General features: G+C 44.7%; 1 long non-coding RNA gene across 1 annotated transcript; it reads left to right on the top strand.

The window, feature by feature from the left end:
• Window positions 1-78,329: 78,329 nt before the first annotated feature.
• On the top strand, window positions 78,330-138,416 carry LOC130368001 (uncharacterized). The gene is made up of 4 exons (XR_008892255.1): window positions 78,330-78,431; window positions 78,937-79,040; window positions 127,631-127,718; window positions 138,284-138,416. It is a non-coding gene; the product is annotated as an uncharacterized LOC130368001 (long non-coding RNA).
• Window positions 138,417-144,179: the final 5,763 nt, after the last annotated feature.

Below are 144,179 nucleotides of genomic sequence, written 5' to 3'. Positions count from 1 at the left end.
TTACGTGCTAAATAAATAATAAGACATTATGTAAAACTTCTACCGAAAATACTTGGGGGTACTGCTGGACAGTAAACTCAACTTTAGCAATCAGTGCCAGGCAGCAGCTGCCAAGGCCAATAAAGTCATAGGATGCCTCAAGAGAAGCATAGAGGCACGTGACATAGGGGGGTATTTACGAATAATGGCTGTGGTATGTGTTTTTTTTTTACTCCTTTTTTCATGGGTGGCTTTTTAACTCACTGCACCAAATTTGCAAAAAGGCGCAAGTTGGGCTATAAATTTGGTGCAATTTCAGAAATGACTGTCATATGTGTGAATTTACCAGTCTTTCAGGTGATAGTTCCAGGAAGCTCTTTCAGAGGTGGTTCCTTGTGTGTTTCTGCAGGGAAGTTTAGTAGCTTCATTGTGAATGTCCATTATTTTACAATTCATTTTACATGTTTTCATTAGCTCACATGTTATAAATCCGATGAGGGGAAGGGGGCGTGTCCCTACCTTGTGGTTTTGGGATGTGATTGGTGTGTCTGCTCATGCAGCCTTGTCCATGAGTCATCTCTTGTCCATGACTCATGGACAAGCCTGAGGCTGTTGCAGTACTGGTTAGTGTCCCATTAGGTATGGGGACCCCAATAGTGGGATACTTATTAGCAGTTTTCTTGATAGACTACAAGAAAATTGTGAAACAAACTAATTTAAAAAGGTGTCTAATTTGCATCTGTAAAAACTTCAATTTTACAGTAATAATTTGGATAAACAGGTAAACAAGTATGGTTTGTAAACGAAATTATACCATATATCCAGACTTTTAAACATGTCCATCGTAACAAATTGAAAAATGTTTACAAATTAAATAAAAAAAATATTTTTAAGGGGAAAAAAATTATATATATATATATATATATATATATATATATATATATATATATAGCGTGCACCTGCAGGCCAGGTCCATATAATAGTTTGATATCAACTAAAGTGCTGGCTGACTTTATTCTTTGTCTGTATTGCACATACAGGGGAGTGGCTACCTCCATGTTGGCCTTGCACCCCACCCACCTCTATCAGGTGTGTATATAAGGTGTCTTGGATGTTCCAGATCCTGCCAAGCTTACTGAACTGTTCACACAGAGGCATATTCACAGTGTAGGGTCCGTCCCAATGAGGCCACCTTATCGCGGTGGGACGGTCCAAGCTATTTGACCGCCGGCGGAGACAAATTTGCGAGCTAAGTGCCTCACTATTTCATAGTTTCACATTTGCATCTATTACACCATAGCTGTATAGCTCTCCATGTTTTAACTGCATATTCATGTTTCACCTATATCCTTGTGCTGGCAGTGTGCTGCTGCATTCTTCTGTTGCTGTATATCTAGCCTAGCAGTGTGCACCTGCAGGCCAGGTCCATATAATAGTTTGGTATCAACTAAAGTGCTGGCTGACTTATTCTTTGTCTGTATTGCACATACGGGGGAGTGGCTACCACCATGTTGGCCTTGCACCCCACCCACCTCTATCAGGTGTGTATATAAGGTGTCTTGGATGTTCCAGACCCTGCCATGCTTACTGAACTGTTCACACAGAGGCATATTCACAGTGTAGGGTCCGTCCCAATGAGGCCACCTTATTGCGGTGGGACGGTCCAAGCTATTTGACCGCCGGCGGAGACTAATTTACAAGCTAAGTGCCTCACTATTTCATAGTTTCACATTTGCATCTATTACACCATAGCTGTATAGCTCTCCATGTTTTAACTGCATATTCATGTTTCACCTATATCCTTGTGCTGGCAGTGTGCTGCTGCATTCTTCTGCTGCTATGTATATATATATATATATATGTGTGTGTATATCAAATAACAAGGCGATCTGCTTATATTAATTAGTAATTTCAACTAATTGTGTCTGTGTGTCATGATCTAAACGGCGGATCGACAACCACAACGCCGGTCCCTTCCTGCGCTAAAGTGCATTGGGCGTAATAATACAAATACACAAATAATACTGAACATAGTCGGGAACAGGTCAGAAACATAACGGGAAAACAACCAAACAACCAGATAAACCAGACATGATATAAATATACAAACAGTGCAGGATATAGCCTACTAATATACAGTTCAAAAACCGGAATCAAGATTAACAGCAGATATGAATAAATGAACAAGACTAGATATGGAATAAGTATAAGCCAGGAGATGCAGGGGATGAACAGCTGAACTGAATGTAAAACACTAAACAGGTCAGGAAACCTAGAACACAGTTCACACTGGACACAGAACATAAACTAGACTCCCTACTCTAAACATGGAGGGACATCAATAATAATGCCAAATAGATTTCTAGCCAGCGGGCACACTCCACCGTGGGATCAGGATACTGGCCTAGAAGGAAACAGAAATGTAATACAAGGAACACTAGACTGAGAACCGGATGAGTCTGAATAGACTCCAGAGAAAACATCAAAGCCAAACTCCAAGCATGAAGGAATACAGGTCAGGATACCAAACAGGAATAATACAAATCCAAACTCCATGAAATGGAGGAATACGGGTACAAGCAAGACTCTCAGTGTGAACATAGACTAAGATAACAAGGTTAAAGCAGAACAGGTATACATAATCCTAAAAACCGGCAAATGTACTAAAGTCCAAGCAGACCAATCTATCATAACAGGAATAAACCATGGTTAGACCTCAGACAAACAAACATAGCAAAGGTAAGTCAAATAACCAGCACAGAGTGTAGCAGAGCTCGGGTTTAAATAGCCCCACCCGAGTTCTCATTGGCTAATACCATTAACTATTCCCTAGCCAGGGAGAATAGCACAGAAAACAAATAATACATAAAAACCACTAGTCAGACCACATATGGAGTATTGGGTCCAATTCTGGGCACCTGTATATAAAAAGGAAATGGCTGAACTGGAGAGGGTGCAAAAGAGGGCGACAAAGTTAATTGATGGTATAGGAGGATTACAGGACCAAGACAGGTTATAAAGTACAGTGGTCTCTCAACATAATCCATTCCAAATGAACCATCGCTTGTTGAAACCATCGTATGTTGAGGGATCCGTGCAATGTAAAGTATAGGAAGCTGTACTCCCCTGTCCCCGCCGCTCCGGACCCATCACTGCTGCCCTGGATGTCGCCCTCCATCGCTGTCGCCGCGTCCCCGTGATGTCCCCGATGCTCCGGATGTCTCTGCTTCCCTGGGATCCTCGCTCTCCGTCGCCGTCATCACGTCACTACGCACGCACGCCGCTCCTATTGGATGACGGGACGGCGTGCGCGCAACGTGATGACGACGAAGGAGAGCGCCGGCGATGGAGGGGATCGTGAAAAGGACGCTCCGGAGCCCAAGGTACAGGTAAGTGATCGTCACCGGACCACACGGGGCACCGTAAACGGCTATCTGGCAGCAGCTGAAGCAGTCTGTGCTGCCGGATAGCCGTTTATGCGATGGCCCCGACATACAAAAGCATCGTATGTTGATGCTGCCTTCAACATGCGATGGCCTCTGAGAGACCATCGCATGTTGAAATTATCGTATGTCGGGGCCATCGTAGGTCACTGTATGGGGTTATTTAGTTTAGAAAAGACGTCTTAGGGGCGATCTGATCACAATCTATCTATAAACATAAAACTCAATGGCCCTTTACTAATGTGTCGCATGTGTCGGTTCATTTACTGTCGCATGTTTTTTTTTGCGTCGCACCAGAAAATGTGTTGCACAAAAAAAACTAAAAAACATGGGTATAGAATACAAATCCTCAATAGCATGTGCCAAATCAAACAAGCAAAACACAAGACTTAACAGGAATTAAGCAACAAAATAAAACAAAAAATTTTTTATTGACTTAGACCATCTAATATAGGAGTTTAACCCCCCCCCCCCAAAAAAAAAAAAAAATAAATAAAAAAAAAAAAAATATATATATATATATATATATATACACAATTAGAGGCATATTTAAAAGTTTAAAATGCATTGCATATTCTAAAGATCCTTGTGTAGAACTGTAAAACAATGAAAGAAAAAAAGAAAATAGTTTAAGCACTCCCCACCATGTTAAGCTGTGCCTTTGCCAAAATCACTCGCCTTCGGTAGTTTTTACACATCCTCTTGGCTGTCGGTTATTCTGTGAGCCAAACTCGCACTTTTTCTGGAGTGATTTTGGAAGTACTCTGAGTAATTTCTGCTTTTCGTCGGGAACACGCCCATTTTTTGGTTAACCACGCCCATTTGCTTGTTATAAAAAACACACTTTTGAGTGTTTTCAAAAGTGTAGGTTGTGCGGTGTAAAATTTGAGCGCAGAATTAGTCGCACGGATGTTGCGACAAAAATGTAGGCGCATAAACCGAGAAAAAAAGACGGTTGGACTTTAGTAAATCAGGGCCAATGTGTGTGTGTGTATATGTGTGTATATGTGTGTGTGTGTATATGCGTGTGTAAATGTGTGTGTGTGTATGTATGTGTGTATGTTCCAGCATCACGTCCAAACCGCTAAAGATGTTAACATGAAACTTGGCACACATGTTACTTAAATGTCAACAACAAACATAGGATAGGGGATTTAACCCTTACCCACCCCCATTTGCCAGGGTCGGGGTTTTTGTTTAAAGTCCCACACAAGTCTATGGGAAATATATGTTACTGCATAACTTCCAAACGGCTGGAGATATTTCGATAATACTTGGTCACATGTTACTTATATGTCCACTTAAAATATAGGATAGTTAATTTAACCCTTAACTACCCCCATTTGTGAGGGTCGGGGTTTTTGTTTAAAGTCCCATGCAAATCAATGGGAAATGTATGTTCCCACATAAAGTCCGTACGGCTGGAGATATTTCAATACCTGGTACACATATTACTTATATATCAAATAAAAATATATGATAGTTAAATTAACCCTTACCTACACCCTTATACATAAGATGGGCTTTTGTTTCAAGTCCCATGCAAGTGCATGGGACTTACAGTACCTTACTCCTCAAGCTCCGCTCTGTATCTCCTGGTGACTGTGTCAATCCGGCATGCAAGCCACACCCCATCTAACAAAGACACGTCCACTATTTAAGCCCCAACCCTTTTATTCCCTACACTTTTTGTGCATCAGTCTGGCTTGCAAATCACGCCCAGTCCCACAAAGCCACGTCCCCTTCTATTTTCAGCTTACTATATCTTCATCACAAATCAGTCCCACCTGAGGAGAGGATATGAGGATGGGACACAAGGACGGGATATGAGGTCGAGATATGAGGACGGGATATGAGGTCAGTATATGAGGTCGGTCCACGACGACGGGATATGAGGTCGAGATAGGAGGATGGGATATGAGGACGGGATATGGGGGCCGGATATGGGGATGGGATATGGGGTCGGGCTATGGGGTCGGGCTATGAGGTCGGGATAGAAGGATGGGATAGGAGGTTGAGATAGGAGGTCGGGATAGGAGGTCGGGAATAGGAGGTCGGGATAGGAGGACGGGATATGAGGACGGGATATGAGGTCGAGATAGGAGAATGGGATATGAGGACAGGATAGGAGGTCGGGATATGAGGACGGGATATGAGGTTGACAACAATATATTGGGATGGGATATGAAGTCAAAAGCTTCCTCCTTTGTTGATTTTCCTCCACAACAAGGATTAGAAAGGAAAAACTGGGCAACACCGGGTACTCAGCTAGTATATATATATATATATATTTATTGCTATATATATATATATATATATATATATATATATATGGGAAGCCTATTGGCTGAATTTGTGTGAGGGGCGGGAGTATCTCCGCCCCCCCCCCACACATCTAGGCGGGGCGTCTAGTAGAGATAGGTAGGAGTGGGGGTATTTAATGCCCCTGCTCCTGCGGGAGGGGCGTTCGGGATGTTCGGCAGACGGGGGGGCAGGTCACAGTGTGCTTCTGTGCTACAGTATCCGGCGTTCGTATCTCCCGCTACCAGTGAGCACCTCCCTCAATGCGAGCAGTAAGGATGCTGCTGTTTTGGGCAGTCGCTCGGGCCACAGAGGTATAGTTAGTTACATTAGGTGTGCCGGTGTCTGGGATGGTAAGGCTTCAGATCGGCTGACGGCGCACAGTCATGCGGGGGACACTTGAGGGCTGCCGCCGTTTGCCTGGTAAGTGTCGGGCTCCGCCTTGAGTGGCGGGCGGGGGAGGGGTTTTTTTTTTTAGTTGGCGGTCAGCTTCTGAGCCGGGCTCCCCAGTGCGCAGCGGGCGCGTGATGGTAGTTTACATTGCATGGCTATTTCCGGGCATTTAAACTTCCCTGACACTCTTGGAACTCTGCGGGCTACGCTCTCTTCGCTTGGTGGATCATAGTGTGCCACAGGTGCAGTAGCTTAAGCAAGGAGTGGTTTGTGCTTAGCTCAATATCGTGCATACGTAGCATTTACATGATGCATCAATCATTGTTTTATACCACGCATTTCCAGTGCTTTCATACCAGAACATGTGTACTGTGCATTCACTTCATCTCATTCACTCATAGGGGGAGACATATCAAACTCATACATGCTGTTCCTTACGGCCTCCTTTTTTTTTTATATCTCAGACAGGTGCTGGTCTGGTAACCAGAAAACCGGCATACTGTATTGTAGTGTGCATATATTAAGCATGCGCTGGGATATACAGGCACTGGAGGTAGTTTGCAGTCGGTTGTTTCAAGTTTGTGGAGGTATACAGATTTGTGTATACCCTGGTTAAAAAAAAATATTTAAAAAAAAGTCTGTATATGTCTGTATGTATATCATACATAGTGTTGGTGCTTTACAGGCGCTCTTAGCACTGGTGCAGGCGGTCATGGCATTTGTGCTGTACAGCTATACTTTACATGCGGTAATTGGGATGTTCTTAGCATATTTAAATAAGTGGGACCACGCTGTTAGCATGCATACTGGACTCGCGCTCATTGCATGTCACGAGACTTACGTTCACAACATATTCAGGACTTACGCTCATAGAATTTATACAGTACATAAATAACACTCATGCGGTACACACTGTGCATAGCACTCAATACGGTACACACGGTTTCATAGCATTTTACAGTACATGCTCTCTTAGCGTTTCATTCTGCTCACACGTGCCTAGCATCTATTCTGCATTCACGCATTGGTACTGCATGTACACTCAAAAAAAAATTTATCAAAAAAAAAAAACACAATCCATTACACAAGCCGGTCAATATAGCCACATCAGGGCACACACTTCTTGACGCATGCCGCAAACAGAGGTACAAAACTAATCAAATTAGTTGAATTACCTTACAAGCATGTGGCATGGTCTCCTATTGTTCAAAACGCTCATGACATTCATACTGTTCATACATTTATGGCATGCATACTGTTCACATGCTCATGGCATTCATACTGTTCATACATTTATGGCATGCATACTGTTCACATGCTCATGGCATTCATACTGTTCATACATTTATGGCATGCATACTGTTCACATGCTCATGGCATTCATACTGTTCATACATTTATGGCATGCATACTGTTCACATGCTCATGGCATTCATACTGTTCATACATTTATGGCATGCATACTGTTCACATGCTCATGGCATTCATACTGTTCATACATTTATGGCATGCATACTGTTCACATGCTCATGGCATTCATACTGTTCATACATTTATGGCATGCATACTGTTCACATGCTCATGGCATTCATACTGTTCATACATTTATGGCATGCATACTGTTCACATGCACATGGCATTCATACTATTCATACATTTATGGCATGCATACTGTTCACATGCTCATGGCTATTCATACTGTTCACATGCTCATGGCTATTCATACTGTTCACATGCTCATGGCTATTCATACTGTTCACATGCTCATTGCATTTACACTGTCCATACGCTAACAGCATTTATACTGTTCATGGCTTTCTTTCACTCATGGTTGTATACTGTTTCATACGCTCACAACTTTAACTCCGTTCACACGCTCATTGCTAAATACTGTTCTCACGCTCACGGCATTCATACTATGTATACGCTCTTGGTTTTTCCGTACACACAATAATAACATTCACACTAGTCATACGCACTTGACATTGAAACTGTCCACACGCTCAAGGCATTCACACCGTACGCATTTGTTCAGATGCTTATGGCATTTAAACTGTTCATGTGCAGTGGCGTTTTACACTGGGCATTTGCTGTGGCTTTTACACTGGTCCATGCGCTTTGGTGGTCAGTTATGCATTATGCTCATGGAATTCATTTCTGTTGGTACGCTCAGGATATCTATACTGTTCATGCTGTTCATACATGGCATTTGCACTGTTCTTACATTCATGACATTCCATGTATGTGCTTGTGGCACATACACTGAGCGGGCGCACATAGTATTCATGCTGTTCTACGCTCATGCCACTGGTATTGCTCGCTTGTTCATGGCATTTATGCTGTGCGTTCACTCAGGGCGGTTTTGGGCATGGCATTTACAGTCTGTATGTCATGGCTATACATTTTTGGGTGCTTATGGTATTTACTCGCTCATGGAATGCACTTCGCACATCGACATGATTGTGGCATTCATGCTGGTCATAAGCCATAGCAGCTATACTGTCTTTACGCTCGTGCCAGTTATATTTTACATACACTCATTCATACTGCCCACACGCTTGGTATTCATACGGATCGCATGCCCACAATGTTCATACTGTTCACACACTCACGGGTTTGCTGTTATACGCACATGGTGTTACACACCATTCATATGATCAGAACACACATACTGGTCATACGCTCATGGCATCGATACTGTTGCATCCACCCATGGCTGTTATACTGTTCATAAGCTCAGTATCTATAGTGGTCATACACTCATTGCATGTGCATACGTTCATGGCATCATCACTGTGTTTATTAATCACTGTTCGCTTTCGCATTGCCAGGCGATCATATGTGTAGTTCGATTCGCCCCCTATATTTTAACATTGCGGTAAACTTTGACCCTGTGAGTCAGAGTCAGCAGACACATTACAGCCAATCAGCAGCAGTCCCTCCCTTCCAGACCCTCCTACCTCCTGCACGGATGCCATTTTACCTTCATTCGGCATGCTGCAGGCTTAGAAAGTGGAGGGACAGAGAAGCTGCTCCTGCTGTGATAGGGAAAGTGATACCTAGGTTGCTGCTAGGTGGTGTATTCAGGGTCCACTTTACTCCTAAAGCACTAGTCTAACATCTGCTTTAAGGACAGCACCCAAAAAAGCCCTTTTTAGGGCTGAAATATCAGTCCGTGTGTCTTGCCACCGCTGGAGGCACCCTGGTTGGGAGGGAACCGCTGGTTAAAAGGGGTACTCCAGTGTAAAACTTAATTTCCTTCAAGCAACTAACTACGGTATTAAAAGGGCTATAAGTTCAGTCTGTGTGTCTTGCAACTGCTGGAGGCACCCTGGTTGGGGACCTCTGCTTAAAAGGGGAACTCCGCTGGCAACCTTTTTGGCTCATTGTCACACTAGTGCAAATCACATTTGGTGTGACAGTTGTTCAAATAAAAATAAAAATAAATACCTTTTTTGGCTGTGAAATAAAACCAGTGCTGCCTAAAGGGGGGCTCTAACTATGTGCTGCCTAAAGGGGGGATCTAAATATGTGCTGCCTAAAGGGGGCTCTATGTGCTGCCTAAAGGGAGGCTCTAACTATGTGCTGCCTAATATGGGGGAATCTATGTGCTGCCTAAAGGGGGGCTCTATGTGTTGCCTAAAGGGGGCTCTAACTATGTGCTGCCTAACATGGGGGAATCTATGTGCTGCCTAAAGGGGGGGGGGATCTTACTATGTGCTGCCTAAAGGGGGATCTAACTATGTGCTGCCTAAAGGGGGCTCTATATGCTGCCTAAAGGGAGGCTCTACCTATGTGCTGCCTAAAGGGGGGGCTCTAACTATGTGCTGCCTAATATGGGGGAATCTATGTGCTGCCTAAAGGGGGGATCTATGTGCTGCCTAAAGGGGGCTAAAGCACGTTATTCCAAAGAATTTAGGAATAATAGGTGAATTATGCCCTTTATGGATTAAAACCAGACTCTGCATCAACTATGTAATTTTCCTTGGGAGTTTTGCCATGGATCCCCCTCCAGCACGCCACAGTCCAGGTATTAGTCCCCTTGAAACAACTTTTAAATCACTATTGTGGCCAGAAAGAGTCCCTGTGGGTTTTAAAATTCGCCTGCCCATTGAAGTCAATGGCGGTCATTTGCGGAAATTCGCATTCGCCGTTCGCGAACCGAAATTTTTATGTTTGCGACATCACTAGTTATGACACATAGGTGGTTTCTTTACCCATTATGCCTTCCACATCTGCAGGGGGAGGCACCACATAGGATATTGTTACTGACATATCTTCAGAGCAATAACATTACGACACACAGGTGGTTGTTTTCCCTTTATGCCTGCCACGTCTGCAGGAGGAGGCACCACGCAGATTATTTATTACTGACACATCTTCAGAGCAATAACATCTCGAGTCATAGGCTGTTGTATAACCGTTATACCTGCCACGTCTGCAGAGGGACGCACCACGCAATTGTTGCTACTGATACGTCTTCAGAGCAACAACATCACGCTTCACAGGCTGTTGTATACCCGTTCTACCTGCCACATCTGCAGGGGAGGGTACTGCGCAATTATTATTACTGACACGTCTTCCGAGCAACTACATCACGACACGTAGGTGCTTGTGTACGCTTCATACCTTTCATGACACACAGGTGGTTGCAAAGAACGGAAATATAATAAATAAGATAAAATTAAAGCGCCTCAGGTCCATAGCCACAATGGTTGCGTAGGATCTGACACGTCCATAGTCACGATGGTACGTGGGATCTGTTTAGTCCACAGGCATGATGGTTCACGTACAGAACCCTAGCGTCTATGGGCATGTTGGTTGCGCGGGGACTGGTCATGTCTACAGGCATGATGGGCATGTAAGGATCGGTAAATCGCAGCGAGATGTCACTCCCAAGATCACTGAGTGGGCAACTTGTCAGTTGAAGGTGTGGTTTAGCCAGGCAAGTTGCTTATTCTAGGGTAGTTGGTTACAAGAGATATGGCTCCACAAGTTCATCATCACCAGGTCTGTCAGGTAGCATGCTGGGTGTCACTTTCTAACGGTTTAATTTTTACCCTCTTTTTTATTCCTACCAGGTTCATTTTTGCCCACTATAGGTGTGCCCTCCATCACGGTCATTGGGCACAATTCAGACCGTTAGGTTTAGTGTAATGTTTCCATACAGGTACGTATGTATTACTATAACCACGAGCACGAGTGGGAAGCCTATTGGCTGAATTTGTGTGAGGAGCGGGAGTATCTCCCCCCCCCCCCACACACACACACGTCTAGGCGGGGGTATTTAACGCCCCTGCTCCTACGGGAGGGGCGTTTGGGATGTTCGGCAGACCCCTCCCAACCCTCCCTCTTTTCCAAATAATCCACTACAGGACATGCTCACTATATGCGTGCCCTCCGTCGCGGTCATTGGGTACAATTCAGACCATTAGGTTTAATGTAATGTTTCCATTCAGGTACGTATGTATTACTATAACCACGAGCACGAGTGTGAAGCCCCGAACACAAAAATAAATATAACTCAACGTGTGTGCGTGTGTGTATGTTCCAGCATCACTTCCAAACCAGTAAAGATAATAACATGAAACTTGGCCACATGTTACTGATATGTCAACAACGAATATAGGATAGATAATTTAACCCTTACCCACCCCTGTTTGCGATAGTCGGGTTATTTAAAGTCCCATACAAGTCTATGGGAAATATATGTTACTGCAAAACTTCCAAACAGCTGGAGATATTTCGATAATACTTGGTCACATGTTACTTATATGTCAAATAAAAATATATAATATTTAAATTAACCCCTAACCTGTCCCCATATGTGATGGATGGGGTTTTTGTTTCAAGTCCCATGCAAGTACAAAGCTCAAAAAAATAAAGGGAACACTTAAATGGGTACTTTTTAAATCAACTGGTGCCAGAAAGTTAAACAGATTTGCAAATTACTTCTATTTAATAATCTTAATCCTTCCAGTACTTATTAGCTGCTGAATACTACAGAGGAAATTATTTTCTTTTTGGAACACAATGCTTTCTGCTGACATCATGAGTACAGTGCTCTCTGCTGACATCTCTGTCCATTTTAGGAACTGTCCAGAGCAGCATATGTTTACTATGGGGATTTTCTCCAAGCTCTGTGTTCCAAAAAGAAAATAATTTCCTCTGTAGTTTCCGCAGCTAATAAGTACTGGAAGGATTAAGATTTTTTAATAGAAGAAATTTACAAATCTGTTTAACTTTCTGGCACCAGGTGATAAAAAAAACAAAACAAAAAAAAAAAAAATACAGTTTTCCACTGGAGTACCCCTTTAACACAATGTAACTCCAAGTCAATCACACTTCTGTGAAATCACACTGTCCACTCAGGAAGCAACAATGATTGACAATAAATTTCACATGCTGTGGTGCAAATGGAACAGACAACAGGTGTAAGTTATAGGCAATTAGCTAGACACCCCCAATAAAGGAGTGGTTCTGCAGGTGGTGACCACAGACCACTTCTCAGTTCCTATGCTTCCTGGCTGATGTTTTGGTCACTTTTGAATGCTGGCGGTGCTTTCACTCTAGTGGTAGCATGAGACAAAGTCTACAACTCACATAAGTGGCTCAGGTAGTGCAGATCATCCAGGATGGCACATCAATGCGAACTGTGGCAAGAAGGTTTGCTGTGTCTGTCAGCGTAGTGTCCAGAGCATGGAGGCACTACCAGGGGACAGGCCAGTACATAAGGAGACCTGGAGGAGGCCGTAGGAGAGCAACAACCCAGCAGCAGGACCGCTACCTCCACCTTTGTGCAAGGAGGAGCAGGAGGAGCACTGCCAGAGCCCTGTAAAATGACCTCCAGCAGGCCACAAATGTGCATGTGTCCACTCAAACGGTCAGAAACAGACTCCATGATGATGGTATGAGGGCCCGCCGTCCACAGGTGGGGGTTGTGCTTACAGCCCAACACCGTGCAGGACATTTGGCATTTGCCAGAGAACACCAAGATTGGCAAATTCGCCACTGGCGCCCTGTGCTCTTCACAGATGAAAGCAGGTTCACACTGAGCACATGTGACAGACGTGAACGAGTCTGGAGACGCCATGGAGAATGTTCTGCTGCATGCAACATCCTCCAGCATGACTGGCTTGGCGGTGGGTCAGTAATGGTGTGCGGTTGCATTTCTTTGGGGGGCCGCACAGCCCTCCATGTGCTTTCCAGAGGTAGCCTGACTGCCATTAGGTACCGAGATGAGATCCTCAGACCCCTTGTGAGACCATATGCTGGTGTGGTTGGCCCTGGGTTCCTCCTAATGCAAGACAATGCTAGACCTCATGTCACTGGAGTGTGTCGGCAGTTCCTGTAAGAGGAAGGCATTAATGCTATGAACTGGCCCGCCCGTTCCCCAGACCTGAATCCGATTGAGCACATCTGGGGCATCATGTCTCGCTCCATCCACCAAAGCCTTGATGCACCACAGACTGTCCAGGAGTTGGCAGATGCTTTAGTCCAGGTCTGGGAGGACATCCCCCAGGAGACCATCCGCCCCCTCATCAGGAGCATGCCCAGGCATTGTAGGGAGGTCATACGGGCACGTGGAGGCCAGACACACTACTGAGCCTCATTGTGACTTGTTTTAAGGACATTACATAAAGTTGGATCAGCCTGTAGTGGGGTTTTCCACTTTTATTTTGAGTGACTCCATATCCAGACCTCCATGGGTTGATAAATTTGATTTCCATTGATAATTTTTTTGTGATTTTTTTTGTCAGTACATTCAACTATGTAAAGATGAACGTATTTCATACAATTAGTTCATTCATTCAGATCTAGGATTTGTTATCTTAGTGTTCCCTTTATTTTTTTGAGCAGTGTATATAGGACTTCTGGTGCCTTACTCCACAAGCTCCGCTCTGCTTCTCCTGGTGAATGAGGTTGGGATATGAGGAGGGGATATGGGGTCAGGACTTAGGTACGGGATATGAGGACAAAAGCTTCCTACTTTGTTGCTGTGGTAGCCCTTGGGGGTATAGTGTAGATGGGGTGTTGCTTCAGAATATAAGGGGTTAATTTAACCCCTGTCACTTGTGACACCAGGGTGAGGGTTAATACGCTGAGGTGAATCTCCGGCCTATCGCCACCCTTCCCAGGAATGATAGGTGCGTGCTTAAATGAATGAACATCCACAATAGAGATGAACTTGAACTTGTATAAACTTTACTGAGGTACTTGCGGTACATCCAATTAACAGCAACAGTCTTAGTAATACAGTCTCTATATAGCACGGCAGTGATTGACAGATGCTGAGGACCATTGACGTATCCAAAGAGTTATTAGATTTAGGATTTTTGCAGAGATCCGTCCGGATTTAGGGGAATATTTAGGTCTGGTGATCTTGCTGAGGTAATAGGGATTGAAGTAACTCACAGTTTTGAGAGATGGCCGTTGCCGCAAAGCTTAGGCCTGGTTACTACTGATGACAGCTGCGCAGATCCGTCCTCATCAGCAGCCCACAAGGAAATAGAGCTAGTAATGGCCGCCGCTCCCTTATATGGGAAGGGGCAGGGCCATTTTGGATTGGTCCGTGTCAGCTGTCACTCACCGTTACAAGGCATGGTGGGTGAACACGTCACAGGGACCTCCAAAGGTCCTTAAGCAAAACCATAGAGTTTCTACCTGATCACGTGACCCGCAGGTCCTGCTACGCTCCGTACAGGTAAATAACTAAATATATACAGTTTCTATACCTATAGCTTTATAAATACCAAATTGAATTACTATATATCTACTGACTAAGTGAGAGGTGACAAGGGGAAGACTAGACAAGAGGGACCCCAATGTCCTAGGGACTATGACTATGGGGACCTCTATACAGGTAATGTATAGGATACGGTACCGGGACACCACATTGCTATTCCTCCCTTGCAAGGATAAGGTAGGAAAAACCATGCAGCGCCGGGTACTCAGCTAGTATACAAATATGATATGAATGGACAGTACAGAGATCATTCAAGTGATCTTTTTATACCTAGACCAGTAACCATGACAAGGGGGCATCCTCTACCTCCAGAGGAAAGAAGGTTTCACCATCATCACAGACAGAGATTCTTTACTGTAAGAGCAGTGAGACTATGGAATAGTAAACGGGGGGGAGGGGGGTTGTGGACTCTTTGTCTTTTTTCAACCTTACAAACTATGTTACAATGTTACATACTGAAGGCCTACTCACTGTATGGCAGTATTTTAGCTCATTTTATGGTGTGTTCTGATTAGTAACAGTATGAAGGTATTATTCGATGATCATAGTGGGGCGGTGAAATATAAGTCATTCTTAAGTTGTGTCTATTCAGCATGAGTCCTTGTCAGTGACTTGATGAACATTTATGCTTCCATAGAGCTGAGGCGGGGGGCAGGGGTGGGGTGGGGGGTTATTTGGCAGATCTATTGTCCAGCACAGATGTTTAATTTTTTTTTCTTAAGTTCTAATCATCTTTTTATTGGGAAAATCATTTTCAGCTGCATCCACTCATCAGCTGACAGGAAGGCGTGTGTTTTCTTACTTTATTTCAGATTTAATAGAATATTTGAGATTGCTGTTCATACTGCTGCCAAAATATGTCACCAAAAACCAGGACCTTGTCAAGTAACATTCTTTTCTGTTCTGTCCAAACTCATTCATTGTCTAACACTAAGCCACCAAATACAATGCCAGGCAAAATACTGACCATAGAAGCTGGGTCTGCTCTTCTTCAAGATACCCAAGGACTCCTAACTCACTTTGTTAATCTTAAGAGAGAACCTGTCAAGTCTTCTGTCCCAGTTTAGTAAAAAAAAATTTTGTCTTACAACTTAAGGGTTTTTATTCCTCCTAGAAGTGATGAAGTTAAAGTGTACCAATCATATAACAGAAAAAATAATGCTTCTATATGTTACTCACTAGGTCATGCCGTTTCTTTACATGTCCTATGTGTCTAGCTTCTGTATTTGGCTCACAAATCCCTCAGTTCTTCTGCTCACTCATTCTGACATCCACTGAGCCTGCCCTCACTCACCATGCATTCACTTCCTCCCTGAGTCTGCTATACTATGCTGAGTTTCTTCATCCAATCACAGTAGGCTGCTCTGTAACCCCCTCCTCTCTGATTTCATGCTGCAGTCTGATAGGACAGTAGGGAGCACAGAGGAGTGCTAGTCCCGCACTCACTTCCTGGACTTTATCCTAGCCTGTGCTTTAGCTGGGACAAAGGTGATGTTGCAGCTGGGCAGGACTGTGTTCTGGATGTCATGGGGACCCCTAGTGGTCTTCTTTTCATAAAAAAGAGAATATTTTTTGATGATGTATATTAAAAAGTAAATATTTTGCCAAGATGTATAACATATAAAAAGTTTGTGATTCCGACATTGTCCATTTAAGGGTTTGTCCCTCTAATGACACTGTCCAATCAGAGCCAGATTGCAGGGTGTGTTAACACCCATTTGTCAATTTATTCCTAAATTTCTAGGAAGGATAACAGAGGAACGGCACAGCACAGCTTTATAGGCAAGATATCCCACATTTATTTTACTAGGATCTTTAAACTGTGATGTTAGTGATCAGAAAGTAGGGTCTACTCCAGTGGTCTCTCAACTGTGGACCTCCAGCTGTTAAAAAAATACAACTCCCAGCATGCCTGGACAGCTGTTGACCACTAGTTTACTCTATAGAAATTGGTAGGTGGCAGTCCAAGAATGGCCCAAGCAGAATAGGTGTCTCCCTTTTTATTTTGCTATAGTGTCACCCACTTTACTGACTACCTAGAAAAAGGTGACATGGGGCAATATTCTTAAATTTATATTTTAGGAATTGCTAACCCCTTATTCCTATATGATTTAGGGTGTCGCTTACCCAGGTACAAGTTGAGATAGTTAGTTGTTAACTCTGTCATAGTGAGTGGGTATGTAAATTTCCAAAGCGGATCTGAGTACCACTGGAACAATTGCTCTGTCAATCATTGAGGCAGGATTCACAAGTAAAATACCATAAAGTCGATGGGACTTTGTATTTCAGCTCCAAATTCCATGCTAAATTTTACACCAAATAAGCACCAATTCTGCTTCATTTCTGCTATATTTTAGAATGGAGAAAAAAAAAGTGGATTAGGCTGGGTTCACACTATGGAATCTCCAGCCTCACGAAACCCACTCTATATCAGTTGGTGCTAGGTCCGTGCAGGCATTGCTGTCCCCATAGATGGCATTGTCTGCGGAGCAGAGATCCGCTAGAACAGTGAACTAGGAATTTTTTAAGGGGATTTTCTGGGCGCAAAGTCTGCCTCGAAAACTCTGCAGTGTGTACTGTGCAGCGGAATCCTATTGCTAGAAATACACCAGAATTTCCGAGCAGAATTTCAAAATGGAATTCTGCTCAGAAATTTCCTTAGGCTAGGTTCACACCGCAGAATTTCTGCCGGAGATCGAGACTGCGGCTCTAGGACCGAGCAGGCTGCATTGCTGCCCCCATAGACTGCAATGCATTTCTGGGTGGATCTTTTGGGAGATCTGCTCAGAAATGCATTGCCATCTATGGGAACGACAATGTAATCCACGCGGTCCTAGTGCTGCCGTCTAGATCTCCGGCAGAAATTTTACAGTGGGAACCTAGCCTTAGTGGGAAGCCAGCCTTAGGTTAGGTTCACACTACGGAATTTCAGCCTGCAATTTCGCTTTGAAATTGCAGACAGAAATTCTGCTTACTAAAATGTATATGCTAGTCAATGGGTTTTCCGTCCACCAATTCACACTTCGTAATTTTTAAAACAGAATTTGTGAGCAGAAAATTTGCTTTCAAATTTCCGCCTGAAGAATGGTGGTGCTTATTCTTCCGGCAGATCTACTCCTGGAAGACATTGCCATCTATTGGGGACGACAATGTCCGATTGATTCAGTGTGCGCTGGCCACACCCAGAATCTCTAGACGGAATTTTTTTCCATCTGGAGATTCCGTAGTGGAAACCTAGCCTTACTGATCCAAAATTTCAGCAAGGAAAATTTCTTAGTCATTTTCCTCAGTGTGCACATACCCTTGGCCTATGTTCACATGGCCAAAATTGTGCGTAATGTCCGGCGAAAAATACAGGCAGACATTCCGCACATTTACTTGATGTACATTTCTATGACCGAGCGGAATCCGCAAAAATATTGAACAGATTGGGATTTCCACGGCAGATGTTTATGCACATTCTGCCGTGTGTATAGTGTAACAGAATCTTATTGAAATCAATAGGACTCAAATATTCTGCGCAAGGCTTTAGGAACCATTCACAGAGCGGAATATTTAATGCACGGCTGGTGCTGACACAATCACTTGGCACTAGGACCATTTGGACATGTGACTTCTCCATTGAGGGCAATACGTGTCTCAGTTCTGGCGGAATTCCACCAAAAGAATGAACATGTTCTCTCTTTCCGTGGCCATAGATTCTGCTGACGGAATGTCCACAGTATGAACAAGCTCTTAGGCTGGGTTCACACTGTGGAATTTCTGGGCCTAATTTCTGCCGGAGATCGAGTTGGCAGCACTAGGACCGCGTGGACTACATTGCCGTCCCCATAGATGGCAATGCATTTCTGAGCAGATCTCCCAAAAGATCCACCCAGAAATGCATTGCAGTCTATGGGAGCAGCAATGCAGTGTGCTCGGTCCCTGCGCTGCCTGCTCATTCTCCTGCAGAAATTCTGCCCAGAAATTCTGCAGTGTGAACCTAGCCTTACGACGCATTCTTACTACAGAATTTTCGAAAAATTCCTCTCAGAAATTCTGATGCAGTAGCCTCCCATAGTTTTTTAATTGGATTCTGCTGCACCTTGCTCACGGTGGAATTTCCGCGACAGAAAGAACGATCTTGTTGACTCTTTCAGCAGCATCCGCTCAAATATGCATTGCTATCTATGTAGACACTGTATTCCTGAGCGGTCCAAATGTCTGCTACCATACCACATATCAATGAAATCACGGAAATGGTTTCCACGGCAGGAATATATGAATGTACCTTTGCATGGCAATTAGGTAAGGGCATTGCATGTAGAGAGGCATGGCAAAAATGGAACTCACATTTCAATAAAGGCATATGAAACACTACATACATTGGTATATTTTACGAACTGTTTATACTTACCTGGACGGACGAGACGAGTGCTCTGAAATAAAGGGAGACGGAGGAGCCTGGGGAAGCATAGTGCGGAAATCAAGTAAGATTGTATGATTATATGGTATAAACTGTTATTTAAAATTTATTGTTCACATTTTCTATCCCTACTCAACTGAAATATGCTCAATATATTTAAGATGTTAACACCCACTACATTATATATATTTTGTATGTAGTATATGTAGAGAATTTCCAAGCTTCACTAATCTATACGTAGCTTCTTGATAGTAACAAAATAGGTACAGTTTACGTTTGAAGCCTTAATTTTGACACATTTGTTTCAATTCTAGAACATGTTTCAGATTGTCTGAGATTTATTGTTTATATACAGACATGTTATTTTTGTTTTAGTTATATGTCATTTTTATTAGTTCTTTGTATTTCTTGAAAATTCAATAAAAATTTTTTTGAAACAAATGTCTGCAGCAGACACCGATTCCATAATGTGAATGTTTCCTTAGAAACCCACCTTGCTTTTCACACTGTCCACACAGAATTTCAGCAAGACCAGCTGACCAACTAGTATTTGGAGCAGCAACTGGGAAAACCACACACTTGCAAAACGCTTTTTTTTTTTTTGCATTGTGCAAAAATCTGCGCAAATGATAAAATTCTTCCCGTGGAGAACATTTGATTACCATGTAAAATGCAAATAGTAGGCTGGCTGGAATGAGTGCATGCAAGAAAGCAAAACGATTGACGCAGTGCCCCATGATGACATCACATGTGAAGGAAAGAATTACGCACATTCCCTTAATGCTTGCTCTATCCATATATGACATTGTCCACATGCTTAATGTTTTTTTTTCCCTGTTTTATCTGATTCCATTTTTTCTACTTTCCACAGTTTGACCTTTTGGATTTGTATTGTCTTTTGGGATCCAGTCTGACAATGTAAATATGCAGTGAATGGTTATTGAGGGGGCTTTATTGTGAATGTTGTATCTTGTAGCTGAGATTTGATTATGTGTGACTCAACCATAAAGTGCATAATACCCATCCGGGCTGCCAAGGAAAGGATGTTAAGTAACAAGCCGGCTCCCCGGCGGAATCGTACAAAATCGTTAATAAACTCCATAGTGAAAATCAGGGCCAAGGTTATCGGGGGGAAAAGTGTTTTAGGAGAACAGGGGGAATACTGTGGAAATCATTACGCTACAGCGAAGGTGTGATTACTAATAGTAGTTGGGGAGGTCCATTTAAACAATAAAAAATATATTTTATATAAGAAAAATAAAATATAATATATATTGTTAAACATATGAAACTTTTAATATTTTATTTTTTCATTAAAGTGTACCTGTCCTTTCAGGTGACTTTTCAGATGCTGCTGCCCTGTGTGTACATGAGGAGCAGATCTATTTATGGCCATTATATTACTTTTTTCTCTGCAGGCTTCGTCCTAAAGCGTACCCGTCAGATCCAACCAAAAATGTATTTTTAAATATATCACTCAGTACCTAATCCTGACTAGTGATGAGCGGCATTGGCCATATTCGAATTCGCGATATTTTGCAAATATATAGATGAATATTCGTACTATATTCGCGAATTTCTCGTATTCGTTATATTAAAATATTCGTGTATTAGAGGAAGACACCAGTGAGGGGGGGTAGGCAACTTTACTATTGGTTGCTAGGGATGTTGTTGATAACCTCTGACAAGTGTATTTGCATCATTCTAATTGGGCCACAAGTGAAAAGAAGGAATATGCAAATATTCACATATGCGGAAAAAGTGAATATTCGTAATTTCGAATTTATAGCAAATATATTCGCGAATTTGCGATATTCACGATAAAAACTCCAAATGAGAATATTCGCGCCCAACACTAATCCTGACCAAGTACATCTATTTTTTTATGTGTCTAGCACCTTTATTTATTTTTTATTACACTTTTTATTTAGCTCACTAGTCTGAATTCCTCTCAAAGGGAGGAGGCGTGGCCTCACAGTGCAGTTCTCCACCCCCTCCCTCAGTATGCTGTCTGCTCACATCTCCCCTAGCATTAACAAAACTACAACCCCCAGCTTGTCCTCACTGACAGTAGCGGGACACAAGATGACAGTGGGAGGATTTTTCCTCTAGCCGTGAGCCCTGTGCTCACAGCTGTCAATCAACGAAGTGTGTCCATGACACAGGTGATGACGCATGGACACAGAAGGACTAGTATGTGTCAACGCAGGCAGGCAGGGGGGGGGGGAGTTGTTTAACTGGCTTTTTCAGTATGAAATACTGAACATTTTCGAATAAAAGCAATTGCAAAACCAATTGGTCATACATGCTTTACAACATATCAAAAGTTTTTGTATCTGACAGTGCCCATTTAAATTTGCAGTTCTCCCAGAGCTAATTTTCAGAGGGGATTTTAACCTCATGAGATGGGGGAGGGGATAACTGGAGAGAGATTTTTTTGTCTAATGACTGTGACTTCTCAGTTACCAAAAATCAACTGCAGACCGCTCAACTGCAGACCGCGGTCCAGGCCACTAGTTGATCCTCTGCCTCAACCTGACAGCTAGACGCAGGAGGGGCAGCCTTACAAAAGGCTGGGTATAAATGTCTTATTTTTTTTTATTTTTTTTTTTACAAATTTGCTTATTTTAATGATTCTTTCTTGCTCTCTAATATAATATACAAGTTCAACAAAATACACAAAAAACAATGGCCCTGATTTACTATTGTAAACCCGACCTGTTTTGTCGGGCTATGAGCCAGAATTTGACACATAATGCCACAAATTGTGTCTGCGCTGGAATTTGCGCCAAAAAATTTGAAAAACCCAACCAACTCTCCATTTCACAAAAAAAAAAAAAAAAAAGAAAGGGGGGCGTGTTCCTGACAATGTGGTGGATTTGAGCTCTGGAGCAGGTGTAAGAAAAGCAAAACGTAGGGAAAAGGGCAAAACATTGGGAAATATTAGTAAATATTAGAAAAATTATTGTAAGGAATTAAAACCCACAAAGAAAACTACACTCCACTCTTAGTAAATGAAGACCAATAACTTTATATCAGCATAGTCAAGAATAGATGCACTTCATAACGTTCAATGTATTATCAGGGCAATAAATCTGGCTTTTCCATTCAGTGTTAGTACCCATCCATTACCTGCAGATGGCACTGTTGCAGAAGCTATTTATTAGAGGCAGACACATACTGTACATTTTACATGCTGTCACTTAGTGTCTTGGCGGTACATTACCAAGAGATGCTATCGCTATCCAATGCACTTTTCCATGCTGGGATGCTTAAATGTTAAGCAAGACAATAGTTGGTATCTCCAATGGGTTTTTAGTTAAATTCCAAATTTAGGGCAACATTTTGTACAATTTAGTTATTTATAGTAACTATTTAGTATATATTGCACATATTACGATCTGTTCAGATTCTGTTTTGGCTTAATGCAAAATATATGTGTAAATACAATCCCTAGGAAATTAACAGATGTGAACATACCCTTCAAATGGGCACTGTCATTAACACAAATTTTTGTTATTGCACTCTTTATGGTAAATAAAAAAAAATCTTTCTAATGTACTTTGTTTAATAAAAAAAAAAGTTTTATTTGTGATGAAAAAAGCTGCCACTAGGTGTCTCCCTACTTATCCAGAGCACATTTACCCCCATCTCTTGCACAGACTTTGGACTCCTGCTGGCCAGGCAGAAGTCCAAAATCAGGAAATGCCCTCTGGAGTGCTGAGGGGTGTGTGTGCAGCATGCAGCCTCCTCCACATCTCCTGATGTACTGGCCTGTCTCCTGGTATCGCCTCCATGCTCTGGACACTACGCTGACAGACACAGCAAACCTTCTTGCCACAGCTCGCATTGATGTGCATCCTGGATGAGCTGCACTACCTGAACCACTTGTGTGCTTCCACTAGAGTGAAAGCACCATCAGCATTCAAAAGTGACCAAAACATCAGCCGGGAAGCATAGGAACTGAAAAGTGGTATGTGGTCACCACCTGCAGAACCACTCCTTTATTGGGGGTGTCTTGCTAATTGCCTATAATTTCCACCTGTTATCTGTTCCATTTACATAACAGCATGTGAAATTGATTGTCAATCAGTGTTGCTTCCTGAGTGGACAGTGTGATTTCACAGAAGTGTGATTGACTTGGAGTTACATTGTGTTGTTTAAGTGTTCTCTATTTTTTTGAGCAGGGTATATTAACTCTATACACAACATAAGAGGGTTATGAGAGTCCTGAGGAGTGCAGGCCAGGGGACTGGGTCCACCTGAAAGGACCAAACAGTGTATAGAAGGGCCACTTCTTTACTGGGCCACCACAAACTCCCCCTCTTATACAAAGCCAACCTCGGTGTAAATTCCTTGAGGATGGGTGAAGGACTAGGCCACTGGCCCAAAACTAGGGTAAACAGTTCCTGGGGCATTTGGTAAATGTCCTGTACAGGGCTGGTGAACTTGGGAAAAGAGATCATGTGGCATTTTGAACAACAACCTTACATTCTCATGTACAAAGGGATACTCAACCAGGATGAAATCAACAATTTACTGTGTAAATTCTTTTGACTTGACAACTGCTTTTCTTTTTGCTGAGACTTGATGTGGATCGGGCTGCCTGAGGCCCTCTACCCTGATGCCTATGCTAACGGGGCCCATCGGCATATGCTACTTCTCCCCGTAACAATTGAATAGAAGGTATATTTACTTTTTCACAATACATGACAACGAAATATATGTACACAACAGCTCTGCCACTTTTATGTGCTACTTACGACCACTCTGGATGGAGTGGAGGGGTTCTGTTGTGTCATTGCGCACATTCTTGGTCACATTACAGACAGAGCATTCACTGCACAATTTCTCAATGTCGCTCCGCATTCCAATCCAGTAGAATCTTTGCCGGACAGTGGCTTCGATCTTGTGGAGTCCAAAGTGTCCCAACTGGTCATGTCGCCGCGTCTCCTCAGGGAACTAGAATCTGATGAAGTCGATCACCAGAGACCGGATCCAAAGAATTTTGGTACAATAGTCCTTTGTGCACAGTCGCTTCCTCTGTCGCCACAGATGCTTCTGTGGTGTCCCAGTACCGCATTCTATACGGTACTTATTTATGTAAGGGTCCCCATAGCCAGAGTCCCTAGGACGTAGGGATCCCTGTCAGACAGTCTACCCCTAGTCGCCTCTATTCTAGTTTATAATCAGTAATTTATTCATAGGTTAATGTAAATATGTGATATGTGTAGATAAACGGTTAATTACTTGTTTCCAGTAGCGTTGCAGCACCTGCGGGTCATGTGACGAGGTGAACTCTATGGTATTAGGCTTAAGGACCTTTGGAGGCCCTGTGACATAAGCAATCCCATTACACCATGTAATGGTGAATGGCAGATGTTCGGACCAATCAGATTCGTCCCGCCCCGCCCCCTGCCCATATAAGGGAGCGGCGGCCATCTTTTCTCTCTCTTGTTCCTGGGTTGCTAAACTAGCAACAGCTCTCTTACCTCGTGGGCTGTCATGAGAGAAGGATCTGCGCAGCAGCTAACGCAGTGAGTTAGGCCTGAGCCTTGCGGCGACAGCTGAATAATCTAAGTATAGAGTCCATCAATTTCCAAACACTCTGCAGCATCACCGGACCTGATAATTCCCCTAAATCCTGACGGATCTGCAAATCTCAAATCTCTCCCTAAATTCAGAGACTATCTAGCTCAAGGTCCGCTACCACTGCCAGTCACTAAGCAACCTAAGGACTGTTTGTATGAGACTGTTACTGTGCTGTGGATATTGCAAGCACTTCAGTAAAAAGTTATTCAAGTTCAATCTCTTTGTGGACCTTCAGTTATTTTATGCACCTATCGTTACTGGGAAAGGCGGCGATAGGCCGGAACATTGATTCAGCATACCAGCCCTCAGCCTGGCGTCACGAACTCTAGGGTTAACATTAACCCCTTCTCTACCTATACCATACCACCACTACCATACACCCCCCAAGGGCTACCGTACTTCAATTCCTAGTCACAATGGGCCCGGTGTAGACAGTTTGGTACCTTTTTCGCCAGAAGGTAGTCCAACAGATCCCCCTTGAGTCGACTTTCATCCTGTAGAGTCTTCCAGGTGTACAATTCTTCTTTAACCTTCTAGGACCTGGGTTCACCATCCACGAAGGCGGTAACAACATTCTGGTTCACAAAACCTTGATTAAATGGGGGCATCTCCATGTCTTCCCACTCATCTTCAACAGGTGGCTCTTTGCCGGGGGTCATTCGAGACAGAAAATCGACATTGACTTGCTGCTTCTATACTTAGTGAAGCTGTAATTGGCTAATATTGAAGCCCATACCTGTTCAAGGGCGCCCAATTTGGCAATGTTCAGGTGGGCCAACGGGTTATTATCCATGTAGACAGTAAATGGTGTGGCAGCCAAATAATCTTTGGATTTTTCTGTCACGGCCCATACCAGGGTGACAAGTTCCAGTTTGAACAAACTGTAATTGGCATTGTTCTTCTCCTCCCCTCGCAGATTTCGACTGGCGTAGGCAAACACTCAAGCTTTAGAGCTTGGAAAGCTGTCTCCTGCTCTTCGGCCCAATCAATAGGTAGCCTTCCATTGTAGTTCTCCTTCGCAGTTCCCCGTAGGACAGCTGTAAGGGGGTTCTGCTATTTGGGTGAAGTGTGGGGTGAACTCAGCAAATCCCAGAAAGCTCCTGACATCCTTCACCATGCGCAGTGTAGGCCAGTTCTTGACAGCATCCACCTTTTCAGGATTTGGCTGAACTCCCTCTGCGCTGACGACGTGGCCAAGGTAGTGGACTTGGGATTTGAGCAAGTGACACTTTGATGGCTTGATCTTCAGCCCATGTTTGATCAGGACTTGAAAGATGTCTGACAGATGATTGAGGTGTTCCTGGTAAGACTTGGAATACACGATGACATCGTCCAGGTACAATAAGACACTTTGGAAATTCAGATGTCCCAGGCACCTTTGCATCAGAGACTGGAACATAGCAGGAGCATTGCACAGCCCAAACGGCATACTTTTGAACTCAAACAACCCCATGGGTGTCAAGAAGGCATTCTTCTCCAGATTTTACGAGGCCATGGGCACTTGCCAGTACCCGCTGGTTAAGTCCAAGGTGGAGAAGTAAGCAGCAGAGCCCAGGGCAGTAAGTGACTCCTCAATTCATGGCAGAGAATAAGCGTCCTTATGAGTGACATTGCTCAGTTTCCTGTAGTCGACACAGAAGTGGATAGTTTCATCCTACTTTTTAACTAGGACGAGTGGCGCCGCCCAGGGACTCTGACCTTCTTGAATCACCTCCGCCTCCTTCATGTTGGCTAGCATTTTCTTGACAGTCTGATACATGCCAGGTGCGATCGGACGGTGCCTCTCTTTGATAGGTGAGCTGTCGCCTGTGAGGATACGGTGCTGGATCATCAAAGTTTTTCCGTAGTCTGTTGGGTGTTTACTGAAAGCTTCATGATACCTCTTGGCAACATTGACGACTCCATTGACCTGGTCCTGTTGGGAAGTGGCGTCCCCAACCTGTAGCTGCGCCCACCGGGGTTCTGGGGGGATTAGTACTGGATCCACTGATGACTTGTGCTGCACGCTGTCGGGCCACCAGATGTTCAGTCACAATGTCTCTCGACTCTAGGAGGTACAACTGGGCTACTAGAGTGTATTTGGCTAAGACAGTAGCAGAATCAGACGGGTTCACTAACTGTACTGGTATTCTTCCTTTGAGACGGTGACAAGACTTCTCGCAGCTTGGACTAATGGATGATCTTCTAGCTGCATGGGTTCCAGCAGGGCCTGATAATCCCGATTCTTGATTCTGGGATGTGCATGGCACCATATGATGGTCTCACTGTTGGGTTGCAGGGTCATGGATCTGATGTCTTGGACTCGCACTCTGCAGATCTCGCCTTGCTTGTTGGCAAACTTCTGTTCCGCTTGTAGGACTTTCAGGTGGTGCTGCACAGCCTGCAGGTCTAAAGGGGGCATATTGGGAATAGAGGCATACAAGGCATCTAGAATCTCAGTAAAACAATTTCTGATATTGTACATTTCCAATATAAATTCAGCAGACCCCTTATCTGTCACATTAGTTAAAATCACTCCCTGCCCGCTAAGTACATGCTCTCCCAACTGAATAGTTGGCTCCCAGTATCCATGTCTGGGGACTGGTTGCCCATTACCTGCAACTACTCTGAAATTAACATCCTCAGGCTCACACAAACTAGCATCCCAATGCTGGTAGAAAACACCTTTAGAAATGGTAGACACTTGTGACCCTGTATCTATTAAGGCTTCTAAAGGTACACCTTCTACAATAACTGTTACAAGGGGGCAGGAGGCGACATAAAGTGAGAGTCCTAATTGTAGGTAGTCCATTGTAGGTAATAAGGACAGGATTCTCCATGAATACTGGTGCAGACACGGGGACATCAGGGTTGTTGATGCTTGCAGGAGCTAGGACACTAGCTGCTGGACCAGGTGGTAAGCTCGCCACTGGAGATGGAGGGGCGCTCACGCCTGGTTGATCTGTGGTGCTGGGTTCAGACATCTTGGAGATTTTTGAGTGCGTTGTCTCTTTAAGGCAAATGAGGTGCGTTCTTTTTTAAGAGAGCTGGCGATGTGCTGCAGCGGCTTCAGTTTGGATGATGGGGGGTAACAACAGCAGACAGTCCCCCTCTATTTTGTAGGTATCTGGTAACAGGAGACTTAATAAACAAACTTGTGGACAATACCGTAAAGGTGGTAGCCAACTTGGGTACCAGAGGCTCTGTATTGATGATCGGTGAGGCTTTCAGAAGTTGCAGCACAGCGCTGACTTTGAATACAACAGCCAGGGCTTCTAAGATGGCTGCACCCAGGGAATTTCCTGTTTGGGTCCAGTCAGGAAAGTCTTCCCCTGTGCAACACAGGACAGTCTTTTTGGTTCCTCCTCGCTGGGCTGAAGAGGTGTCACCGCTGGGGACTGAGGTTAGCGGAGCAGCGACTGCTCGCACGCGCGGGAATTGCTGGACTAGATTAACCCCTTCAGGTACAGATTTCACACAGGGCTGCACAACTTCAACACTGTTCACAAGCACCTCTCGACATACAAGTTTTTGCAGACAAAGTCCCGTACACTTTTGGGTGCAATTTCTTTTTGCATCAGCGTGCAAATTTTCGGCAGTATAGACACAGTTCAGAGGGTGAGGGATATGATGGATGGGAAGATGATGTTACCCTTAGGGCAGATGTTATTAACCCTTGGTATTTATGATGCCAGGGCGTGGTTAACCTCTACAATAGCCGAGGTATGGCCGCTGGTTCCTGGGCCAGGCGCGGGGCAAATAATCACTCCGATGCAAGATTACGGAACAATGGCAGCTTTACTGAAGCAGACAGATAGTATAGGCTTTACAGCTCAGTTAGGCCCATGGAGATGACCAGTGACTTTAGGAGACTTTCGGGCTCGCTGGGACTTGTAGTGGAGTTGGACTGAATTATGCAGTCCCACACTGAATTTAGACTTGACAGACTTGACTATTTTGACTAGACTTTTCCCCTGTGGTTGCATACCAGGTTTTGACTTTCACCTGAAGGGTTTTCACTGATGATGGGAGCATGGCTGTGTGGTTAGGCCTTGGTCTCCCTTAGGAACACCAGACACTCTCAGGTCTTTACTGTACTGTAGCTCAGCATGCACTATACTGACTAAGCTAACTCCTCCCCAGTATACATGGGAGTGATTTGGTCCCATAGGTCAACAAAAAGTCACCTGGTCACTGGCACCTTCCCTGGTTACAGGGGCTTAGTAACAACATTTAAAAGTATAAACACTTATTTACCACATTATTATAATATATTAACTTTATACACAACATAAGAGGGTAATGAGAGTCCTGAGAAGTGCGGGGCCAGGGGACTGGGACTGAGTCCACCTGAAAGGACCAAACAGTGTACAGAAGGGCCACTTCTGTACTGGGCCACCACAGCACCAAAAGAACAGGGATGGTTTACCTGATGGGACCCAATCCGGATTCTGTGAAGAAATCTTCATATGAATCACAGACCACGAGCACAACCGCATGAATGTCCACAATAACATTCCCTGCAATAACTAAAATCAAGACTGGCAATACCATTTTCAACCTAAGGGTGGCGCTGAACCCCTGGAAATTAGGACTGCTGAGAAGGTTTTTATGTCATGCTGGGAAGACCTTCTAGAATTACTTTGTATTGGATATAGAGGTCTGAGGGAGTCATGTGTATCCAGATTATGTCAATTTTCTCGTGGTTTCTTAGGCCCCCTTCACTGTGTCTGTCGTCCGCTGTAAAAAAAATCACCGGAGGGAAACTGACTGTAGAGCTCACTCCATTCATTTGAATGGGACAGTTCACATTCATTCTGGGTCTCAAGTCAGACGCCTGATGGTGGAAAATGCCGCATGGGCACTAGACGCATCTTGCTGCATTTCCTTTACTTTTTTTATTTTTATAATCTTCAGGAATATGGATATAGTAAGGCTCTGTTCACACTGCGTTTTTTGTCTCTGTTTCACTGTTTTTGAATGCAAAAAAACGCAGTCACTACGCTATTGTGTATGCAAAGAGAAAAGTATACGTTATTATCATTTTATTTTACAATGCAAGTCAATGGGAAAGGGATTATGCTGTTTGGCATACAGTAGCATCTGTTTTTAGCATCCAATAGTGAAAACGTTTTTTCCCTATAAAACTTATACATTAAACAGACAGCAATTACATAGTGTGAACGCACACCCTAACAAAAATAATTGAAAATTGTGGTCAGTTCACTATATATTAACCTTCAGGGTCTGCTCACACATACAGTATCCTTGCACATAGTTGATGCTGTGTTCACACAGTTACCGTATTTTTTTCGCCATATAAGACGCACCCAATTTTAAATGAGGAAAATCTAGAATACAATGTACATTATAGGTCACAGTGATCTTCAACCAGCGGACCTCCAGATATTGCAAAACTACAACTCCCAGCATGCCCGGACAGCCGTTGGCTGTCCGGGCATGCCAGGAGTTGTAGTTTTGCAACATCTGAAGGTCCGCAGGTTGAAGACCACTGGTATAGGAGGTAATACTCACGTGTCCCCGCCGCTCCAGACCCGTCACCGCTCATCACCGCTGCCCTTGATGTCGCCCTCCATCGCTGTTGCCGCGTCCCTTCCCATGCAGCCGGGTAAGTGTCCCTTTCGCCTTCAGACGCGGCGGTCAGCTTTGATCGCCGCGTCTGAAGGGTTAATACAGGGCATCACCGCGATCGGTGATGTCCTGTATTAGCCGCGGGTCCCGGCCGTTGATGGCCGCAGGGACCGCTGCGGTAGGTGTGTATTCGCCGTATAAGACGCACCAACTTCCCCCCCCCCCCCAGTTTTGGGGAAGAAAAAGTGCGTCTTATACGGCGAAAAATACGGTAATATTGAAATCTGCACCATAAAATACAGTACATGTGAATACACCCTTAGACGAGCGGATCCACAGTGTATTTTATGCTGCGATCTGCCGCTGCACTACATGCTGTCTTTAGATGTGCCTGCTCGGAGGGGCAATACGCCGCTACGAGCAGACACACTGAAGCGATGTGCGAGTCGGCGCGCATGCACGGTGTACTCACACACATCGCGGCCACTCCCCTGCTCCATGAGCTAGGCCGAGAGCAGTCTCGATAAACGAGTATACTGCGCATGCGCACTGTGATTCACACATCGCAGAAGTGTGTCTGCTCATAGCGGTATAATGCCGCTCCAAACAGGCACATCTAAAGCCACCATGTAGCGGTCCTTCAGCGGCGGATCTGCAGCGTAAAATACGCTGTGGATCCGCTCGTCTGTACATACCCCAAGGGTACGCTCACATGGGCGTATTACCATACAAACATGCAGAATGTCTCCCGCTGCAAGTTTGAAAGGGTAGCGGGGTCTCCGCCCGCTGCCTGCAGGAAATTTTCGGCAGCGGAATCCTTGAAGTCAATAAGGTCTGTGGTGGATTCGCAGCGGAGAAATATGCTCTTGTAAACATACCCTTAGGCTAGGTTTCCACTTGGAAAACCTGGAAAAAAATGCCCAAAAAACCTCCGCCCTGTCATTTTGCACTAGAAAGATGCAATTATTCTAACAATTTTTATTTTAATTGTTTAAATTAAATAGTTTTAGTTTTGGTGTTTTTATCATGACAAGTCATCTGATTCTTTCATCATGTGACTCGCTCAAGGATTTCTAAACCCATATGGCATTTTTTTTTGCGTTTTTTTTTTCATTTTTTTTTTCTCTTCCATAAAACGCGAAAGATTAGTGAATAAACACTGAAGGAAAAAACAGCAAATGAATTTGGCGTTTCATAAATCCCTTTTAACAAACATTTGGCCACCACATTCTTTCATTGAAAAAACACTGTGCGGCATTTGTGGTGTTTTCTTGAGCGTTTTTGCTGCCCCCCACCTCCCCTCCTTCCCCTCCCTAAAAAAACCAAACAAACATTTTCCATCATCCAATAGTTGGCTTTTTAGGGGTGTGTATGGCCTGAAGGGGGCGCTACAGAATGTTTACCGATGGGCAACGTATTTTCTAATACATGGGGGATAGATAATTCATAACTGTCTTAAAGTAAACTGTGATTAGTTGCTATGGGCAACAACAGTAGTTTTCATTTCTAGAGCATATTCTGTAGTGATTCAGTAAAATGTATATATTTTTTTTTACTGGTTACCAAAGTCTAGTTCACAAATCAAGGAAAGTTGGGTGAAATCCCATGTGGGAAATTAAAAGGGAAATTACAATTGTTGTCAACTACCCAGAAACAGGTATAACTAAGAAAATGCTGAACATTTTTTAGGGGGGGGGGGGAAGCGGGTGTCAGAGTTAGGAGTTAATCCCTTCCCAACACCTGATGTGCATGTACATCAAGATGTCAAGATAGCCTTCTCAATACATGGTGAGTGCTGGCTGTTAAAGGGGTACTCCGGTGGAAAACATTTTTTTTTAGGTCTTTATAAGTCAACTGGTGCCAGAAAGTTAAACAGATTTGTAAATTACTTCTATTAAAAAAATCTTTACCCTTCCTGTACTTTTTAGCAGCTGTATGCTACAGAGGAAATTCTGTTCTTTTTGAATTTTTTTTGTCTTGTCCACAGTGCTCTCTGCTGACACCTCATGCCCGTATCAGGAACTGTCCAGAGCAGCATAGGTTTGCTATGGGGATTTTCTCCTGCTCTGGACAGTTCCTGACACGGACAGAGGTGTCAGCAGAGAGCACTGTGGTCAAGACAAAAAAAATTCAAAAATTTCCTCTGTAGCATACAGCTGCTAAAAAGTACAGGAAGGGTAAAGATTTTTTAATAGAAATAATTTACAAATCTGTTTAACTTTATGGCACCAGTTCATAAAAAAAAAAAAAAAAAAAAAAAAAAAAAAAAAAGAAAGTTTTCCGCCGGAGTACCCCTTTAACTTCAATGGACGAGTGCTGTCACTGGCCTGGATTGGAGCTAACTCAGTTTACACCCTTACATACCCTGGGAAATAGCGGCCAGTGGATCTATGAGCAATGATCTCATAACTCGGTGCTCATTTACAGAACCTTTGCATAGCTTGAGCAAAAAATACTCACTTTGCAACAAAAAAAAGGAAAAAAAAAAGAAAATCAATTGGGCAAAAAAACAAAACAAAAAAAAACGGAGCTTGCACAAATATCTAATAATATAGCTATAAATATTCATTTACTATATATATATATATATATATATATATATATATGTATATATATATATATATATGTATATATATACACATACACATAATAAAACACTTTGCCAGTAAAAATAGTCTAATAAAGTCTAAGTCTAATAAAAAATATAAAAAGAACATATTTGGTATCAATGCATCCAAAATATTAAAATGTTATTATTCATCCCGCAAGATTAATATTAATAGTAAAAAAATATTCAATGCCAGAATTCCTGTTTGTCTTTTATTTTCTCCTTGCCTCCCTAATAAAGTTTTCTTTATTTTTTTTTTTCTTTAACGCTTTACAAGAAAGAAACAAATAAATAAATAAATTACGTAGTAAAACAAAACAAAACTGTATAAATTTGGTATCGCTGTGATGACGTTGACCTGTATGGATTGCATCTAGCGGAGGAATTAACTATTTAGGGGTATAGAGATTATAGTGGCATCCAGGCCCTGGAGCTGAAGGGGGTGCACAAGGCCCCACTGCCCCATATGAGGAGACCATTACTCTAAGTCACTATTCCCCCAAGCGTGGTGCCTCCAGCTGTTGCGAAACTACAACTCCCAGCATGCCCGGACAGCCTTCGGCTGTCCGGGCTTGCTGGGAGTTGTAGTTTCGCAACAGCTGGAGGTACCATGCTTGGAAAACTTTGCTCTAAGTAATAGTTCTGGGCCCTGTAATAGATTTTGCATTAGGGCCCAGGGCCTTGAGGTTACCCCCCTGGAGTATTGATGGATGAAGCTGCTGTGTGCACAATGTTAACATGCTGGGGACAACACTGGCTCAGTGTAACCTCGGTGACATTGCAGCTCGTAGCTGGGCCGCCCTCATAGACACTACTGTGCGTTCCCCTGTCCTTACCTCCTATCCACATACATTAGCAGAGGCTCGGTAAACTCTAACACGACCACAGAGGTGACAAATCACTTGCAGCCACATTCACCGGTGACAATTATCTCCTTGTTAATTTGTAAATGAACAGCCCTGAAACGTGAGGCCCACGCCGACGGCGACTCTCACAGGAGCCGCCGCTGAAACTGCGAGGAAATCTAACAGAGAGCCCGAAATGTGGGGACTCGTAATAACACTGCTATAAAGCTCCAACACTTCTGGTGCTGCTCATCTCACAGGACAAGTACTATATATATATATATATATATATATATATATATATATATATATGAAATTACAACGACTTTGACACCACATGTCATACATTTACATGGTGCAATTCACAGGTCTCAGCCAGAGGTGTAACTTGTAGCTTCTGGGCCCCAATGCAAAATCTGTAACTGGGTCCCCGTGTCTATCCTGTGCCATTTTAATACTGGTGTTTTCTTATGGGGCGGAGGTGTCTTGGTACACAAGAGGGCCCTGAGGAAACTGCTACCTCTGCACCCCCTTTAGTTATGCCCCTGGTCTCCGCTTTATGCATGGGGCGGCACCCAGAGTCACAGCAGCACTGTGGTGACTTGGGATGAGGGGTGAACAGGGGTGCTGCAGGGTAGTGTTGCTGGGTATCGGATTAACCCTTAATTGTCGTGACGCCAGGGTGAGGGTTTCCTCTGTGGTGTCCCAGTACAGGTATGTCATGTCAAGGTACCGTAGGTCCTGTCAGATTGAGACCTCCAGTGCCTTGGGTCTCCCCTGCAGGGACTTGACCCTTTCTACTCTGTTATTATAGTGTTCTTTTATAGTCATTTGTTATTTGGTACCTGTAGCTTTAAGTATGTTACCTAGCAACGTTAAGTCTAGCCAGTGCATATGAGAGTGGAGGACCTGGGGCTAGACCAAACTCTTGAAAAGTATGCTATGTTATACCGTTATCTATATGTGTCTTTATTGTGACTCCCAAGGGGGATATTAGACAACTCTATGATCCACAGCTGCCTGGCCAATGAGCTGTAGCATAGCCCTCCCCTTTTAGGGGCTTTATATTTCCTGTAGTGTGAGTAAGTGAGGAGACGTGTGGAAGAGTAGAGAGAGTGAAAAGAGGAGAAGCGTTAGAGATAACATCAAGTCTTTACTTCACCCTTATCAGAGTACTTCTAAAGAACTAATTATTAAATCTTGGCGAAAAGCTGCAATCTACCGATACTCTAGTAAGTGACTTTAATCAAAAGAGTACTAGAAACTGCAACTCCAATCCAAATATTGCGCAGGCCTAAATTCTTAGTCCGGCCGTAGAAGCCAAGCTTATATGCAAGTCAAAGTCCAGGCCCTGCAAGCTGTGTGGTCCCTAGGGTCAGTCGGTCAATCCTTTGGGAGACTTTGGTTGAGCGCTGTGGAGATTGTACCACCTATCTTCAAGTTAGTAAAGCCTCCGTTACACTGCAATCTAGTGTGGAGTCAATTCTTTCATTACTAGCCTGTGGGGAGACGGAGTTTCCCGGACCTGTAGTAACCCGGAAGCTACCAAGACTACAGTGGCGTCACGTGACATTAACCCCTTAAGGACTCAGGGTTTTTCCGTTTTTGCACTTTTGTTTTTTCCTCCTTACCTTTTAAAAATCAATTTTCCACCTAAAAATCCATATTATGGCTTATTTTTTGCGTCGCCAATTCTACTTTGCAGTGACATTAGTCATTTTACCCCAAAATGCACAGCGAAACGGAAAAAAAATCATTGTGCGACAAAATCGAAGAAAAAACACCATTTTGTAACTTTTGGGGGCTTCCGTTTCTACGCAGTGCATATTTCGGTAAAAATTACACCTTATCATTATTCTCTAGGTCCATACGGTTAAAATGATACCCTACTTATATAGGTTTGATTTTGTCGCACTTCTGGAAAAAATCATAACTACATGCAGGAAAATGTATACGTTTAAAAATGTCATCTTCTGACCCCTACTTTTTTATTTTTCCACTTACAGGGCGGTATGATGACTCATTTTTTGCGCCGTGATCTGAAGTTTTTATCGGTATGATTTTTGTTATGATCGGACTTTTTGATCACTTTTAATTCATTTTTTAATGGTATAAAAAGTGACCAAAATACGCTTTTTTGGACTTTGGAATTTCTTTGCGCGTACACCATTGACCGTGCGGTTTAATTAATGATATATTTTTATAGTTCGGACATTTACGCACGCGGCGATACCACATATGGTTTTATTTTTTTTTATTTTTTTATTTTTTTATTTTTATTTTACACTGTTTATTTTTTTTACACTGTGTATTAACACGCCTGTGATCAGTGTTATCGGCGCTTGACTGCTCCTGCCTGGATCTCAGGCACGGAGCAGTCATTCGCCGATCGGACACCGAGGAGGCAGGTAGGGGCCCTTCCAGTGTCCTGCAAGCTGTTCGGGACGCCGCGATTTCCCCGCGGCGGTCCCGAACAGCCCGACTGAGCAGCCGGGTCACTTTCATCTTCACATTAGAAGCGGCGGTCAGCTTAATACCCCCAAGAACCAAGTGATACCCCCCAAGCGTAGTGGAGGTCGCGGATATCACCCGTGGTCACCACACCTCTATGTATATATATATCCTACCGCCACCCGTCCCAGGAACAATAGGGAGGAAGAAAGGATTGCCCACAGCCGGAATTGTATTGAACTTGAAATCACTTTACTGCAGATTTTATGCAGGATGCAATTTACAACAGTCTTTACAAGAGGACAGGAATTTAGGCTCCTCACAGGTTGGCCGGGACCTTGTAGGGAATAAGCTTTGAATGCTTGCTTTACGCAGTTCCATAGAATTTAGGGGTATGTTTTAGGTTCAGTAGTCACGTAGGATTTTAGGATGGAGTTGGATAAACTCACGGTTTAGTATGCAGCTGAAATGGGTAGGCTTCAGGCCTAATTTGCTTGTAGAATTACACAGAGCTCCGCTCGCTGTCATATCCCGAAGGAAAGAGACCGATCATTGGATACAGCGCCCTTATATCAGAAGGGGCAGGTTCAAAGCTTATTGGTTCCCCAAACCTGTCAGTCCTAGTACAAAGGATTGTGGATATAACACGTGACCTAGTCACATGACCCGAAGGTCCTTAACCTCCAATACAACACACATATCACTGATCACGTGACCTAAGGTCCTGTACATTACTTACACTACATTATAAAATATTAAATATATACAATTTCAAGAACACCAGGAGGCAACTAGGGGTTATCCCAACAGGAGAGCCCTATCAGCATGAGGAACTCTGACTATGGGGACCTACAACCAAAGGTACGGGACAGAGTCCAGTACCGGGACACCACAGCACCATAATACAGAACCATATGCATTCCATAAAGTGCCACCAGACAGCACCGCACTGTAGAGACGTACACCCTATGGCCACCTTCACACGGTCAACATGTGTGGTGTCCCAGCACCAATGGCTGTCCTGTGGCTTAGGACTGCTTTGGGCAGCACAACTCTTGGGGCCACCAAGAGACTGATCTTTATAATGAAAGCACCACAAGTCCCAGCAAGGCAACAGGGCTCCCAATGGAGTTACGCTACACTCTCTCACTCTGAACCAAACTGTGCATGTAATACCATATGCACCCAGCTCAGCAAAGGCAGTTATCCGTAACCTGTTGTCGTTGTGTTCCTTTACTCCCTGTGTCTGGCCCAGGAGAAGCTGTCTCCAACCTCGGACTGTGTATAGGATAACGGTGCCCTGGCATCACGAGGTGATAAGGTATTTCTCTTAACACCCCTGTGGCACCACACATGGTTAGGGTTTGTGAGCGAGAACTAGGAGTGGAACCTTCACAAGTAAAAACTAAAAGGGTATGTTCACACTGAGGAATCTCCGCTCGTGGAATTCCGATCAGAAATTCCGCTTGGAGATTTGATCTGGCGGAACGCATGGACCTTCGGTGTCACCTTTGGCAGCAATGCAGTGTTTGCATAATTTCGCAGAAAGAATGATGATGTTCATTTATTCAGCCAATCAATTTCAGCGCCGGGTTCTCCGCCTGAAATTTCGTAGTGTGAACAGTTCCGCGGAAGACCAATTCACACAATGTTAACGTTTGCACAGCACAATTCCCTGGCAAGCGGAAATTCCGAAGTGTCAATGGGAGTGCTGAATCCCATAGAAGTGTATTGGGCTTGCATTTAAGGCCATATTCCGCAAGCGGAATTCCGCTGGTGGTGCCAGCAAATCTAGAAGATAATGCCAATGACGTTTAGATGGGATGTCACACCTGCTACACTTTGACCATGAACACAAGTCATTTTATACTTTCCGCATACAAGTAATCTGAAAAGAAATACTCCAGACTAGTCCTCATAGTCCAAAAACCATTGTTTAAATTTCCTGAAAATTAAAATGAGAAGAGCTATAGATTGACAAATCTCAAGGACAAGATCTGTGCAATTTCACTCAACCAACCAAATGAGCTCTCCTGGGGTTAGAAGTCCTCCTTATAATCTGTGAGATAGTCAGAAGCTCCTGCGTCATGTTAAAAAGATCTGTAAAAGAGAACCCTAGCTATAATGTGCCATTTATAATCAGATGTCAGAGCTTAACTGGTACTGTACTCTCTGCACATCCTATACCAATCCTATTTCTTCAGGATTAGAAGTAGAGCAGGAAAAAACCCTCAGGTATGGCGCTACAGACTCTTGTAGACAGATGAGGCGGATGCCAAAGGTAATAGGAAAGTCCTCAGCAGGACATTTTATTAAAAAAACTATAAAATGGACAAGATTACGCGTTTCGGGAGGATCCCTCCCTTCCTCAGATCAGAATCAGGATATTTCTTCAGGAAAGAGCTAACCTCTGGACCACTTTGTGACGCCAGGACACCGTTATCTTATACACTGTCTGATGTTGGGGACAGCTTCTCCTGGGCCAGACACGGGAAGTAAATGAACTAACCGACGTCAGGTTACGGATAACTGTCTTTACTGAGCTGGTGCAGATAGTATTACACATACAGCTGGCTTTAGGTGAGAGAATGCAGCATAACCCCTTGGGAGCCCTGTTGCCTTGCTGAAACGTGTGGTGCTTACACCAAACCGATTAATACTGACTTGTGAGACGGAAAGATGAAGCCTGGTAGGTAGAGTCCTGTAAAGGTATTGAAGCCTTCTCCGCAGGGGCATGAACTTCCTCCTTGCGAGTAATCCTTGTAGTATGACCAGAGTGTTTAGATTTGAGCTAGGCCTCTCCTCAGAGCACACGACACACAGCACACCTGAACCAAATTGTGGCTCAGCTTACTCTCTACTGAACTGAACTCTGGGTAACTCCTCCCCCCCCACTACACTACATAGGGGTTCCCATTGGCAGGCAGGGTCACATTTGGTACAGTAACACAGAAAAACATATATACATATAACAAGAAAATAAGTGATTTAGAAAAATATATTATTTTGCAATAGAATGTAATCACAATGACTGACTTCCTGTGAACTGCAGGATGACAACATCATCATCATCATCATCAGATCAATCCTGCAATCCTGTTAGCTCTCCCCACACCTCCCTTCCAGCTCTAACTGTATACTGCTGCTGCTGTGGCAGATATCTCTTTGGTATCAGGATATATATTAGTTATACACTTCCCCTAAGGCTCACATTTTGCATTTTTTTGCTGCAGTTTTTTTTTATTTTGACATGATTTTCCCAAAATTCCCAAAATGGTGCTATTTTACTCAACTTGTACAAATCATGTTGCATTAAAACTTTACATGATGTGAACTGTCCACAACCCACCTATGAGTCACCTAGCTGAACTCAAGCACCTGCAGCCTAATTAGATGACAAGGTTCAATGATGAGACTCCACCCCCTCTCTGCAAAGCCAGATGCTTTGTGGGCAAAATAGTCAGCCTAAACTATGTTCACACCTCGGAATGTCCGCATGAAAAATCTCTGTGTGGACATACCGCACACTGCGGGCGCCGCCATAACCTGCCGATGATATGACCGCACGGGAATGCGTCATCTCACAGCCAGCTATGCATTCCGTGCAAAGTCCGCAGAAAGAATGAACAGATTCATTCTTTCTGCAGACACGGAAATCTGAATTTCCGGGCCAGAAACATCTGGTGCAGAAATTCCGCCATGTGCACAGTGAGGCAGAATCCCATTGAATTCAATGGGACTCTGCTGCAGCGGGAATCTCCTTGCAGAATTCCAATGCGGATTTCTGCGTGGAAATTACGACCTATGAACGTGGCCTTTAGGATTTGTTTCAGTAATGGAATTGCAAATCAGTGTGTCTGAAAACCCCATTCTTGCCATATCTGCAAAAAGAGGTAGACACATGGCATACACAAGAACCTCTTCATTATTTATTAATAATAGCCTGTGCTGTACTAAAAATCCTGGAGTGCTCCTTTAACTTGATTTTAATGCAGTTCACTTTTGTACGTGTGAGATAGGAGTATAATGTTATATTCCTTGTGTAGCAGGATATCAGTGTACAGCACAGTATTTTCCAAACAGTGTGTCTCCAGCTGTTGCAAAACTACAACTCCCAGCATGCTGGGAGTTGTAGTTTTGCAACAGCTGGAGACACACTGCTTGGAAAACATGCATATATAGCAGCAGTGGATCAGTGAGTGTAGCATAGGATCGGTGCTGCATGCTGATGCCCCGTTTTTCCCCCAGAACTGACATGGCCAGAAGGGGCAGCAGAGAGCATGTGTATGAGTCTCTGCAGTACAGAGCTTCCTGATGGCAACACAAACATTAATAAAAAACAAGAAACCTTATGGGGAAAAAAAATCAAGTAAATGGCAAGGTTTGTTAAAAAGCATTGGCTAGAAATATTTTTTTGGCCCTATGGAACACCCCTTTTAAAAAAGAGATTAAGGGGGAGATTAATCATGGTGTGTTTAGATACACGCATTTTTTTTTAAATAACTTACCATGCTCAAGTTATGTATATGTGCGCCTAATGTATCCAAAGTCGCGCGCGGTGTGATAAATTTGGCGCACGTGCAAGTGTGTAGATATTTGCTTCTGTGAGGTTGTACGTGTAAAGATTGCTGGTGTTGGTTTGCGGCATTTGGAGAAAAGTCGTACATAATAAACTTACAACCGCTGCAGAGTAATGGGCAAAATCGTTCAAGTAAGCAAGTTTGGAAAAAAATAACTTCAGGACAAAAAGTTTCACAAAAAGTTGCAAGATAAAAATAAAAATAATATTTGTTTTATTATTAATATTATTATTATCAACAACAATAATATTTTTTTTATTATTAATAATAAAAACTATTATTATTATTATTCATAATAAAAGCTTTATTATTATTGTTAATAATTTTAATAATAATAATAATGATTAATAATTCTTTATTTTATATAGCGCACACAGATTGCACAGCGCTGTACATTCAAATTGGTCCCTATCCCCATTGGGGCTCACAATCTAGACCTAGTATGCCATTGATGCCCCCAAAAGATGTGTAAAATGCTTAATAAATTCCCTTCTCCCTAAAAAATGCTTCCTCCCTGAGATAAAAATGAAAAATGTCAGTAAACTTTTTATTTAAACCAATTTTGAAGTAAATTTAGATAGAACCAATGTGAGAGAATAAGAAGACTTATGGGTGAACAATGAATAACATAATAATAATAATAATAATACAACAACAACAACAATCTAACAGTGGCTGAGTTTTTACTTTTTAAAAATCGAAATGTGTTATTCCCACCTCTCCCCAATAAAATCTAATGCAATAAAAAAGTACAGCTTGTCCCATTGGGAACCAGACCTCGTACAAGTACACGAACAATAATGTAAAAAGTTATGGAATGTGGGAAGGCAAAAATGAGACTAAAGGCCAAAAATGTCTGGGTTCCCAAGAGGAATGTGATAAATAACTAAAATCAAGTATTATAATGGAATTATAAGGGATTGTTTTGGGCCTATTGAAAGGGTTGTCTTGCAAATTGGACTGTTTCATAAAGGCTTGTTCTTATCCCCACCTACCAAGAGCCATATGTTTTTCACATGGCCGTATAAGGGCTTATTTTTGCAGGGTGAGTTATATTTTTATGGTATCGTTGTCTTCTTGGGAGCATTACAAGTCCCAGCATATACCCCCTTGTGTTTCCACAAATACCAAATATTTATAAATTTTGCCTTACTAAAAATTGGCTTTGTATCTAATATTCTAAGACGTGTAATTTTTTTTTAATTTGTAAAAAAGTTTAAAATTTGTCATCGATGGACAAACTGATTTTTTTTAAAAGGGGTACTCCGGCGCTTAGACATCTTATCCCCTATCCAAAGGATAGGGGATAAGATGCCTGATCGCGGGGGTCCCGCCGCTGGGGACCCCCGGGATCTCGGCTGCAGCACCCACCTCAACGACTTCCGGCAACACTGGAGGCTTCGGATCCCGACCACGCGAGCGAAAGAGCGTGACATTAAGGCCCGCCCCCGTGTGACGTCACGCCCTTCAAGGCTTGCATTGAGGGGGCTCCGGCCCCGTGATCGACAGTAATCAGACCTGGAGCGAACAATCACGGGGGTGCCTAGCGGCGGGACCCCCCGATCAGGCATCTTATCCCCTCTCCTTTGGATAGGGGATAAGATGTCTAAGCGCTGGAGTACCCCTTTAATTTGTATTACAGTGAAACCTCTCCAAAAGACCATCACTTTAGGGAAACCACCACCTTATCCAGACCAGTTTTAGTGTGATAGATTTTCAGTCCACCATACATTATGCATTCTTTGAGAAGACCATCTCCATAATACAATACTTTTCAATGCAGTTGTGGGTGGTCTTATATTCCTTTTGGGGAATATATGACTTTTTGGTTACAATTTACTCGGGGTGAGCAATTCTGGCATTGGGTAATTTTTATTTTTCATACATGGCTCACCATGTGGGATAAATAAAACTTTTTTAACCCCTTAAGGACCAGAGTATTTTTTTGCACATCTGACCACTGTCACTTTAAGCATTAACTCTGGGATGCTTTTACTTTTCATTCTGATTCCGAGATAGTTTTTTCGTGACATATTCTACTTTATATTAGTGGTACATTTTTGGCGATACTTGCATAATTTCATGAAATTTTTTTTTTACTTTGAAACTCTCTGCTCATAAGGAAAATGGACATCCCAAATAAATTATATATTGATTCACATATACAATATGTCTACTTTATGTTTGCATCATAAAACTTGACATGTTTTTACTTTTGGAAGACACCAGAGGGCTTCAAAGTTCAGCAGCAATTTTCCAATTTTTCACAAATTTTTCTAAATCTGAATTTTTCAGGGACCAGTTAAGTTTTGAAGTGGATTTGAAGGGCCTTCATATTAGAAATACTCCTTAACCCCTTCCCGCAGAATGTCATATATAAACGCCGGGTTGTGCAGTGCGTTCGCGCATCCCGGCGTTTATAAATGACATGCAGTTAACCCGGCGATGCGCAGCATCGCACGGGTTAACTGGCAGAAGTCCCGCTGTTTCCAGCAGGGGACAACTTCTGCTTCACCCCCAGGACCATCAATTGGTGGTCCTGGTCAGCGATCACTGTGATTGGTCCCTGTGGACCAATCACAGTGATCTGGGGTGAAAGTTCAGATCCCCCGCACTGCCCGCCCCTGGAAGTCGGGCAGAACGGGGGACGAAGCGCTGCAGGGGCTCGCGGGGACCTGCGGCATTCGGGGGGAACACGTGGGGACCGGCGGACTTACCTGATCCAGCGGCGGGACCGAGGAGCAGCGCGGGACCGGCCACGTGGACGAGCAGCGACGGGTAAGTATGTGGTCCTCAGAGGCAGCAGTGAAGATCTTCACTGCTGCTTCTAGGAGTCTGAAAACTACAACTCCCAGCATGCCTAGACAGCCTTTGGCTGTCCGGGCATGCTGGGAGTTGTAGTTTTGCAACATCTGGAGGGCCCCAGTTTGGAGACCATTGTATAATGGTCTCCAATCTGTGCTCTTCCAGCTGTTGCAAAACTACAACTCCCAGCATGCACTGACTGTCCAGGCATGCTGGGAGTTTTAGTTCAGCAACATCTGGCCCTTCAGATGTTGCCGAACTACAACTCCCAGCATGCCCTTCAGCTGTCTGGGCATGCTGGGAGTTGTAGTTTTGCAACAGCTGGAGACACACTGGTTGGGAAACATTGTTTCTAACTCAGTGTTTCCTAACCTGTGTGCCTCCAGCTGTTGCAAAACTATAACTCCCAGCATGCACTAAAAGACCATGCATGCTGGGAGTTGTAGTTTTGCAACATCTGGAGGGCCCCAGTTTGGAGACCATTGTATAATGGTCTCCAATCTGTGCTCTTCCAGCTGTTGCAAAACTACAACTCCCAGTATGCACTGACTGTCCAGGCATGCTGGGAGTTTTAGTTCAGCAACATCTGGCCCTTCAGATGTTGCCGAACTACAACTCCCAGCATGCCCTTCAGCTGTCTGGGCATGCTGGGAGTTGTAGTTTTGCAACAACTGGAGACACACTGGTTGGGAAACATTGTCTGTTTCTAACTCAGTGTTTCCTAACCTGTGTGCCTCCAGCTGTTGCAAAACTATGACTCCCAGCATGCACTAACAGACCATGCATGCTGGGAGTTGTGGTTTTGCAACAGCTGATGCAAGCCCCCCCCGCCCCGCCACCCCCGTGAATGTACAGGGTACATTCACATGGGCGAGGCTTTTACAGTGGGTTTCTCGCATCTTGAGATGCAGCAAATTTTGCGCTGGGAAACTCGCTGTAACCCCCGCCCATGTGACTGTACCCTAAAAACACTACACTACACTAACACAAAATAAAATAAAAAGTTAAAAACACTACATATACACATACCCCTACACAGCCCCCCTCCCCCAATAAGAACGTCCGGTACACCACTGTTTCCAAAGCAGAGCCTCCAGCTGTTGAAAAACAACAACTCCCAGTATTGTCGGACAGCCGTTGACTGTCCAGGCATGCTGGGAGTTTTGCAACAGCTGGAGGCACCCTGTTTGGGAATCACTGGCGTAGAATACCCCTATGTCCACCCCTATGCAAATCCCTAATTTAGGCCTCAAATGCACATGGCGTTCTCACTTTGGAGCCCTGTCGTATTTCAGGGCAACAGTTTAGGGTCACATATGGGGTATCGCTGTACTCGGGAGAAATTGCGTTACAAGGTTTGGGGGGCTTTTTCTTCTTTAACCCTTCATGAAAAGGAAATGTTGGGGTCTACACCAGAATGTTAGTGTAAAATTTTTTTATTTTTTACACTAACATGCTGATGTTGCCCTATACTTTACATTTTCACAAGAGGTAAAAGGGAAAAAAGCCCCCCAAAATTTGTAACGCAATTTCTCCCGACTACAGAGATACCCCATATGTGAGCGCAAAGTGCTCTGGGGGCGCACAACAAGGCCCAGAAGGGAGAGTGCACCATGTACATTTGAGGTGATTTGCACAGGGGTGGCTGATTGTTACAGCGGTTTTGACAAACGCAAAAAAAAAAAAACCCCACATGTGACCCCATTTCGGAAACGACACCCCTCACGGAATGTAATGAGGGGTGCAGTGAGAATTTACCCCCCACAGGTGTCTGACGGATCTTTGGAACAGTGGTCCATGAAAATGAAAACTTGTACAGCCCACTGTTCCAAAGATCTGTCAGACACCAGTGGGGGGCAAATGCTCACTGTACCCCTTGTTACGTTCCTCAAGGGGTCTAGTTTCCAAAATGGTATGCCATGTGTGCTTTTTTTTGCTGTTCTGACACCTTAGGGGCTTCCTAAATGCGACATGCTCCCCGAGCAAAATTTGCTCTCAAAAAGCCAAATATGACTCCTTCTCTTCTGAGCATTGTAGTTCGCCCATAGTGCACTTCAGGTCAACTTATGGGGTACCTCCATACTCAGAAGAGATGGGGTTACAAATTTTGGGGGGTATTTTCTGCTATTAACCCTTGCAAAAAGGTGAAATTAGGGGGGAAACACACATTTTAGTGGAAATTATTTATTTTTTTTTTACATATGCAAAAGTCGTGAAACACCTGTGGGGTAATAAGGCTCACTTTATTCCTTATTACATTCCTCAAGGGGTCTAGTTTCCAAAATGGTATGCCATGTGGGTATTTTTTGCTGTTCTGGCACCATAGGGGCTTCCTAAATGCGACATGCCCCCCGAGCAAAATTTGCTCTCAAAAAGCCAAATATGACTCCTTCTCTTCTGAGCATTGTAGTTCGCCCATAGTGCACTTCAGGTCAACTTATGGGGTACCTCCATACTCAGAAGAGAAGGGGTTACAAATATTGGGGGGTATTTCCTGCTATTAACCCTTGGAAAAATGTGAAATTTGGGGGGAAACACACATTTTAGTGAAAAAAAAAAATTTTTTTTTACATATGCAAAAGTCGTGAAACACCTGTGGGGTATTAAGGCTCACTTTATTCCTTGTTACGTACCTCAAGGGGTCTAGTTTCCAAAATGGTATGCCATGTGAGGGTTTTTTGCTGTTCTGGCACCATAGGGGCTTCCTAAATGCAACATGCCCCCCAAAAACCATTTCAGAAAAACGTACTCTCCAAAATCCCCTTGTCGCTCTTTCCCTTCTGAGCCCTCTACTGCGCCCGCCGAACACTTAACATAGACATATGAGGTATGTGCTTACTCGAGAGAAATTGGTCTACAAATACAAGTATACATTTTCTCCTTTTACCCCTTGTAAAAATTTAAAAATTGGGTCTACAAGAACATGCGAGTGTAAAAAATTAAGATTGTGAATTTTCTCCTTCACTTTGCTTCTATTCCTGTGAAACACCTAAAGGGTTAAAATGATGACTGAATGTCATTTTGAATACTTTCGGGGGTGCAGTTTTTATAATGGGGTCTTTTGTGGGGTATTTCTAATAAGAAGACCCTTCAAATCCACTTCAAACCTGAACTGGTCCCTGAAAAATAGTGAGTTTGAAAATTTTGTGAAAAATTGGAAAATTGCTGCTGAACTTTGAAGCCCTCTGGTGTCTTCCAAAAGTAAAAACTCGTCACTTTTATGATGCAAACATAAAGTAGACATATTGTATATGTGAATAAATTTTTTTTTAATTTGTAATATACATTTTCCTTACAAGCAGAGAGCTTCAAAGTTAGAAAAATGCAAAATTTTCAAATTTTTCATCAAATTTTAGGATTTTTCACAAGGAAAGGATGCAAGTTACCAAAAAATGTTACCACTACGTTAAAGTAGAATATGTCACGAAAAAACAATCTCGGAATCAGAATGATAACTAAAAGCATTCCAGAGTTATTAATGTTTAAAGTGACAGTGGTCAGATGTGCAAAAAACGCTCTGGTCCTTAAGGCCAAAATGGGCTTGGTCCTGAAGGGGTTAATGGACCCCATTATAAAAACTGCACCCTTCAAAGTATTGAAAATGACATTCAGAGCATTAACCCTTTAGGTGTTTTAGAGGAATAGGAGAAGAAAATTCAAAATCTTCATTTTTTACACTCGCATGTTCTTGTAGACCCAGTTTTTCAATTTTTACAAGGGGTAAAAGGAGATAAATCCCCCCAAAATGTTTAACCCAATTTCTCTCGAGTAATGAAGTACCTCATATGTGGATGCAAAGTGCTCTGTGTGGGCACTGCAAGGCTCAGAAGGGAAGAAGCGACAATGGGATTTTGGAAAATTTTGCTGAAATGGTTTTTGAGGGGCATGTCACATTTAGAAAGGCCATATGGTGGCAGAACAGCAAAAAAAAAAAAAAAACTCACATGGCATATTATTTTAGAAACTACACCCCTTAAGGAACGTAACAAGGGGTACAGTGAGCCTTAACACCCCACAGGTATTTGACGACTTTTCATTAAAGTTGGATGTGTAAATGAATTTTTTTTTCACTTAAATGCTGTTTTTTCCCCAAATTTTACATTTTTACAAGGGGTAATAGGAGAAAATGCCCCCAAAAATTTGTAACCCCATCTCTTCTGAGTATGGAAATACCCCATGTGTGGACATCAAGTGCTCTGCGGGCGCACTACAATGCTCAGAAGAGAAGGAGTCACATTTGGCTTTTGGAAAGCAAATTTTGCTGAAATGGTTTTTGGGGGGCATGTCGCATTTAGGAAGCCCCTATGGTGCCAGAACAGCAAAAAAAAAAAAAAAAAAAACTTCACATGGCATACTATTTTGAAGACTACACCCCTCAAGGAAAGTAACAAGGGGTACAGTGAGCCTTAACACCGCACAGGTGTTTGATTAATGTTCAATAAAGTGGGATGTGAATAGGAAAAATTTGAATTTTTTTCACTAAAATGCTGGGGTTACCTCAATTTTTTTATTTTCACAAGTGGTAATAGAAGAAAATGCCCCCCAAAATTTGTAAATACATTTCTTCGGAGTAAGGACATACCTCATATTTGGACGTAAACTGCTCTGCGGGTGTACAACAGGTCTCAGAAAAGTAGGAGCGCCATTTGGCTTTTGGAGAGGGAATTTTGCTGGAATCTGTGTCGGCGTCCTTGAGCGTTTACAAAGCTACCATGTGCCAGAACAGTGGGACCCCCCTCAAGTGCCATAATTTTGGAAACTACACTCTCAAGGAACATAACAAGGGGTACAGTGAGTATTTACATCTCACAGGTGTTTGGAACATTGGGCTGTAAAATGACAAAATCTTTTTTTTCTCTCACTAAAATCCGGTGTTACCCCAAATTTTTTATGTGCACAAGGGGTAATAGGAGAAAATGCCCCCCAAATTTTGTAACCCCATAGCTTCTGAGTATGGAAAAACCCCATATGTGGACGTAACATGCTGTGCGGGCGCACTACAGGGCTCAAGAGTCATCGAGCTATGTTTGCATTTGAGGCCTATGGCATGTCAGTAGCTGACGGTTACATATATTCAGCAGAAAATAACAAAAATAAACACTCACATGTGACACCATTACAGACAGTGCACTCTCTAAGGAATGGGTATAGGTAAATGGTAATTGTACAACTGATATGCCAATTTTGTTCCCAGAATGATGACCCAGAGTACAGCCAAAAGTAAAAATATGCCCACCCCAAACCCTATGCTCTGAATCATCATTCTGGGAATATTATGTGTGTGGCCGTCCCTAATCTGTTGCCTCAAATGTGCACCCCGCTCAGATGGAGAGAGAGCGCTGCGCATTTGAGGTTTATGTGGTTAAAATTTTGAATGTACTTTGGACTTGGTACATTTGGGTCAAATTATGGGAAATTAAAGGGGTATTCCAGGCAAAAACTTTATTTTTTTTATATATCAACTGGCTCCGGAAAGTTAAACAGATTTGTAAATTACTTCTATTAAAAAATCTTAATCCTTCCAATAGTTATAAGCTTCTGAAATTTTCTGTCTAACTGCTCAATGATGATGTCACGTCCCGGGAGCTGTGCATGATGGGAGAATATCCCCATAGGAACTGCACAGCTCCTGGGACATGACTCATCAGAGAGCAGTTAGACAGAAAACAACAACTCAACTTCAGAAGCTAATAACTATTGGAAGGATTAAGATTTTTTAATAGAAGTAATTTACAAATCTCAAAGGAGGTAGTGCGGCACTGCGTGAGTGTCCTGGATTAGGAATGGCAGGTGGGAGTTGGTGTAGCCAGATGCGTATTAGGGAACATTTTTATACCATACGCGCTGGAAAGCCAGGAGCGTCCCGTCTGCAGGCCCACGTAAGAGAAGCCCATAATAATAACCCTGATGTACTACGCTTCGTAGGCTTAGAAAAAGTGTCATGTAATAAGTATGAACGAATAGAATCGAAATTATTACGAGTGGAGACACTATGGATCATTAAAACTAATGCCACAGGCAACATAGGGTTAAACGACAAAACGGAGCTCTCAGCATGCTTCTAACTATCTTTGCTTTTAACACACCTCCCCCTACCATGTCACCTGATCATGTGAGAGATGTTAAGGTGCGTGATAGGTGAAGCACTAGGTTCACTTGTATATAAGGCAGTCATAGGCAGTATGGGTCATGGCCGGATGAAGCACACCAAGTGTGCGAAACTAGAGCTCGGACGCCACAACTTGTCCCCCCACTCCCCTCTCTTCTGTACCCCGCATGTGAGTATGTCTCAATAAAGAAGACCCTGCAGCCACACTGGTGAGTGCCGATATTTTCATTTCTCTTCACGGATATCATAATTTACAAATCTGTTTAACTTTCCGGAGCAAAGTTTTGGCCTGGAATACCCCTTTAAAATGAAAAGGGAAAATTTTTGGGGCCCAGATGATTGGGGCAAGTGTCACATTGAGTAGTGGTGTCCTTCCGTATCCCCCTCCTGTTACACACTCTGCATTTTTTCTGGGATCCTCCCTTCTTTCCAGTGTGGGGGACCTCACCTGGAAAGTGTTGGTCTGGGACGATTCTGGCATTTATATTTCCAGTTCTTTGGGAACTCCGGCCTGTTCTTTCCCGGTCATCAAAGATCAGGGCCTTTCGGACTTCCTCCTGGAACTGAATGTATGTCCCTGTGTTGCCAGTGTACTGGGACAGTAAAAAAGAGTTGTACATGGCAACCTGTACCAAGTAGACCGCAACTTTTTTGTACCATACCTGTGTTTTCCTGTTTTCCGCATGGCGTTATATGGCTTCAAGATTTGATCAGAAAGATCAACTCCCCCCATATACCGATTGTAGTCCAGAATACAATCAGACTTGAGGACCGTTGTTGTGGTACCTCGAGCAGGGACAGGTCAGCTGCCGTTGCCATGAATAGTGGTGAGCATAAGGACATCCCTCTTATCCTTATACCTGACCAGCAACAGGTTTTCATGGGTAAGGGAACAGGACTCACCCTTGGGCATAGGTGTCTGAACAAAATTTAGAGGGAGGCCTCTCTGGTTTTTCCGCACGGTCCCACAAGCAGACGTGGATCTGGCGGCGAGGGATGTGAACAGAGGGATGCTGGTATAAAAGTTGTCCACGTAAAGGTGGTAACCCTTATCCAGCAATGGGTGCAAAAGGTCCCAAACGATTTTCCTGCTAACACCCAGAGTGGGGGGACATTCTGGGAGTTCAATACGGGAATCTCATCCCTCATATACTCTACACTTGTAAGTGGACCCGGAGGTACTCTTGCAAAGTTTGTAGAGTTTCACGCCATACCACGCCCGCTTTGTGGGAATATACTGGCGGAAGCCGAGTCTCCCCTTAAAACTGATAAGAGACTCATCAACAGATGGAGACGTAGGCCTCCAAAAATTTGGCCCGAAAGTGATCTATGACCGGCCGGATCTCGTACAGCTGGTCATAGGCGGGATCACCTTGGGGGGGACATGCTGCATTATCAGAGTAATGCAGACATTTCTGTATGGCCTCAAACCGCTTCTGTGTCATGGCCATACTGTTGAGTGGGGTCTGGTAGAGGACGTCCCCACTCCAGTACTGCCTGACACTGGGTTTTTTGACTAGGCCCCAAAGCATCCTCATTTCGGCTGCATTGATAGCAAACCATCCATTGGGCCTAGCCAAAAACGAATCTGGGTGGTGGGCGATGAACTTTTGGGAGTACAAGTCCGTCTGCTCCACCATCAGATTGACAAAGTAGTCACTGAAATAAAAAACGAAAAAGGTCCATTTCAGTGTATCTGGCTGTGTCAATCTGGATTCCTGAGTCACCAACAAACTTAGGAATCAACGGCTGATGATCCTCTGGGGGTCTCCAGACAGGTTCATGGGAAGGGGCTCCAGTACCCTTGTTTTGGAGGTCAGACTTCTATTACAAGCAGCACGGCCACTCGTACTAGTGTCGGCCACTGGGTCACTATCATGGGGGGTGTGGCCTTGCCTGGCGGCTTCTCTGCCACCTTCTGGGGGGATCATCATCAGAACTAGATGATGAGGAGGACGAGGAAGACCACAGGGAAGTAGGATCTTCCTCGTCCTTACTGGCAGATTCGGTGTTGGAGACAAGTAAGGCATATGCCTCCTCCACCGAATTTGTCTGGTGGCCATTACCTTTTTTTTATTCAATGTTGGGGGGGGGGGAGTATGTATGTGTGTGTGCTTGGTGCAAACTGTAACAACGGCCATGTGATTAGAAATCACACACCATGATATTATCCCCCCCCCCCAAAAAAGAGAAAACGCTGTAGCCCAAAAAAATTGGGGGCAAAATGCAGCACCCTAAAGCCCTAATAGGGCCCGGGTCACGCTGAAAAATGTTCAGCGGAACATTTGGGACCTTTTAGGGGGTCAGGGGAGGGGGAAACATTTTTTTAAATTTTTTTTTTTTACATCTCCTACCTGTCCCTTTAACTCCTACCTTTCGCTGGTCTAAAGACTGTGGCAGGAGGCCACTTATCGGTTCCCTGAGGGGGAACAGAAGGCTCTGAGGTGGGTTCCTGGCACACTTTCTCAGCTCTGCTTTCTGACTGAGGTGGGCTATCGAGCAGAGAAAGGGGGACATTAACCCCTCCCCTGCTGCTGCTATTGGTCCGATGTTCCATCCGACCAATAACAGCGCTGCTAGGGCGGTGACATGATCGCCACCTCCCCCAGCAACAGGAGGTGATTGGCGGTGTATAGTACACCATCGATCACCTCCTGATTTTGGGTCACAGGTGACCTGTATGAACAGAATCTGAACGGTCTGAATTGGTCTCAGGACCCCCCAGGCTGTGGCACGGGATGCCTGCTGAACGATTTCAGCAGGCATTCTGTTCCGTTCACCACCTGGTTAATGGCGGTGAACAGAAATGCCGGGGGTGTACATGTACGCCCTTGGTCCTTAAGTCCCAGGACCTTGTACGCCCTTGGTCCTGGTGGGGTCAAATCTTTTACAGTTTTTTTTTATATTGCTATTAGTTTGTTTTGCTTTTGGTCCCCTTAAGGCCTTCAAAATGAATTTGCTTGTACACTATACTGAAATATTTATGCATTGCAGTATATTGGCATTTTGCTAATCTTTTACATCTTTAGGCACCCTATAATTCTGTCATGGGGGCTGAATAGGTAACACAAGAAGGAGTGGGGGGGCGGGGTGTTGGTTGTGTCACCACCCTTATTTAATTACCTAGATGCTGTGGTCACTATTGACCAGGGCATCTAAATGGTTAAGCAGCCAGGATCACTGAGTTTTCTCCGATCCCAGAAAGCAATGGCCTTGTACCCAAAGGGGTACTTCAGTGGAAAACTATTTTTTTCAAATTAGCTGGTGCCAGAAACTTAAACAGATTTGTAAATTACTTCTGTTGAAAAAAATCTTAATCCTTCCAGTACTAATCGGCTGCTGTATACTACAGAGGAAGTTGTGTAGTTCTTTTCTGTTTGACCACAGTGCTCTCTGCTGACACCTCTGCCCATGTCAAGATCTGTCCAGAGTAGATATGATCCCCATATCAAACCTCTCCTGCTCTGGACAGTTCCTGACATGGACAGAGATGTCAGCAGAGACCACTGTGGTCAAACAGAAAAGAACTACACAACTTCCTCTGGAGCATATAGCAGCTGATAAGTACTAGAAGGATTAATATATTTTAATAGAAGTAATTTACAAATCTGTTTAACTTTCTGAAGTCAGTTAATATGATAAAATAAAATAAATATTTTCCACGGGAGTACCCCTTTTAAAGCTGAAATCCATTGTGTTTTTTATAGGCTTGATTCTCCCTGCCAGATGTCTGAAAGAGTTAGAATTGTTCTACAACTAAAGATTTGCTATGTTAAAATGTATGTTCTTTGATACTAATAGCCCCATGCCCCTTTGACTTCAGTCAGCTTCACTAAGAGATTTCCGTATCTCGGCAAAGCTGACGGTGCTCCACCTTAAATCGATGGTACCGTAATGTCTTGTTAGCATCCCTCTCACAAGCCGACAGAAGCCAAAGGGGAAGAAACACCAAAACCTCTCAGTTCTAGAGATCAATAGAGGTCTCAGCTCTCAATGGCCCACTAATAACACCTTCTGACATGTCCGAATAACATATGGGAAGAAGCAAGTACCTTAAACATTAAACAATTACCTTACATTAAAGGGGTACTCTGGTGGATAACAATTTTTTATATATCAACTGGTGCCAGTAAGTTAAACAGATTTGTAAATGACTTATATTTAAAATTCTTAATCCTTCCAGTACTTATCAGCTGCTGTATGCTCCATAGGAAGTTCTTTTATTTTTTAATTTATTTTTTGTCTGACCACAGGGCTCTCTGCTGACACCTCTGTTCATGTCAGGAACTGTCCAGAGCAGGAGCAAATCCCCATAGCAAAACTATCCTGCTCTCGACAATTTCTGACATGGACAGAGGTGTCAGCAGAGAGCACTGGGGTCAGACAGAAAGGAAATTAAACAAGAAAAATAACTTCCTGTGGAGCATACAGCAGCTGATAAGTACTGGAAGGATTAAGATTTTTTAATAGAAGTAATTTACAAATCAGTTTAACTTTCTGGCACCAGTTTATTTAAAAAATATTGCTTTCCACTGGAGTACCCCATTTAGACTTACATGATTTTAGACCATAAAGCATTTTAAGAAAAACATTAAAACTTTGGCACATCCCACCATACTACAGTTAGAGTTGCCACTTTTCTTGCAATAAAATAAAAATACTGGCCATGCTAATTAGAATAATTAATTATATAGCGTGACTGTATGCACATATGCAGGGGGAAATTTTCTCCTATTCTGACCCCTTTAACTTTTTTATTTCTCCTTATATGGGCCTGTGGGTTGGGAAAAATTTTTGCGCCCCGATCTGTTGTTTTTAACAGTATCATTTTTGCTTTGATGTTACTTTTTGATCGCTTTTTTAAATTAGATTCGGGAGTTACAGTTAGTTACTAACTACAACTCGCATCATGCCCTGAGTTCTAGTTTTGCAACAGCTGGAGGCAATTTGGTTGGGAAACACTAGTATAGTATATAGTGCAACATTCCGGGAGTTGGAGGATTGGTTGGATAAATATAAAAATATCATCAGGGTGACCAAAATACTGGCTGTGCCGGTAAAATACTGGCCAGGTGACAACCCTAACTACAGCTCTGGTCATTTGTAATAGTGCTATTTCAAGTGCAATTGGGCAGTTTTTTGGTTATAAAGTCCATAGATTGGTGTGGTACTCTTTCTCCTTGAGGAGATTAGGTGGTAGCAGTGCTTCTTGGGAAAAATATTCAAATTAACTCTCCTCAAGAAGGAAGAAAACGATCATACCAGCTAAAACAAAGTCCCCAACTCTCAAGAACTGTATGCTTTGTGGTCCATTGAGTACATGTATGTGGAATACAGGGTGCACACATGAAAGCATCCTGCAGGGCTGCTGCAAGGATTTGCCACCCTAGGCAAAAACTAATTTTGTCACCCCATTGACTCCGCCCATTGGCCCGCCCTTTGACACGCCCCACCTTACTACTGGGGTGACAGACTATAACAAACCTCCTCCTCATGCTGCTGGCTGAGCGAGTGGTTCGGATACTGGTTGTCTAACTTTCTTTTGGCAGGCAGAGCGGCGCCCCCATCAAGAGGGTGCTCTAGGCGGCTGCCTCTTTTGCCTATAGGCAGAGTCGGCCCTGGCATCCTGATATATCCTCCATTGTATGTCTTTGGCCTGTGTCCTGTGTTGGAATGCTATTAGAAACAGTAGCCCTCATCTCACATGAACCATAAGCAGTGCTCTCTTCTTGTCTCCCCGTGAGTTAGGGATGTAGATGTCCCTCCTCTCAGTGTCACATCTCCAGGTCTCAGAAGACGCGGTGTAGAAGAGAAGCTTATTAACAAGCTCTCACAAGACAGTTATTTTTGGAGGAGTCTCCAAGGACCTGACCCTGAAGAGGGAAACTCATTTATTCCACAGCTCCACTGTCCTGCCATTTCCTGCAGAGAAAGGGGAAAAGTGAAAACACATGTTCTGAGGCGAGGTTTAGGAAACCCCGCACAAGACAGATGAGACCTCCTATCCCCGGTACATTAGTCAATGCCGGGATGGTTGCCAACCCAGGTGTTCCTGGCTCTGTCCAAATTTGCCAAGAACAATGTATATAGCAGCTGATGGTGCTGACAGAGAACCTCGCTCATTTCCTGTGTCTTGGCATCTGAAGACCATTTCCCACCATTATCAACAATTTTCTAGAGATTTAATGTTTACCTTATCAGGACCAGGCAGTGGTGGACATCAGTCCAATGTCTAGTAACCAGGAACATCTATCTGTAGATGATCAGGAGAGGATGTTGGAATATATCTAATACTAGTGATCTAGTGACTGTAAATGATCAGGACGGGATCATACAGTGGTGTAATATATCTAATATCCAGTGATCTGACTGTAGATGATCAGGACGGGATCATACAGTGGTGTAATGTATCTAATATCCAGTGATCTAGTGACTGTAGATGATCAGGACGGGATCATACAGTGGTGTAATGTATCTAATATCCAGTGATCTAGTGACTGTAAATGATCAGGACGGGATCATACATTGGTGTAATATATCTAATATCTAGTGATCCCCTGACTAGTTTATTAGAACAGGATCACATAATGCTGCATTATATCTAATATCTAGTGATCTACTGACAGTAGATGATCAGGACAGGATCACACAATGCTGGATTATATCTAATATCCAGTGATCTCCTGACTGTAGATGATCAGGACAGGATCACACAATGCTGGATTATATCTAATATCCATTGATCTGACTGTAGATGATCAGGACAGGATCACACAATGCTGGATTATATCTAATATCCAGTGATCTGACTGTAGATGATCAGGACAGGATCACACAATGCTGGATTATATCTAATATCCAGTGATCTCTTGACTGTAAATGATCAGGACAGGATCACACAATGCTGGATTATATCTAATATCCAGTGATCTCCTGACTGTAGATGATCAGGACAGGATCACACAATGCTGGATTATATCTAATATCTAGTGATCTCCTGACTGTAGATGATTAGGACAGGATCACACAATGCTGGATTATATCTAATATCCAGTGATCTCCTGCCTGTAAATGATCAGGACAGGATCACACAATGCTGGATTATAGCTAATATCCAGTGATCTACTGACTGTACATGATCAGGACAGGATCACACAATGCTGGATTATATCTAATATCCAGTGATCTACTGACTGTAGATGATCAGGACAGGATCACACAATGCTGGATTATATCTAATATCCAGTGATCTCCTGACTGTAAATGATCAGGACAGGATCACACAATGCTGGATTATATCTAATATTCAGTGATCTCCTGACTGTAAATGATCAGGACAGGATCACACAATGCTGGATTATATCTAATATCCAGTGATCTACTGACTGTAGATGATCAGGCAGGTTCACACAATGCTGGATTATATCTAATATCTAGTGATCTCCTGACTGTAGATGATCAGGACAGGATCACACAATGCTGGATTATATCTAATATCCAGTGATCTCCTGACTGTAGATGATCAGGAGAGGATCACACAATGCTGGATTATATCTAATATCCAGTGATCTCCTGACTGTAGATGATCAGGACAGGATCACACAATGCTGGATTATATCTAATATCCAGTGATCTACTGACTGTAGATGATCAGGACAGGATCACACAATGCTGGATTATATCTAATATCCAGTGATCTCCTGACTGTAGATGATCAGGACAGGATCACACAATGCTGGATTATATCTAATATCTAGTGATCTCCTGACTGTAGATGATCAGGACACAATGCTGGATTATATCTAATATCCAGTGATCTACTGACTGTAGATGATCAGGACAGGATCACACAATGCTGGATTATATCTAATATCCAGTGATCTCCTGACTGTAGATGATCAGGACAGGATCACACAATGCTGGATTATATCCAATATCTAGTGATCTCCTGACTGTAGAGGATCAGGACACAATGCTGGATTATATCTAATATCTAGTGATCTCCTGACTGTAGAGGATCAGGCAGGATCACACAATGCTGGATTATATCTAATATCTAGTGATCTCCTGACTGTAGATGATCAGGACAGGATCACACAATGCTGGATTATATCTAATATCCAGTGATCTCCTGACTGTAGATGATCAGGACAGGATCACACAATGCTGGATTATATCTAATATCTAGTGATCTCCTGACTGTAGAGGATCAGACAGGATCACACAATGCTGGATTATATCTAATATCTAGTGATCTCCTGACTGTAGATGATCAGGACAGGATCACACAATGCTGGATTACATCTAATATCCAGTGATCTCCTGACTGTAGATGATCAGGACAGGATCACACAATGCTGGATTATATCTAATATCCAGTGATCTCTTGACCATAGATTAGAAGAATTTGATCATACCAGTTATCCTTAGAATGTTTCATTGAAGTCAATAGGGAAATATAGTTGATGTTTCAGGGCACAGGCCCTAAAATTGACATTTTCTCACATTGTTGCCGCCTTTGTTGTGATCAAAGCTGATCGAGGACCTAAAGCCGGCAACAATGTGAGAAAATGTCAATTTTAGGGCCTGTGCCTTGAGACATCCATCAACTATATTTCCCTATTGACTTCAATGAAACATTCTAAGGATAATTTAAGTGAATCTTCACTTTTTCACTGTGGAAAATATAAACTTTTTAATGAAAAGACTGCAGTAGGGGTTGCTATTAACCCTTTATATCTCAGGATCAAAGCTGATTGCGAGACCTAAAGCCAGCAACTCAATGTTGGCAGCTGGTTGCTATGTGTGATCTGGGCAACCATGGGGCGGTCCCAATCACCTTAAATGACAGTCGGAGGATCTCTACCTTCCTCTGTGTAGTCCAATTTTCTTTGTGTTGCATTAGTCTGCTTTGGCAGGCTAGAGCAACAGAGCGCAGATAACACCGATCAATGCTGTGTAATAGCCCAGCATTGATCAGTGTAAAAATAAAAATAAAGTAATAAATGTGTATAATCCCTTCCCTTAATAAAAGTGTGAGCCATCCCCCTTTTCCCCATTTTAAAAATAAAATAATGTAAAAAAAAAGAAAAAAATAACACGTGATATCACTGTGTGAGTAAATGTCTGAATTATTAAAATATAATGTTACTTAAACCACACGGTAAAGAGCACCCAAACTCCTTGTGCTTGTACGGTTATGAGAGGGGGAATGATGTTAGTAGTAGTCCCGTGACACTCCTTGGGTGGTGTCACCTGGTTTTTGTAAGGTGAGGTACCCCCGATGTTTAGGTACAAATAATAGGGAGGAGAATTGGGTACCTTAAAGGGGTACTCCGCTAGAAAATATATATTTTTTTTAATCAACTGGTGCCAGAAAGTTAAACAGATTTGTAAATTACTTCTATTTAAAAATCTTAATCCTTCCAGTACTTATCAGCTGCTGTATACTACAGAGGAAGTTCTTTTCAAAGTTTCTTTTTAAAGTTCTTTTCTGTCTGACCATAGTGCTCTCTGCTGACACCTCTGTCCATGTCAGGAACTGTCCAGAGTAGGAGCAAATCCCCATAGCAAACCTCTCCTTCTCTGGACAGTTCCTGACATGGACAGAGGCGTCAGCAGAGAGCACTGTGGTCAGACAGAAAGGAAATTCAAAAGGAAAATAATTTCCCTTTAAGATATTCAGTCCAAACAACAGCAACGGATCATGCTTTTTGTTATGCTAGGTTGCAATATATGCTAAGTTGTATGGAGTCGCCCAGTAATTTGTCATATGTATACATGATATAACCGCATCCTTTAAAAAAGTCCACAGGGAACTAAAGTTTGCTTGTTTTAACCACTTTGTTGCCAGAGGATGCTTTGACAGGCAGCACAGCCCCAACACTATGGAGGGGAGCCTTCTTTTTATAATGATGTTAGGTCTACAGAACTAACTAGAGATTCTTTCGATTTAATAGAATCCTCACTCCCGGGTCCTTGTGCTTGTTTTGGTATTGTGGTGTCCCCCTCCCCACCCTTGCTGTCACCTTGGCTCCTGTCTCACATACTCTAGATTCCCGGTATCTCGGTCCCCAGCGGCCCATTGTATTCCAGGCAGATGGAGCCCGTTCCACCGAGAATTTACAGTGTGACAGCAATATAAATAGCCCGGGAAAAAAAAAATCAGCCAGCTCTGGTAATGTTCTAGGGCCAAACGAAGGCATATATAAGATATTAAATGATACGCGCTCTTAGAACATATGCCTGTGTGTGCAGGAACCCGAATATATGTTCTATATTTCCTGGTAATGTATGCAGACTCACACAATTCACTAATCATAAGAAATGTAACCTTTTCTGTGCATATAATAGTGTTAGCCGTATTCACAGATGTTTGAGTATTCTTATTGGGCTCAAGTTAAAGGGGTACTCCGGCCCTAAGACATCTTATCCCCTATCCCTCTCCCTCTTCTCGGAATAAGACAAACCAGACACTGCTCATCATCTGCCCAATACCATCCCTATGTTGTGATGGTGTTTTTCAGTGTCCGGGACAGGGAGACTGGTCAGGGCAGAAGGAAAGCTGAATGGAGCCAAGTACAGATATATTCTTAATGAAAACCTGATCCAGAGAACTCAGAACTTCACACAATGAGCCTAAGCAGTTGAGTGACCCAACCAGAGTCCTGACTTGAACCCAATAAAACATCTCTGGAGAGACTTAAAAATGGCTTCCACTGATGGTTCCCATTCAACCTGACAGAGCTTGAGAGGATCTGCAGAGAAGAATGGAAGAAAATCCCCAAATCCAGGTGTGCAAACCTTGTGGCCTCATCCCCAAGAAGACTGGAGGCTAAAATCACTGCCAAAGGGGCTTCAGCTAAGTTCCGAGTACTTATGGTACTTAGTACTTAGGGTCTGAATACTTATGTCACTGCAATATTTTAGTTTTTTCCTTTTCAATAAATTTGTTAATACGTATTGCTCATGTGTAGGGGACATTTTCCAGTGCATCCCACCTATTTATATACAAACGCACTACACCAGTCTAGAACATTCCTGTCTGGTACTGAACTGGTTAAGTCCTGTCACATGGCACTCACTCTTCATATAGGTCACAGAGGACCAGGGAGAGAACTGCACCTTGTAGGGTGATTTATGGTCCTTGATTCCAAGCACATGTCTATGAGTGAGAGCTCCTTCCCATTTCCCTATGTATGTCCTGAGTGTGTTCATGCTGTTAATGTCTGTGCCCTTACCTCTAAATCAGCAGAGCTGTCAGAGGGGCTGTGCTGCCGAAATGACCCCCGGCTCACATCTGCTCTGCATACCTCTTACCTCCCCCACTTCTGATGGGCCTACAGCATCCTGCGTACAGTACTTACAGGGATGCCCCAAGAAGAGGAAAACAATTATTAAAACTACAAAAATAAAACTGCTCTTGTAATGCAAGTTATACATGTTTAAAAATAACTTGTGCAAGTTAGTATATTGTGTACGGTATATTTAGTATACTGAAGTTCATGGCTATGCAGGAACACCGTGCTATTTCATATTGCTTGTAGTTAAAGGGGTTGTCCGGCCAATGAAGCAACCTGTGTATGGTGTCAAAAAGTACAATAAATCACTTACTAATATAATGTTATTAGCCATAGTGAACAGATCTTCCATATCTGCTCTGCTTTCTCCATTCTAGCTTTGATGTCATGTCACACTGTGGAGTGTCATGTCTCTGCTCCTTTCTGCTTAGGAAGAGACCAGTAATGTGAACTGGGAGCTTATATTACTGCTTCTTAGATTATGACAGCAGTGATCTTGTTCTGACTGAAACAAATGTAACCTAGAGAGAGAGGCTTCCTGTTGCATTATCTAATAAGTCACAAATCTACTGAGCAGTAATATGAGCTCCCCCTTCACATCACTGGTCACGTCCAAAACAGACGGGGGGGGGGGGGGGGGGGGGAGCAGATATCGGGAGCTCTGCATTCAGAGAATGTCACAGCTACATGCCAGACAGTTCAGCTATTATGGACAATCTGTGCACTATGGCTTATAACATTATATTAGTAAGTTGATATAGTATACTTTTTGACACCATAGACAGGTTGTTTCTTTCACTGGACAACCCCTTTAAAGGGGTATTCCAGTGGAAAACTATTTCTTTTTTATATCAATTGGCTCCAGAAAGTTAAACAGATTTGTAAGTTACTTCTAATTTTTTTTATCCTTCCAGTATTTATCAGCTGCTGTATGCTACAGAAGAAATTGAGTTGTTCCTTTCTGTCTGACCACAGTGCTCTCTGCTGCCACCTCTGTCCATGTCAGGAACTGCCCAGAGTAGGAGCAAATAACCCATCGCAAACCTATCCCGCTCTGGACAGTTCCTGACATGGACAGAGGTGTCAGCAGAGAGCACTGTGGTCAGACTGAAAAGAACTACACAACTTCCTCTGGAGCATACAGCAGCTGATAAGTACTGAAAGGATTAAGATTTCTTAATAGAAATAATTTACAAATCTGTTTAACTTTCTGGCAGCAGCTGATTTGAATTTTTTTTTCCCACCAGAGTACCCCTTTAATTACCCCTTTATCTTAATCCTTCCAGTACTTTTTAGGGGCTATTTACTACAGAGGAAATGTTTATCTTTTTAGATTTCTCTGATGTTATGACCACAGTGCTCTCTGCTGACCTCTGCTGTCCATTTTAGGAACTGTCCAGAGCAGGAGAAAATCCTCATAGCAAACATATGCTGCTCTGGACAGTTCCTAAAATGGACAGCAGAGGTCAGCAGAGAGCACTGTGGTCATGACATCAGAGAAATCTAAAAAGATAAGCATTTCCTCTGTAGTAAAAAGCCCCTAAAAAGTACTGGAAGGATTAAGACTTTTTAATAGAAGTAATTTACAAATCTGTTTAACTTTCTGGCACCAGTTGATTTAAAAAAAAAAAAAAATTCCACGGTAGTACCCCTTTAATGTTAGATCCCCTATGATTTGTTGATCTCGAGCAAACTCAAATTGGGAAGAGGATTTTCAGTCTGTGTCAGTGATTCAATTCTGCACAGTCAGCGTAGTGTCTAGGCCAGTGTTTCCCAACCAGTGTGCCTCCAGCTGTTGCAAAAGTACAACTGCCAGCATGCCCGGACAGCCGAATGCTGGGAGTTGTAGTTTTGCAACAGCTGGAGGCACACTGGTTGGGAAACACTGGTCTACTTGGTTTCATATGGAAGATGACATGAAAGTATGACGTACTGAAATTCCATAGAGATCAATATAATCCATCAAAATATCAAATCTGTCATCCATACAATGATACCCACTGTATATAGGTTATGTTTTATTTTACTTCTTAAAAAATTATATCTAAAGGGTAAATGCCATGGGTATGGGGTGCTGGCTGAGCGCCCTTAATATTGCAGGAGTAAGTGGAGGACATACATATACCCTCGTCACCCTTAACCCCTTAAGGATCGGGGTTTTTTCCATTTTTGCATTTTCGTTTTCGTTTAAAAAATCATAACTCTTTCAATTTTGCACCTAAAAATCCATATTATGGCTTATTTTTTGCGCCACCAATTCTACTTTGTAATGACATCAGTCATTGTGCCCAAAAATCTACGGTGAAACAGAAAAAAAAATCATTGTGAGACAAAATAAAAAATAAAAAACGCCATTTTGTAATTTTTGGGGGCTTCCGTTTCTACGTAGTACATTTTTAGGTAAAAATGACACCTTCTCTTTATTCTGTAGGTCCATACGATTAAAATGATACCCTACTTGTATAGGTTTGATTTTGTCGTACTTCTGGAAAAAATCATAACTTCATGCAGGAAAATTAATATGTTTAAAAATGTCATCTTCTGACACCTATAACTTTTTTTATTTTTCCGTGTATGGGGCGGTATGAGGGCTCAATTTTTGCGCCGTGATCTGAAGTTTTTAACGGTACCATTTTTGCATTGATAGGACTTATTGATTTTTTATTCATTTTTTCATGATATAAAAAGTGACCAAAAAATGCACTATTTTGGACTTTGGAATTTTTTTGCGTGCACGCCATTGACCGTGCGGTTTAATTAACGATATATTTTTATAATTCGGACATTTCCGCATGCGGCGATACCATATATGTTTATTTTTATTTTTATTTACACTGGTTTTTTTTTTGTGGGAAAAGGGGGGTGATTCAAACTTTTAATAGGGGAGGTGTTAAATGATGTTTATTCACTTTTTTTTTTGCAGTGTTATAGGTCCCATAGGAACCTATAACACTGCACACACTGATCTTTTACATTGATCACTGGTTTCTCATAGGAAACCAGTGATCGATGATTCTGCCGCATGACTGCTCATGCCTGGATCTCAGGCACTGAGCAGTCATACGGCGATCGGACAGCGAGGAGGCAGGTATGGACCCTCCCGCTGTCCTGTAAGCTGTTCGGGATGCCACGATTTCGCCGCGGCTATCCCGAACAGCCCACTGAGCTAACCGGCATGCTTTCAGTTTCACTTTAGACGCGGCGTTCAACTTTGAACGCCACGTCTAAAGGGTTAAATAGTGCGCGGCACAGCGATCAATGCTGCGCGCTATTAGCCACGGGTCCCGGCCTCTATGACCCGCGTGGCCCCGCGTTATAGATCGGGAGTGGACACATGACGTTCCAGTACGTCATGTGTCCTTAAGGGGTTAAGGATCCAGCCCATTTTCACCTTAAGGACCCGTACATTTTTTGCACATCTGACCACTGTCACTTTAAGCATTAAAAACTCTGGGATGCTTTTACTTTTCAGTCTGATTCTGAGAATGTTTTTTCGTGACATATTCTACTTTATGTTAGTGCTAAAATTTTGTCGATACTTGCATCATTTTGAAAAATTCCAAAATTTGATGAAAAAATTTAAAATTTTGCATTTTTTAAACTTTTAAGCTCTCTGCTTATAAGGAAAATGGGCATTTCAAATAAATGATATATTGATTCACATATACAATATGTCTACTTTATGTTTGCATCATAAAGTTGACATGTTTTACTTTTTGTAGACATCAGAGGGCTTCAAAGTTCAGCAGCAATTTTCCAAGTTTTCACCAAATCTTCAAAATCGGAATTTTTCAGGGACCAGTTCAGTTTTAAAGTGGATTTGAAGGGCCTTCATATTAGAAATACCCCATAAATTACCCCATTATAAAAACTGCACCCCTCAACATATTCAAAATGACATTCTAAAAGTTTGTTGACCCTTTAGGTGTTTCACAGGAATAGCAGTAAATTGAAGGAGAAAATTCAAAATCTTCATTTTTTACACTCGCATGTTCTTGTAGACCCAGTTTTTGAATTTTTACAAGGGGTAAAAGGAGAGAAATCTTCCTAAAATTTGTAACCCAACTTTTCTCGAGTAAGGAAATACCTCATATGTGTATGTCCAGAGCTCTGTGGGTGCAATAGAGGGCTCAGAAGGGAAGGAGTGGGATTTTGGAGAGTGAGTTTTTCTGAAATGGTTTTTGGGGGGCATGTCACATTTAAGCAAAAAAAAAAAAAAAACCACATGGCATACTATTTTGGAAACTACACCCCTCAAGGCACGTAACAAGGGGTCCGCTGATCCTTAACACCCCACAGGTGTTTGACGACTTTTTGTAAAATTTGGATGTGTAAATGATTTTTTTATTTTTTTCATTAAAATGCCAGTTTTCCTCCAAATTAAACATTTTTACAAGCGGTAATAGGAGAAAATGCCCCCAAAATTTGTAAATCCATCTCTTCTGAGTATGGAAATACATGTGTGGACAAGGGGTACAGTGAGCCTTAACACCCCACATGTGTTTGAAGACTTTTCGTAAAAGTTGGATATGCAAATGTTTTTTTTTTTTTCACTAAAATGCTGCTTTTTCCCCAATGAAATTTTTTTTTACAAGGGGTAATAGGAGAAAATGCCCCCCAAAATTTTCAACCCCACCTTTTCTGAGTATGGAAATACCCCAAATGTTAACGTCAAGTGCACTACGGGCGCACTACAATGCTCAGAAGAGAAAAAGTCACATTTGGCTTTTGGAAAGCAAATTTTGCTGCAATGGTTTTGTCGCTTTTAGGAAGTCCCTATGATGCCAGAACAGCAAAAAAAAAAAAAAAACACATGGCATACTATTTTGGAAACTACACCACTCAAGGAACGTAACAAGGGGTACAGTGAGCATTAATACCCCACATGTGTTAGACAAATTTCCGCTATAGTTGGACGTGAAGATGAAAATTTTGATTTCGTTTCACTAAAATGCTGGTATTACCCCAAATTTTTCATTTTCATAAGGGGTAATAGGAGAAAAAGACTCCCAAAATTTGTAACGCCATTTCTTCTGAGTATGGAAATACCCCATAAGTGGATGTAAAGTGCTCTGCGGGCGAACTACAATGCTCAGAAGAGAAGGAGCACCCTTGAACTTTTGGAGAGAGAATTTGTTTGGAATGGAAGTCAGGGGCCATGTGCATTTACAAAGCCCCCTGTTGTGCCAGAACTGTGGACCCCCCCACATGTGACCCTATTTTGGAAACTACACCCCTCACAGAATTTAATAAGGGGTGCAGTGAGTATTTACATCCCACTGGCCTTTGACAGATCTTTGGAACAGTGGGCTGTGCAAATGAAAAATACAATTTTTCATTTTCACAGACCACTGTTCCAAAAATCTGTGTAGGGGAATATGTATATGTAGCGTTTTACTTTTTATTTTGTGTAGAGTAGTGTTTTTAGGGTACAGTCACACAGGCAGGGGTTTACAGTGAGTTTTTCACTGGGAGTTTGAGCTGCGGCGAAAAATTTGCAGCATCTCAAACTTGCAGCAGAAAACTCGCTGTAAACCTGCCCGTGTGAATGTACCCTGTACATTCACTTGGGGGGGGGGGGGGGGGCAAACCTCCAGCTGTTGCAAAACCACAACTTTCAGCATGCACTGACAGACCATACATGCTGGGAGATGTAATTATGCAACAGCTGGAGGCACATGGGTTGCACAACATTGAGAGTTTGTTACTTAACTCAGTGTTTCGCAACCAGTGTGCCTCCAGCCGTGGCAAAACTAGAACTCCCAGCATGTACAGTCTCAGTGCATTCTGGTAGTTGTATTTTTGTATTTTTGACACATCTGAATGCACACTGATTGCCAAACACTGAGTTAGAATACAAACTCTGTTTCACAACCAATGTGTCTCCAGCTGTTGCAAAACTGCAACACTCAGTGTTGAAGGGTATGGCTTTGGCTGTGCATGCTGATAGTTGTTGCTCATCAACAGCAGGAGGTGAACCGGCCTCACCTCCTGCTGTATCCTGCCGCCGGAACCTCTGCTGCTGGTGCCACCGCTCCTGCCACCAGGACTGCCGCCACCGTTCCTGAGGGGACCCCAGTTGGACCAGGCAGAGATAAGCGACCCCCGCCGGCCCCGATCTCCGACCCAATCACCGCCCAGGAGGACAGTGATTGGTCGGTCGTAAGGGTGAATGGGACTGTCTCGGACAGCCCCATTCACCCGTTTTTTCCTGGCCACCAGAGACCTGATTGACTCGGAATTGCCGCAAATCGCCGGTCTGAAGTGCCGCATATTGCCGTCTCAGGACCCCCCCCCCAGGGGTTTGTACAGGGTGCCTGCTGATAGATATCAGCAGTCACCCCGGTCCAATACCCGCTCAGCGTGTGGCGGGGACCGAAATTCCCACGGGCATACAGGTAAACTCTGAGTCCTTAAGTACCAGGGCGTTAAGTGGTTAAAGGGGTACTCTAAAGGGGTAGAAAACATTTAAAGAAAACATTTTTTTTTAAATCAACTGGTGCCAGAAAGTTAAACAGATTTATAAATTACTTCTATTAAAAAATCTTAATCCTTCCAGTACTTATCAGCTGATGTATAATATAGAGGAAGTTCTTTTCTTTTTAATTTCTTTTATGTCTGACCACAGTGCTCTCTGCTGACACCTCTGTCCATGTCAGGAACTGTCCAGAGCAGAAGAGGTTTGCTATAGGCATTTGTTTCTGCTCTGGACAGAGGTGTCAGCAGAGAGCACTGTGGTCAGACTGGAAAGAACTACACAACTTCCTCTGTAGTATACAACAACTGATAAGTACTGGAAGGATTACAACATTTTTAATAGAAGTAATTTACAAATCTGTTTAAGTTTCTGGCACCAGTTGATATGTTTATCACCGGAGTACCCCTTTAACCCCTTAAGGACTCAGGGTTTTTCCGTTTTTGCACTTTTGTTTTTTCCTCCTTACCTTTTAAAAATCATAACCCTTTCAATTTTTCACCTAAAAATCCATATTATGGCTTATTTTTTCCATCACCAATTCTACTTTGCAGTGACATTAGTCATTTTACCCAAAAATGCACGGCGAAACGGAAAAAAAAATCATTGTGCGACAAAATTGAATAAAAAAAAACGCCATTTTGTAACTTTTGGGGGCTTCCGATTCTACGCAGTGCATATTTCTGTAAAAATTACACCTTATCATTATTCTGTAGGTCCATACGGTTAAAATGATACCCTACTTATATAGGTTTGATTTTGTCGCACTTCTGGAAAAAATCATAACTACATGCAGGAAAATTTATACGCTTAAAAATGTCATCTTCTGACCCCTATAACTTTTTTATTTTTCCACGTACGGGGCGGTATGAGGACTCATTTTTTGCGCTGTAATCTGAAGTTTTTATCGGTATGATTTTTGTTTTGATCGGACTTTTTGATCACTTTTTATTCATTTTTTAATGGTATAAAAAGTGACCAAAATACGCTTTTTTGAACGTTGGAATTTTTTTGCGCGTACGCCATTGACCGTACGGCTTAATTAATGATATATTTTTATAGTTCGGACATTTACGCACGCGGCGATACCACATATGTTTATTTTTTATTTTTTTACACTGTTTTATTTTTTTTATGGGAAAAGGGGGGTGATTCAAACTTTTATTAGGGAAGGGGTTAAATGACCTTTATTAACACTTTTTTTTTAAAATTTTTTTGCAGTGTTATAGGTCCCATAGGGACCTATAACACTGCACACACTGATCTCCTATGCTGATCACTGGCGTGTATTAACACGCCTGTGATCAGCATTATCGGCGCTTGACTGCTCCTGCCTGGATCTCAGGCACAGAGCAGTCATTCGCCGATCGGACACCGAGGAGGCAGGTAAGGGCCCTCCTGGTGTCCGGTCAGCTGTTCGATTTCACCGCGGCAGTCCCGAACAGCCCGACTGAGCAGCCGGGTCACTTTCAGTTACACTTTAGAAGCGGCGGTCAGCTTTGACCGCCGCTTCTAAAGGGTTAATACCGCACATCGCCGCGATCGGCGATGTGTGGTATTAGCCACGGGTCCCGGGCGTTGATTAGCGCCGGGACCGACGCGATATGATGCGGGATCGCGGCGCGATCCCGCTTCATATCGCGGGAGCCGGCGCAGGACGTAAATATACGTCCTGCGTCGTTAAGGAGTTAACTTGATTATTATCGGTTGCACTTCCCCTGTTTACACAGAGCAATGTGCAGCCAATAACAATTATTTTATCCAGTATCCATTCAGCTGACGAAAAGCGGATCCCTGGCCATAGGAACGCTCGTTTGCCCGATAAATGGCTTGTGTAAGAGGGCCTTAGGAAACAATAGTTACACTTTTTAGGCTTGAGGGGACTTCATCACCTAATAAAGAGCTATCAAGCTAGAAATGCATTGCTTTTGTTTTTAGGCATTGTGGGCTATGGAATAATAGTGGAGCAGTTGCCCATAGCAACCAATCAGATTTTATTTTCAAAAAGGCCTCTTATAAATGAATGCTAGGATCTGATTGGTTGCTATGGGCAACTGCTTAACTGTTGCTCTGCACAAGTTTTGATTACTCTCCCCCTAAGTTTTAAAGACCCTTTGGAAATTAGGACCCTGGTGCTGGATTCCTCTTTTGAGGGTCTATTCACACGCACAGTATTCTGGTGCAGATTTGATGCGCAGGATTTCAAGCTGTGTTCAGTCATTCAGTTTACATTGAAATCTGCAGCAGAAAATCCTGCGCATCAAATCCTGCTCATCATACTGTACGTGTGAATGCACCATGAATGTACTTTTTATTGATACCCTTCTTTTTCCTTTATATATTGCGAAGCTTAAAAAAATAAAATAAACTATTGTCGTGTCCCAATACAGAACATGATTCTGTACAGTCCTAAAGTCCTCTCAGGTAGAGTCCCTCAAGTCCACAGGGCTCTCCTGCAGGATCCCCTTAGGTCCTTATTATTGTATATTAATTATGTACATTTATTATAAGTATTGTACAGTGAATATAAACTATGTACAAAGGTTATTTGGATGTTTAAACTGTATAGGACCTTGCTAAGGTCATGTGATAGTCATGTGATATGTGATCACCTGATACCCAAAGTTCCAGAGGCACAGGTAACCACAGGCAACCAGCTACCAATGGGCTTTAGTCCAGTCCCCTTATATATAAGGGGCTGTAGTCTCCATTCCTGGACAAGAAAGCAAGCACAAGTCCTGTTCCAGCTCAGTCCAGCTAGGCCAAAGCCTACAAGTCTGCAGCCACATCTAATCTGTAAGTCTCTTCTATGTCTACAAGTCAAGTCTCCACTGTCCCTACCAAAGTGATAACAGTAGTACAGTGGCTGCATCATCATTATTACCACTACAAGTCCAAGCAAGCCTGAGAGGTTCCCTGTGTCCCGGTCACCTCTGTTATACTGCCTTCTTCAGTAAAGTTCCAGTTGCTTCAAAACCTGCTTTGGACTTTCATTTACTATATGCCGTTTTGGGTTGGTTGTCGGCAGTGCCCTACACCAAACAACCACATCCTGGTGCTACGAAGACTAGGGGTTAACAACATCTTTCCCCAGGGGTTAATATCATCTGGCCCCACCACCTACACCCCGTGGTCCTGCCATACCCCGGTGGTCTACCACAATTTTTTGCAGCCACGAACAGGATACAGTTGTGGGCCTTAACCACTTCACCACCAGGCCACCTGCAACAGGATACGGGTGTGTGCCATTACTGCAAAAGCCACTAGTCCTTCCCCTATTCAGAACTGTACTTAACCTCTTAAGGACGCAGGGCATATGAATACGCCCTGCATTCCGAGTCCTTAAGGACGCAGGGCGTATCCATACACCCGTGGGAATTCCGGTCCCCACCGCTAGCCGGTTGGGGACCGGAGCCGGATGCCTGCTGAAACCATTCAGCAGGCATCCCGGCATATCGCCCAGGGGGGTCATTATGCCCCCCCATGTCGGCGATGGCCGCAGATCGCTGGACAATTCAGTCCAGCGATCTGCGGCGATTCAGGGTCAATCGGGTCTCCAGTGACCCGGAATTACTGGCTGATCGGGGCCGTCAGAGACAGCCAGAGCCTGCAGGGGTGAGGTGGCACTCGATTACCGGCCGACCAATCAGGGCGCCTGCTGCAGGTGTCACTCCCACACCCGCTCCGCCCCTCTTCCGGAGGACGTGAGCGGGTGCGGGAAGACGACCCCGGGTGCTGGGGACCCCGATCCCCGGCGTCCATGTTGGGATCGGGGCTCCAGGAGCGACGGCGGCGGCGAGGAACGCGAGTTACAGCCTCCTGCTGTTGCTTAGCAACAGCTCCCAGCATGCAAAAAAGGCATGCTGGGAGCTATAGTTATGCAACAGCAGGAGGCAGACCACCACAACTCCCAGTATTCCCTTATGGGCATGCTGGGACTTATGGTTTTGCAACATTTTTTCTATGGAAAAGTGTACCTTCAGCTGTTGTATAACTACAACTCCCAGCTTGCACAAACAGCTAAAGTGCATGCTGGGAGTTGTAGTGGTGCATCTGCTGGTTGCATAACTACAACTCCCAGCATGCCCATTGGCTGTCGGTGACTGCTGAGAGTTGTAGTTTTGCAACAGCTGAAGGCACACTGGTTGTGAAACTCAGTTTTTTTTTTACCTAACTCAGTGTTTCACGACCGGTGTGCCTCCAGCTGTTGCAAACCACCACTCCCAGCAGTCACCTTACACCATGCACCGTACATGCTGGGAGTTGTAGTTTTGCAACAGCTGAAGGCACACTGGTTTTGAAACACTGAGTAAGGTCACAAACTCAGTGATACATAACCAGTGTGCCTACAGCTGTTGCAAAACTAAAACTCAGCTTGTACAGTCTGTCAGCGGATGCTGGGAGTTGTAGTTTTGCAACAGCTGGATGTCTCCCCCCCCCCCCAATGTGAATGTACAGGGTACACTCACATGGGCGGAGGTTTACAGTAAGTATCGGGCTGCAAGTTTGAGCTGTGGCAAATTTTCTGCAACAGCTCAAACTTCCAGCGAGAAACTACTGTGAACCCCCGCCCGTGCGACTGTACCCTAAAAACACTACACTACCACAAAAAAATAAAATAAAAAGTAAAAAACACTACATATACACATACCCCTACACAGCCCCCCTCCCCAATAAAAATGAAAAACATCTGGTACGCCACGGTTTCCAAAACGGAGCCTCCAGCTGTTGCAAAACAACTACTCCCAGTATTGCCAGACAGCCACTGACTGTCCAGGCATGCTGGGAGTTTTACAACAGCTGGAGGCACCCTGTTTGGGAATCACTGGCGTAGAATTCCCCTATGTCCACCCCTATGCAATCCCTAATTTAGGCCTCAAATGCGCATGGCGCTCTCACTTTGGAGCCCTGTCGTATTTCAAGGCAACAGTTTAGGGTCACATATGGGGTATCGCCGTACTCGGGAGAAATTGTGTTACAAATTTTGGGGGGTATTTTCTGCTTTTACCATTTTTAAAAATGTAAAATTTTTGGGAAAAGAAGCATTTTTTTTTACATATGCAATAGTCGTGAAACGCCTGTGGGGTATTAAGGTTCACTTAACCCCTTGTTACATTCCCCGAGGGCTCTAGTTTCCAAAATGGTATGCCATGTGGGTTTTTTTTATGCTGTCCTGGCACCATAGGGGCTTCCTAAATGCGGCATGCCCCCAGAGCAAAATTTGCTTTCAAAAAGCCAAATGTGACTACTCCTCTTCTGAGACCTGTAGTACGCCAGCAGAGCACTTTTCACCCCCTTATTGGGTGTTTTCAGATTCAGGAGAAATTGGGCTTCAAATTTTGGGGGGTATTTTCTGCTTTAACCCTTTGTAAAAATGTAAATTTTTTGGTAAACCAAGCATTTTAGGTAAATTTTTTTATTTTTTTTTTACATATGCAAAAGTCGTGAAACACCTGTAGGGTATTAAGGTTCACTTTACCCCTTGTTATGTTCCCCGAGGGGTCTAGTTTCCAAAATGGTATGCCATGTGTTTTTTTTTTTTGCTGTCCTGGCACCATAGATGCTTCCTAAATGCGGCATGCCCCCAGAGCAAAATTTCCTTCAAAAAAGCCAAATGTGACTCCTTCTCTTCTGAGACCTGTAGTGCGCCAGCAGAGCACTTTTCACCCCCATATGGGGTGTTTTCTGAATCGGGAGAAATTGGGCTTCAAATTTTGGGGGGGTATTTTCTGCTATTACCCTTTTTAAAAATGTAAAACTTTTGGGAAACCAAGCATTTTAGGTAAAAATTATTATTTTTTTTTTTTTACATATGCAAAAGTCGTGAATCACCTGTGGGGTATTAAGGTTCACATTACCCCTTGTTACGTTCCCCGAGGGGTCTAGTTTCCAAAATGGTATGCCATGTGGGTTTTTTTGCTGTTCTGGCACCATAGGGGCTTCCTAAAGGTGACATGCCCCCCAAAAACCATTTGACGCTCCTTCCCTTCTGAGCCCTCTACTGCGCCCGCCGAACAATTAACATAGACATATGAGGTATGTGCTTACTCGAGAGAAATTGGGTTTCAAATACAAGTAAAAATTTTCTCCTTTTTACCCCTTGCAAAAATTGGGTCTACAAGAGCATGTGAGTGTAAAAAATGAAGATTGTGAATTTTCTCCTTCACTTTGCTGCTATTCCTGTGAAACACCTAAAGGGTTAAAACACTTACTGAATGTCATTTTGAATACTTTGGGGGGTGCAGTTTTTATAATGGGGTCATTTATGGGGTATTTCTAATATGAAGACCCTTCAAATCCACTTCAAACCTGAACTGGTCCCTGAAAAAAAGCGAGTTTCAAAATTTTGTGAAAAATTGGAAAATTGCTGCGGAACTTTGAAGCCCTCTGGTGTCTTCCAAAACAAAAAACTCATCAATTTTATGATGCAAACATAAAGTAGACATATTGTATATGTAAATAAAAAAAAATTTTTTGGGAATATCCATTTTCCTTACAAGCAGAAAGCTTCAAAGTTAGAAAAATGCAACATTTTTTAATTTTTCATCAAATTTTGGGATTTTTCACCAAGAAAGGATGCAAGTTACCACAAAATTTTACCACTATGTTAAAGTAGAATATGTCACGAAAAAACAATCTCTGAATCAGAATGATAACTAAAAGCATTCCAGAGTTATTAATGTTTAAAGTGACAGTGGTCAGATTTGCAAAAAATGGCCGAGTCCTTAAGGTGAAAAAGGGCTCAGTCCTTAAGGGGTTAAATGTCCAGCCACCCCGGAAGGGGAATCATCCAAGTCTGGAGAAGCATCGCTGGTGAGGCCGCATTTTCTACACCTTCTTCCATTTCTAGCCCTGAGAGAGGGACCCAAGCCCAGAAAGCTGCTGAAGCTACTGCACGTCCCCAGTCATCCTCTCTACTCAGATGGTTGTTTGGCGATGAGCCTGCATTAATCCAGTATATGAGGGAGCACATTCTTCCTCTGCCAGGGAAGCCACATCCTCCAGTTCCCACAGCTCAGGACGAAAGAGCCCGTAGAGAAGCCAAAGTTGCTGTCATAGTAGAGGAACTGAGGGCACAAAAGAGAAAGATGTATGGGCCCAAACTGCTGCCGAATGAGGTGTGTCAAGAACAGCAGCAAGACACAAACAGCTGGAGGCCCTATATATCAGAAAGCTGGAGCATCCCCAGGAAGGTGAGCCACCCCTGGAGCGCTGCGGCGCTACTGTTGTAAAGTCAGGGGATTTGGCACACTCATGGATTGCCAGCATGGGGGGCATCATCCTTGTCAACAGGAGAGCAGTCCAGAGAGACTATCTTCCCCCAGCACTGCATTCCCTGGAGAAAGGTGAAATTGTGGAGTATACTCCAGTGAGGAGCCTGCGAGGAGAGTGGGCAGCAGTCGTCACCAGGCCAAAGAACCCCACTCAGCTGCCATTCACCTACTTTCCTTCACACGACTGGGACGCAGATCCTTTTGGGCTGAGACCAATGAAGATCCCAGACGCCGCCCTTGAGGAGGAGATCTACATGCCTGAGGCGCCTGTTATGCCTCCCAAGTTTCTCAAGAGATCCAGCTCTTCATCTTCCTTCACAGAAAATGTGCCAAGGCCGACTCCCCCTGAGGAGGTGTGGCCTGATCAGCGGGCACCAACTGATGTGCCTAGGCCTACTCCAGTCACGGAGGTGTGGCCTGAGCAACAGGCACCAACAAATGTGCCTCGGCCTACTCAGGATGTCAAAGAGGTTTGGCTGGATCAACGGGCGCCTACAATATCCCCAGTGGTGCAAGCTGCTGCTGTGAGTGTAGTGGTCACTGTCAGCCCGACCATTACTCAGTCACGATTAACCCATGTGGGTAGAACACTCATGTTAACCCCATGGAGGGGGTCCAGGCTCGCGCTCCTAGATTTATGTTCTAACCTAGGAAGCATACAGATAGGCGAGGCTGGGGAAAAAGAGTGCCCATCTGAAGTTTTTTTTACACAAGTACATTCTTATTGTTACAGGTTTACTACAACAGAGCAAAGTTCAAGAAGAGTTTATATTGCAAAGTCCTGCGCCCGGCTACGGCCGTGATTCTAACCAGAGACTCCATAATGTATTGGAACTACTGAGCCATATGTGAACTTTAATGTATATACAGTAAAAGTAATATATTTTGTGAACCATTTTGACCTCCGGGATAACAGGTGGATCTGAAATGACCATATCAGTTATTGGGTTAGCTGTACTTCACCCTCGTGTCTATGGGTATTAAAAGTTATGCCTAATAAAATGTAATAAAGTGTAAATGGTTTACTGTACATGTGTGCAGGATTGTTTAACCCCTTAACGACGCATATTTACGTCCTGCGCCGGCTCCCGCGATATGAAGTGTCGGTCCCGGCGCTCATCAACGGCCGGGACCCGCGGCTAATACCACACATCGCCGATCGCGGCGATGTGCGGTATTAACCCTTTAGAAGCTGCGGTCAAAGCTGACCGCCGCTTCTAAAGTGAAAGTGACCCGGCTGCTCAGTCGGGCTGTTCGGGACCGCCACGGTGAAAACACGGCGTCCCGAACAGCTGACCGGACACCGGGAGGGCCCTTACCTGCCTCCTCGGTATCCGATCGACGAATGACTGCTCCGTGCCTGAGATCCAGGCAGGAGCAGTCAAGCGCCGATAACACTGATCACAGGCGTGTTAATACACGCCTGTGAACAGGATAAGAGATCAGTGTGTGCAGTGTTATGGGTCCCTATGCAAAACTGCAAAAAAAATGTAAAAAAAAGTGTTAATAAAGGTCATTTAACCCTTTCCCTAATAAAAGTTTGAATCACCCCCCTTTTCCCATAAAAAAAATAAAACAGTGTAAAAAAAATAAAATAAATAAACATATGTGGTATCGCCGCGTGCGTAAATGTCCGAAATATAAAAATATATCATTAATTAAACCGCACGGTCCATGGCGTACGCGCAAAGAAATTCCAAAGTCCAAAAAAGCGTATTTTGGTCACTTTTTATACCATTAAAAAATGAATAAAAAGTGATCAAAAAGTCCAATCAAAACAAAAATCATACCGATAAAAACTTCAGATCACGGCGCAAAAAATGAGTCCTCATACCGCCCTGTACGTGGAAAAATAAAAAAGTTATAGGGGTCAGAAGATGACATTTTTAACCCCTTAAGGACCAAGGACGTACCGGTACATCCTTGGTCCTGCTCTTCTGATATAACGCGGGGTTACACAGTAACCCCGCGTCATATCATGGCGGGCCCGGCGTCATAGTGAAGCCGGGACCCGCCTCTAATAGCGTGCAGCGCCGATCGCGGCGCCGCGCGCTCTTAACCCTTTAGCCGCGCGCTCAAAGCTGAGCCGCGCGGCTAAAAGTGAAAGTGAAAGTTCCCGGCTAGCTCAGTCGGGCTGTTCGGGATAGCCGCGGCTAATCGCGGCATCCCGAACAGCTGACAGGACAGCGGGAGGGCCCCTTCCTGCCTCCTCGCTGTCCGATCGTCGAATGACTGCTCAGTGCCTGAGATCCAGGCATGAGCAGTCATGCGGCAGAATCGTTGATCACTGGTTTCTTATGAGAAACCAGTGATCAACATAGAAGATCAGTGTGTGCAGTGTTATAGGTCCCTATGGGAGCTATAACACTGCAAAAAAAAAGTGAAAAAAAAAAAAGTGAATAAAGATCATTTAACTCCTCCCCTATTAAAAGTTTGAATCACCCCCCTTTTCCAATAAAAAAAAAAACACAGTGTAAATAAAAATAAAAATAAACATATGTGGTATCACCGCGTGCGGAAATGTCCGAATTATAAAAATATATCATTAATTAAACCGCTCGGTCAATGGCGTGCGCGCAAAAAAATTCCAAAGTCCAAAATAGTGCATTTTTGGTCACTTTTTATATCATTTAAAAATGAATAAAAAGTGATCAATAAGTCCTATCAATGCAAAAATGGTACCGTTAAAAACTTCAGATCACGGCGCAAAAAATGAGCCCTCATACCGCCCCATACACGGAAAAATAAAAAAGTTATAGGGGTCAGAAGATGACAATTTTAAACGTATTAATTTTCCTGCATGTAGTTATGATTTTTTCCAGAAGTCCGACAAAATCAAACCTATATAAGTAGGGTATCATTTTAACCGTATGGGCCTACAGAATAAGGATAAGGTGTAATTTTTACCGAAATATGCACTGCGTAGAAACGGAAGCCCCCAAAAGTTACAAAATGGTTTTTTTTTTCGATTTTGTCGCACAATGATTTTTTTTCGTTTCGCCGTGCATTTTTGGGTAAAATGACTAATGTCACTGCAAAGTAGAATTGGCGACGCAAAAAATAAGCCATAATATGGATTTTTAGGTGCAAAAATGAAAGGGTTATGATTTTTAAATGTAAGGAGGAAAAAACGAAAGTGCAAAAACGGAAAAAACTTGAGTCCTTAAGGGGTTAAAGGTGTTCCAGTGATACCACATAGGTGTTGCCCCAGCCCCAGTGGGGAAGATGAGAAAACCACCTTCACACTAGCGCCTCACACAGCCAGATATCTCTGTTCAGTACACAAGACTAAATCACAAAATCACTAAATCACAAAAGTCATGTACATCAGTCACAAATATCAAATCAAATATACATTAGGGACTGTAGCATTCTTATATCAGTCCACACCACTGTTAGTCATTAAAATGTCATGTAACTAATGTCATTTCTTCTTGTCTTTGTGTGCCCAGGGTACTTTACTGGCCAGAAGTTATTCCTGTAGCTAACCAAATGCAAGTACAAAAGTAAGATAACCGAATGTTAAATGTTATAAAGAGTAAAGTGTTCTAGAGGTAAGTGTGTAATGCCGATAGACCCTAGTAGCCAAGGCATTGGGCAAAAAGCCTCCGGCAACCAAATCTGCAACCAGTGTCTAACAGCAAAAAAATAAACAGTGGTATAATGGCAAAGTGTATGTATAAGCATTGCCGTCACCCGGCATACCAAATCTAATAGCCTAATAGTCAGTCAAATGTCAGTCATAGTCAGATATATCATAGTACTAATCAAATGTCGCAGTACTCATAAAGTGTGATGTCATAATAAAATGTCAGATATAGTCCAGTGTCATAAAATGTTTTAGTCAGTCGGAAATGTATAGTCAGCTATGTCTGTTATATGCATTGTCACTAGTTGTGCATAGTCCTACCTACTAAAAAAAAAATGTCATATTGATAATGATTCTTATCTCAAGCAAGTCCTAGAGTTATTCTGGTCATCAGATTTGCAGAGCATGTATGGACATTATATAATGAGACTCTTATCACAGTTCATCAGTTTTCATATTCGTTTCAGCAGCCTGGAATTGCAAGTTTTATGTAATGCTTCGGGACTGCATACGGCCCAGTGGCCATTTCGCTCCTCTCCCTAAGAAGACAGACGTCAAGGGCGACTTATATTAAGTAAGTGGGTTTGTCATGTCCCGGTAAAGAACATGGTTCTGTACAGTTCCTAAAGTCCCCCCAGGTAGAGTCCCTCAAGTCCACAGGCCTCTCCTGCAGGATCCCCCTAGGTCATTATTATTGTATATTAATTATGTACATCTATTATAAGTATTGTACAGTAAATATAAATTATGTGCAAAGGTTATTAGGATGTTTAAACTGTATAGGACCTTCCTAAGGTCATGTGATAGTCATGTGATATGTGATCACCTGATACCCAGAGATCCAGAGGCACAGGTAACCACAGGCAACCGGCTACCAATGGGCTTTAGTCCAGCCCCCTGATATATAAGGGGCTGTAGTCTCCATTCCTGGACAAGAAAGCAAGTACAAGTCCTGTACAAGTTCAGTCCAGCTAGGCCAAAGCCTACAAGTCTGCAGCCACATCTAATCTGTAAGTCTCTTCTATGTCTACAAGTCAAGTCTCTTCTGTCCCTACCAAAGTGATAACAGTAGCACAGAAGTGTGAATGGGAGTGTGGAATCCCATATAAGTCTATAGGCTTTAGTTTGAGGCGGAATTCCGCCAAGTGAAAAAAATAAAATAAAAGCAACTGACAATTGCTCAATTAAAAGAAAAGCTGTATTTAAATAAGACTATTACCCCCAAGATAAGTAACTTCCTAACATAGAGTTATCACAAATTCTACTGGCTTCACCATGTTTTTGCATGATTCACCCCTGACAGGAAGTTGTGTAGTCTTTTCCTTGTCACTATGGTGTTGCCTCAGCAACTCCATGGCTCCTCCCTCTCTCCCAAGACAGAACATCAGCCTTAGGAGGTATGGCTGGATCTTTTCTCGGAGCTTGATGTCATCACCTCTGACCAGCCCCTACATCCTACTTCACCAGAAAAGAGGGGAGTGGGGTTTCAGATGCCGACACCACTTGGCTTTTGCCGGTGAAATCAGTGCAGCTTCTGCTTTAAAAACCATGCAGCTATTTGCCGTGGGAACATGCCCTTAGACCAGTGTTTCCCAACCAGTTCGCCTCCAGCTGTTGTAGTTCCGCAACAGCTGGAGGCACCCTGGTAGGGAAACACTGCTTTAAAGTATTATTAGTTAAAAACAGGGACTGATGTACAGCGCTGCAGAACATGTTGGTGCTGTGTAAGCAGCAAAAACCAAATAAGGTGAATTGCATTTTTTTGAGTAGCAGAAACTGACTGTCGTGATGCTGCATATCAGACTCTAGGTTCTAGAATACATAGGAGCGGGGTGATGTGTGTTTCTTCGGGTTTGGTGACACCTAGGTAGTCATCTTACTAACACCAAGGACGAGGAACTCATTGGAGGATCAGAAAACTGTGTACAAAGTGTTTACTAATTACAGAATCTGGGTCACGGGTCCCTTTGGACCGCAGACATCTGGCAGGCTCTAATTAAACAGCCAACACATAGGAGAACGTGCCTATAGTATCTGCTTGTCCGGGCATCACGTGTAACCCCTGCATTACCAAAAGGGCCCAAATGTGCAGGCCCATTCTTCTCTTAAAGGGATATTCCAAGGTTTTTTGGTTCTTTGAATGTAAGGCAGGGGCACCAAAGTTAGTCTAGTTAATAATATACTTCACTTACCTATGATTGGTGACTGGTGTCAAATTTCTTTGTCTTTCTCTTCCCCGAAAGTTAATTTTCTGTAGCCTAGAAAATGAGTGTTGTCTCGGACCTTTCCCAGCTTGCTGTGCGATCCGAGACAATACATCACACGTCAGGTGCTAAAAGGGAGCTTGGCTGCTTCATCTGTTGTGTGTGTGAAGCCAGCTTCCTGATGATGTTACCGGCGCACATGTGTGTGCATTCATCATCACACAGATCCACAGCTTGTGTGTCAGGTTGTGCTGTGCTGCAATGGGTGGGGCGACAGATGTGTGGGAGGGAAATATGTTCCGACTTCTACCTGTGCACCCCCTACAGCTCTTGTTTTGGAAGAGTTATTATACAAATGCCCATGAAAGAGGTATTCAGATGATAGACATTTATGGCACATCTCTGAAGTATACTATAAGGGGGAGAGTCATCAAAACCTGTGCAGAGGAAGAGTGGTGCAGTTGCGCATAGCAACCAATCACCTTGCTTCTTTCATTTTTCACAGGCTTCTTTAAAAATGAAAGAAGCCATCTGATTGGTTGCTATGGGCAACTACACCACTCTTCCTTTGCACAGGTTTTGATGAATCTCCCCTTAAATGTCTAGTAAGTTAGGGTCCCAGTTTTAAGACAACTTCTATCAGGAAAATGAAGATACCATGCATAAGCAAATTCCCTTAGCAAACCTCTACTGCTCTGGACAGTTCCTGATATGGACAAAGGAGGCAGCAGGGAGCATCGTGTGTGACTGGAAAGACTACCCAATTTCCTCTGAAGAATGCAGCAGCTGATAAGTGCTGAAAGGTTTAAAGGGGTATTCCAGGAATTTTTTTTGTTTGACTATGCTACAGGGGCTGTACAGTTAGTGTAGTTCATAATATAGTGTCTGTATCTGTGTGTGACGGTTTTCTCACAATTCTTCTGTGATTTTCACCCCAATGTTTAGTTTTAACTGCATACAAAATGACTGTTGTCTCAGATTTCTCCCAGGTTGCAATGCGGCCGAGACCTGACCTAGTCAGCTAATGACAGGGAGCCTGTCTGCTTCAATGGGTGGAGGGATCGCTTGGTGGTAGAGAGATCAATCTGCAACTAATGCAACAGCTGTAGGCACCCTGATTGAAAAACACAGGTCTTTTGAATGGATGCAGCTCATTTATGTTTCAATGGGTGGGGTGGCTGATGTGTGAGAGGGAGGAAAATGGGATTTGTAGGCAAAGAAGAAAACTCAAACAGGAAATACCAGTTCACAAAAAGCTAGCCACAGTGTTATGGTAATCTCACAACATAGCCATTAAGCCCCAAGACAAGTGCAGATCCTTCCTAAGCATGTCCATTACTGTCTGCCAGGTACGTACTAAAGTCACCTTATGGTGGAGAACCCCTTTAATATTTTAAATAGAAGATTTACAAATCCGTATAACTTTTTGTGAGCAGTTTATTTAAAAACAATTTACTTTCTCCGGAGTACCACTTTAAATAATTTTATCTAGGAAGTTTTATTATTTGAGCATTATATGGTGGTTTAAAAATAAGTATTGGGTGGCACTGCTACTTGGGCACTATCCAGTATCTATTACTTTTTCAGTGTATCATGGTGACACTGCATAACACTGTGTTTTTGACCTACACATGGTATTGTTATTTAGGCACCATCATGTTTGTTGCGGATATTTTCCCCATATGTGCAGTGTCCCACTGGATCCACTATGAATGTTTAATGTGTTTTTATGCGATAAAAGGGCACTCCGCCACTTTAACCCCTTAAAGACTCAGTCCATTTTGGCCTTAAAGGAAAACTGTCAGCAACTTCACCCACACTAAACCCAATACACTGGGTTATAGTGTGGGTGTCCATACAGGGGTCACTACATTTTTTTGTTGGGTTTCCGCCAAGTTTTCATCAGGTAAAGTCCCGTAATTCACCCCCTTTAGATGCGTTCTGCAGGCACGTCCCCCACCCGCAGTCATACTTTGGGTCCCGGAGGAAGGTGCATAAGCCTGCCCCCCTAATTCGCATATGCATTTTCTTCAACTCCACGTCACCAACGTCCTAGTGACGTAGAGTCACACACCCCCTGAGCGCTGCGCTCTGTATGCAGAGTGCATGCGCTGAAGATTTTACGCAGCTGTGAGAGCTATGCGTCCCGGGGAGTAACTGCACATGCGCCGGGCCCTCGCTACAGAAGTCGGGAGTAGCGAGGGCCCGGCGCTCAGGGGGCGTGTGACTCCCTGTCACTAGGACGTGGGTGACGTGGAGTTGACAAAAATGCATATGCGAATTAGGGGGGCTGGCTTATGCACCTTCATCCGGGACCAAAAGTATGATTGCCGGCGGGGGACACACCTGCAGAGCGCATCTAAAGGGGGTGAATTACGGGACTATACCGAACGAAAAATCGGTGGCAAGCCAACAAAAAAAATGTAAGTGACCCCTGTATAGACTCCTCTTCACCCACACTATATCCCAGTGTATTGGGTTTAGTGTGGGTGAACTTGCTGACAGTTTTCCTTTAAAGAAGAAGTCTCATGCCCTAAATTACAGAAAAACATATCCCCGATCCGCAGAATAGGGGATAAGTTTGAGATTGCGGGGGTCCGAGCGGTGGTTCGGCAATCTTCAGCTCTCCCACAGAGATATATGGAGGGGGCGTGGGTCATGAGCTAGGGCTCCGTGCAGACGATCACAGGGGGGTCACAGCGCTTGGACCCCCCGCGATCTAAAACTTTTTAGGGCATGTAATTTAGGGCATGAGACTTGTCCTTTAAGGATCCAGCCAATTTTCATTTTTGCACTTCTCGTTTTTTTCCTCCTCTCCTTCTAAAAATAATACCGCTTTCAATTTTGAACCTACAGACTCATATAAGAGCAATTTTACTTTGTAATGACATCACTTATTTTATAACATAATCTGCAGCGAAAAAAAAAACGTATTTGATGGGTGAAATAAAAAAAAAAAAAATAATGTTGTAATTTTTGGGCCCTTCCGTTTCTACACAGTGCACTTTTCGGTAAGAGTGACACCTTATCTTTATTCTGTAGGTCCATATGGTTACAAGGATACCCCATTTATGTAGATTTTCTTTTCTTTTACTACTTTAAAAAAAATTATAACTACATGAACCACAGTTAGTATGTTTAAAATTGTCATCTTCTGACCCCTATAATTTAACTTTTCTGCATACGGGGCTATATGAGGGCTCATTTTTTGCACTGTGGTCTGTAGATTTTATCGGTACCATTTTTGTTTTGATGGGACTTTTTGATTTCATTTTAATGGTATATGAAATGACCAAAAATGCACAATTTTGGACTTTGGTATTATTTTATGTGTATGCCATCCACTGTGCGGTTTAACTAACTTTATATTTTAATAGTTCGGCCATTTACGCACGCGGTGGTACCACATATGATTATATTTATTACATTATTTTATTTAAAAAAATGGGAAGGGGGGGTGTTAAACTTTTATTAGGAAGGGGTTCATTCACTTTTCTAAACTTTTATTTTTTTAAACATTTTATTTATTTATCGGGATATACCATGCACCGGCCTATAACACGCACCCTCATTTTACCAAGGATATTTGGGTAAAAAAATTTTTTTACCCAAATATCCTTGGTAAAATGAGGGTGCGTGTGAGTGCATGCGTATACCCCGATACACCCCCAGGAAAGGCAGGGGGAGAGGGGCCGTCGCTGCCCGCTTCTCTCCCCCTGCCTTTCCTGGGGTCTAGAGCCCTGCTGCTGCCACTTCTCTCCCGCTGGCTATGTGCGCCGCTGCCCGTTCTCTGCCCCTGACTATCGGTGCCGGCGCCGATAGCCAGGGGGAGAGAAGCGGCAGCGGCACCCATTGCCGGCGCCACTGCCCCATTGCCTCCCCCATCCCCGGTTGTATAATTACCTGTTGCCGGGGTCGGGTCCGCGCTGCTTCAGGCCTCTGGTGTGCGTCCCATGCGTCGTTGCTATGCACTGCACGGCGCGGCGCAATGACGAGTGACGTCACTCATCATTGCGCCGCGCCAAGCAGCGCCAGAAGCAGTGCGGACCCGACCCCGGCAACAGGTAATTATACAACCGGGGATGGGGGAGGCAACGGGGCAGCGGCGCCGGCAATGGGTGCCGCTGCCCCTTCTATCCCCCTGTCTGTCGGCGCCGCTGCCCGACTGCCGGCGCCGCTTCTCTCCCCCTGGCTATCTGCGCCGGCAATGGGGCGCCGGCACCGATAGTCAGGGGGAGAGAGCAGGCAGTGGCACCGATAGCCAGGGGGAGAGAAGGGCCGGCAGCAGTGCTCTAGACCCCAGGACAGGCAGGGGCAGAGAAGTCGGCAGTGCTGGCGGTCTTTGCACCTGCAAAGCCGCTGCAGTTCATTGATTTAAAGCACCCGCTTTAAATCATTGAACTGCAGCGGCTTATCGGCGTATAACACGCAGGTAGACTTTTGGCTAAAAATTTTTTTTTTAGTCCCCATAGGGAGCTATACCATGCAATCTTTTGATTGCATATACTGATCAATGCTATGCCATAGCATAGCATTGATCAGTGTTATCAGTGCTCTGCTGCTCCAACCTGTCTCGGGAAACACCCAGTTTAGAAGCAAATCCCCATAGCAAACCTCTTCTAAACTGGGAGTTTCCCGAGACAGGTGTCAGCAGAGAGGATTTAGACAGAAAAGAACAACCTTAACTTCAGAAGCTCATAAGTACTGAAAGGATTGACATTTTTTAATAGAAGTAATTTACAAATCCGTTAAAATTTCTGGAGCCAGTTGATACATATAAAAAAGTTTTTTCCTGGAATACCCCTTTAAAGCTAGCTCAGTCTATCTTTACAAGAACGTCAGAGTCAGTGTTGTGGATTCTGAAGTTCAGGGAGAGGAATAAGAAGAATTTATGCTTCATATCCTATGGTAATGGATGCCAGTACACCATATGAGGGGGCACAATCTAAAGGTGCTGCACAGAGCACCATTCTGCATGAGGCTGTATGGTCACATCCCCTTGTCACAAGCCAATGAAAGTAGAGAGGACTGAAATATAAATGTCTTCCTTGCCGCGCCCACATATACTTGCTTAAAGGGGTACTCCGGTGCTTAAACATCTTATCCCCTATCCAAAGGATAGGGGATAAATAAATGCCTGATCGCGGGAGTCCCGCCGCTGGGGACCCCCGGGATTATGCACGCGGCACCCCGTTTGTAATCAGTGCCCGGAGCATGTTCGCTCCGGGTCTGATTATGGTCGACCGCAGGGCGGGCGGCGTGTGACGTCACGCCTCCGCCCCGTGTGATGTCACGCTCCGCCCCTCAATGCAAGCCTACGGGAGGGGGCGTGATAGCTATCACGCCCCCTCCCGTCAGCTTGCATTGAGGGGCGGAGTGTGACGTCACACGGGGGTGGAGGTGTGACGTCACACGCCGCCAACCTTGCGGTCGCCGGTAATCAGTCCCGAAGCGAACACGCTCCGGGCACTGATTACAAACGGGGTGCCGCATGCATGATCCCGCGGGTCCCCAGCGGCAGGACTCCCACGATCAGGTATCTTATCCCCTATCCTTTGGATAGGGGATAAGATGTTTAAGCACCGGAGTACCCCTTTAAATGTAAATTGCTAAATTTTGAACATTTAAAGGAATCTGTCAACGCCCTATTATGCTCAGAGCTCCAGACATGGTCAGATAGCTGATGGCTGTTTGCAAAGTTATGAGATCATGTTTTCCTTCCAATTGTCTAAAAAGGCTGGCATGAGCTGCAGCATGCTCACCTCCTCCCTCCCCCACTCCCTCAAGAATAACAGTTAACAATAAAGGAGGGTCGGAACTGGGTAACCATGCCCTATTAGGGAAGAAAAATGAAGAATACATTGAGTATAATAAACCCACTTCTCTGTTACTCTTACAGCACAGGCCTAGTTTTCCTATATGGTAAAAACAGCCTTGCTCCCCTTCCAGGACCATACATCAGGGATATGTATTTATTTCCTATGCGGAGGTGACAGCAGTTCACACAAAGCCAGAACAGCACCATATTTCACTTGCACTAGTAGAGGAAGTGAATGTATTCACAGCTGATGGGTCGGCCATTCGTCAGCCACAATTAATGACCAGAGGCCCAGATAGTGGAATCTCAGGCATGCCTGTCCTCATTGTGTGCTGAGGGGCTGCTGTGTTATTCCAGGGTTAACCCTGTGGTTGCTGGAGGCGCTAACCCACGTGGATTGACAGATGGCAGCAGGTCGTAGAGATAAACGCAGCCAGCCTAAATGATTAACTCAATAAATTCCCGCAGACAGAGCCAATCTGTCACCGCGACCTGATACCCTGCAATTAGCAATAAGTGTTAGTTCCAGTCCAAAGCTCGCTGCTAACTCTACCCAATTACCTCCCAAATAAGTGACTTTCCTCCTCACATCCTAATAGTTACAGCAAATGAAAAAGTGATAAACAACAGAAACCCACCTAGTAAATACATTCCATACGCTTGTATTTACTGCCCAGAGGCTGACTACGCCAGGATAAAGCAATTGTGCCCGCAACTGATACTAACGCTCCACCGCCAATACTCTCCAGAGGATACTGAATAATTAACGGGTCCATGGGACACATCTCATTTACATTACAGCAATGTGTGGCCCTATTATATGACAAATGTGGCTCTACTGCATGGCAGCATTATATGTACACTGAAACATAGTGGTACTTAGGCACTCTTTGGATGCTATTACTATACTGTCATCTTTAAACTTGGTGGCCCAGTATGGCAGGCAGCCTCCCTGCAGTGTCTCTGGGCCCTCTTACACCTGTCCCCTCATGTATATATGTTTTGCCATTTGTTATGCTCAGGGATGGTTTTAGACTTAATGTGGCCCTGGGCAAAATTAAAAGTGGGGCCCCAAAAGCCGAACAAGTCAGTCACATTTAGTTAATTCAGGATGTAGCATGCCAAGAGTGTTGCAAGTTTATTAATATCTTAAGGACGCAGGGCCTACCAGTATGCCCTGCGCCCGCTCCCCTGCTATGATGGGGGCTCATGGGCTGACCCCGCATCATAGCCGGGTTGTCCCGGCAGCTATCAGCCGCCAGGACCCCTGTCTAATGCTGACATCCCTGATTGCGGTGGGTTGATCACCACGTCTAACGTGAAATTAAATCCGTTCCCGGAAGCTCAGTCGGGACTGCTATTTATTTTTTGATTTCACCATAGATTTTGTGGTGAAATGACTGATGTCCTTACAAAGTAAAATTGGTAAGCGATAAAACAAGCCCTCGTATGGGTCTGTAGGTGGAAAACTGAATGCGTTATGGTTTTTAGAAGGTGAGGAGGAAAAAATTAAAGTGCAAAAATGGAAAAACGCTGAGTCCTGAAAGGGTTAAAAGATCAGGAGCACAAGCCACAAAGTGTTTGTCCCTGTAGACACACAATATTTGCTAGACACACACAATACCGCTATATTATTCCTAAATAAAAACCACGATACATAAACCAATATTCTCACATACAGTAACATGTAGTGGTAGATACCCGCTATACGCTTGCACCCTGCAGACCGAATGAGGCCAGGTTCACATATACCAGGCGTCCGGCACAGTTGTAACTAATGTGACAGATAAGGGGTCTGCTCTGTTTATATTGGGGATGAACATTATAAAGAATTGTTTCACTGAAGTGTTAGATGCCTTGCATGCCTCTCTTCCCCATATGTCCCCTTCAGGCCAGCGGGCTGCTCAGTACCACTTGAAAGTTCTATGGGTAGAGCGGAAGTTTTCCAACAAGCAAGGTGAAATCTGCAGAGTACGAGTTCAAGACATCAGGTCGGTGACTTTACAACCCAACACGAAGACCATCATTTGGTGTCGTGCACTTCCCGGAGTCAAGAATAGGGACTATCAAGCCCTGCTGGAACCTATGCAATTGGAAGATCATCCTCTTGTTCAAGCTGCGAGAAGCCTTGTCACTGTCACCAACGGGAGAGCCCTGGTGGGCGCAACTCCTGGTTGGAGATGGCACTTCCCCAAGGGACCAAGTCAATGGAATCATCAATGTCACCAAGAGGTACCATGAGGCTTTCAGCAAGAAATCCACAGGCTTTGGCAGACTTTAATGATCCAGCACCAAATCCTCACAGGTGACAGCCCACCTATCAAGTAAAGACACAGTCCGGTCACGCCAGGCATGTATCAGACTGTCAAGAAGATGCTGGCCGACATGAAAGAGGCAGATGTGATCAAAAAAAGTCAGAGCCCCTGGGTGGCACCCCTTGTCCTGGTCAAGAAGAAAGATGGAACCATCCGCTTCTGTAATGAACACAGGAAACTGAATAATGTCACACACAAGGACGCCTACCCGTAGCCAAGATCAAGGAGTCACTCACGGCCCTCGGGTCGGCTGCTTACTTCTCCGCCCTGGACTTAACCAGTGGATATTGGCAAGTGCCCATGGACGTGGAGGATCGGGAGAAGACCGCCTTCGCAACACCTATGGGGTTGTTAGAGTTCAAAAGTATGCTGTTTGGGCTGTGCAATGCCTGGGCCATCTGAATTTTCAAAGTGTCCTATTGTACCTGGATGATGTCATTGTGTATTCCAAGTCTTACCAGGAACAACTCAGCAGCCTGTCGGACGTCCTTCAAGTCCTAATTAAGCAAGGATTGAAGATTAAACCGTCAAAGTGTAATTTGCTCAAACCTCAAGTCCATTACTTGGGTCATGTTGTCAGCGCAGAGGAAGTCCAGCCCAATCCTGAAAAGGTAGAAATTGTCAAGAACTGGCCAACCTCGCACATGGTGAAAGATGTACGGAGCTTCCTGGGATTTTCCGGCTACTACCGCCACTTCATCCCACACTTTGCCCAGATTACAGACCCCCTCATAGCTCTCTTACGGGGTACGGTGAAGGAGAATTATAATAGAAGACTACTGATTGAATGGGCTGAAGAGCAAGAGACAGCATTCTGAGCTCTTAAGCATCTGTTGACAGAACCACCCATCCTGGCGTTTCCAGACTACAGTCAGCTGTTCCAGCTGTACACTTATGCAACTTTTGAAGGTCTGGGAGCTGTCCTGTCCCAAGTCCAGGAAGGACAAGAGCGAGTAATTGCCTATGCCAGTCGTAACCTGTGAGGAGCAGAGAAGAACGATTCTAATTACAGCTCATTCAAGTTGGAACTTCTCGCCCTGGTCTGGCTACGGAAGTTTCCAGGGACCAACAAGCTAGAGTATCTGGGAGACAGAACCATACATGGTGACGCCCATATCCTATCCTGAGTCTGATATGTACGAAGTGCAAAAACCTAGGTACTAGCTACAAGTCGTTCACCGGAATCGAATCAAGTTATGTTTCAAAAAAGATCTAACAGTACTCCCAGCGCCGCCTCCTCCAGCTATCGGACCTGCGAGTATGTCCCGGGGGAGGGAATCCACCCATTTATGGATTTCTCCATGTTTTCTCCAAATCAGCCTGCGATCTTCTGTGTCTCACAAACCCCGGGGCTGGATATTACGGCTGAGGTGAAGTGGATCCGCTGTACCTTTGTGGATGATGACGTGAGCCGTACCAGGGAGCGGAGTCTAAGGTGCCACTGGTTTTCACCAGAGCCTGCCGCAAAACAGGTTAGACTTGCTGCGGCAGGCGGCACCCAAGTCCCTACCCCTGATACGACTCGTCCACACAGGCGGCCGAGGTGTAACATGATACTGGAAGGATAAGGCAACACGTAGTCAGAACTGGCAGTACGTCAGGGCAGGCGGCACAGTTGCAAGGTCAGGTCACGTAGCAAGAGGGCAGGCAGCACAGGAGCAAGGTCAGGATACATAGCAATAGGGTCAGATACATGGCAAGGCAAGACACAAACTGAATGCTTTCTCTTAGGCTGATAAGGCACAAAGATCCGGCAAGGGTCAAAAGGAAGTGCTTGTACTTATAGGGTCATGGGGCAGCAAGAACCAATTAATTACATACTGTCCCTTTTAATTTCACAGAGCCGGCACGCGCGTGCCCTAGGAGGCAGGGATGCGTGCCGGCAAGCAGGAAACACACGGGGATGACAAGGAAGGTGAGACGTAGAGGACTGAATGAAATCGCATTCCGAGATGCGCATCGCAACATGGGCAGTACGGACAGTGCCGGGCAGCGGAGGAGGAGTGTGTTCGCGGCCAACACCAGTCCTAGTCTTGTCACTGTTGGCTCCGGCCTATACACCAGTCTCCAGAGTGCCAACCCTGTCACCAGCCTCTCCAGCACAGCTGCCAGCGACTCTGGTTCCAGACAGTCCTGAACTGATACCAGCTCTTGAGTTCGCTGAGGAAGAGCCAGCCGCAGCTCCGGAAGTCCCAAGTGCTCCAGAAATCTCAAGAGTTCCAGATTCTCCAGAGGTTGTGTTGCACAGGTCCCAAAAGTAGACACAAAGTTGTCGGTATAACACATAGACTAATTTAGTCAGCTGACAGAGTGTATGGTATATAGACTAGTCATATGTAATAACTAGTTGGGACTGTAGCCAAAATGAATATTCCCAGTCCACAATTGTTTAATGTGAAAAGGTATAATCCTTTTTCCTGTCCAAGTGTACAGGGTACTCTAATGGCCAGAGGGTTCCCCTGAAGTATGAGTCAAACCTGCAGAGGGACAGAGTACAGTATGTAAAGGTAACCTTGTTGCATAGTGTAAAAATATGTACAGAGTTCTGGGGAGAAGTAGCTTTTGCCAATGGGCCCCAGCAGCAGATAGCCTCCGGCAACCAAATCCGCAACAAATGTGTTCAAGAAATGTAAAATGTGTTAAAAGTTCAGTTACAAGGGTAATGAATCCTACATGTTTACAAATTTGTTCCCCCAAAATGTGCTACATGGACCCGTCCCCTGTTGTTGTTAACTATTCAGACCGGTGAAGGACATTTGATAATAATGCCCCAGGAACTGTCAGTCTAGGCCCCAGTGGCCACTTTTAGTCATCCACCCTCCAGGACTGGGCGCCGAGGACAGCTTTGCTTAACAGAGGGAGTTTGTGGTAGCATAGTACAGGAGTTGTTACCCCGTACCCTTGCTTCCCTGTCAGGCAGCCTCCCTGCAGTGTCTCTGGGCCCCCTTACACCTGTTTCCTCATGTACATATGTTTTGCCATTTGTTCTGCTGTAAAGTGTGTAAAGAAGTGTTATAACTTTAAGAAATATTCCCATGTGATCTTCAGTTGCCATGGGACTTATCATGTGATTGTTACCCAGGAGGTATCAGTGATCAGGTGACTTAAGGAATATACTACATATTAGGCCCATAACACATATAAGGTATCTGACACTAAACAACAATTTAGCCCGGGGGCTAACAAGACCTTATTGTTATGTGTTATCTATGTTTAAAACATAACTTTTATTTCAGAAAACATTTAAAAAAATAAAATATAGAAACTGTGAGGCACACTATTAAGACCACAGAACCAAGCGGCTAACCAATATTCACTGTTCTGTATCACCTTATGGTCATAAAGTATCTCAATATATAGGTATCACTGTCAATGGGAGGCTGATATGGCTCATCAGTGCCCTGTTCTAACTAGATTCCCGGGGGATATATCCCTTCTCATGGGAGAAATTCTCTCTATGCTATATGAGCTCTTATTGCAATCAGCCTCTCACAAACAGCTAATCCATAGACCCACTGTGCACTGTGGGTGCAATTATCACGTCTTGAAAGACCACATTGGTGATTACTTAATTAGAAGGACCGCTTAGGTGATGCTCATTAAAATAAAATGCTGTCACACCCCGACATGTTTCACCACTGACGTGGCTTCATCAGGAGAGTGACTGACAGCAATGAGTGTGGAATGCTATTGAGCTCTATTTATATGATATTTAGGGACCTCCTATTGCACACTGTTCCAATACCCGACCTCCATTCATTAGCCAATTGGAACCCTTCTTACATATCAAAACAGCCAATGCCCCTCTATCTCACCGGTGCTAGATGTTCATGCACCAAACATCAATCCCAAAAATGATGTCTCACGCCAATGGGATCACATACCAATAAGCTGGTATGTGATCCCATTGGTTGGCATGTGATATCATTTTAGGATTGATGTTTGGTGCATGAACATCTAGCACCGGTGAGATAGAGGGGCATTGGCTGTTTTGATATGTAAGAAGGGTTCCAATTGGCTAATGAATGGAGGTCGGGTATTGGAACAGTGTGCAATAGGAGGTCCCTAAATATCATATAAATAGAGCTCAATAGCATTCCACACTCATTGCTGTGTATATATACACATATTCATATTTCCCGCAGAGCTGTGATTGGCCAGATGGTTCCAGCCAATCACAGCTCTCTGCAGGAAATATGAATAAGTGTATATATACGTCAGTGCAGGGGACCATAGAAGAGCGGCAGCATCTATACATTATACAGGACTATCACATCGGGTGTCAGGAGGGACACCCGGGGCGATCTTTCTATTAGTACAGGTACTACTACTCCCATGATGGAACAGTCTGTTCCATGCTGGGAGTAGTAGTTCTACCTAAAAAATATGAAAAATAGAGGGGGAAAAAAGCAAAACACACACCCTATATTAAAAAAAAAAAAATTCAATAAATACATTTTTTTCCATCCCTACTGCATCTTTTTTCTTTTGGTACCCAAAAAATTTTGAAAAAAAAAAAAACGCCAAAGGGGCCAACAATGCAATTTCCACTCAAAGGCAAAAATGCCAGAAAAAACGCATGAAAAACGCCAAAACTTAGGAAAAACCTGTGGCAGTTTTTCAGGCGTTTTTGCTGCCATTTTTTTAAGTGTAAAAAAAATAAAACCCAAGTGGAAACCTAGCCTCAAGCAACTTGTGCCCTAAGTGTATTGTGCAACCAAGTTGTAAAGAAAAATTGTTATTTGTTTAACTGCAAAGTTTTGTGTAATTATACCGATAAGTACGCTTTAAAGGGGTACTCCACAGGCCAGCGTTCAGAATTTTTTTTTTTCCGAACGCTGTGTGCTGGCTTTGGGGTTCAGCCATGCCCCTCATGACATCAGGCTACGCCACCTCCCTCAATGCAAGTCTATGGGAGGGGGCATGGCAGTCGCCACGCCCCCTCCCATAGACTTGCATTGAAGGGGTGTGGACTGACGTCACGAGGGGACGTGGCCCACCCGTGCAGGGCACACACAGCGTCCGGAACTAAACGTCCGAACGCTGGCCAGTGGAGCACCCCTTTAAATGTATTTTTTTTATTTTGGAAACAGTAAATAAATATATTAGTTCAATAATGCCTTTAAAGAGCGCTGTGGCCGAGTCTGAGCCTTTCTTCCCCATACAACAGGATTCTAGAAAATCAGCGCGGAGGTTCTCACTTTAATTTCCACCTGGATGGTATTCACATTGGCTTTTTTTTAGCATTGTACAGAAGCTGATGGGCTTCTTGTGCACATGTGTGAATATATTCATAGGGTTAGAGTGTCCGCTCCAATAGTATAGGAAGCAATACAAGGCATTGTGGAACATTATAATGGTGCGGAAAAATATCCATGTGCTATTTATCATATACCACAGGAATATGGCCTTAAAGGGGTAACACCGTGCTGACAACTTATCCCCTATTTAAAGGATAGGGGATAAGTTGCCTGTTCGCGCGGGGACCCCCCCCGTGATCTTGCACGCAGCACCCACTCTTGGTCTGATGACGGGGCCGGTGATCGTGACGTCACAGCTCCGTCCCCGTGTGATGTCACGCTCCGCCCCCTCAATGCAAGTCTATGGCAGGGGCGAGACAGCTGTCTCGCCCCCTGCCATAGACTTACATTGAGGGGGCGGAGCGTGATGTCACATGGGGGCGGAGCCGTGACGTCACTATACTCCGTGCACGTGATTGGCAGTCATCAGACCCGGAGCGATGTTCGCTCCTGGGCCTGATGAGAGCGGGGTGCTGCGTGCGAGAGCATGGGGGTTCCCAGTGGCGGATAGGGGATAAGTTGTCAACACGGTAGTACCCCTTTAAAGACCAATCGTTTTTTTGTCTTTGTTGCATTCCAAGTGCAATAACTTTTTTTTATTTTACTCATTCATGGTTTGGACTAAGCCATATGAAATGCTGGTCTTAGTCAATTTAATGTTCTGTGTAGTGACCATACAGACTTTGTTATTTCAATGCCAAGCTAAAATCTGAACGCAATAAAGAAGCAATCACAATGTATAAATGTTGCTGGCGGAATTCTGCTGCAGAATTCCGCTTGCAGCAGAGTTCCATTGTTTTCAATAGGATTCTGCTCCTCTGTGCATACTGCGGTATCACCTCAATGGAATTCCGCTGGCAGAATGGACGTCCTCCCAAAGAATGAACATGTTCATTATTTGAGCAGAATTCTGCTGGACTGCATTGCTGTGGCACATTCATGCGGACCTACTGCATGCATACATTTGGCCGGCAGTACTTCAGCAGTTGCTCAGTACTAGTTGCCAGAATGCATTGCATTCCCTCAGCTCTTCATCACAGACTTCCCACCATGCCTACTCCTCTTTCCCACAGCCCTCCTGCCAGTTTATCACCCAGAGCTGCTGCAGAACATTTCTAAACACAGCAGACTGTCTCTCCACACAGCCAGCAAGTCTGCAGCATCTGCTGTATCTATTCCCTGTCTGCTCCTCTGCTTGTGGAATTGCTCATCACAAGGCAGCATGCTGTAAACCAGTGGTTCTCAACCTTTTTTGTGACTGAACCCCCGAAGGCTGAAAGTATGTCCGCGGGTACCCCCTCGCGCGGAACTTGCGCGTGAGGGGTACCCGCGGACAAAAGGAGTGTTCTTACCTTTATACTAATGCATCCCCCCTCCATCTTAATCCCCTTGTGCCAATATCCCCCCTCCTCCATCTTTATCCCCTTGTGTTATTATTCCTCCTCCATCTTTATCCCCTTGTGTTATTATTCCTCCTCCATCTTTATCCCCGCCTTGTGTTATTATTCCCTCCTCCATCTTTATCCCCTTGTGTTATTATTCCCTCCTCCATCTTTATCCCCTTGTGTTATTATTCCTCCTCCATCTTTATCCCCTTGTGTTATTACTCCTCCTCCATCTTTATCCCCTTGTGTTATTATTCCTCCTCCATCTTCATCCCCTTGTGTTATTATTCCTCCTCCATCTTTATCCCCTTGTACCATTATTCCTCCTCCATCTTTATCCCCTTGTGTTATTCCCTCCTCCATCTTTATCCCCTTGTGTTATTATTCCCTCCTCCATCTTTATCCCCTTGTGTTATTATTCCCTCCTCCATCTTTATCCCCTTGTGTTATTATTCCCTCCTCCATCTTTATCCCCTTGTGTTATTATTCCCTCCTCCATCTTTATCCCCTTGTGTTATTATTCCCTCCTCCATCCTTATCCCCTTGTGTTATTATTCCTCCTCCATCTTTATCCCCTTGTGTTATTATTCCTCCTCCATCCTTATCCCCTTGTGTTTTTATTCCTCCTCCATCTTTATCCCCTTGTGTTATTATTCCTCCTCCATCTTTATCCCCTTGTGTCATTATTCCTCCTCCATCTTAATCCCTTTATGCTATTATTCCCTCCTCCATTTTAATCCCATTGTGCCATTATTATCCAATATGGCAAAAGGGGATAAGAGGGATGGGGGAATAATAGCACAAGGGGATTAAGATGGAGGAGGAATAATAACACAAGGAGATAAAGATGAAGGAGGAATATTAACACAAGGGGATTAAAATGGAGGGGGGGGGGGGATAATCAACCCTCCCCCTCCATATTAATCCCCTTGTGACATGGCAAAAGGGGATAAGAGGGATGGGGGAATAATAGCACAAGGGGATTAAGATGGAGGAGGAATAATAACACAAGGGGATAAAGATGGAGGAGGAATAATAGCACAAGGGGATTAAGATGGAGGAGGAATAATAACACAAGGGGATAAAGATGGAGGAGGAATAATAACACAAGGAGATAAAGATGAAGGAGGAATATTAACACAAGGGGATTAAAATGGAGGGGGGGGGGGGGGATAATCAACCCTCCCCCTCCATATTAATCCCCTTGTGACATTATTCCCCCTCTATCTTTATCCCCTTGCGCCATTATTCCCCCCTCCTCTGATCCCCTTCTGCCATATCGAATAATAATGGCACAAGGGGATTAATATGGAGGGGTGGGGGGGTTGATTATCCCTCCCTCCATCTTAATCCCCTTGTGTCATTATTTCCCCCTCCCTCTGATCCCCCTTTTGACACTTTCCCCCCTCCTTATTAATCCCCTTGTGCCATTATTATCCGATATGGCAAAAGGGAATCATAGCAAGGGGAAACGGAGCAAGGGGATTAAGATGGAGGGGGAGAGGGATAATGGCGGAGGGGGGATGGGGAGAAATAAAGCACAAGGCATTACATTTTAATGCCTTGTGCTTTATTACTCCCCATCCCCCCTCCGCCATTATCCCTCTCCCCCTCGATCTTAATGCCTTGTGCTCCATCCCATACATCCCCCCTCCGTCCCATATATCCCCCCCTCCATCCCATATAGTCCCCCTCTGTGCCATACAGTTGTGTTCAACTTTTTGTTTTTATTCTTTACCTGGCATCCTGCGGTCCCCTGTGGCCTGCCCTTGGATGCAGCACTCCCCGTACAGCCGGGCCGCACTGACGTGTGACGTCTCCTGCGCTGTGCGGCAAGTCCGCACAACGTCAGGGGAGGTCACACGTCTCCCCGGCAACCACAGCAGCTCACTCACAGTAGCCGCGGCCGTAGCTCGGGCCCCGGCTACTGTACAGTGAGCTGCCATGGCCGTTCTCTGCTATGCGCTGTCAAATACTGGCCAATATTTGACATCGCTTTCGCGTACCCCCTGACAACCCCTGGCGTATCCCTAGGGGTACGCGTACCCCAGGTTGAGAACCCAGGCTGTAAACACACCTCATTCTCCCCTAAATGTCCTAATAAAGATATATATGTATAATGACAGGGAGATGGTGATATAAGGCTGTAGGGACTGATCAAAGGTGACAACATCACTCAGGGGGCAGGGCTTGAGCACAGAGAAAAGATACAGCCATACCTCCTGAGACAGCAGAGGATCATGCATTGTCTTAGGAGAGAGGAGCTGGAGAGTTGATGAGACAATACCACACAGAAAATGAAAGGAATACAAAACTTCCTGTTAGGTGTTAGTCAAGAAAAAGCACATTGATGCGGGTACAATTAGTAATAACACTATAATGGTAAGTTATATGTGATAAACATATACGTACGTGATACAGGCATAGATTGGTGCCAAAATAGTCACCATTATTACTTATCTTTCTTCATAAATGTGTCCAACACTAATTCTCCTAGGGGACCACACACACATTTCTCATTAATTATTCCACATTTTTCAAGCAAAAGCTGTAAATTTGTCGCATGTCACCATTTGCATTGTCATTTTTTTTCTCGGCACAGTTGATGCTCAAAACTAGCGAAATGCACCTTAGAAATATGGGCCAGTGTATGTGTATTATTTTATTGTTGTACATTAATTTCAGGACGTCTCATATAATTTGTTGTACAAGATCTCCTCGGAAATATCCGAATCTTCAAACAGTGCCGTAAATCCGTAGTGCGAAAGGGTTAATGTATGTAAAGTCATGGAAATATGGAACACGTGTTGGCTCACAGGAGAATATTCCTGACAGGCCCATTAATTCTTTCAGCCTTTAGGAGATTTTGCTCAGATTGTGTGTGAAATCAGCTCCTAACAATGCAGCGCGCCATAGACCAGGAGCTGGTTATATGCAAGTCTTTGCCTCGGTCCTGAATACCACGTTACCCACAATCCTTCTGGGCATTGAATTGGCGGACGCGCATGCATACAAATAGCTTCTATTCTTATGTGGAGCTTTATAACCTGGACATGAGGTGCAGTCCCTGACAGGAACAAGTGTAGATGTTATGGGATCTGAGCATATACACTGCTCAAAAAATATAAAAGGAACACTAAGATAACACATCCTAGATCTGAATGAATGAACTAATCGTATGAAATACTTTTGTCTTTACATAGTTGAATGTGCTGACAACAAAATCACACAAATTATCAATGGAAATCAAATGTATCAACCCATGGAGGTCTGGATATGGAGTCACACACAAAATCATAGTGGAAAACCACACTACAGGCTGATCCAACTTTATGTAATGTCCTTAAAACAAGTCAAAATGAGGCTCAGTAGTGTGTGTGGCCTCCACCTGCCCGTATGACCTCCCTACAATGCCTGGACATGCTCCTGATGAGGTGGAGGATGGTCTCCTGAGGGATGTCCTCCCAGACCTAGACTAAAGCATCCGCCAACTCCTGGAAATCTGTGGTGCATCTGTGGTGGATGGAGAGAGACATGATGTCCCAGATGTGCTCAATCGGATTCAGGCCTAGGGAACTGGCAGGCCAGTCCATAGCATCAATGCCTTCCTCTTGCAAGAACTGCTGACACACTCCAGTGACATGAGGTCTAGCATTGTCTGGCAACCACACCAGCATATGTTCTCACAAGGGGTCTGGGGATTTCATCTCGGTACCTAATGGCAGTCAGGCTTCCTCTAGCAAGCACATGGAGGGCTGTGTGGCCACCCAAAGAAATTCCACCCCACACCATTACTGACCCAACGCCAAATCGGTCATGCTGGAGGATGTTGCAGGTAGCAGAACGTTCTCCACTGCGTCTCCAGACTGTCACGTCTGTCACATGTGCTCAGTGTAAACCTGCTTTCATCTGTGAATTTGCCAATCTTGGTGTTCTCTGGTAAATGCCAAATGTCCTGCAAGGTGTTTAGCTGTAGGCACAACCCCCACCTGTGGACGCGGGGCCCTCATACCACCCTCATGGCATCTGTTTCTGACCGTTTGAGTGGACACATGCACATTTGTGGCCTGCTGGAGGTCATTTTGCAGGGCTTTGGCAGTGCTCCTCCTGCTCCTCCTTGCACAAAGGTGGAGGTAGCGGTCCTGTTGCTGAGTTGTTGCCCTCCTACGGCCTCCTCCATGTCTCCTGATGTACTGGCCTGTCTCCTGGTAGCGCCTCCATGCTCTGGACACTACGCTGACAGACACAGCAAACCTTCTTGCTACATCTCGCATTGATGTGCCATCCTGGATGACCTGCACTACCTGAGCCACTTGTGTGGGCTGTAGACTCCGTCTCATGCTACCACTAGAGGGAAAGCAGCATCAGCATTCAAAAGTGACCAAAACATCCCCCAGGAAGCATAGGAACTGAGAAGTGGTCTGTGGTCACCACCTGCAGAACCACTCCTTTATTGGGCATGTGACATTGATTGTCAATCAGTGTTGCTGTCAGGATTCGGCCGGCTGGAGGTGGATCCTCTGTGTCAGAGAGGGATTGGCGTGGACCGTGCCGGCGGACCGGTTCTAAGTTGCTACTGGTATTCACCAGAGCCCGCTGCAAAGTGGGATGGTCTTGCAGCGGCGGTAGCAACCAGGTCGTATCCACCGGCAACGGCTCAACCTCTCTGACTGCTGAGATAGGCGTGGTACAAGGGATTAGGCAAGAGCAAGGTCGGACGTAGCAGAAGGTCAGGGCAGGCAGCAAGGATCGTAGTCAGGGGCAACGGCAAGAGGTCAGGAACACTGGCTTGGGATACACAAGGAACGCTTTCTCAAGGCACAATGGCAACAAGATCCGGCAAGGAAGGGAAGGGGAAGTGAGGTTAAATAGACAGGGAGCAGGTGGAGGCTAATTAGACAGATTGGGCCAGACACCAATCATTGGTGCACTGGCCCTTTAAATCTTAAAGAGCCGGCGCGCGCGCCCTAGGGAGCGGGGCCGCGCGCGCCGGGACAGCACAGATGGGGAACGAGTCTGGTAAGCGAGCCGGGACGCGAATCGCGAGCGGGCTCGTCCCTCATCGCGGATCGCATCACGGCTAGGGACATTATCGCAGCGCTCCCGGTCAGCGGGTCTGACCGGGGCGCTGTGAACAGGAGAACGCTGCGAGCGCTCCGGGGAGGAGCTCGGTGTAACAGTTGCTTCCTGAGTGGACAGTGTGATTTCACAGAAGTGCGATTGACTTGGAGTTACATTGTGTTTAAATGGCCAAAAACTTCATTTTTTACATTAACATGGCTTAGGTAGGCCCTGTATAGTAATCACATGGGTCTTGTGGACCTGCCCTTAGATGAGTAGATCCAGAAGACGATGAGTTAGGATGAAAAAGATGCATTTTTCTCATATAATATTCTTGCTCATTGTTTTTTTTTTTTTTACTTTTATTTTAAATTTTCAAGATTACAGCATACAAAACAAAAAAATATTATTTCATGCAACATTATTATAACACTTATATCCCCCAACCCAACACAAATAATAATTAACTCATATAAAGAGAAAAGAAAAATGATGATGCTAAAATCCCCCTAACCCAACCCCAGTCCGCCCAAAGGTGAGGAAAAAAATAACCTTGTTCATAGACAAAAAAAAAATAGTGCACCCAGATACAAATGGCAAATTGCTGCAAATTCATTGTACAGTTATGTTTCAGGCAGATATTTAAATGATTACAGGTGTAATTGGCAGGGCCAGATTAAGGCTGCCTGGAAGACGGAGCACTTCATTATGATGGCCCTCTCCCCCCCCCCCCTCCCTGACAGTTCCCCCACATTAGGTTGGCAGTATAAGTCCCTGCACATTAGGTTGGCAGTATACATCCCCGCACATTAGGTTGGCAGTACAGTTCCCCCACATTAGGTGCAGTATAGATCCCCACATTAGTTGCAGTATAGTTCCCCCACTTTAGGTGCAGTACAGTTCCCCCACATTAGGTGCAGTATAGCTCCCCACATTAGGTGCAGTACAGTTCCCCCACATTAGGTGCAGTACAGTTCCGACATTAGGTTGGCAGTATAAGTCCCCGCACATTAGGTTGGCAGTATACATCCCCGCACATTAGGTTGGCAGTACAGTTCCCCCACATTAGGTGCAGTATAGATCCCCACATTAGGTGCAGTATAGATCCCCACATTAGTTGCAGTATAGTTCCCCCACTTTAGGTGCAGTATAGTTCCCCCACATTAGGTGCAGTACAGTTCCCCCACATTAGGTGCAGTACAGTTCCCCCACATTAGGTGCAGTACAATTGCCCCACATTAGGTGCAGTACAGTTGCCCCACATTAGGTGCAGTACAGTTGCCCCACATTAGGTGCAGTACAGTTGCCCCACATTAGTTGCAGTATAGCTCCCCACATTAGGTGCAGTATAGTTCCCAACATTAGGTGCAGTATAGTTGCTCCACATTAGGTGCAGTAAAGTCCCCCACATTAGGTGCAGTATAGCTCCCCACATTAGGTGCAGTACAGTTCGCCCACATTAGGTGCAGTAAAGTCCCCCACATTAGGTGCAGTATAGCTCCCCACATTAGGTGCAGTACAGTTCGCCCACATTAGGTGCAGTACAGTTCGCCCACATTAGGTGCAGTACAGTTCCCCCACATTAGGTGCAGTACAGTTGCCCCACATTAGGTGCAGTATAGTTGCCCCACATTAGGTGCAGTATAGTTGCCCCACATTAGGTGCAGTATAGTTGCCCCACATTAGGTGCAGTATAGTTGCCCCACATTAGGTGCAGTATAGTTGCCCCACATTAGGTGCAGTATAGTTGCCCCACATTAGGTGCAGTATAGTTGCCCCACATATGGGCCTATGGGCCATAGCAGTAGGTCCCGGGACCGAAGGAGCCGAGGTCGGAACACTGAAGATGACGTGCCACTGGTCACTTACCATGCTCGCTCGTCCTCCTCGATGCTCCGCTCTGCTTTTCTTGTATGGGCGCACGCAGGGACGTCAGTGACATCCCTGCGTGTGCTACTTACCGCCGGGACACAGGGATGTCCCGGATGTGACTGGGGCCCCCTGCGGGCCCAGAGCGGGGGCCCGCTGCGGGCCCGGAGCAGGCGCTCCATGAGCGCCAATGATGATCCGGCCCTGGTAGTCGGATTAGACACTGGGTCTTGCCTCAAGAAAGCCTAAAAGTACTTTCTCTGCTGCTCTATGAAAAGGCTCTCAGAGGCAATTTTTGGGTAGTGCACCTCTTGGTGATAGATTACTGACTGCTAAACATGCCTCTACGATGCACTTGAAGACAATTTGCCCAGTTGACAAACTTTGAGAGGGGGCACATCACTGGACTAAGAGAAGCAGAAGGTTTTGACAACTGCTCACTGTCACGATGCCGGCTGGCAGGTAGTGGACCCTCTGTGCCAGAGAGGGATTGGCGTGGACCGTGCTAGTGGACCGGTTCTAAGCCACTACTGGTTTTCACCAGAGCCCGCCGCAAAGCGGGATGGTCTTGCTGCGGCGGTAGTGACCAGGTCGTATCCACTAGCAACGGCTCACCTCTCTGGCTGCTGAAGATAGGCGCGGTACAAGGGAGTAGGCAGAAGCAAGGTCGGACGTAGCAGAAGGTCGGGGCAGGCAGCAAGGATCGTAGTCAGGGGCAACGGCAGAAGGTCTGGAAACACAGGCAAGGAACACACAAGGAACGCTTTCACTGGCACTAAGGCAACAAGATCCGGCAAGGGAGTGCAAGGGAAGTGAGGTAATATAGGGAAGTGCACAGGTGAAAACCCTAATTGGAACCACTGCGCCAATCAGCGGCGCAGTGGCCCTTTAAATCGCAGAGACCCGGCGCGCGCGCGCCCTAGGGAGCGGGGCCGCGCGCGCCGGGACAGAACAGACGGGGAGCGAGTCAGGTAGGGGAGCCGGGGTGCGCATCGCGAGCGGGCGCTACCCGCATCGCGAATCGCATCCCGGCTGGCAGCAGGATCGCAGCGCCCCGGGTCAGAGGACGTGACCGGAGCGCTGCAGCGGAGGGAGTGAAGCGAGCGCTCCGGGGAGGAGCGGGGACCCGGAGCGCTCGGCGTAACAGTACCCCCCCCCTTGGGTCTCCCCCTCTTCTTGGAGCCTGAGAACCTGAGGAGCAGACTTTTGTCAAGGATGTTGTCCTCAGGTTCCCAGGATCTCTCTTCAGGACCACAACCCTCCCAGTCTACTAAAAAAAAATTTTTCCCTCTGACCTTTTTGGCAGCCAAAATTTCCTTGACCGAGAAGACGTCCGAGGAGCCGGAAACAGGAGTGGGAGGAACAGATTTGGGAGAAAAACGGTTGAGGATGAGTGGTTTGAGAAGAGAGACGTGAAAGGCATTAGGGATACGAAGAGAAGGAGGAAGAAGAAGTTTATAAGAGACAGGATTAATTTGACACAAAATTTTGAAAGGACCAAGATAGCGTGGTCCCAACTTGTAGCTAGGGACACGGAAGCGGACATATTTAGCGGAGAGCCATACCTTGTCTCCAGGGGAAAAAACGGGGGGAGCTCTTCTTTTCTTATCCGCGAACCTCTTCATGCGTGAAGAAGCCTGTAAGAGAGAATTTTGGGTCTCTCTCCATATAATGGAAAGGTCACGAGAAATTTCATCCACAGCGGGCAGACCAGAGGGCAAGGGGGTAGGGAGGGGGGGAAGAGGGTGACGGCCGTACACCACGAAAAATGGGGATTTGGAGGAAGATTCAGAGACCCTGAAGTTATACGAAAATTCGGCCCATGGAAGGAGATCTGCCCAGTCATCCTGGCGGGAGGAAACAAAATGTCGCAAATAATCACCCAGGATCTGGTTAATTCTTTCTACTTGTCCATTGGACTGGGGATGATATGCAGAGGAAAAATTTAATTTAATCTTGAGTTGTTTACAGAGAGCCCTCCAGAATTTAGACACGAATTGGACCCCTCTATCCGAGACAATCTGCGTAGGCAACCCGTGAAGACGAAAAATGTGTACAAAAAATTGTTTAGCCAACTGAGGCGCAGAAGGAAGACCAGGAAGAGGGATGAAATGTGCCATTTTGGAGAATCGATCAACGACCACCCAAATAACGGTGTTGCCACGGGAAGGGGGTAAATCAGTAATAAAATCCATACCAATCAGAGACCAAGGCTGTTCGGGGACAGGCAGAGGATGAAGAAAACCAGCGGGCTTCTGGCGAGGAGTCTTATCCCGGGCACAGATAGTGCAGGCTCGCACAAAGTCCCCAACATCCGTCTCCAGAGTCGGCCACCAATAGAAGCGGGAGATGAGTTGCACAGATTTCTTGATGCCCGCATGACCTGCGAGATGGGAGGAGTGACCCCATTTGAGGATTCCGAGGCGTTGGCGTGGAGAAACAAAGGTCTTTCCTGGAGGAGTCTGCCTGATGGAGGCAGGAGAAGTGGAGATCAGGCAGTCAGGTGGAATGATGTGTTGCGGAGGGAGATCAACTTCTGAGGCATCCGAGGAACGAGAGAGAGCATCGGCCCTAATGTTCTTATCGGCAGGACGAAAGTGAATCTCAAAATTAAATCGGGCAAAGAACAGAGACCACCGGGCCTGGCGAGGATTCAGCAGTTGGGCCGACTGGAGGTAGGAGAGGTTCTTGTGGTCGGTGTAGATAATAACAGGAAATCTTGATCCCTCCAGCAGATGCCTCCATTCCTCAAGTGCTAATTTAATGGCTAGAAGCTCTCGATCCCCGATGGAGTAGTTCCTCTCCGCTGGAGAGAAGGTCCTAGAGAAAAAACCACAAGTGACAGCATGCCCGGAAGGATTTTTTTGTAGAAGAACAGCTCCAGCTCCTACTGAGGAGGCATCAACCTCCAATAGGAAGGGTTTGGAAGGGTCAGGTCTGGAGAGCACGGGAGCCGAAGAAAAGGCAGACTTGAGTCGTTTAAAGGAGTCTTCTGCTTGAGGAGGCCAGGACTTGGGATCAGCATTTTTCTTGGTTAAAGCCACGATAGGAGCCACAATGGTAGAAAAATGTGGAATAAATTGCCTGTAATAATTGGCGAACCCCAAAAAGCGTTGGATAGCACGGAGTCCGGAGGGGCGTGGCCAATTTAAGACGGCAGAGAGTTTGTCTGGATCCATCTGTAGTCCCTGGCCAGAGACCAAATATCCTAGAAAAGGAAGAGATTGGCATTCAAACAGACATTTCTCAATTTTGGCATAGAGTTGGTTGTCACGAAGTCTCTGAAGAACCATACGGACATGCTGGCGGTGTTCTTCTAGATTGGCAGAAAAAATTAGGATATCGTCCAGATATACCACAACACAGGAGTATAACAGATCACGAAAAATTTCATTGACAAAGTCTTGGAAGACGGCAGGGGCATTGCACAGTCCAAAGGGCATGACCAGATACTCAAAGTGTCCATCTCTGGTGTTAAATGCCGTTTTCCACTCGTCCCCCTCTCTGATGCGGATGAGGTTATAGGCGCCTCTTAAGTCCAATTTAGTGAAGATGTGGGCACCTTGGAGGCGATCAAAGAGTTCAGAGATGAGGGGTAAGGGGTAGCGGTTCTTAACCGTGATTTTATTAAGACCGCGGTAGTCAATGCAAGGACGTAGGGAGCCATCTTTTTTGGACACAAAGAAAAATCCGGCTCCGGCAGGAGAGGAGGATTTACGGATAAAGCCCTTTTTTAGATTCTCCTGGACGTATTCGGACATGGCAAGAGTCTCTGGGGCAGAGAGAGGATAAATTCTGCCCCGGGGTGGAGTAGTACCCGGGAGGAGGTCGATAGGGCAATCATAAGGCCTGTGAGGAGGTAGAGTCTCAGCTTGTTTTTTGCAGAAAACATCCGCGAAGTCCATATAGGCCTTAGGGAGACCGGTTACTGGAGGAACCACAGAGTTACGGCAAGGGTTACTGGGAACCGGTTTTAGACAGTTCTTGGAACAAGAGGACCCCCAACTCTTGATCTCCCCAGTGGACCAATCCAGGGTTGGGGAATGAAGTTGAAGCCAGGGAAGTCCAAGGAGAATCTCCGAGGTGCAATTGGGGAGGACCAAAAGTTCAATCCTCTCATGATGAGACCCGATGCTCATAAGAAGGGGCTCCGTGCGGAAACGTATGGTACAGTCCAATCTTTCATTATTTACACAATTGATGTAGAGGGGTCTGGCGAGACTGGTCACTGGGATGTTGAACCTGTTGACGAGAGAGGCCAAAATAAAATTTCCTGCAGATCCAGAGTCCAAGAAGGCCACTGTAGAGAAGGAGAAGGCAGAGGCAGACATCCGCACAGGCACAGTAAGACGTGGAGAAGCAGAGTAGACATCAAGGACTGTCTCACCTTTGTGCGGAGTCAGCGTACGTCTTTCCAGGCGGGGAGGACGGATAGGACAATCCCTCAGGAAGTGTTCGGTACTAGCACAGTACAGGCAGAGGTTCTCCATACGGCGTCGTGTCCTCTCTTGAGGTGTCAGGCGAGACCGGTCGACCTGCATAGCCTCCACGGCGGGAGGCACAGGAACAGATTGCAGGGGACCAGAGGAGAGAGGAGCCGAGGAGACGAAACGCCTCGTGCGAACAGAGTCCATATCTTGGCGGAGTTCCTGACGCCTTTCAGAAAAACGCATGTCAATGCGAGTGGCTAGGTGAATAAGTTCATGTAGATTAGCAGGAATTTCTCGTGCGGCCAGAACATCTTTAATGTTGCTGGATAGGCCTTTTTTGAAGGTCGCGCAGAGGGCCTCATTATTCCAGGACAATTCTGAAGCAAGTGTACGGAATTGTACGGCATACTCGCCAACGGAAGAATTACCCTGGACCAGGTTCAACAGGGCAGTCTCAGCAGAAGAGGCTCGGGCAGGTTCCTCAAAGACACTTCGGATTTCCGAGAAGAAGGAGTGTACAGAGGCAGTGACGGGGTCATTGCGGTCCCAGAGCAGTGTGGCCCATGACAGGGCTTTTCCGGACAGAAGACTGACTACGAAAGCCACCTTAGACCTTTCAGTGGGAAACAGGTCCGACATCATCTCCAGATGCAGGGAACATTGGGAAAGAAAGCCACGGCAAAACTTAGAGTCCCCATCAAATTTATCCGGCAAGGATAAGCGTATCCCAGGAGCGGCCACTCGCTGCGGAGGAGGTGCAGGAGCTGGCGGAGGAGATGACTGCTGAAGCTGTGGTAGCAACTGTTGTAGCATAACGGTCAGTTGAGACAGCTGTTGGCCTTGTTGCGCTATCTGTTGTGACTGCAGGGCGACCACCGTGGTGAGGTCAGCGACAACTGGCAGAGGAACTTCAGCGGGATCCATGGCCGGATCTACTGTCACGATGCCGGCTGGCAGGTAGTGGACCCTCTGTGCCAGAGAGAGATTGGCGTGGACCGTGCTAGTGGACCGGTTCTAAGCCACTACTGGTTTTCACCAGAGCCCGCCGCAAAGCGGGATGGTCTTGCTGCGGCGGTAGTGACCAGGTCGTATCCACTAGCAACGGCTCACCTCTCTGGCTGCTGAAGATAGGCGCGGTACAAGGGAGTAGGCAGAAGCAAGGTCGGACGTAGCAGAAGGTCGGGGCAGGCAGCAAGGATCGTAGTCAGGGGCAACGGCAGAAGGTCTGGAAACACAGGCAAGGAACACACAAGGAACGCTTTCACTGGCACTAAGGCAACAAGATCCGGCAAGGGAGTGCAAGGGAAGTGAGGTAATATAGGGAAGTGCACAGGTGAAAACCCTAATTGGAACCACTGCGCCAATCAGCGGCGCAGTGGCCCTTTAAATCGCAGAGACCCGGCGCGCGCGCGCCCTAGGGAGCGGGGCCGCGCGCGCCGGGACAGAACAGACGGGGAGCGAGTCAGGTAGGGGAGCCGGGGTGCGCATCGCGAGCGGGCGCTACCCGCATCGCGAATCGCATCCCGGCTGGCAGCAGGATCGCAGCGCCCCGGGTCAGAGGACGTGACCGGAGCGCTGCAGCGGAGGGAGTGAAGCGAGCGCTCCGGGGAGGAGCGGGGACCCGGAGCGCTCGGCGTAACACTCACCATCTAGGCTGTTCTGACCAAGATGCTGGGAGGTGTTGGTCATGGCACGCACACATGGTAAAGTTTCCTTGTCCACATCCAGACACAGGTGGCACCTTCATTACACACCCCTGTCTCTGCCCGGACCATTTCCAGGCGCCTATTAGAAGGGAATTTGGTGTCACAGCGCCCATTACGAGTGCTGCCATTGACAGACAGCCGTTGTTGCAATTTTTGCAGTAGTGCTGTAAACCTGAAACCTGGACTGCTATTGACTGGAACCATATCATCTTTAGCTATTTAATCCAAGAACAGTCTTTGTTCCAAATGCTGGAAGTGGGCTGTGGGGGTCATGACATCACAGCCACACCCCCTCAATGCAAGTCTATGTGGGATGGCTTACATGTTTTACTGCAGGATAGGGCAGTGGCTGGTAGGGGGTCCCCGGCAGCGGTCTGGGAATTGGGGCTTGCGCAGATTCAGCCAGTGGTGAGTGCAGTGGTGCCTGCAGCACCATCAGGTAGTGGGGCCGGAGCACCTGCGGCTCCTGCAGCAGTGGTTGGGGCTGGAGAGGATGTGCGCTTGGTGGACCCGGTGAGGGGGAAGGTTCACGTGTGCTTCGAGGGCCCGCTTGGTGCTCATTTGAAGGCGGAGGTCAGAGAGGAGATTTGGTAGGATGACTACGTGGAGATCTTCTCCTTGTTGCCACTGGAAAAAAATCCACCTTGATAGGGTGAAAAGCAAGACGAATCAAAAAAGGAGGAGGAACGCAGGAGGTATCGGCTGATACCACGGACGTTTGCCAATGGGCTGCAGGCGTTTGCCATATTAGCCAGCGTCATTGGGGATAAGGCGCCCGAGAATTGCTCAGGCCTGTTTTGTTGTTTAGATTCTGTGGGGGAGGCTTACTGGGTCTATGGGGGTACCGCTTGGTTGCGGTACGATGAATAGTTTCAGCAGTGGAAGGCGGTTAGGCCTTCTTTGCGCTGGGACCACAAAGATATAGGCCTTTTGGATGCAGCTGATGGCCGCGTCGTGGGGGGATGGGTAGTCCTTTCGGGGCAGCTCCGGTTCATCTGGATCTGGTTCGGGTTGGCCGGCGGGGGCAGGAAAAGGTTGCTGTTGACAATTTAATGAAGGGCAGTGCCGATTTGGTGACGGGTGCCATTTGCGGGGGCGCTCATAGCTTTCCCGGTGTTTCGAAAAAGGAAAGGGTCGCGGATCAGAGACTGACCAGAAGAGAGGAAACACCAGTGACAGTGGCAAGGATGGTGCTGTTCCTCGAACGGTATCCAAATAGGCGGGACCCGTCTTTGTTGTGGGATGGTTTTACATTTGGTTTTCATACTCCTTGTACCAACGCTTGCCCTAAAGGCCCCTTCCGGACTTGCGCTTGTCTCCCCTGGGCTTGGTGAACAAGGAGGAGCTGAACAAATTTTGGCTCATTCATCACCTTTCCCATCCGTTGGGGGGGTCGGTGAACGGTGGCATAGACCCGACCCTGTGTGCTGTATCTTACACTTCATTCGATGCAGCTTTGGCCTGGGTGCGCAAGTACGGACAGGGGGTGCTTTTGGCCAAGACCGACATTGAAGCGGCTTTTAGGCTTCTGCTGGTACACCCAGATAGTTTTGTTTTTTTGGGGTGTTGTTGGGAGGGTGAGTTTTTTGTGGACCGTTGTCTGCCCATGGGGTGCTCTATTTCTTGTTCACTGAGTGCTTCAGAACCTTTTTGGAGTGGGTGGTGCTGTCAGAGTCTCAGGTGGACTCTGTCCTGCATTACCTGGATGACTTTGTTTATTGGTCCAAGGAGTTCGGTGGACAAATAAACTTTTTTTTTTGGACTGCTACAATGGTAGTTCGGTTATCATGGGGCGGCGGCGGCGAGGATTTGGAGCTTTATACGGACGCGTCGGTAGCCATGGTTTTGGTGCCTATTTGAAGGGCCAATGGTGTGTAGAGGTTTGGCCTGAGTCTTGGAGGTCTGCGGGTTTTGTTAGGAACCTGGCACTCTTGGAACTCTTTCCTGGTCGCAGTTGAGATTTGGGGGGAGTGGCTCAGGGATCGGAAGGTGTGCTTCTGATGTGACAACTTGGGCATGGTGCAGGCTATCAATGCACAGATGGTGCATTCGCCACCAGTGGTGAGGTTATTGAGGCAGCTGGTATTGCGGGATTTGTGACTTAATGCTCAGTTTGTGGCTTTGCATGTGCCTGGGGTATTGAATGAGATCGCTGACTCTCTTTCTTGTTTCCAGTGGGACAGGTTTCCGGAATTGGCACCGGAAGCAGACGTACGTGGGATTCCTTGCCCGGAGGAGTTGTGGAGTGTGGTCTGATGGCGGCTCTTGCTCTGGTCCACAGGTCGGTCAGTGTGAATATTTGGGCTTGCTGTAGTAGGTGCTGGAGAGAATGGGAAGCTTTGTTGGGGGGTTTGGGTGCGTTACAGTCTCCTGGGTGATTGGGAGGCTGCAGTCTTGTTCTTCGGAGGCAGGGTGTTTAGTGATGGGGTATCCGTGGCTGGGCTCAGCCGTAGGTTGGTAGCATTGGCTTTCTGGTTTCAGGTTCGTGGAATGCCGAATGACACTAAAGCTTTTTTGACAAAGCGGGCTGCCAGGGGTTTTCAGAAAGGGTCGGTAGTGCGGGACTCTAGGAGGCCCGTGTCATTTACCTTGCTGGAGGGGTTGTGTGGGATTTTGCCACAGGTCTATGAATCGAGGTTTGAGAAGGTTTTAGTTCTGGCTTGCTTTCTTGTTGGCAATTTTTGGGACATTTACGGTGTCAGAGCTAGTCTCGCTTAGTAAGGTTTTCAGGGGGTGGGTTGTTAGTTTCGGATGTGAGTGAGGATGGTGGGGGGGGTCGGCGTATGTGGTGTATTGCTGATCAGTTAGGCCGGGGTTTTGTAGTTAGGCTGACCCTTTGGGGGCTTTCAGAGTGTGTCCCGTGAGTTGTTTTAGCGTTTTTATGGCCCTTTCGGCCAGCAGTTCGTGAGCCCTTGTTGGTGTATGAGAAGGGCGATTTTTGTCCAGGTTTCAATTTGTTCGTGTTTTTAGGCTGGGACTGGGTATTTTGGTGGGGCCCCGGGGGGAGTTTAGCTCACATTCATTTCAGATTGGGGCGGCCTCGGAGATATCAAGGTGGGATCTGGCCCCTGATGTGATCTGCAGAATTGGGCGGTGGGATTCCGATAGGTTTAGGCTTTACGTTTGTCCTAATTTGTTGTGAGTGGTTTTTGGGGATTTTCTTCCTTTACTGTGATGTCTGTTTGTGTTTTTGTTTTTCAGGTGGGGCTCCGTGTCTTGTATGGATCCTAGGACATTCGTATGTGCGGCGGTACCCAGCCTTGTGTGGTAAACTCCTGCGGGAGAGACCCAAAGGGATATTGGTCTCTGAAAGTGGTGCCCTGGGGTCAGGTGAGGAATGAGCCGGGGCAAATTAGGTGACCAGAGGAAGAAATCGGGAGGCCTCCAAGTCCCCCTTCGGCTAGGTGGTAGAGTTATACTGGGGAATAATTTTTTGCACTATTTTGTATTGGTTATATATTTGGTGAGGTAATGTTTACCTGAATTATTTATAAAGGGGTATTAATATTTTCTTTGTTATTTCATAAAGTGGTCTCTGTGGCCTTTCTACCCAATTCCTGTGTCAGTTTGGTGGGGAGTGGGGTAGTGGTGTCTCAGCGTATGTAGATGATACCCTAGTCATGACTGTTCAACCCACACAGATTTTGCAGTATATCCTGCTATTACCACCAGGTTGCTGACTTGTTGCTCCAGCCTTCAGCATTGTCTCCCCAGGGTCTGGGATTGGGGCTTACCTGACCAGCCGTTTCCCATACTGGGACCACTTTTGGGGCAGCAACCTGGTATCTTCTAGCTGGGGCATGATAAAGGAATAAAACCTATAGGATATCTACACTTCACTCCCAAATTTGGCCCCAAATCAAACCAGTAAGATAACAGAGGGAGTCCACACCTGTTGGGGTGTTACACTTAACTAGGCTTACCTTAATTTGGGACATATGTGTGGTTTGTTGCCACAACTGTAAATACCCTGGCTAAGTGGCATGTTTAATATCCCCTCCATAGCACTCCACTAAATACAAACTATGTTGCAGCTTCATCCTTTTGAGAACTTTTAAGGTAAGAAACATAGTAACATAGTTCATATGGTTGAAAAAAGACCAGAGTCCATCAAGTTCAACCTATAACCCTAATGAGTCCCTACTGAGTTGATCCAGAGGAAGGCAAAAAACCCTCATGCTAGAGGTAAAAATTCCTTCCCGACTCCAAATATGGCATCAGAATAAATCCCTGGATCAACGTTCTGTCCCTATAAATCTAGTATACATAACCAGCAATGTTATTACTCTCCAAAAATGCCTCCAGACCCTTTTTGAACTCTTTTACAGAGTTCACCATGACCACCTCCTCGGGCAGAGAATTCCACAGTCTCACTGCTCTTACAGTAAAGAACCCCCCGTCTGTGCTGGTGTAGTAACCTTCTTTCCTCTAGACGTAGAGGATGCCCCCTTGTTATAGATACAGTCCTGGGTATAAATAGGTCATGGGAGAGATCTCTGTACGATCCCCTGATATATTTATACATAGTTGTTAGGTCTCCCCTAAGCCTTCTAAACTAAATAACCCTAATTCTGATAATCTTTCTGGGTACTGTAGTCCTCCCATTCCCCGTATTACCCTGGTTGCCCGTCTTTGAACCCTCTCCAGCTCCACTATATCTTTCTTGTACACTGGTGCCCAGTACTGTACACAGTATTCTATGTGTGGTCTGACTAGTGATTTGTACAGCGGTAGAATTATTTCCTTGTCGTGGGCATCTATGATCCTATTGATGCACCCCATGATTTTATTTGCCTTGGCAGCAGCTGCCCGACACTGGTCACTACAGCTAAATTTACTGTTAACTAAGACCCCTAAGTCCTTTTCCACGTCAGTCATCCCAAATGTGCTCCCATTTAATACATAATCCCAGGCGGATTTTTCCTCCCCATGTGCATTACCTTACATTTATCAGTGTTGAACCTCATCTGCCACTTCCCAGCCCAAACCTCCAACCTATCCAGATCCATTTGTAACAGTGCACTGTCCTCTATAGTGTTTACTGCTTTACAGAGTTTAGTATCATCTGCAAAGATTGCTACTTTACTATTCAACCCCTCTACAAGGTCAGTAATGAATATATTAAATAGAATAGGACCCAAGACGGACCCCTGTGGTACCCCACTAGAAACAGTCACCCAATCAGAATAAGTACCATTAATAATCACCCTCTGTTTCCTATCACTGAGCCAGTTACTTACCCACTTGCACACATTCTCCCCCAGACCGTTCCTTCTCATTTTATGCACCAATCTTTTATGTGGCACCGTACAAAATGCTTTGGAAAAATCTAGATATACGTCATCCAGCGATTGCCCCTGGTCCAGTCTGGAGCTCACCTCCTCATAGAAGCTGATCAGGTTAGTTTGACAGGACCGATCCCTCATAAAGCCATGCTGATATGGTGTCATACATTTATTTTTATCAAGATACTCCAAAATAGCATTTCTAAGAAAACCCTCAAACAATTTACATACAACTAACTAACATTTACATAAGATTAAACTAACAGGCCTATAATTCCCATGCGCCAGTCTTGGGGAACAGTCCCTGTCACTATAGAGTCCCTGAATATTAAAAATAGGGGTCTGTCTAATACATTACTTAAAGTTAAACAGATTTGTAAAATACTTCTATTAAAAAATCTTAATCCTTCCTGTACTTATTAGCTGCTGAATACTACAATGGAAATTATTTTCCGTTTGAAACACAGAGCTGTCTGCTGACAACATGAGCACAGTGCTCTCTGCTGACATATCTGTCCATTTTAGGAACTGTCCAGAGTAAAAGGAAATCCCCATAGCAAACATATGCTGTTCTGGACAGTTCCTAAAATGGACAGAGATGTCAGCAGAGAGCACTGTGCTCATAATGTCAGCAGACAGCTCTGTGTTTAAAAAAGAAAATAATTTCCGCTGTAGTATTCAGCAGCTAATAAGTACAGGAAGGATTAAGATTTTTTAATAGAAGTAATTTACAAATCTGTTTAACTTTCTGGCACCAGTTGATTAAAAAAAAAAAAAAAAAAAAAAAAAAAAAAAAAAAAAAGTTTTCACCGGAGTACCCCTTTAATTCCTTTAGAACACGGGGGTGAATGCCATCAGGACCTGGCGATTTGTCTATTTTGATTTTTTGTAGGCGGCACTGTACTTCTTCCTGGGTTAGACAGGTGACCTGTACTGGGGAGTTTACCTTATCTCACTGTATTTCACCTGGCATTTCATTTTCCTTGGTGAATGCAGTGGAGAAGAATTTGTTTAGTATATTTGCTTTTTCCTGATCCCTGTTTATAATTTCTTCCTCATAATTTTTTTAAGGGCCAACACTTTCATTTTTGACCTTTTTGCTATTTATATAGTTAAAGAACATTTTGGGGTTAGTTTTACTCTCTTTGGCAATGAGTCTCTGTCTCCACTTTTGCGGCTTTTATTAGTTTTTTTTTACATATTTTGCATTTTTCTCTATAGCTTTTTAATGCTTCTTCACTGCCGTCCTGTTTTAGTTTAAATGCTTTATTTTTGTAATTTTTTGCCCCCTTAACGTTCTTATTCATCCATATTGGTATCTTTTATTTCTGACCCTTTTATTCCCATAAGGTATATACATCTTACAGTGAGAATTTAAGATATTTTTAAAAGTCTCCCATTTAGTGTCAGTATTCTTGTTTTTGAGGTGATCAAACTTTGCCTTCCTAAAGTTCATTGTCTTTGTGGCCCCTCGAGAGATTTCCTCATTGAAGAACAAGTTATAATGTATTATATTATGATCTCTATTTCCTAGGTGTCCTACTTGCACATTAGTTACTCTGTCAGGTCTGTTGGTTAATATTAAGTCTAGTAGGGCACCCCCTCGGGCCCTGCACCATTTGGGACAGATAATTGTCTTTAGTTATAGTCAGAAACCTGTGTCCTTTATGAGATTCACAGGTCTCAGTCTCCCAGTTTATATCAGGATAGTTAAAGTCCCCCTTTATTATCACCTCTTTTTGATTTGCTGCCTTGTTTATTTCCCTCAGTAATTGATCTTCTACCTCTTCTATTATGTTTGGCGGTTTATAACAAACCCCTATCAGAATTTTTTTATTCTTATATCCATATATTTCTACCCACAATGACTCCACATTATCGTTTCCCTCCCATATATCCTCCTGCAGTGCGGCCATCAGACTGGACTTTACATAAAGACAAACTCCTCCCCAGTTTTGTCCGATCCTTCCTGAATAGCCTGTATCCCTGTATGTTGACCGACCAGTCACAGATATCATCCAACCAAGTCTCTGTTATACCCACTATGTCAGAATCCTCCTCAGAAATGATCAACTCCAGTTCGTCAGTTTTATTGGTCAGACTTCTGGCATAAGTCAACATGCAATTCAATGGTATGTTTTTTTCCTATGAAGCCTATCCCTATTAACTATTCTAACCCCTCCCTCCGCTCCACCCCCAGGTACATTATTAAGTCCCCCCTCTCTATCCACACTATCTTCCCCCTCTTTGCTGTAGGTTCCCTCCCCCTAGTCCCTAGTTTAAACACTACTCCACCCTTCTAGCCATCTTCTCCCCAAGCACAGCTGCACCCTCCCCATTGAGGTGCAGCCCGTCCCTACGGTAGAGCCGGTATCCGACAGGGAAGTCAGCCCAGTTCTCCATGAACCCAAACCCCTCCTTCCTACACCAGCTTCTGAGCCCCTTGTATACTTACCTAATCTCCCGCTGCCTCTCTGGTGTGGCTCAGAAAATATTACCTTGGAGGTCCTTGCCTTAAGCTTGCGGCCTACGTCCCTGAAATAATTTTTAAGGACACTCCACCTACCTCTTACTTTGTCATTGGTGCCAATATGTACCATGACTGCTGGGTCCTCTCCAGCCCAGCCCAGCAACCTGTCAACCTGATCCACGATGTGCCGAACTTGAGCGCCAGGAAGACAACACACTGTTCATCGATCCCGGTCTTTGTGACAGATTGCCCTGTCTGTCCAGCTAATAATTGAGTCCCCCACACCTGTACCTGTCTGGCCTGCACTCCTCCCTCCCTCCTTACTGGAGCAGACACCCCCCTGGCGGTCAGAGGCAGAGTCCTGCTGCAGTAATGTTAGCTCTGAAATGGCATCCCCCTCATCTGCCAACCGGGCAAACTTGTTGGGGTGTGCCAGTTCAGGACTAGCCTCCCTGACACTTTTCCCTCTACCCCGTTTTCTAACTGTAACCCAGCTAGCTGCCTGACTGTCCTGCACCTACATCCCACTATCCTCCCCCACCTCTACCCCAGAGAGTACTTGCTCAGTGAGCAGGAGACTCCTCTCCAGGTTGTCAATGCTTTTCAGTGTTACCAGTCGCTCTTCTAGATCCAGGATCTGGGCTTCCAAATGAACAACTTGCCCACATCTCACACAACAATATGCACCCTCAAACTGCTATTCAAGGATTGCATACACGGTGCAAGATGTACACCGGACTTAATTTTCCAACATGGAGGCCATACTAGATTTGGGGATTGCAAAAATTAACAGTAAGAAAATTAAGACTCCCTGAATTTAAAGTCTCTTAATTGTAAGTCCCTCTCACTTTTATACTTACACTCACTTGTAGACGTCACACTCTTGTATACAGACACACAATCGTCAGCTCAACAATCGCTTAGTGTACTTGCTTTTGTATTTGTCACAACCACCTCTCTTCCGCTGCCTGGAAGGGAATGCAAAAGGAGCTTTAGAGATAAACCAACCAACCCCAACAACTTCAGCAGGACCATCTAATTTTTTAATGTGCAATGACCAGTGATCATATGAAATCTCTTGAAATTTTTTTGCATCTGATTCACAAAACACACATCCTCTCCCCTTATTGAAAATAAAGTGGTAAGCGTGCGTATGGGGCAGTCCTGTGTAATAGTGTACGGGCACCTTTACGATCCAAGCACACCAATCTCACTTTTACTGTCTTATCATTTGAACAAATAGATCAAATTTCCCTTTCTGTCCCACTATCTATACCATTAGATATACAATTATAAGTATGCTTCTCTTGTATATACTAAACTGATGACATTCTGAAATGCTGTACATAGAGATTGTGTTGACAACTTTTTTTCCCATACATTAGTGTCATGTATTATGTAGCACATTGTGTATAATTGAGATCCAGTACACACACATAGCTCCAATAATTAATTCTTAATATCTTATTTGCATAATATTTCTCTTCACACAAACAACTTTTTCTCACTTCCTTCTACCTCTGTAAAACTATAAACCATCTCCAATTAACCTACAGACACTGTGAAGAAAAAAAACGCCAGATGGAAATTGGACTGACATGAACACAATTATCGTCATGTATGTAAATGACTATAAATAAGTGCCCAGCCTTGTCATGCTATTATTCGCCCATCTCTTTGCTGTATTTTTTTAAAGAATAAATACTGAATTTATTTAAATTAATTAGCACAAAATGTATAAGAATTTGTGAAATTAATTATTGTAATTTTAGGGCTCATCAATGTCCAGAGAAACATAGAATATTACTGTTTTCCCACAGTTCTAATGAGACCAGAGCCCTATGAACCCAAGGTGCGTGTATAATCAGAAGTGTTACCTGAAGCTCCTGGGCCCAAATGCAAAATCTGTTATAGGACCCCCCACCTACCATGTATTATCTTTAATAGTTTTTGCATCCCCTAGGAACCAGGGCCTTGGCCCTGCTTGTACCTATGCGACCCGTAAAAGGTATGCCCCTGACTGTAAGACAAAGGTGAAAAACTGGCCCTATTGGGGCATGATAATAATAATAACAATCATAATAATTATAATAATCATAATAATATTTATTTCTATAGCGCCAATAGAATTTTGAGGATACAAATAAAGACAAGTTGTCATGTATGAGCGGGGAAGGAGTGCAGCCCTGTTCTCACCCACTCCCTCTGACCCTGCCTACTTGCCTATCCACCCTAAACAGCGGATCGACAACCACGGTGACGGTCCCTTCCTAAATAAGTGAAGGAAGTCACTGTCAACAAAATAAACTACAAAATCAGACACCGGTCGGGATACAGTCAGGACAGAAATTATATAAAAAATACACACACAATAAGTCAGCTAGCCGTGTCTTAACCAGGATACTGTATGTCAAAGGTGCCAGATCACAAATAAAAGAGAAAGGTCAGAAATGCCAGAAGACCAGGAATACAAGATATAAACGCTGGCTACTGGAGATAACCTCAGTCAGGGCTGATAACACACTGAAGGTTTATATAGGCAGCTACACAGGTAAAAGCCAACAAGGTCAGATGACCAACCAGAAAGCTAGGTGTAGCTCAGCAACCAAAATAACAAACTCTCTCAGGGATGTTTAACCCTTCGAGTTCTTACACAAGTATCACATTACAGTATTATACACTTAACACTAGTGAGGGCCCTGCTTGCAATACCTTACAGACTATGAGGAATGGGGTTGAGACTGTAAATGTTGTGTATAAATCTGAGTGTTTGATGTATTGTATTCCACAGAACTAGTGCAGCACAAGCAAAGTCTTGAAGACAGGAGTGAGAGGTTTGGAATGTAGAACATGTTAGTGTTAGATCATTAGCAGAGCAGAGAGCACGTGTAGGATGGTAGACAGGGCCGGTTCTGCCTATAGGCAAAATAGGCAGCCGCCTAGAGCACCCTCTTTATGGGGGCGCCGCTCTGCCCTCTGCAAGACAGTTAGTAACCAGCCACCATCTGAAGCACCCTGCTGCTCATCTGAAGCTCCCAGCCAGCCAGAACCGCTGTCGCGTGAGGAGAGAGTTTGTTACAGTGTGTCACACCAGTAGTAGGCTAGGATTCCACTTGTTTTTTTTTCTGGCAGTTTTTGGAAAACTGCCACTGCAGTTTTTGAGCCAAAGCCAGAAGTGTATTCTAAAGGAATAGGACATATAAAGGAAGGACTTACACTTCTCCTCCCTTATGGATTCACATCTGACTTTGGCTCAAAAACTTCAGTGGCAGTTTTCCAAAAAAACTGCCAGAAAAAAAAACAAGTGGAATCCTAGCCGTAAGGTGATTACATAAGGAAGAGGTTTGTTACAGTATGTCACCGCAGTAGTAAAGGGGGGGGGGGCGTGTCAAAAGGCAGAGCCAATTGGCGGGGTCAAGGGGTGGCAAATTTTACCTAGGGTGGCAAAAATCCTTGCACCAGCCCTGATGGTAGAGGTGGGGGAGGAGATGTAGGGAGATGCAGCACTGGGGAGAGCTTGATTTTGTACTTTATTCTTAAAAAAATATCTGGAGATTTTTTTGTGGTGTAGGTGACAAGAATGAGAAAGGGATTGAATATAGGGAGTGACTGATCAGACAGATCAGAGTCTAGTATAACTCCAAGACAGCGAGTGTGCTGCCTGGGAGTTACGGTAGTACCAGGCAACTATGTGAAATGTCAGGTTTAAGTAGATAAGTCAATTAAAAAAATACAATCAGAGAGACAGTCACCGGTATTTCAGATTTTCTGAAAGTTTGTCCAATGGTGGCTGTGTAGAGAGAAAGGACAAGAGGACCCAGGACTGATCCCTGAGGAACCCCGACAGCAAGGGGAAGATGAGATGCTGTAGAACAGTGATGGCGAACCTATGGCACGCGTGCCACAGGTGGCACGCTAAACCCCCTCTGTGGGCACACGGCCATAGTTCGCCATGGATGCCTTATACAGTGGGTCGCACAATGAAGGGGCCGGCCGGGCCGCACGGGAGCAGACAATTAAACAAGCGAGCAGAGCCGGGCTCCGGTGGTAAGTTAGCTCCCTGCAGTGCGGCCCGGTCCCTTCACTGTGCGGCCGACTGTGACTGTCTCCTCTCTCCAGTGCGCAGCGCTGGGAGGTGAATTAACCCCACCACGGCTGGGCGCCGTTAATAAATGGCGCAGCTGTGCAGCGGGTGTATGAAGAGAGCTCAAGAGCTGAGCTCTCTTCATGCTGGCTAATGCCGGACATCACCGATCCGAGTGATGGCCGGCATTAACACTTTAGACGCGGCGATCAAAGCTGATCGCGGCATCTAAAATGCCGAAGTGACTGCCGGTAGCTCAGTGGAGCTGATCAGGACACCGGCAGCACAATGCTGCCGGGTCCCGATCAGCTGAGAGGACAGGTGGAGGTTACTTACCTGCCTCCGTCCTGTCCCATCGGCGCTCCAATAATGCTGATAGCCTCTGCAGGCTGTAGTAATGGAGTGCCGATAACACTGATCAGTGATGTGCCTCTGGCACAACAGTGATCAGTGTCTGCAATCACTAGATTGCAGTGCAAGTAGTAGAACAGTCCCCAGGGCAGTTTTTTTCCTAACAGGGCGCCTCCAGCTGTTGCAAAACTACAACTCCCGGCATGCTGGGAGTTTAGTATTGCAACAATTGGAGACACACCGTTTGGAAAACTCAGCCCTATGGGGACTAAAAAAATTTGTACAAATTTAAAAAAAAAAAAAAAAAAAAAAAGGAAAATAATGGTTAAACCCCCCCCCCCCCCAGTAAAAGGTTAAATCGACCTCTTTACCCCCATTTTTATATAAAATAATGTTACCAAAAATAACCATATTTGGAATAGCCGCATGTGTAAGTGTCGGAACTATTAAAGGAAAACTGTCCGCTTTCTCCCCCCGCACTAATTAGCCGTACTGGCTGTTAGTGCGGGGAACGCTGATCAGTTTGAGCATTACTGTGCCCAGATCCGCCACGCCGTTCTGTCGTAATCTTCTACCTCTCCCACTTCTCTCTGCTCTGTAATGAAAAGAGAGGGGAGGAATATTGAGGAGCTGGGCGGCGCTGTGAACAGAAACGCTGACGTCACAGTGCCATTTAGCCCAGTCGGTGCAAGTTAGCACCTCATTTGCATATAGCGAAAATAGAAGATTAAGGCAGAAACAGCAGCGGATCCGGGCACGGTAAGGCTCAAACTGATCAGCGTCCCCCGCACTACCAGCCAGTACCACTGGTTAGTGCGGGGGGAGAAAGCTGACAGTTTTCCTTTAAAATATAACATTAACGAAAACAAAGGCTTATTTAGGTGATGCACCACCAACCACCAGTGTGTTTTCTTTACTAGAATTGATGTTTTTTCAATAAAAAAAACAAGTTTGGATCATTGAACTCTGCTTTTGTGTTCTTTTAAAACAAAAAATGTTAATTAGTTATGGCAACTGTATGAGTTGTTTTTTCTAAACTTAAGCCTCAGTATTCTGATTTATATTGCTGTGCTGACACTTTGAGGGGAAAAAGTTGGCGTGCATTACAGTTTGGGCTCAAAAAGGTTCGCCATCACTGCTGTAGAGTCTGAAAATGAGAAACGTAAGGAGTGATCAGAGAAGTAGGAAGAAAACCAGGAGAGAGTCCTTAACCCCTTATGGACATATAACGTACTGCTGCGTATCGGTACATCCATGGGAATTTCGGTCCCCGCTGCGTGCTGGTGACTGCTGATATCGATCCCTGCTATTGGTCGCCTAGAAGCGACGACCAATAGCAGATCGGGGTGGGAGGTTAATAGGCGGGGCAGAACGGGGAAACCAACAGGGACCGACGCCGGAGGTCCACTTACCCATCGGCAGCGGCGGAGGCAGGTTTACAGTAAGTTTCCTGCTTGAAGCTTGAGTTGCGGCAAATTTTCGCTGCAGCACAAACTCCTAGCGGGAAACTCACTGTAAGCCTCCTCCAGTGCAAATATACCGTAAAAACACTACACTAACACATAATAAAGGGTAAAACACTACATAAACACCCCCTTACACTGTCCCTCCCAATAAAAACGAAAAAAGTATTGTACGGCAGTGTTTCCAAAACGGAGCCTCCAGCTGTTGCAAAACAACAACTCCCAGCATTTCCGGATAGCCACTGACTGTCCAGGCATACTGGGAGTTTAGCAACAGCTGGAGGCACCCTGTTTGGGAATCACTGGCATAGAATACCCCTATGTCTACCCCTATACAATCCCTAATTTAGTCCTCAAATGTGCATGGCGCTCTCTCACTTCGGAGCCCTGTCGTATTTCAAGAAAACAGGTTAGGGCCACATATGGGATATTTCCGTACATAGAGAAATTGCACTACAAATTTTGAGGGGCTTTTTCTCCTTTTACCCCTTATGAAAAGGTAAAGTTGGGGGCTACACCAGCATGCTAGTGTAATTTTTTTTATTTTTTTACACTAACATGCTGGTGTTGCCCCATACTTTTTATTTTCACAAGCAGTAAAAGGAAAAAAAGACCCCCAAAATTTGTAACGCAATTTCCCCTGAGCACGGAAATACCCCATATGTGGGCGTAAAATGCTCTGCGGGCGCACAACAAGGCTCAGGAGTGAGAGTGCACCTGTACATTTGAGGCCTAAATTTGCACAGGGGTGGCTGATTTTACAGCGGTTCTGACATAAACACAAAAAAAGAAATACCCACATGTGACACCATTTTGGAAACCACGGAATGTAACAAGGGGTATAGTGAGCCTTAACACCCCACAGGTGTTTAATGAAAATTCTTGGAAGGAAAAATGAAAAAAAAAATTTTCACTAAATTTTCACTAAAATGCTGGTGTTACCCTAAATATTTATTTTTCACAAGGGAAAATAGGAAAAAGCCCTGCAAAATGTAACCCTGAGTAAGAAAATACCCCATATGTGGATGTAAAGTGCTCTGCGGGCGAACTAAAATACTCAGAAGAGAAGGAGCGCCATTGGGCTTTTGAAGAGTCAATTTGTCCGGAATTGAAGGCCACGATTGTTTACAAAGCCCCTATAGTGCCAGAACAATGCCCCCCCCCACATGTGACCCCATTTTGGACTCTACACCCCTCATGTAATGTAATAAGGGGTACAGTGAGCATTTATGCCCCACAGGTGCCTGACAGATTTTTGGAACAGTGGTCCGTGAAAATGAAAAATTTTATTTTTCATTTGCACAGCCCACTGTTCCAAAAATCTGTCAAACGCCAGTGGGGTGTAAATGCTCACTGCACGCCTGATTAAATTCTGCGAGGGGTGTAGTTTCCAAAATGGGGTCACATGTGGGGGGGGGGGTCCACTGTTCTTTCCAAAAGCTCAATGCCGCTCCTCCTCTTTTGAGCATTGTAGTGCGCCAGCAGAGCACTTGACGTCCACACATGGCATATTTCCATACAAATTTTGGGGTAATTTTTTCCTTTTTCACCCTTGTAAAAATGTAAAATTTGGGGAAAAAACGGCATTTTAGTGACATTTTTTTTTCATTTACACATCCAAATTTAACAAAAAAATCGTGAAATAGAGTTAGAAAAATGCTAAATTTTAATTACATTTTGGCATTTTTCACCAAGAAATTATGTAAGTAACGCCGAAAATTTACCACTATCTTAAAGTAGAATATGTCATGAAAAAACAATCTCAGAATAAGAATAAATGGTGAATGCATCCCAGAGTTATTAATGCATAAAGTGACAGTGGTCAGAATTGCAAAAAAGGGCTGAGTCCTTAAGGGGCTAAAAGGGGTACTTCGGTGATTTTATTTATTTATGTTTAAATTAACTGGTACCAGAACGTTAAACAGATTTGTAAATTGCTTATTTTTAAAAATCTTAGCCCTTCCAGTACTTATCAGCTGCTGTGTGCTCCACAGGAAGTTCTTTTCTTTTTACATTTCTTTTCTGTCTGACCACAGTGCTCTCTGCTGACACCTCTGTCTGTCTCAGGAACTGTCAAGAGCAGGAGAAAATCCCCATAGCAAACCTATCCTGCTCTTGACAGTTCCTGACATGGACAGAGGTGTCAGCAGAGAGCACTGTGGTCAGACTGTAAAGAAATTTAAAAAGAAAAGAACTTCCTGTGGAGCATACAGCAGCTGATAAGTACAGGAAGGAATAATATTTTTAAATAGAAGTAATTTACAAATCTCTTTTACTTTCTAGCATGAGTTGATTTAAAAAAAAAAAAAATTGTTTTCCACTTTACTCCTTTAACCCCTTAAGGACCAAGGACGTACCGGTACGTCATTGGTCCTGCTCTTCTGATATAACGCGGGGTTACACAGTAACCCCGCGTCATATCATGGCGGGCCCGGCGTCATAGTGAAGCCGGGACCCGCCTCTAATAGCGCGCAGCGCCGATCGCGGCGCCGCGCGCTATTAACCCTTTAGCCGCGCGCTCAAAGCTGAGCCGCGCGGCTAAAAGTGAAAGTGAAAGTTCCCGGCTAGCTCAGTCAGGCTGTTCGGGATAGCCGCGGCTAATCGCGGCATCCCGAACAGCTGACAGGACAGCGGGAGGGCCCCTTCCTGCCTCCTCGCTGTCCGATCGCCGAATGACTGCTCAGTGCCTGAGATCCAGGCATGAGCAGTCATGCGGCAGAATCGTTGATCACTGGTTTCTTATGAGAAACCAGTGATCAACATAGAAGATCAGTGTGTGCAGTGTTATAGGTCCCTATGGGACCTATAACACTGCAAAAAAAAAGTGAAAAAAAAAAGTGAATAAAGATCATTTAACTCCTCCCCTATTAAAAGTTTGAATCACCCCCCTTTTCCAATAAAAAAAAAAACACAGTGTAAATAAAAATAAAAATAAACATATGTGGTATCACCGCGTGCGGAAATGTCCGAATTATAAAAATATATCATTAATTAAACCGCTCGGTCAATGGCGTGCGCGCAAAAAAATTCCAAAGTCCAAAATAGTGCATTTTTGGTCACTTTTTATATCATTTAAAAATGAATAAAAAGTGATCAATAAGTCCTATCAATGCAAAAATGGTACCGTTAAAAACTTCAGATCACGGCGCAAAAAATGAGCGCTCATACCGCCCCATACACGGAAAAATAAAAAAGTTATAGGGGTCAGAAGATGACAATTTTAAACGTATTAATTTTCCTGCATGTAGTTATGATTTTTTCCAAAAGTCCGACAAAATCAAACCTATATAAGTAGGGTATCATTTTAATCGTATGGACCTACAGAATACATATCAGGTGTCATTTTTACCAAAAAATGTACTACGTAGAAACGGAAGCCCCCAAAAGTTACAAAACAGCGTTTTTTTTTTCAATTTTGTCGCACAATGATTTTTTTTCCCGCTTCACCATAGATTTTTGGGCAAAATGACTGATGTCATTACAAAGTAGAATTGGTGGCGCAAAAAATAAGCCATCATATGGATTTTTAGGTGTAAATTTGAAAGAGTTATGATTTTTTAAAGGCAAGGAGCAAAAAACGAAAATGCAAAAACGGAAAAACCTCCGGTCCTTAAGGGGTTAAGACCAATGGAGCGGAGACTACTGAGGACAAGTTGGTGATCTACAGTATTAAATGCCGCAGAGACCATTCTTGCCAACAGTCAAGCTTTTGCTTGGACAATTCTGGGATCCTTGCTGCAAAGGTAGAAGGGTTTATGTCTTAGTAAATATGGACATTAATTATCAGAAAACTGCAGACATGAGGGGGGAACTAGAACAGATCCCATCTCTTGCTCCAGCCCCTGTTGGATTTCATGCTGTTCTTCTATTCCATGTAGAGTGGTCCCTCAACATATGATGCTAATCCGTTCCAAATGAACCATCGTTTGTTGAAACCATCGTATGTTGAGGGATCCGTGCAATGTAAAGTATCGGAAGTTGTACTCACCTGTCCCCGCCGCTCCGGACCTGTCACCGCTGCCCTGGATGTCACCCTTCATCGGGGTCGCCGCGTCCCAGTGATGTCCCTGACGCTACGGACGTCTCTGCTTCCCCGGGATCCTCGCTCTCTGCTCTCCGTCGCCATCATCACGTCACTACGCACTCCGCTCCTATTGGATGACGGGACGGCGTGTGCGCAACGTGATGACGACGATGGAGAGCGCCGGCGATGGAGGGGACTGTGAAGAGGACGCGCCGGTGCCCTGAGGACAAGTAGGAGACCATCACCGCAGCACATGGGGCACCGTAAACGGCTATCCGGTGGCAGCTGAAGCAGTCTGCGCTGCCGGATAGCCGTTTATGCGATGGCCCCGACATACAAAAGCATCGTATGTTGATGCTGATGAGAGGCCGTCGCATGTTGAAATTATCGTATGTCGGGGCCATCATAGTCGAGGGGTCACTGTACCCTGATAGTATTGATGTAGTCCTGGAGAAAATCTAGGTATGTCAACTGGCTTCCCATCAATATTGGCCATACAGGGTATCTTGTAGGAAAATAATATTGTGTGTGCTACTAATTGTGAATAAACCCTCTATAGCAGTGGTCTTCAACCTGCGGACCTCCACATATTGCAAAACTACAACTCCCGTTGGCTGTCCGGGCATGCTGCGAGTTGTAGTTTTGCAACCTCTGGAGGTCCGCAGGTTGGAGACCACTGCTCTATAGGGTCGTGGAATTGAGAAATTAAAAAAAAAAAAATGCTGTCTTTTGCAGCCTTAGACATTACAAGTTCTTACCCAAGTATGGCCCAGACCGTCACTGTTTCTACCTGTAAGATACAGAGAACTAATCCAGGGATTGTGAGATTAGTTCAGCATACCTAGGGCAGACATTTCCTCAATAGCAATTTCCTATGGAGGAAGTGCCGAGGTCTCGTGCCCTCTGTCCCTTGCAGATGTGAGAGAGCCCCTGGGACCCCCCACTTCATTAGCTGCCTGATTAGTGAGTCTGTGTCCCCTGAATCCTTGGAGTGGGGTGTGTGATTAGCTTAGTGCAGGGGGCGCTCCCTGAGCACAGTGACACAATGGCAATACAATGTCACTCACTGTGACATTTAGGTCACAGTCACAGGCCAGGCGTCTGCTCCGAAGACAGAGAAAACTTATTTTTGGAGTTAACCTGTGCATGTACTTCTGAGCGCGAGGCATTCATAAAAGGCTGGGTTGCATAGTCAAGGCAAACACCTTTGGCATACAAAGGGTTACTATATAGAGGACCTGATGACCCTCCGTAATCTGGAGCGGTCTACATCCATCAACTGAGTCCACTAATGAAAGGACAACTGAGAGCAGCGCATTGGGAGGGTTGTCATTATAGGTGTCTATACTCACATAGGGGGCTCTGTAATTTACTTGATTTATACTGTACTTTTCAATAGGTTTCTAAGTGGCAGAACAAATCTATCGATCACATATCTATCTACAAATAAAAAATTGAAGAAAAGCAGCACGACCCAAATGGTGAAGGTAGGTAAGTAGGTGCACGCAGATTCTCAAGCCTTGGTTAGGGGCTCCATCACAATAGATAAACAGAAGCTCTCCGCAACACTCAATTGCTCAAACAAAAGTGCGTTTATTCCATATAAAGTGTCTTACATAAGCGACGTTTCAACCAGCTCCTCCTGGTCTTTCTGCAGCTTGAGAAAGACCAGGAGGAGCTGGTTGAAAAGTCGCTTATGTAAGACACTTTATGTGGAATAAACGAACTTTTGTTTGAGCAATTGAGTGTTGCGGAGAGCTTCTGTTTATCTATCTATCTCATATCTATCTATCTATCTATCTATCTCTCATATCTATCTCTCTCATATCTATCTATATCTATCTATCTATCTATCTCATATCTATCTCTCTCATATCTATCTATCTATCGATCTCATATCTATCTATCTATCTCTCATATCTATCTATCGATCTCATATCTATCGATCTATCTATCTCATATCTATCTATCTATCGATCTCATAGCTATCTATCTATCTATCGATCTCATATCTATCTATCTATCTATCATCTATCTATCTATCTCATATCTATCTATCAATCTATCTCATATCTATCTATCTATCTCATATCTATCTATCTCTCATATCTATCTCATATCTATCTATCTAGCTATCTATCTATCTCATATCTATCTCATATCTATCTATCATATATCTATCTATCTATCTATCTAGCTCATATCTATCTATTTATCTATCTCATATCTATCTATCTAATATCTATCTATCTATCGATCTCATATCTATCGATCTCATATCTATCTATCTCATATCTATCAATCAATCTATCTATCTATCTATCTATTGTCACGATTCGGCTTACAGGTAGTGGATCCTCTGTGTCAGCGAGGGATTGGCGTGGACCGTGCTAGTGGACCGGTTCTAAGAGGCTACTGGTGTTCACCAGAGCCCGCCGCAAAGCGGGATGGTCTTGCTGCGGCAGTAGCAACCAGGTTGTATCCACTAGCAACGGCTCAACCTCGCTGACTGCTGAGAAGGCGTGGGACAGAAGGACTAGGCAGAGGCAAGGTCAGACGTAGCAGAAGGTCGGGGCAGGCGGCAAGGTTCGTAGTCAAGATGGATAGCAGAAGTTCAGGTAACACAGGCTTTGGACACACTAAACGCTTTCACTGGCACAAGGCAACAAGATCCGGCCGGGGAGTGCAGGGGCAGTGATCAGATATAGTCTGGGAGCAGGTGGGAGCCAATTAAGCTAATTGGCCAGGCACCAATCATTGGTGCACTGGCCCTTTAAGTCTCAGAGAGCTGGCGCGCGCGCGCCCTAGAGAGCGGAGCCACGCGCGCCAGCACATGACAGCAGGGGACCGGGACGGGTAAGTGACCTGGGATGCGATTCGCGAGCGGGCGCGTCCCGCTGTGCGAATCGCATCCCCGACGGCCATGACAGTGCAGCGCTCCCGGTCAGCGGGACCGACCGGGGCGCTGCGGGGAGAGAGACGCCGTGAGCGCTCCGGGGAGGAGCGGGGACCCGGAGCACTAGGCGTAACAGTACCCCCCCCCTTAGGTCTCCCCTTTTCTTTGTCCGGTAACTGCCTCCCCTGGGATGAGGACACCGGGAAAGAATGGAGGGTTTCCTCAACGGCAGGCAGCACAGCAGGAGTGGGAATGGGGAGGGAGGGCAGAGGGCGAAGCCTGGCACGGGGCAGTGTGACACCAGGACGGGGGCCATGAGGAGGCACTGAGGCTTGCCTGACGGGACTGGGAGGGGGGGAGAGGCACTTCCTATGGCAGGCAGAGTCCCAGTTCTTGATCTCCCCGGTGGTCCAATCAAGGGTGGGAGAATGAAGCCGGAGCCATGGCAGACCGAGGAGGACCTCAGAGGTACAGTTGGGAAGGACGAATAACTCAATCCTTTCGTGGTGGGGTCCAATAGACATCAGGAGGGGTTCTGTGCGGTAACGCACGGTGCAATCCAATCTGACTCCGTTGACCGCGGAAATGTAGAGCGGCTTGACGAGACGGGTCACCGGGATGCTGAATTTATTCACAAACGACTTCAAAATAAAATTCCCAGAGGCACCAGAGTCCAAGCAGGCCACGGCTGAGAGGGAGGAGTTGGCTGAAGGAGAAATCCGCACGGGCACCGTGAGACGTGGAGAAGCAGACTTAGAACCAAGAGATGCCACACCCACGTGAGCTGGGTGCGTGCGTGCGTTTCCCAGACGTGGAGGACGGATAGGGCAATCCACCAAGAAATGCTCGGTACTGGCACAGTACAGACAGAGATTTTCTTCCCTACGGCGATTCCTCTCTTCCTGGGTCAGGCGAGACCGATCCACTTGCATGGCCTCCTCGGCGGGAGGCCCAGGCGTAGACTGCAAAGGGTGCTGTGGGAGAGGTGCTCAGAGATCTAAGTCTTTTTCCTGGCGGAGCTCTTGGTGTCGCTCAGAAAAACGCATGTCAATGCGGGTAGCCAAATGGATGAGTTCTTGCAGGTTGGCAGGAATCTCTCGTGCGGCCAGCACATCCTTGATGCGACTGGATAGGCCTTTTTTAAAGGTCGCGCAGAGAGCCTCGTTATTCCATGATAACTCGGAAGCAAGAGTACGAAATTGGATGGCGTACTCGCCCACTGAAGAATTACCCTGGACCAGGTTCAACAGGGCAGTCTCGGCAGAAGAAGCTCGGGCTGGCTCCTCGAAGACACTCCGGACTTCAGCGAAGAAGGACTGGACTGTGGCTGTGGCAGGATCATTGCGGTCCCAGAGCGGTGTGGCCCAAGACAAGGCCTTTCCTGAAAGAAGGCTCACTACGAACGCCACCTTAGACCGTTCTGTAGGAAACAAGTCCGACAACATCTCCATATGCAGGGAACACTGAGACAAAAATCCACGGCAGAGTTTAGAGTCCCCATCAAATTTGTCCGGCAAGGACAGGCGGAGGCTAGGAGCGGCCACTCGCTGCGGAGGAGGTGCAGGAGCTGGCGGAGGAGATGGTTGCTGCTGTAGCAGAGGCAGAAGTTGCTGTAACATGGCGGTCAACTGCGACAGCTGCTGTCCTTGTTGGGCAATCTGCTGCGATTGCTGAGCGACCACCGTGGGAAGGTCAGCGAGACTTGGCAGCGGCACCTCAGCGGGATCCATGGCCGGATCTACTGTCACGATTCGGCTTACAGGTAGTGGATCCTCTGTGTCAGCGAGGGATTGGCGTGGACCGTGCTAGTGGACCGGTTCTAAGAGGCTACTGGTGTTCACCAGAGCCCGCCGCAAAGCGGGATGGTCTTGCTGCGGCAGTAGCAACCAGGTCGTATCCACTAGCAACGGCTCAACCTCGCTGACTGCTGAGAAGGCGTGGGACAGAAGGACTAGGCAGAGGCAAGGTCAGACGTAGCAGAAGGTCGGGGCAGGCGGCAAGGTTCGTAGTCAAGATGGATAGCAGAAGTTCAGGTAACACAGGCTTTGGACACACTAAACGCTTTCACTGGCACAAGGCAACAAGATCCGGCCGGGGAGTGCAGGGGCAGTGATCAGATATAGTCTGGGAGCAGGTGGGAGCCAATTAAGCTAATTGGCCAGGCACCAATCATTGGTGCACTGGCCCTTTAAGTCTCAGAGAGCTGGCGCGCGCGCGCCCTAGAGAGCGGAGCCGCGCGCGCCAGCACATGACAGCAGGGGACCGGGACGGGTAAGTGACCTGGGATGCGATTCGCGAGCGGGCGCGTCCCGCTGTGCGAATCGCATCCCCGACGGCCATGACAGTGCAGCGCTCCCGGTCAGCGGGACCGACCGGGGCGCTGCGGGGAGAGAGACGCCGTGAGCGCTCCGGGGAGGAGCGGGGACCCGGAGCGCTAGGCGTAACATCTATCTATCTCATATCTACCTATCTATCTATCTCATATCTATCTATCTAGCAAATAGATAAAGACAGCACCTCAGTCGTCCAGAATAAAAGAAGAAAATGAAAATGGGGTGCCCGCATTCCTGGAACCTGGGTCCACTGGTTCCTCAATCAAGAGAAATAAAGATGATGCAGCACTCCACAAATATGCAAAAGGTGGTTGTTTATTCCATCATGTGCAAAGACAACGTTTCACCTGTCTCTCACTGGCTTTCTGAAGTGGACAAAGCCAGTGAGAGACTGGTGAAACGTTGTCTTTGCATATGATGGAACAACCAACCACCTTTTGCATATTTGTGGAGAGCTGCATCATCTTTATTTATCTATTTATCTATCTATCTCATATCTATCTATCTATCTCTCATATCTATCTATCTATCGATCTCATATCTATCTATTTCTCTATTTCATATCTATCTATCTCATATCTATCTATGTGTGGTGGGCCAGTACATGAGTTGCACCCCTGTACCCTGGCTGTCCTGTCTGGCAGCCTCCATACAGTGTCCCCTGCACCTGTTCCCTTTGTTCCTGTTTTTCTATGCCTATGTTATGCTGTGTGTTGTATATAATATGTGTTATGCCTTTAAGACCAGTTGACATGTGATTAACCTGTTGCCAAGTGATTGTAACCCAGTGAGGTATCAGTGACCATGTGACCTAAGGGTGACCTATGGGACCCCTCAGAGTCTCCCCTATATAAGCCCTGGGTGGAGTCTCTGCTCTCTCTTAGTCTTTGCTGAGTTGCAGTGAGGTCAAGTCCTGGGTGAGTGTCTGGAGTCCAGAGGAGGCCTAAAGTCCATTGCCCCACAGGTCAAGTCAAAGACTTATAAGCTACAGAAGGGGTGAAGTCAGTCATAGTCTGTCATAGTCAAGTCAGTCCAAGTCATCCTGTCTCATGTCAGCATGGCCTGCATCCAAATTGTCCAAGTCCACTAAAAGTCCCAGCAAGCCCAAAGGTCTCTGAAGTCACTGGTCACCTCCGTGGGCCTAGCCAAGCTGTATAGACTGTTACACCAGTCTGACTCAGTAAAGCTGCCGTTGTTCCATAACTTGGCATCGGAGTCATTATTTGGCCCCCGTGCCTAGCCCAGGATCCAGCGGTACACCTTTGGGTGGTGTAGAGGATAAACCTCACTCTGGCATCACGAACACAAGGGGTTAATGCCATCTGCCCCTAGGGTAATTCCATCTACCCTGCATCTCACACCCCTTACCACATATCTATCTAAGACTATTATTATACATCTACCTATCTGTCTATCTACCCTTCTCTCTTTTCTATCATATATGTCTATCTATCTTAAATACAGGTTAAAATGCTGTTAATGTGAACTATAACAAATAAATCGGTCCATTACCACAATAGTAAAGTATAAAAGCATTACCTCTGCAATAATGTAATAGGATCAAAATCTGACATTGAGCTGATGTTAAATAGACCAGGCATGCCATAACTGGTGTTCTAACATAAAGAGCCTAAGGACATCAGTAGGTGGCCTGAGACTCACACAATAGATTTATGGGCAACACAACCTGGTGAGGTCTGGTAATGGGGAAATCATATACACAACAGGTTTGGTTTTCTAAAAGGGGTACTCCGCCCCTTGACATCTTCTCCACCTCCGCGATCTCTCCTGCAGCACCCCCTGTCATTTGGTGCATAGAGCGAGCCCTCCCATAGACTTGCATTAAGGGGGTGGAGTGTGACATCACGACGGGGCGGGGCCATGATGTCACAATCCTCCGACCCCTGCATTGCCAGTCATCAGGCACGGAGCGAAGCTAGCTCTGTGCACCAGATGACAGGGGTGCTGCAGAAGAGATTGCGGAGGTTCCCAAAGTGCGGGACCCCCGCTTTGTATAGGGGATATGATGTCTATGAGCGAAGTACCCCTTTAAGTGGGGTTTGGGTTTTTCTTAACAGGGTAAGACTGGCCCTTTGAAATGTGAAAGGATTTTGTAGGCTATAATGGACACCAAAGGACCAGCAAAAGACAACCCCATTTGAAGATGGCTTCAGAAAAGTCACTTGTCAATATAATCTTTTTGTTATGGAATGACTCGTGAGCAACATATTAGATCTCACGGTGCCTATACACCTTAAACTAATGTCAGCCAAACCCATTGCTGCTGGTGGGTTCAGCCGACTGTCTAAGGTACATGGTGGCCTCCCGACTCTCCACCGACAGATAAGAGCTACCCAACTGTAGCTGTATTTTTATGGGTGAACAAGAGAGGACAGTTGGCACTATTGAAAGCATTTCACCATTGCGTACACCCGCAATGTTCACAATGCCGCTGACCGCAATGTGTAGTGGTGCTCAATCCCCAAAGATACAGTCCCAATAAGAAAGGTTATGTCGTTGAGAATGAATAAAAGATGGCACTCACGTTCTGTGGTGAAAAACTTGGCATTCTTTATTGGTTGGGCTAGCATAGCGGTGCTTGGGACGACGACTGTTTTGCAGGTGCAACCTCCTTCAACTGACCCCGAGGGTTGCACCTGCGAAATGGAAGATCGGCAACTATCAATGTGGTGTCAGGTGAGGGTAATGTGCAATTAACCTTTTCGTGAGGCCAAGGCATGGTTAACCTATATACCACCCAACGTTGAGCCAGCTTCTCCTGGGCCAGGCACAGGGCAATAAGTACTCCGACGCAAGGTTGCACCTACGAAACGGTCGTCGTCCCAAGCACCGCTACTGTTTTTTACAGCTATGTTACCCCACCAATAAAGAATTCCAAAGTTTTTCACCGCAGAACATGAGTGCCATCTTTCATTCCTTCTCAGCGACATAACCTGTATTTTTATGGGACAGATCAGGAACACCATGTAAGATGCAGAAGTAAGGGAGATGACACTCTGCAACCTCATCTATTGGAGCATTTTCTATAGTCCTCTAGTATGTTCGAGTTGCTAGAGGCTCAAACATGACCATGCTGCAATTCCCGCCATTGACACTCATGCATAAAATATGGTGGAAAGTTCGGGACATGTAAGGTTCCAATTTGGTTTATTATAGCTAGTTTTTCTTTTGCCGTTGGCCTTCGGTACTCCTCTACCTGATCCTTGGCTGGCTGGTTGATGGGCTCACTTGGAGTTCTGGACATTTTTAGCTGTTCCAAGATGAACACCTACACCTCATAAAGACACCATGGTAGACGCAATATAAGTGAAGACGGCAGATAGTTGGTTGGCTTGTGTAGACAACTGATATATTTACAGTGAAGACATTGGTATTTTGTTACTGTATTGTGGGACTAGGAAGAAATGCCAGCGAGGTATAGCTTGTTATAGATAATACCACAATTGATTCACAATATAGCTATTCTTTTGCATCACAAAGCCTGGGTCTCAATTTTCCAGATTTGTGTGTCTCGTTAGAATTACAGAATATGAGACAGGTGGGGCCATCGACAGCGTTTGAGTCTGATTTTCGGACTCGGAACGCTGCCTTTTACTCCATCATGTCCCGTACTCCTTCATTGGACTTATTTCAAGAGTCTGTTGAACGAGAGTTGATTAAACTTTCAAGGCAACCTAATGTACATTATAACCTGAACCAATTGCAACGCCTTGCATTGTCTGAACTTAGGGACATGGATGATATGGTTATACGACAGGCAGATAAAGGGGGTGCGGTTGTACTGCTGGACAAGGGCCTTTACTATCAGTTGAATTTGTCATTACTGTCTGACACATCCACATATAGGCCTTTGTCCACCAACCCAACCGCACCTTTCCGCAACATCTTGTGTGAATTGGTACATAGTGGCATCAACAAGGGTTTTCTCACACAGAAAGAGGCTGATTTCATCATTGTTCCTCACCCCGTCATGGCAGTTTTTCATTCCTTGCCTAAGATACATAAAAATGTATTTCCACCCCCTATGCGACCCATAGTCGCAGGCATTGGATCTTTGAATGAGAACCTGTCATCTTGGGTAGACAGTCTCCTACAGCCTCATACCTACTATACCTGGATTCATTCAGGATACTAAGCACCTATTATATACTTTGGAGAAAGTTACTTGGACAGAGCCCTCTCGGTGGATCACGGCAGATGTCTGTTCTTTATATTCCGTGATCCCCCTGATAGGGCCCTCATGGCTTTACAGTGGTTTTTAAGTACATACTCGTCATACCCCCTTGGTCTGCAGGAGTACATCATTCAGGTGATTGATTATTTACTTTCCCACAATTTTTTCATGTTTGATTGTACTTTTTACCTGCAGACCACGGGGGCGGCCATGGGGGCCAAATTCTCACCCTCATTGGCTAATGTATACATGAGTTGGTGGGAGATGAAATACCTCTTTACGGATAATAATCCCTTTAAGGAATTCATCTCCCACTATGGTCGTTATATAGACGACTGCATTTACATTTGGAGATCAGATGAACAACATTTATCATCATTTATCTCCTATTTAAATTCTAATGCAGACAATCTATCTTTTACTGTTACTCTGTTCAATAGGGAGGTGCCTTTTTTGGATCTCACCCTAATAGGTGATCCTATACAATCTAAAATCATTTCTAAGACATTTCGTAAGGATACCTATGTTAATTCTACCCTACATGCATCGTCGTGTCACCTGTTCCATGTCATTAAAAATTTACCTATAGGAGAGGCCATACGTGCCCGTAGAAATTGTACCCGTACTGAGGACTTTGACAAGGAAATGAGTGACATGACGACCAGATTGAAGAATAGAGGTTATCCTGAGTGGACTTTAAAACGGGCCTCCAACATAGTATCCCTTAAACCTAGAGAATCCAACCTAGAACGTAAAAATCAGCTGTCCTCCCATTCTCACCGCAAACCGGTCATGTTTTGTACTCAATATAGTAATGATTTTCGTGACGTTTGCGGGATCGTACATAAGTTTATGCCTATTATTCTTTCTGATCCTGCACTCGCCACGTCTATGACAGGGGGCTATAGATACATATCTCGGCGTGCCCCCACTTTGGGACAATTATTGTCCCCTAGTCGTCTTTTTTTGAGTACTCCTAAAGCTACCGCTACTTGGCTCCGTCATCCTGGTTCATACGGATGCGGACACTCTCTCTGCACCTGTTGTACCAGGATGAAAGTTGGTGACACGTTCACTTCTTACGCCACTGGGTCTGAATACAAGATTAAGCAGTACATTAACTGTAATACGACCTTTGTCATTTATCTAATTTCTTGTAGGACATGTAAAACCCAGTATGTGGGATGTACATCAACACCCCTCAAAGTGAGAATCAGGAAGCATTTATCAGATGTTGCACATTTTAATTCACGTCACATCTCTACTGTTTCCTCACATTGTGCCCTAAAACATGCGGGTGGAACTTCCACCCTGCATTTTCAGGGCATTGAGCGTGTCACTGCTCCCTTACGAGGAGGTGATCACAGAAAAAAACTCCTGTCACGGGAGGTTTTCTGGATCATGACTTTAGATTCCCGTTGGCCTAAAGGTCTGAACAAGAGACAAGATATCCTTTTACATTATTAATATGTCTCCTGTTTTTTCCTTGCGCTATACGGTTCTATGTCCATTTCAATATACTAACTATTTCTCGTTAGGCTGTTTTGTTCTTGTTCATCCCCCATATCATTATTTTATATTTCTTATTATTTTTTCTCATATTTACATGTTTTTTAGTATGGATAACCTATATATTTTTTATATATTTCTTAATTGTATTCATACTAAATATTATATAATGTTATATGGGGGAACTATTACATCTTTGTGCTTTTGATTATGATGAAAAAGGTTTTTATTTACACTTGGTAAATTTTCTTCCCACTTGTATTTATGCAAGGGTTAAGGTCTTGTGGGATTGGGAACTCCTCCCTTCCCCACATCACTTCCCCTATATAAGTTGGGCATTTTTTATCTTACTCTGTATGACTAAGGGCGTTCTGTTACACGCCTGAAACGCTGTATTTACCGTTCCTGTTTTTATTCATTTAATAAATCTGGGATCCGCTATACCTCGCTGGCATTTCTTCCTTGTTCCTGCATTCGGTGCTGCCATACACCTGCCGTGCGTTGGTTTTGGGAGGATGGTCCGGTGTTAGCTGATCAGCTCGTACTTTACCTGTATTGTGGGACTGTACAGTAATGATGTTACTGTATAATGGGACTGGACAATTTTAGGGAGGAGGGGGAGGGTTCTGGGAATATTTTGTTTTGTATGAAAATAAAAAATGTTAACAAAAATACGCAACCTGCAAAAAAAAAAAAAAAAATGGAGCAGAGTAATTGGTTGGACTTTGAACCTTACTACGCGTAGCTGTTGTGACCCAGTATATATTTGGTTTTCTTCCTCTTCCCATTCTTCAGGGCAAAGGGAATGTGACAGTGCAGTTAATGGGAAAGATGAGTGTCTGAAAATAGTTGCACTTCCCCTTAGTCCCCTGTGACCAGGAGTCCTTAGGGGACTCTACTACTACTCTATGTGGCAGATACACATGGGACTGGGCCACTTCCATAGAAGAAGCTGTTTTTAGATAAATATAGCTGAACCCAATGTTATTTATCTCTGTGCCTTGTGCAGAAGATTGAAGGAAGCGTTCTATTATTGTATTCTACGTATACTATGTACACTGTTCCATTATAGGTTATAATATTGAAGGTTGATAATTCCTCATTCATTGGATTTATTAGGTGTTGGATTATTCTACATGTGGGATTATAAAATGGCAATTGGAAAGTCACTTGTGAAGTGGAGAATCTGCAGCAAAAGATCGTAAAACAAGAGGTGCTCACTTTGCTGCTACAACTTTTCTTCTATTCAGAAAAATTCTAAACTATGAAACTTTTTGGATTATCATGTGTCAAATAAAATGTCACTGTCCTCGCTCTTTCAGGAATTTTTATCTTAGTGAAAACTTATAACTACAATTTACTCATAGTATTAGTTACCTATATCTACACTGCTCCAAAAAATAAAGGGAACACTAAGATAATACATCCTAGATCTGAATGAATGAATGAATCGTATGAAATACTTTCCTCTTTACATAGTTGAATGTGCTGGCAACAAAATCACACAAAAATTATCAATGGAAATCAAATTTATCAACCCATGGAGGTCTGGATATGGAGTCACACTAAAAATCAAAGTGGAAAACCCCACTACATGCTGATCCAACTTTATGTAATGTCCTTAAAATAAGTCACAATGAGGTTCAGTAGTGTGTGTGGCCTCCACGTGCCCGTATGACCTCCCTACAACGCCTGGGCATGCTCCTGATGAGGTGGAGGATGGTCTCCTGAGGGATGTCCTCCCAGACCTGGACTAAAGCATCTGCCAACTCCTGGACAGTCTGTGGTGGATGGAGCGAGACATGATGTCCCAGATGTGCTCAATCGGATTCAGGTCTGGGGAACGGGCGGGCCAGTCCATAGCATCAATGCCTTCCTCTTGCAGGAACTGCTGACACACTCCAGCCACATGAGGTCTAGAATTGTCTGGCATTAGGAGGAACCCAGGGTCAACCACACCAGCATATGGTCTCACAAGGGGTCTGAGGATCTCATCTCAATACCTAATGGCAGTAAGGCTACCACTGGCAAGCACATGGAGGGCTGTGCGGCCCCCCAAAAAAATGCCACCCCACACCATTACTGAGCCACTGCCAAACCGGTCATGCTGGAGGATGTTGCAGGCAGCAGAATGTTCTCCACGGTGTTTCCAAACTCTGTCACATGTGCTCATTGTGAACCTGCTTTCATCTGTGAAGAGCACAGGGCACCAGTGTCAAATTTGCCAATCTTGATGTTCTCTGGCAATTGCCAAACTTCCTGCACCGTGTTGGGCTGTAAGCACAACCCCCACCTGTGGACGTCGGGCCCTCATACCACCCTCATGGAGTCTGTTTCTGACCATTTGAGTGAACACATGCACATTTGTGGCCTGCTGGAGGTCATTTTGCAGGGCTCTGGCAGTGCTCCTCCTGATCCTCCTTGCACAATGGCGGAGGTAGCGGTCCTGCTGCTGGGTTGTTTCCCTCCTACGGCCTCCTTCACATCTCCTGATGCACGGGCCTGTCTCCTGGTAGCGCCTCCATGCTCTGAACACTACGCTGACAGACACAGCAAACCTTCTTGCCACAGCTCGCCTTCCTGCCATCCTGGATAAGCTGCACTACCTGAGCCACTTGTGAGCTGCACAGAGTTCGCGGGGTCCCAGCTGACTCCAACAAAAGAATGAACATGTTTATTCTTTCAGCAGAATTCCATCCAGAACTGCATTGCCGTCAATGGGGACAGAGCATGTCCATGCAGTCATATCACTTATTCATTCTGCCAGTTGCTTTTTAGCCATAGTTCTATGAATTTCCATAGATGATCATATACCTCCTGGTAGCCTGACATGACTTCTAGGGTTCTGATATACACATGTAGCCTGCATGTTACTATGAAGGACACATTCTGCCAAGGGGCTCCCTATAAATAGGTTATACAAATCACCGTTGTCCAAGCCGCAAATGTATCAAACGAGAAGAAGAATTTGCATGATACACGCTCATTGTATCACAATACAAGGCAGATAGCGGACATATTGTTACCTCTGTAATGATGATGTGAAATGACACTATTTCTATGGAGCCGCAGTCACTCCACAATATCCCAGTGTCTGTGCCGCAGTGATTTTTCTTTCTGTTCTGGAGTGCAGTGTGATAAATGTGGACAGATGGCAGGCCTAGCACACCTGGAATATGTACAGAGGAGAGGCATCCCCTGGGGCAGAGGACATCTGCCCTAAAACACCACATATAATATATAAATGTACCCACTTATCAGCCAACAGTTTACCGGATTACATATATCATATATAATGTGCTGTTATATGATCTACTGACTGTAGATGATCAGGACAGGATCACACGGGCCAGATTATCCCAACACCCAGTGATCCCCTGAACCGCGTGTGGTGACGTGCTTGCGGCCATAATAAAGATTTTGCTTGTAAAAATACAATAGAGGAAATGTATCGTCAGGTTTTGAGCTTTTTTCAGTGTCCAATTGTCAATGCCGTGACGTCACGTGATCGCCAGTAATCAGACCCGGAGCGAACATGCTTTGGGGACTGATTATAACGGGGTGCTGCGTGCAAGATCACGGGGGTTCCCAGCAGTGGGACCCCCACGATCAGGCATCTTATACCCTACCCTTTTGATAGGGGTAGGATACTAAAGTACCCCTTTAAGTTCAGTAAACTTTGATAATAATGTTTATTTGTTAAAACGTTATGTAAACAGTTATTTCTTGATGTTGAATAGACAGGCCGTATGGCCCATTTTACCACAAATATGTGTATATGTATATTTATAATACCAGTGGTGAACAGACAATAAAGAGGGCTCCATAGCAAATATCTAAATGGGCCCCCTATTATGGTGTCTGATTTTGCCGTCCGGTGTTTATTATCCCTTACTTTCCCTTACTGTCCATGTATGTTGTTTCTTCAAATAATGCAGAGGCGCAACTTGAGGCTCCCAGGCTCCAATGCAAAATTTGTACCAAAGCCCAATGTATCACGTGCCATTTATAGCTGTTACACTGTTCATTTATAATTGAAGATATGTTTTGTTACAATTTCAACAAAATAATACAACAGACAAGGACATTTAAAAACATCTAAAAGATCATTACACAACAGGGGGGACCCCCCTAAAAAAGGGGCAGACTACTCCCAGGCACGTGCTTAATAACAATCTATACAGCCATAATCATATAGCTGCAAAGTTAATAACAATACAAGCTACATAAAAAAAGTTTTCCTCAGACAAATAATAAGGCCATGTGAAAATAATCAACCTGTAAATGATCAAATGCAAATACAATCTGTATATGCAGCCACTGAATACAATACTGGGAAAACAGGGCTATGGAGAGCAGATGGAGAATCAGCTCGCAGGAGCACCCCTAGATCCCACGCGTTCCGTTGCCCGTCGGTAACTTCCTCAGGGGTCATTTGTCTGAGGAAAGCTTTTTTATGTCATTGTATTGTTATTAACTTTGCGGCTATATGATTAGGGCTGTTTAGGACCAGTGCAATATATAGATTGTTATTAAGCAGGTGCCCAGGAGTGGTCTCCCCTTTTCATAGGGGGTCCCGCTTGTTGTGTAATGGCCTTTGGGCCTTTTAGATGTTTTTAAATGTCATTGTCTACTGTATTATTATGTTGAAATTGTAATACAACATATCTTCTATTATAAAATAACAGTGGGTGTGCACTTTTTGGCATATGGTCTTTTCCTGTGTTTCATTACAGCTTTGTCAAAATCAAAATCACATTTTTTCCCCCTTTTGTATAAATGTTCTGGAACAAACTCCGATGCCCAACTACCTTCAAGCACTGGAGTACTTGTCCATATAACTGGACACCTTATACTCTTGTCTTATCATTGTTTTTCACATCTGGTGTTTTTCTAGGTATACAATCATCACCCGGCTGGCCACCATTGTGTGCTACATTAATGCATATTTTATAGGCTTGTCCCTTGTATATATTTTTAGTAGGATGTCTGCTGCCCCTCTCCCACCTCCGGTGTCACAATGATTAATCGCAGTCTCAGGCCGGGGTCAATTAGTTCGGGTCAGGTGGCTTTGGAGGGTTAGGCTCATCTCTTTATTGAACACAATATTTTAGCACACACTGTCACCCTTCGGCATGATTTATGGCTGGACCAAGCTCACATCGCATCTCTTGCACCTCGCACCACCTCCGTGGGTTCAGCACTCTCAGCTAATTATAAGGAAGCAGAGAGCACAAGGGAGCGAAACCAGGTTAAGAGATGGCAGAGGTGAGGAGCACGGTGCGGAAATGATGGAGGAAAATGGGGGTAGAGAATGTTTAATGTAGAAAATCATCAGAGACGCGATTTTATGAGCATCAATTGATGTAATCCCTATAGACTTTCGAGTCTTCTTAGCGCCATGTTCTCATCAATACATCATCAATACTCTGCTAATGTAGGAAACTATCATCCATCAGCCAACAAGCAACTTTACTTTACTCCAATATTTGCTGCAAGCCAGGTCTGTCCTTAAGATGACTGGTGTCTTGTGCTGTGCTTTCTATTAATACCCCCCCCCCCCCCCCCCTCTAACCCTATGGTGCAGGATACGGTGCCCACCCTATACTGCCAGGCAGCTACTAAAATAGCCCTGCTCAATCCAAATACAAGGAAATGTAACTTTACTCAGCATTCCATTTGAGAAACCTTGGCGTGGTGTGCGGGCTCAAGTGTGTCCTTCATATAAGGATATACTGGCTAATGTCTCAGTTTTACATTAGTTTTGAGGGTTAGCTAATGTCATTGTTTATATTAACCACAGTAGTGAAACCATATTGTGATCCATAGGTGCAGGTCCTCCACTCCAACGTAGGTGCACAACTGCACTTGGGGTTGAGCACCTTGTATCACCTTAGATCACCTCAATGTAAGTGTTTGTTTAAAGTCAGTCATGTTTAACGCATCCACATACACATTTATCTGGTGTCAGGATGCCATTGTGGTACTTGTGACCGTTTGCAGGCATCCTCCATTGTATGCAATTTTTGCTGGGGATATCACCCTTAGCAACGGTGTACAAGTGCAGGACCTCCGCCCCAGCAAAGGTGCATAACTGCACTTGGGGTTGAGTTTCCTGCCATAACCATGTTCATGCAAATATAAGCCGATATGTCTTTGCTTAAGGCTTATACTAATGCACCCTTTTATCTTGCTGGGTAGCATTATGGTTTCACCTGTGAGGCCTGCTATAAATGAACCAACCAGGGGTGGGGCTTGTAGCTTGTCTACTCCCTCCCATTGTATGTGTGCTTAGTCCACACTGGAGGTGACTGAGGAGCAATCTGCAAGTGGGGCCTATGGCTGCCGTATTTTGGTTCCTGGTCTTATTTATCTGGCCAGGTAGGTTAGCGGATAGGACCCGCACCATTTGAGAAACCTTGGCGTGGTGTGCGGGCTCAAGTGTGTCCTTCATATAAGGATATACTGGCTAATGTCTCAGTTTTACATTAGTTTTGAGGGTTAGATAATGTCATTGTTTACATTAACCACAGATGTGAAACCATATTGTGATCCATAGGTGCAGGTCCTCCACTCCAACGTAGGTGCACAACTGCACTTGGGGTTGAGCACCTTGTATCACCTTAGATCACATCAATGTAAGTGTTTACTCAGCATTCCATCTATAGATTTGAGCACCGATTAAAGGTTTGAGGGGGTCATGTTTAGGTTGTTCAGGCTATCACGACGAATGGCAACCTGTTTAGTAGTAAGAAATAAAGCAACTTTTGCTTCTTAATTTTGCTTTTGTTGCATAAAAAAAAAAATCAGATTTTCCTAAAAAGAAAAAAAAAATGATTTCATGAAACCATGATACATTTTGATTTTTATGAATGGCAATGTCCATTAGAAAAAAAAAAAGGAACATTTACAGAAATCGATGGATGACTATGGTAGACTTAAGCTGGCTATACACTTTAGTTAATGTTGGCCAAACTTACCAATTTCAGCATTGTATGAGTGTCGGGGTAGACCA

This window comes from Hyla sarda, chromosome 4 (genome assembly GCF_029499605.1).
Source record: "Hyla sarda isolate aHylSar1 chromosome 4, aHylSar1.hap1, whole genome shotgun sequence".
NCBI classification, from domain to species: Eukaryota; Metazoa; Chordata; class Amphibia; order Anura; family Hylidae; genus Hyla; species Hyla sarda.
This window is presented reverse-complemented; position numbering and strand designations above follow the sequence as displayed.